Here is a 136,150-nt window from a genome sequence, read left to right on the forward strand (position 1 = left end):
GCATTTCTTTTGAAAGGCTTTACAACAATATCAATATCTGCCTCAGTGGGAAGTTTCAGAAGTTTCTTTATCAACTCCACTTGAGAAACTCACACTTCCTTATCTAGATAAGGAGATCGATTTTGGATTTTGTGACTAACAAGGAATTCCTGGGACTAACAAGGAAGTATATTGCTTTTTAATAAGAACTTCCTTTCAATACTTCAATGTTGTCTTACACGTCACTCAATGTATAAATATCCTTTGCTTATCTTCTGCGAAATCCTTATCAAAATAAAATTTACAGCGAAAGTCTTAAATCCCGATAATTCAGTGGGGAACTTTCTTACAGAAAATCCACCACGTTTTCTCACTTTGGGGAGGATGTTTATACAAAAGAAAGTTCAATATTTATGGGAATTTCAATTTATTTTTCTCTATTTATATAGTAACATTTAATTTTCATAGTTCTTTTCTTTATCTGTCATTTTTTTGCTAAATATTTCTTTTCGGACATTCTTTTTAACTTTCCTATTATTCTAGTTATTTTGTCTCTTTTTGCTATTTATGCTATGTATATTCTTCTTGTAATATTACATACTATCAATGGGTTTTATCCTTCAATCTGTCTTTATAATGAACTTAACCCTCATTCGGTCCTTTTCAACATGAGCTTTCCTGTATGCTGAATGAGAGCTTTTTTTTCCTAGGGGCTTGATGATAATTAGTAAGGGGTTCTAAAATCTTTATAATGGGATTTGATTTATACGTTTCAATGTGTAACATATTTAGTATATCTAACAATTGGCTTTCTTTCTCATATTTTTTTGTCATCTCGCTGCACTCACACACTAAAAAATATTTCTATATCTCACTCTGTAGAAAAATTAAAGTGTCAGAAATATATTTACTCAATTTATAGTATCCTTCAACTCCCTTGGTAAAATTGACATTGAAAATTATGACACAATATCTTAACAAGTAAAGCTTTAATTTTTCTTATCCTTTCTCTATCTCATTGTATATTTAGTTTAAATTCATTTACTATTTTCTATAATTTATATACTTTTTTTGTTACTATTTCATAAAGACATTCATAAATAACATTTTAGTAATTTATATATTCATAAAATTGTGAATATTATTTATATAGATAATTGTCATTTTTTTTAAATATTGTTCAAAGGGAAAAACAATGACGGGATATAAAAAAAGAATAATGAATTATGGTGTTATTCCAATGAAAAATGAACTGTTCTCAAATGCTTCTGCATTATCGACCTTTCTTTGTCTTGGTTCTTGTATTGACTGTTGTCCTCGCAATTTTTGTCGTGTTCTAAATAGTCGTGACAGAAACCAACACAAACAAAAGTCGATTATGTAGAAGCACTTGAGAACAGTAAAGTGCTAAAAAAAAACCTGTTAATATTTCATTGGAATAGCACCATTACATTTGGGTGGAATCTACACTTGTGGATGTTATACACACTTATGAACAACGCAAAAATCTTAAGTAATTAAACAGATGTAGTAATTAAACAGATTTCGAAAAATCAAAAAAAATGTCAATTACATAATAAACTAATAATTTTATAACTTTTCGAAATCTGTTTTACGTAAGAACTTAAGATTTTTGTACGCTGTCCATAAGTGTATAGCATCCATAAGCGTAGACTCCACCCTAAAAGTCTCAATTGGTATAAAAATTAATTGAATACATTTTCCAGTCGTAAATCATTTATTTGTCTATTTTGATTTTGCTGTTGATTGAATAAATAGGTGATGGAAAATTTTAATTGATTCGGGAAATACATTTTGTTCAAACATAACTTTTTTTTACACCCTTTTTTCACGAGTTGGTAAAATTGGACCACAGCAATATTACACATTTTGTTGTAACGAGGACATTTTCACTGATTTTATTTAACATTCGCAGAAAATCCATACAGAATACACTAACGATTTGTATATTTTTTCTTCTTTGTTTATACTTTTAAAGGATATTCTAGAGACAATTTTAATGTTTGAAATAGGATTTTATGTTATTTTTCGGGTTTATATTTCAAGCTCATACACTTTTCGGGGAAACCTCATTCGCACACTATAAACATTTTGCTGTTAATTTAAAAATTGGCTACCAACTTTAGCGATCTTCTGCTGCTAACAAAATATTTGAATTAATTTTGTTTTCTTCAAAAATTAAATCACAAATTTTATTATTAGCAGATAAAGCACGCCAAGTTAAATATCTCTAAAAAAAAATACCATATAAAAAGAAATTATACAAATATATTGGGCGAAGAAAATTCATCTAAAATTACTTACTACAGATATAAAAACAATTTTAATCATAAGACTTCTGTGTGGAAAATGTACAATAGTTATTATTCTTCTGATATTACCGAACATTCCCATTAGTAGTATTCTATGTTATGAAGTAAAATTATAAATTTGACTAAAATAAATAAGAATAAATGAAAATTTTCATAAATTTTTATTACCTTTTACCGAATTATTCGATTAAAAGCTTTAGAAACTAAAATTGAGAACAGTTGTCAGCGCCACTCGCGAGAAGTACTGCCCTTACACTGAGAGAAATCCGAAAAAGTTAAAATAACATTCCGGAAATGTTAATTTTACCCTGCAGTATTGATCCGAAATCGGTGTAAATAATACCCTTTTTAGGTGTATTAGGGGTTAAAGTTATCCTTTTTTCATGTTAATTTTACCCATTTTACCCTTAAAAAGGTGTAAAATTAACATTAAAAAATGTTGATATATTTTTACACCTAAAAAGTGTTAATGTTATGAGGAAAAAATGTTAATCGCACCCTCTTTTTTTTCTCAGTGTATGCAGAGGGAAAGATTAATAATTGAATTTTCCGATTATTGCAAGTGAATATGCGACATTTCGTAAAAGGACTCTTATTTCTCTATGAAATATGTTGATATCATAGAAACTGAAATTGAGAACAGTTGTCAGCGCCACTCCCGGGACAAATACTTACGCATAGGAAAAGTTTAATAAATGAATTTTCTCATTGATTTAAGTAAATATTCGACATTTCGTAAGAAGACTCTTATTTCTCATTCAATTAAAATGATATCATGGGAACTGAAATTGAGAACAGTTGTCAGCGCCAATCGCGGGATAAATACTGCCCTTACGCAGAGGGAAAGATTAATTAATGAATTTTTCGACTGATGCAAGTGAATATTCAACATTTCGTAAAAGGACTCTTATTTCTTATTGAAATAAATTGATATCATAGAAACTGAAATTAAGAACAGTTGTCAGCGCCACTCGCGGGATAAATACTGCCCTAACACGCAAAGGGAAAGGTTAATTAATGAATTTTCCGATTGATGCAAGTGAATATTCTACATTTCATAAAGGTACTCTTATTTCTCTTTGAAATAAATTAATATAATTGAACACAGAGGGAAAGTTTAATTAATGAATTTTCTAATTGATGCAAGTGAATATTCGACATTTCGTAAAAGGACTTTTATTTCTATTTGAAATAAATTGATATCATGGAAACTGAAATTGAAAACAGTTGCCAGCGCCACTCGCGGATCAGAGAATGCAAAGAAAAAGGTTATTTCATCAATTTTCTGATCGATGCAAGTGAATTCTCGATATTTCTTAAAAACAAGGCTTTCAGTTCTTTTGAAATAAATTGATATCGAAAGATAAAATCAAAGCTATTTATGTAAACAATATATTTCAATTAAAAAACTGAGGAACACAAATTGAGACCAGTTGTCAGCGCCATTTGAAGGAAAAAACAGTGTCTTCACGCGGAGAAAATAGGTAAGGAATTTACTGTCTGGTGCTGGTGAATTCTGGGCAATTCATTTGTTTCTGTAGAATTGAATTCATTCTGTTCTCACGTTGAATTACTTAAAAGGAATGCGGAAGAGGTATTTCTATCAAACGGTAATATTTCTGAGCTGTAAATAATGGACTGACTGATTTGTCTAATACATGATCAATAAACATACGAACGAACAGACTTCTAGAATGAATACAGACATGAATAATTCACCTTTCTTGAGATAAATTGATATTGCGGAACTATATCTCTAAGCAATAAATGTCAGCGTGATATTTAAATTTGAAAGCTTGAAAATTAAAAGAAAAAAATAGGAACAGTTCCCAACTCAATTGATAAGACAACTAGGCTGTGCGGATGTTTACAGAACGTCCGGTCTATAGCCGTAAATCAAAGAAGAAGATAAGACAACTATTATTCCAGTGCCAGAAGAAAGCCTGATAGATGGCGCTGTCAACTGTTCACAAAATGTAATTTTTAACATTTCTTATTTATCAACAAATTTAAGATGTGGGAACAGCATTATTAAACCATGTAAAATCAATTGAGAAAACAATTATATTTTTGTAATCCTCAATTAATTTTTAAGCCCACTTTTGAATCCGAATATCTCTTGGTGACATTTAGTTCTTTTGATCAAGTTTCTTGATAAAAATGATTGGAATGAAAAGAAATCTAAGAACAGTAAAAGAGGTAATAAGGAGAATTTTTCTTGTTCTGATACTTTGACCCTTTTTACCGTAAATCGAAGTTCTGAGGAAACCGTATTCCACACAAAGGGACTTTTTTTCACTCTATGCATTAATTTCCACGGCAAAGATCTTCAAGGAACCCACTATTTCTTAAGTTCTTAACAGTTTCACTGTTATTTTTATGGGAATTCACTCACCTGAGAACAGACTGGCATGTGAGTGTCAGAAGAAAACTCCACAGATGGCGCTATCAAACTGTTCTCAAAATTTATTTTTAAGCATCAATGCGGAAAGGTTTAACCAAATTTGTCAAGAAATTTCTCAAAACAGTTTTTAGGTAAAATTTGCGTCAAATTTACGAAAAAGTTGCTTTCGATAGGAAATTGTTTCTCAAGAATACTAATATTGGGAATATTCGTTATGTACATTACTTCATCCTATTTGTAAATACTCTCTGTTCCACCTATTCTTCCCACAAAGTAAATATTTGTGTCTTTGGAATTGGAATGATCAAGAAACTCCCTGATTGTGGGAAAAACATATCGCAAAATTCTTTTTCTGAAGAATTATTCTCTTGTAATTAAATATTAAGTCCTGTAAAATATTTTAGTCGAGTCTCCTTTTCTGATTGGTTAAAGACTGCCATGCTTTCAGGGTCTGACTAATCAGAGCAATCTATAAGTCTTACGGCGTTATCATACTTGCACATTAAAATTTTAATGTGATTCACATTAATTGTCGCTTGTGAGCGTCCAAATATGTTATTTGTGTCTTTGAGTCACTTAATATTTGGGGTTTTTCTATTTATTGATAAAGAAGTGGACTTGGCCTGCAAAAATAAGTTTAAATTTACCTAAAGCATAAATATTTTTCACATTAAAAAGTTAAAGAGAAAATCGCATTAATTTTTCGCATTAATGCTATAAATCAATTTATATCAAATTTTGCGGGCAAGGTCTACCTTTTTATCAACAAATAGATCAAATTTTCAATGTAAAATGATTCAAACACACAAATTACACATTTGGACTCTCACCAGTGACAGTTAATGTGAATCATATTAAAATTTTAATGTGCAAGTGTGATAACACAGTTAAATATTTGGTGGAATTGAATATTTAATTTTCAAGTAAATAATTCTCAACTCCTTTTTTTTTAGAGGAAAATGAAAATGCTTAAAAGTTGTGAATGTGCTTCTACTTGCCATAAGTTCACACGTTGTATTCTCAATATTATCATCTAAATTGATTTATTTATTTTAATGTTTATTGAACAACAGCAATAACAGTTAATACGCCTGCGTTTTCTTTTGTGATTTTCTATGCTCATAAGATCAATTTGGATTAGTCTTTCTAGTTTATGTTTTTTTTTCTTTGTGATTTTGCAATTCATCCATTTGCGTATCTCTCAATTTTATGTCTTCTAAAATTACAAATCGAATTGCTATCCTCTCAAAGGGAATCTCTATCATAAATTGGGAGGATGTTTCTTACCTTTCGGGAATTGCTTATTTAAATCATTTGAGCGTCTCGATTGGAATGTTCAATTGCGGCTAGGAGATCATGTTTCTGCCTCACGTAGAGTCGTCCTTTTTTCCATGGATTCTGCAATTGTAAGGGCTTGAAGTCATCTCTGAGACATCTTTCTCTGGCTCCAATAACAGCCACTAGGCAGAAATTTTCTAGTTTATCTGCTGTATAGATGGGTCCTTCGCGTCCTTTCAGCACAACTGCCATATTGAGTTGCTTAACAACGAGATCAATTACTTCTCTGGCCGTTGTCTTTGGTGTCACATGGAGCTTTAGGCTCGTTCCACTTGCCAGGCCGGTATCGTAGGCTGCATACACTTGAATGATACCGGGTTGTCCTACAGTCTCAGAGGATGCTTCCGTGGCTTTTGTACTCGATTCCGGGTCTCTCGAAGTGGCTTTCTCGTGAGTGTTCTTATTCGCTGAAGAAGACTGAATGTGTCCTGCTGGCGCAGATTCAAAAATCTGTCGGCGGTTTTCACTCCGAGTCGCGGTGCCAGCGGACGGACCCGGAGCCAGGAAAAAGGGCTGTTCGATGGTAAGGGATTCCTCGGCAATATGCAGGGGTTCCCGGACAATTCTAGAATCACTCTGGATGGCTGATAGGGTGGTTTTGAGGAACATAGGGGCAGTAGAAGTACTAGGATCTGGTTCAAAGATCTGCTTTCGACTCCTAACAACTCCAATTGGGGCATCTTCCTCGACATTCTTAACATTTGTCATACTAACGGATGGTTGCATTTTCTGAGGTCGTGGACTGACTTTGTGGGGCGTAGATGTTAAAACCGGATAGCTAGCACTCTCACTATCACTCGATAGGCTATGAACGGAATCTGTGGTTCCTGTATAAGTAGGTCTGATGTTCAACAGAGGACTCGATGCAGCAGAGAAACTCGTATTGATGGTAGTTGTTCGTTTTCTATGTGGCTGCTTCTTGGACACATTCAAGGTATCTTCGGATCGGGATGGTGGCAAACGGGTGCCAATATGACTCCCTTCGCAGTTCACAGAGTAGTAACTGTGACCAGAGTGGGAATAATTGGAATCAGCGCTGTTCTTCCGGGATGAAGCATCAAATTCAGACGTTGCACTCAAATACCGTGAGCTCATCGTTGAACCCCCACCAGCCACACTGAGATGCTGTTCGGATTTCGAGTGTTCTGCCACAAGTAATCCATTCCCACTCGAAATTGCCGGGCCTGGCCAGGATCCCCTTCCCGGAGAACTCTTCATGAGCTTAGAATCTCTTGGTGGTGGCTGCAGAAGCTGCCTCTTGGTCTCCTCCACTTGAGAATCTCTCACCTCCTGACACTCCAGGATATCCCTCATTCCCAGGGCTGGCATACATGTCCTATCCCGAGCAAAGCTTATAACATCCATAAGCCACCGAACCCCTTTCCAAATAGCATTCAAACTCATAGATAATTCCTGTAGTTTGCACAATCTCTCCTTGGCAGCCTGAACTTCCACCGTGGAAAATGCTTCCCTGTGCGAATGATTAGCCAGAACAGTGTCCAATTCAAGAATACACGAGAGTCGAGAATATTTCTGTATTATTCCATTCTGATACGTTCTCAGGTGAATCATCTCAAAGGCCTGAAGAGGAAGACTTAGCAAATCTCCACGCTGCAGGAGAATTTCTCTCTGGCCAGGAACTGCACATGAAAATTCCGGAGGTGGACAAATAACCAGAAAACTCACATCTGCATTCAATTCAATCACTTCAACATCGTACAAACGATGCTTAAGGGCATCATCTGTTGGAGTATCCATATACTTGAATAATCTATGAGCAGCTATTGTAAGATCCTCAAGGAAGAGCTGCTGCACCTCCGTCGGCTGTTCATTCTGTGGTCCAAACATTATGGTTGACTTTCTCCCCTTCAAAAATTCCCATTCTTCCCTGTGGAAATAATCAATTTCCAATTAAATTCCATTTTCACCCTCCACCATTCACTCAATTATTAAATTTTCATTTATAGTAGAGGGTTTTTAGCACTCTGTTTCCATTATTTTCAATTTCAGCGAAACAAAGTAAAAAAAAAATCTTTTCCATCCGGACTTTAAAAATTTATTTACATAATTTATCGATTTTGAGATACATAGTAAAATATATAGGAACCCCCCCTCAAACTAGAGAAAAACATTGCAATGATAATGTGGCTCATTGAAATTATTAATTATTTATAATTATTAATTGTGTAAACCTCAAGAATTTAGGTAGAACTCCGCATCGGTTAAAATTCTGATTTAAATTTTTTACTCGATCTTATCCTGAAAAACTTTGTTTAAATGTAATTGATTTGGTATGGTTTTTAGTCTAGAGAAGTTTAATTCAGAACAATGCAGTGAGAAGTTAAAACAAGGGAAATATTTTGTTATAAAGTGGTGTACCTTGTAAAAGTAGTACAACTTGCCAGGAAGCAGCTTGGGAGAAACTGTCAGTATTCCAATGGTGAGCCAAGTAGGGTAAGTGTGCCAAATTTCGGCCAGCTTTATATTTTGGCCCTTTCGACCACTTTGAGTGTAATTTCGGCCAAGCAATTAAATAAATTATAATAGAATAGAATAGAATATTTATTTACTTACAAAATAGGGTTCATCCCTCTTACAATTGTGATAAAGAGTAAAAAAATTAAAATTAAAATAACAAAAGAAAACAGAGTTAAAGAGAAAAAACAAGAGGTGAAAAAAAGATATTTATTCATTTTAGGATGTATTAACACAAAAATCGTTAAATTTTAGATATAATTTGAATTTAAATTGTGTTATAGAAACTAAGTGTGAAAAGAGTCTTATAAAAAATGTGACAGATCGTTTGTGTTTCTAGCAGTCTTGTAATTTGTGGTGAAGTGCAGAGGGTTTTCCGTTGATGTTTTTCATGAATCATTCTTTAATTTTCGGGTAAAATTTCCCAGCTGGATCCTATATTTCGTGTAAAAAGGTAGATATTTTGTGAGCATCTCTCCGGTGAGATAATGTTGCCTATTCCGGCCACATCTTTTGCTTTCCTAAATTTCTTATTCATTTTATTTTTTTTATTTCTGAGTTCTACAATGCCCATAGAAAAAAACATCGCCACTACGAAAAAGATGATGTGGAAAAGGCTTTGGAAGAGTTCAGGAAGGGCAAACTGCTAGGGGAATCTGGGCGTAAATTTGGGATGTCAAGGTAGACTCTTCAGGTCTTCAGGACAAATTACACGGAAGATCTCAGGTCTTGTGGGTCATATAAACATAATAAAATAAATATTTTTAAACTCGTTCCGTATGACGTTTTGAAATTTTCTATCCGTTGCTTCACAAAAGGTGGTCACAAACAAAGTGGCCGGTATTACACTCAAAGTGGCCGGTATTACACTCAAAGTGGCCGGTATTACACTCAAAGTGGCCGGGATACTACCCAAAGCAATGTCTATATTTTTATTAGTTTTTCAATATTTTAAGAAGTGATCTAAAGAAATCAAAGATGATACACTAGTTTTCAAGATTCCATACAATTCTGCCGAAAAGGAAGTAACAAGAAATTTCAATATGTATTAAAAATATTGCTTTTCAAACTTAGGACTTCGGTGCTTATTTGCAACTATACCGAAATTTGAGACACTTTGCCTATATCCGACTTATTAGCATCATAACCCTGTTGTACCCTCTGATTGCGTTTCTAGTAAATTTTTAATGGTAATTTATCATAAATGATGTCTACAGTAGTGTAACTCATTTAATTGAATTAGTAATTAAGAGAACTTTAAATAATAAGGAAAGCTGCAAAATTACGAATTACCATAATGGCGTCAAACATGCTATAAAAAAGCCTCAATAATTGAACCCGAGCTAGAACGTTTGATCTGCCTGATCTGCCTAAACATTTTGCTCACTTTTTAAGCCTTGAAAGAGAGAAAAATGATCTTCGACAAAGTTATTGTTTATTAATTTTCTTAGAGAAAAACTCTTTGAAAAGACTAAAAACGGATTTAGGGTGGAGGCACTACTCGTGGCCTTTGTCTCTACTTATGGCCTTCTCGCTAAAAACGCTACAATGTCACAAGATGATGACCCAAAAATTAAAAAAAAATTTAATGTCTTCTGATAACACATCACATTTTTTTTTAATTTTTGACATTATTTTTTGAAAAAAATTGTGATGAGGCCATAAAGTAACGACAAGACACAACTATGTCACCACCCTATATCCAGGGAATCTAATTCTAAATTAATCTTTAGAAATTTGGAAAAACTACTTGGTCAAAATCATATCCCTTTTTAAGAAAATATTTTGAAAAAGGTGCTAAAAATTTCAATATTCTTTTTTTTATTTATTTACTAATCCTTTGTTTTAATCCATTTAATCTTTGAACATTTTTGGAGATTCATAAAGGCTATCTATGCTAAAATTTTGGACCATCCGTTTCTTTTATCACGGAAAACACAGAATTTTGAAATATTAGAGTTGTCACATTTTACTCCAGCCTATTCCTGGAAAGATAACCATTTAAGATACTCCAAGGTCGAAATTAAATAACTCCAGAAGGTTTATTTCTCAACTGGCTTGGGCAAGATTGAATTTAAGAGACGATTACTTAATTTGGATCATTATAAAAAAAAAAGAATCCTTTACAATTCTTTAATGGGATTCCATATTTATTATAATAAACACAGTAAAGGAGGGTGGGGTAGTTTCAAGCATGAATTGCTTTCCAAAATGCACAGTTTTGGAACAATAAAAAAATATCTACGAATTGTGTTTTATGTTTTCAGATAGGCCAGATTTTGTCCAGCAAATCAGTCTTAAAAATAAAAGTTTATCTACTTTAAATTACCCCACTATGTTCTACTAATTTTTATTTATATTTTATCGATATCACGATTTCATTATTTGGTTTTTTACTGCATAGATAAATCGAAATTCCATTTATATGGATAGGTTTTATTTTAAAATGTTCGAAATTGGATCAGGTTCTGAATTAGATTACTCTACCCTATTCGAAAACTTTTCAAGTTCGACAAAGTATCAATAGGGTAAGTGTGCCAAATTTCGGTATAATTGCATCCAAGCGCCAAAATCTCAAGTTTGAAATGTATTTCTTCTTTTAATACAAATTGATTTTTTATTACTCTTTTTAAGGAGTGTTGCTTGGAACATTATAGACAAGTATATTGTCTTTATTTTCTCTAAAATTATTCTTAATACATTTTAAAATGAATAAAAATTTAGACAAAACTTTGGTGGCTTATTTCGGCCACCTTTTCAACATTTATTGTTATTTTCTGCCTTGTATAATCTCTAGAGTAAGCAAAAACTAAAAATTCATGGAAATTCGAGAATAAAAAAAAAGTGGCCGGAATTGCAAGCTGGCCGAAATTTTGTACACTTACCCTAAATCATTTATTTTGTTTGAACTTTGGTTTTTTATTGGTCAGTATATTTTTTAACGACTTTGAATTCAAATGGATCTTCTGAATGTAATGTACAAGTTCTACCCATATCATTTCCCTCTTGGGACAGAATTTTTAATCAATTGTTCGGGTTATTTCATGCAAATTGGCAATATAATTCAAAATGTTCGTCAATATTGTTGAATGAGCTTGTTAATCTGAGGATGGGATATTGTGAATTTATGCGCTTTAACTTTAAATATTTTGTGTTGTATTTTGCAGAAGTTAATTCACATCATTTGCATGTATTGCATAAAATGTAATTTTGAGCTCTAATAAGCTTGAGATGCTTCCATTTAGTCAGAAAACATTACTGCACACTCGTATATAAATCGCTTAAAGCTACGAATAAAGTTCTATTACGTTTGTGGTGTTTACATAAAAGCTCAGAGGGAATTTCAGAGATGGTAAAACCCTTCACTTGAGAAAAAGAGGTTTTATTTGATAGAAGAAAGAAAAGATGAAAGTACTTACGCTGATATGTGTGGATTATCCCGAATTTTACAGTGAGGCAGAACATTTGGGGTCTTTGACGGGACAACCACTTGAATCTGGTCCACAGAACTCTGCATTTTCAAATATCCCAAGTATAGTCCTTTGGATAGTCTGACGGCAGACGCCTGATGAAAGTTTATTTGCTCTTGAATTGAATTCATGAGGATTTCATTGATGTTATTGTCCTCATGGAGAGTCGAAAGCTTCTTGTGCACCTTATTTAAAGGGATCCAGCGTGAATTGAGCACCGAAATTGTTTTTGGACTCTTCAAAAAATAAAAACAACAAAAAAGGACCATGTGAAAATATATTAGGTCCACTAAAGTTGATTTGGGAGAATGTCATGACATTGCTGGATGTATTACCTTAATGAAATTTACACAGCTTAGCACGACGGTCCCATGGGAATCTCTCAGTGGTTTGTGAAAGAGTTGCCCTAAATCTGTGATACACAGAGCTGATTGCATCTGACACGCTGCTGTGAGGAGTTTTGTGCGAAAATGCACAGCCGAGGTAGCATTTCGCTCCATATCTGCTCTGAGGGATTTAACGTCATCCCATGTACAGGACACCTACGGAAGACAATGGTCCTTTTGGTCAACGTACCAACAAAATTGATAAATATTTCGTTTCCCCATAGAGCACAAATTCCTTTCGAAAGCGAAGGAATATTTAAAAGGAATTTATGATTTATTTTAATTCTGAAATTACGGACTGAATCTAGATAAAACTTTGTGGTACTTTGACTAACACATAATTCAGTAAATCCTGAGGGTAAATTCAACACAATATTCATAATATTGCATTGAATTTACTCTTGGAATTTAATATTGAATCCTGTTTGGACATAGAATCCGAGTTTTGAAGTCCTTTTTTTCCTTATTGATTCTTTTTAAGACAAATCTTGACATTTTCATTGTAATCTTATAATGAGCGATCTCGTAATTGACTAAAATATCATTTTATAAATTTTACTACTATTCTAACCTCTTAATTAGGCTTCGTATAAAAAGAAATGGCAAAGCGTCCCACAGCTTTGCGGAATGCTCGAACTCACGAAATAGAGCTCTCCGTGAATTATTTTTTCGCATGATTTCTTGGTGCTTACCGATCTACTAGAAATCAAATTGATTCATAAATCACAAAAGCATTTCAAAATCAAAAATTGGTAAAGAAATGATCATTTTAGAAAATTCTGACATGAGTTACAAGCATACGGACAAACAAGAAATGAAAACACGAGAAAGATAATTCATTCTCGGATATTTAACCGATTCACGATGAACGAAATCCAAAAACATATCCAAAAACTAAAGAAATCGTAGGAGCCGTTTTCGAGAAAAACCAAGGTTTTGGAGGGTTTGGAGGGGGTGGGGAGAAAATAAAAATCATAACAATGTTCCTTGAGTCGACTTATAGGAGGGGGTCCTCCGAAGGTCCAAAGTTCATATCTCTTACCGTTTCTCCTCTAGACGGGTAACATTATGGGTTTATGGACGGAAAAAAGAATATTTAAAAAAGATTGGTCATTCACGGATACTTAACCTATTCATTTCTGATTGCGACCGATGCTGGATCGGTCAGTAAACCCCTTTCGGGATTAAAAATACAATACTCATACATAATATTTTTCATTAGAGTTAAAACTATCATTCATTGGTATTGTCAGAAAAACTATTTAAATTTTTTGGGCTATTTTTGTCCTTATCATCCATAGAGATAAAAAATACTTCGAATCAACTGTTGGAAGTCACTTTCATCACTTTAAAAATTTTGTTGAGGATTTACAGTCGGCACTCTAAATAAACAATTTACATTACAATACCACTACTAACTAAATAAAGGATTAGGGTTGGAAATTTCAAGACCTTTCCAAAAAATCCAAGTTTAACCAAATCGGTTGAAAAATAGGCCCTCCAAAGTTGTTTGACTTTTGATTATCAAAGTCTAAGATGGAGATCTTTTTAGGTCATAGCTATGTTAGGGCGAAATTTTCGCCTGGACTTTGGCCAAAACATATCCGAAAATCATTGCATAAGGTTGGGCCAGTTTTGAAAAAAAAAAACGAAAAAACATGGTTTTTAGGGGTTGAAGGGGAAACAAGAGGAAGAGGGGAAAAACGTCTAGACTTTATAGATACTGTTTTTTATTGGGAGTCATCGAAAACCGGAAGTCGATATCTCTTACCGTTTGACCTCTAGCTCGGGAACAAAATTAAGGTCAAAAAAATCGGTTGAAAAATAGGCCCTCCAATTGACTTTTGATCTTCAATAATTCAAAATGGCGAATTTTCCGGTCATAGGTATGTTTGGACTAAATGTTCGCCTGAACTACCTCTCAAACATATCCGAAAATAATTGAAAAAGCTTGGGCCAATTTTGAGAAAAACCAAAAAAAACATGTTTTTGGAGGCAATAGAGGGAGGAGGGTAAAGAAAAACGTCTAGAGATATTGTTTTTTTTATTGGGGGACATCGAAGACTGGAAGTCGATATCTCTCACCGTTTAAGCTCCAGAACGGTGTCAAGTTGAAAAAAGACGATTATATAACTGCTCTCTCTTTGAGTTCGAGCAGTAATATAAATAAGACACATTAGCACAGTTGTGTAATAAAAGTATATAGAGCATACAACCTATACAATATTTGTTTAATAATTGTTTATTTGTTGATGTGATAAATCTTTCAAAAGGGAAGGTAGCTGTCTTATAGAAGGGTTCCGTTAGTCAAAAAGACTAAAAAAAAAACAATATTTTCTCCAAATGGAGAATTGTGTTTGTAATTTCGGACATGTATGTTATTTCTCAGAATTCCATTTTTTTTCTAAACATTGTACACTTCTAAGACATCAAGGGGAAACAAATACTCCTGAAAAATGAATAATGAAAAAAATTCGTGTTAAAAATATTAAGGCTTAGGGGAAAGCGCGCTACTTTCGGACGATTTATGCTTCGAATAATTCATTTCTTTCAATTTGTTATAAATGAATTTGGCTCATTATAATATTGTATTTTAATAACTAATAAAATGCCTCAAATCTAAAAGAAACATAGAGAAAAAAATTAAATAGTCCGAAGCTTAAGTCGTCCGAAAGTAACGCGCTTTATGCAATATGTCCGAAATTTAACGCAGTTCTCCTACCTTTTTTTTTAAGAATAGAAATTCGAAATAAATTTATTAAAATAAATTGTTGTGTGAAAAAAAAATTGTGAAAATATTAGTTCAAGCCAGGAAAAGGATGATTTCCCTATCCACTGAGTAAAGATTCTCCGTTTGGGTTCAGTGAAACATTTCCTGAGTTTCTCGGGTTTCCCCAAACTTTTCTTCAGGACATTGATAAGGTTTTCTCGGTAGATTATTCGTTGTTTTGACCCAAAACTTGGTAGTTTAGTAAGCGAAAATGTGCTCTACGATAAAATATTTATTTTTTTTATCAATATTTAAATTGAACTTGTTAGAGATAATTAGATGGAATATATTAATAATTTAAAAAAGCATATTCTCAAAGAGACGACACTCATTCGGTCGACGATGAATCAAATTGTTAATAAATCTTTTATTAATCCTACTTCCCTGAATATGAATAAATTTATCTATATATCAATTAGCTCGTAATTGAGGAAGACTAAAAAGCGTCCTGAAAATAAATTGTCTCCACTCTGTTACACCCAAACTGAGTAAAATCATTTCATGTCCCTAATTCTCTTTAGCAATTTCATGAAAATTCAGTTTAATTACCTTACATTTCTGGACTTCCTGCATCTAATTGTTCCCTTACTTGAGGGTACGATTTTACAAGGAAAAGGTATATAGTTTTATAATAGAATAATGTGGTTGTCTCACCTTCATCAGCCAGTGGTAATCCGTGTGCAGACAACCCGGGTATGTCTCATCAATTTCGATTACAGGGATGAAATCTTCGTTTGTCACAAGTACTTTGTCCTCGTGGTACAGAATGCAAGCCAAGTAGATGCCTCTGCAAACGAGTGTTAGATACGATTACACATTGATTGGTGGACTAAGGAAATTGGAACACATGTTATATTTCCATTTCATTTGAGGAGTTATTTTAATTTAACTTGTAACACGGATGAGGAAAGGAAACATTGCATTTCTTTCTAGATAAAAATGCAAAATTTAATGAAATTAAAACTATATTTACATGCGAATTATTTGATTTCAATTAAATGATCTAAGCCATGTAAAGGACATTTACATCTTGTCGTTCACATGTAATTGATTCCTTAATCCCATAAAATATTTTAATCCTATCGCTTTATCTCATTGGCTAAAGCTCTGAATGTTTTACAAGCTTAAACATTCAATTAAATGTGGATTAATACTTGTCTCAGTATTGGAAATCTTTAAATTCTGACCATGAAACATTTAACCTAAAATATTTCAGTTGTGTTTGGTTTAAAAATTGAACATTTAACTCTATAGTAAAATCACACCGATGTTGATAGAATTTTCCAATTTCGTCTCTCACAAATAGAGATACGGTTTTGATAGCTTTAACAATGATTGGAATTGAATGGTTAGTTTAGGTGAAAGAGCTTCAGGGAAAGCTTTGCAACGTGAAAGCGAGATTGGACTTTTTTTTCAATTCACAGAAAATTACTGCTAAATGAGACTTTTTCTCATACACTGTGTTCGTGGAAATGTTAGGATATAGCGTGTTTCAATGAATAACATATAATATAGCCTTTTCTTTTCCCACTCAATTGTTAAAACCCATTCAATCCGGAAAGAATTGAGGGATAAAGTATCTGTTTATACGAAGACTAAAAGGAGAATTTTGCTTTGACTTTCAATGAAAATGTTGCAGATTTCTTCTGAAGTATAAATTTAAAGTGATTTGATAAAAAATAAATGGATAAAATCCTTAGGATCTGAAGCATAGATAAAATCAATTTATTCTCATAGATAAGTGAATTAACCCTTTAACGAAGGGGTTATCGGTGACCTAACAAAACAGTTCCTACCTTGAATTAAAGCTTAACTTAAATAATTTGCAAAATACACTATTTAAACTCATAAGACCGTAGAATACTCTCTATGAACTCCGAATTAAGCTACTTTTAAACGAGTTTATTTCGAAATTCACCTCACTTTGCTATTCACCGGTGAGACTCTGGAAACCTCCCTTATTGGTTTGTTCCTGAGCTAATTTTCTCCGATTTCTAATATACTTCCCCCAAGTGTGCCCTGACTAAAATAGAAAGTCAGGCGGACTTTATTTTCGATTGTATTTCGAAATGTTTCGAACTTCGCGTTAAAAAAACCATTCCAAAATAATAAATTGCTTAAGAAAAGCAGATTTTAGAATATTTCAGCATAAGTAACACGTATACTGACAAATAAAAAAGTAAATCCGAGAAAGGTATATCATTTACGGGTACATTACCGATATACCAATTCAAATTTGAGCAAATCGGTTGAAGAATAGGCCCTCCAATGTGGTTGAGCTTCGAAAATTCAACCTAAGAACAAAATATTCACCTTGACTACGTTTCAAAAGATATTCGAAAAAAATCCGGAAGCCGTTCTCGAAATTAACAAAAATACATGGCTTTTAGAAGGCAGGAGGGAGTGAGGGGAAAAAGAAGAAATGACTGTCCTAGATTATATTGATTTATTTAGGAGGGAGGGGGGGTCGTCGAAGATCGGAAGTCGATATCTTTTACCGATTGGCTTCTAGCCAATCGGTCTCAAGCTGTAAAACGTAGAAAAATCCATGGAATTTATCTTTTATTTTTCCGCGTGAGTTTCCGTGGAAATAAACGCTAATATTCCGCTTGGAATACCACGGAGTTATTAGTATTTTTCGCGTGAATTTCCTTGACAAAAATCCGAAGTATTTTAATCAATTTTAGTAATTGTTTTTAACAAAAATATTTTCAAAAAATTCATTGGAAAGTCGTGGAATTCCGTGGTATTAAACCATGGAAGCTTCTAAGGTCGTTGTATGGAAAATTCCGTAGAGAATTTCGTGGAAATCAAGAGATTTTTTCCGAATTTTTAGAGGGCTGACTGCCGATTATACCGCTAATGCCGCTAATAATCCATAGGAGAAGACGTGGAAATATTCTTCGGAAAAGTCCATGAAATCTCGCAGACATTTCTTATTAGTCGGTCCTAAACAGAGTTCTGCAAACGTCCATGGACCACTAGGAGGAAATTTAGCGTCACATTCCTCCTCGGAAACTCACGCGGAGTTTGAGCGGTGAAAGCCAATGGAATTGCCGCGGCCATTGGCTATAGGACGTGAGAATATTCTTAAATCAATATAAAATCGTGCAACTGAATAATTATAGGGAGTTCCGCTTTCAAGAAATTCTCGGGACCGAAAAAATCTCGCGAATTCACTCCAGTGACACAGTAAAATTGCATATATGCAGGAGATATTTTTGGGATAAGTTATGAAAACACCATGATGTATGCAAAATATTTTCAGCGTCAATTTTCAGCCTATTTTCAGCGCCAATGATTCACAAGAAATGTATTTCAAATTCACCGCGTGACAAATATTTGCATACATTTAGGAACATTTTAAAAATTATTTTATAAATGAGCTCCCAATATTAGGCAATTCATATCAAATTCTTTCAATCTGTTTTTACTTAATCCGGGAATTTTTCTTTTAACAAAAATGCAAAGTAAAAAACACCTTTCAAAATGCAAAAAGTAAGCAGGGGAAAGTACTCTGCCTTCGAATAACGTGATTTTTTTATTTATCCTAATACACTTGCACATAATTATCACGTAATTATCAATAATTGATAAAAAGCTCGTTAATATTTAATAGAAACATGTAAGTCTCTTAGGAAAAATAAAAGAAAATTCAGATTATTCGAAGGCACAAACGTTCCAAGGGAGGGTACTTTCCTCTACAGGCTGTTCCGCTTTCAAAGAATTTCTCAGGACCCAAATAAAGCCCGCTAATACACTCCAGTGACACAGAAAAATTGCATACCTACAGGAGAGGTCTTTGGAATAAGTTACAGAGATGCCGTGATGTATGCAAAACATTTTTGGCGCCAATTTTTCAGCCTAATGACCTCCCAATAGTAGGCAATTAATATCAAATCAATTAATATCTCAAGCCGGGACTCCCTGTAAGTGTATCTTTTACACTAAACTAAATTTTTCAGTGTTTAAATTTTAATTTTTTGCTTAATTCCAACACAAATTTGTTGAGTATCCTACCCTACCGCGGTTTGTCGTTTGATAGAAAAACGACCAAAAACGATCGGTAGGTTTAGTTTTAACGTGAAAATATTCGAACATAACCTGGAATATTTTCTGACGAGGAATATTTTCCCAGCAACGAAAGTTCCCTGTTTGAACACCGTTCAGCAAACGCGTTCGGAACAGGGTTCGGTCCAATGTAAATCCTTACGGGCTGGGAAAAAGCGAACGCGGTTGAAACAATAGTTCTCTTTGATGGCCACCACTTTCTGAACATTTGGGAGGCCGCCACCGTCGCGACAAGTCGAACAGGGAACTTTTTCGTTGCTGGGTTATGAGCCGAAAGATAGGCACAACTACATCGGGCTAAAGCTCGTTAAGGGCACTTAAAGCCCGTTTCAATTTAGGTATTTCGAAATACCCTTTACTATTCTATGCAGGGGCATGACATTTCCTATGTTTCCCATATGTTTCTATCGAGCCGAGAAAACTTTTGAGTTTATTAGCTGTTTTCTGTCATTGTAGAATGAATTATCAAAAAAATACTAATATAAAATAAAAGCCAATTTAATAACGAAGAGGCAACCGAAAACCCAAAACTGGCAACATACGTAGTTTTGAAGATATCTCGTGAAATGTGTACAAAAACAGGAAAAAAATTACACTAAAACCGGGCGCATTTTTCAGAGCTAATGTCACCCCTCTGATTCTATGCATCAGTGAGCCTTAAAAATTCTAGCCCCTGGTGCGTTCCTGAAAAAATTGCCCCAGGGGCCTATCGAGCCTAACAAAAAGTGAAGCTATTTTTTTTTAGTTTTCCTTGTAAAAGTTTTGCAGAAGTTACACCGAGACTTAAGGTGTCTACACATTGGGAGCAATTTTCGTCAAAAATTGCATTTTTGACAGAAATTTGACGTTTCCCCCTACAACGCTGCAGGGAATTTCCTTCAAAAAAACAATTTTTGACAAAAATTGCTCCCAATGTGTAGAGGCCATTAAACAAATTTTCTCGTAGTTCTTGTATTATTTTTGCGAACATTATGAAATATGTATTTTTAGATAGCTTTTAGTGCACTATTTCGAAATATATGAGACTGATAAGTCAGTTCTCTTTAGGAAAAAACTTGCCAATAATCTTCAGTGTCCCTATGCAAAAACGCATGGAAAAATGATATGTCGATAGGCCGATGATTGCCCTGTTGTTTGTTTTTGACGTAGATGTTTTTGACAAAAACAGATGATTTTGACAAAAACAGATTTTCGAAAATATTTCGATTATAAAATTTCTGTCAGGATATTTTATGCGCCGAAAGATAGGCAAAAAGGCAAAGGTGATTTCGAATTAAAATACCCTCATTCCCCTCGTTTGAACGAGCCTTTATTTATTTAGCGTAGTTTTTTGTGAAAAAACTGCGTGTTATTCAGATAAAATAATATTTCTACTATCCACAATATTTATTAATCATACCATTGCAAATAAATTGCAAAAATGTCTGGCCAAAAGTTTTCCCACATTTGTTGTACAATTTGTCACGTATTATCTAACATAAGACACGTTACTAAATTTCCTTTTTCTCCTGTCGCAAATAATGAATTTCCTGCGCCCCTGTCCAATTCGATATCCTAAATGCCAGAATACAAATCTCAATTTGGGATTATTGCGGGATGCGTAGTCACCGATATATTAATTAATTGTTGTCGATTTGAGGTAATTTTAATGTGGGTGATGTTGTAATAATTTAACCCTGTGATAACTTATCGTCCTTTTTCCTCAATATCCTGGCTCAAATGTTTCTTTTAGGGAGCTCTTTCAATCTCATATCACTCACTTTCCCGGAAAGGTTCAATAAATTTGATTTACGTGTGGCACGCACATTTTTTGGGAGAAGAAGACGTTTCATTGTATTTTATGAAAGAATTTCCGCTTTTGTGGGAGGAGGATGGGGTTTGGTGTGTTTTTTTTTTTTTAGACATAGAGCTACTGCATGAGAAAAAAAAGTTAAATTGATTGCTGAGAGGGTTGTTCGAGTGAGAGATTTGTCAGTTCTTACCGTCTCAAATTCTTCTGGAATTTACTGGCAGCTGAGAAAAGTTGTTTAATGGTGGTTTTCTTCTTGGGATTCCGACGCTGAAGTGCTGGTGTCTCGAGGGGTATATTGCTGGCATCTTCGGGACGTGCCAAACGTACGGCAGCAAAGAGATCATCAAGAACTCTCTGGCGTCCCACAAAACGATTTTCACGCTGTTCCACATCATACCAACTCGATGGAACGACACTCGAGGGACAAGATGTACGGTACTGACCATAGCCCTTGACATTCCCCAGGCATGCTCTGAAGAAGTATCTACGACCCTGCGTTAGATCACCAATGCGACATGTAGCACCCATTGTGCCCTGAAAACCATTCCACTCCGTGATATCGCATTCACCCACAATGTTGCTAAAATCCGCCCTGGATGACCATTGAACTGAAAATTTAGATGAGATTAGTTGTAATTTTTCGACAGGTACAAAAATCAATTTACCACCCCCCCCCAATGCCCTTTTGGGGCGTATCTCTTACGAATTTGGGGAATGAGAAACTTTCTGGACATGTTTTCCTCAATTTCGTCAATTATACTTTTATTTCCAGTCACAACAGAAATTACCTCTAATGTGATACAATTAGGATTCTGATACCCTTCTATATTTAGTTTGATATGAAAACACATAGTAAATGGGGATATTTTGCTTAGGGTAGCATTAAATTTCCTGAGTAAATATCACTTAAAAATAATTTTAGGCCACGCCTTCTTAATGAGTAAAACTGAAGTTGACATTTTTGAAATTTTAAATAATTATAGCATACTCTGAAAATTCTGAAGTTTTCAGGCCGTAAGAAATTAGGCCACGCCCCTAAGATTTCTAATTATTTAATGGTGAGAAGATCCAAAATTGAGGTCAGAAATAATAATAATGTCTGTTTTTAGAGCAAATATCATTGCTTAAAATTGCTGTAGTAATTTAACATGGATTACTGAAAATCCAATGAGACAATTTTCATCGCCGCATTACGGTGCTATCACACTAGCATTTTTACAATTTAAATTTAAATTCAATTGAGCCAATTGAGCATTATAAGATTTCTAGAATTTACTTGAAAATTCTCACAGCCAGGACACATTTTAGTATTTTTTTAACCTTATTTCTTGGCCACAAATAATTTTAATTACGAGTAAATAAATTTAATAAGGACAATGTTACGGCGCGAAACGCCCCTGGTGGAAAAAATGAGAATTAATGCCATCAGCCAATACCACTTCCTCTTGCATCATGTGAACGTCGCGAAGACACGCCTTTAGTTAGTTTAGTGAATAAAATCTGTTTTTGTTAAAAGAATCAGAAGAGTTTTTATTCCAAGAATCATCACACAACATTCCCAAGGATTTAAGGCAGCGAAGGCGAATAAAGATTGTTTTATCGGGCAAAGGAAATTGGTTCTTTTTCGCCAGATATAATAATCATTTATTCATTCACCTCACAGGTTTGTCTCGCGACCAGACAATTTGATTCAAAAGGATACTTGTTTAATTACAATAAAATTGAAATTAATGAGCAATTTTAGCATTTTAATTTGCTGAATTCAAATTAAATTGAGCAACCACATTTATGCTATTTTAGCGTGATTAAACAAGTTTTGGTGGGCCAAGTATTAGTTTATATCAATAAATAAGCGAAAATCTATCAATTCAAATGATTTTTAATGCAAAATAACGCATAGGAAGAATTCATCTGAAAATTAAATTGAATTTACAAATTGAAAAAATCCTAGTGTGATAGCACGGTAAGATTGAGATTTATTTCAATTTTCTCGATTTAAACGACAAATCCATTATGATCCCTCTTATCGAATTGGATTTCACTCAAACTGTCCCACTTGTCCCAAAATATTTTTAGAAAGGGAAGAGTAATAGCATTTAACGTTCAATCTAACCTCATTTAATGGTTTTTGGTAGTAAGGCGACAGGGAAAAATATTTTTGTAAGTTTTTTCAGCTTTCCACAAAGAAATATGAGCGAAAAAACTTAAAAGAGAAGAATACGGATGAATCTTAAGTTCTTTTTTTTTAATATTATAAGAGAACGAGATAATTTAGATAATACAGGACTATTAAGTTGCTCAGAAACAGTAAGAAAGCATTTTTCGCTATTCATTGGCAATGATTTAGCTAAGATATTACACTGGATTCCAAAAACTTAAATAAAAATAAATTTAGATGTTTAGATTAGATTCAGATTTTGGGACAATTTAATCTCAATCTGATGCGGTAATGTAAATACAGTAAGCTCTCCGAAATATTGAGACTGAAATGTTGGATAAAAATCTACTTGAGTTAGGGGGATGTTTTGATTTCTCATGCGTTTGACAGCTGTCATCCGAATATCGGAGAGATATTAGTCCTTAATTGGATAAATCAGCTTTTAATGGCTGATGATTCTCTGATACATATCTTTATTTTTTTATTATCACTTACATGTTGAACTCCATTCAGATTTCTTTATTTTTAAAGCCACTTAGAAAGGCTTTTTAAACTTTTAAATACGAAAGATTTCAAGGACAAAATAGTGTAAATAAATCGTTCCTCTCACTAGATAATGAAAGCTCATGCAGAAATTTAAATTAAAAACTTATAGCGCTGGGACACCTTTTAGATCAAGAAAATTTCATGATGTCGAAGTTTGAATCTCTATCTTTCTCACATGCTTTGTATATATCTGCCTCATACTTTCGCACTCTTCTTCTTCTTCTTTTGAACATCACAACAAATTAGATTTATCTCAATCGAATTCCAAGTGCGAAAGAATGAGATAGACATATGTAAATCTTTTAAGAAAGAAGGGGACACGAATTTTTAGTTCATGAAATTTTACCGATCTAACATGTGTGCCGGGGCCATTATGATACCGGCACGTCTTTTAGATCAAGAAAATTTCTGAAATCGAAATTCACATCCTTTTTCTTCTCAATTTGTTTGCATAGGTCTATTCTACTCTTTCACACTCTTCTTTTTCTCTTGAACATCACACCAAATTGAATTTAGTTCAGTCCAATTTTGAGATCAAAAGAGTGGGATAGACTTATTCAAATCTTTTGAGAAAGAAACAGATGTGAATTTTTACTTTATGAGATTTTCCTATCAAAATTGAGGATTTAAGATTCTAATTCTAAAAAAAAATATGCTAACGACGCTTTATCTTTTTAGCCTATGCCCATTTTGCTTCAAAAAATTCTTTTATTTAAATGTTTTAAAAGTGTTTTCGATAGGCTTTAAAATCGAAAGAAATTTACAGAAGTTTGACTTTTATATTTTGTGATTTTTTATTGTCGAGTTTAAATTTAGATAGAAGGATAAAAAAAAACTAACAGTTTTATATTATAGAAAGAATACAGTCAGCCCTTAAAGATCATTTTAAAAATTAAGGGCTTAAAGGTTTTTCTCAGATTTAAGATTATCCTTCAAACACCTTCAACTCAAAATCGCAATATATAATGTTGTCACTGAGTATTTTACTTAAATCTTTAAGCTTTCTTTATCCCAAAATTGAGGGGATTGCAACAAATATAGGGGGAAACTGGGGATTTTTATTTTTAAACTACACAGAAAAAATATTTCGTAAATGTTTGTGAATTCCTATTGGGGACTTACGAAATGCTCGTAAATAGTATAACCTACAAACGAGTTCGTAAAAGTTTTTACTTTTTTCACAAACATTGTTTGTAACATGATCACTTGACGAACATTTTTTGCACTTTACAAACAGTTCGTAAATGTTCGTAAACACACAAAAAATATTCGTAAAATTTTGTCATTTCTTTGTAAACTTGTCTTTGCCTGGCGAACATTTTACGAACATTTACGAACAAATGACAACATTTTACGAACATTTTTGTGTGTAGCGTACATTTACGAACAAATGTTTGTAAAAGAACAAAAAATGCTCGTCAACTGATCATGTCACGAACAATATTTGTGAAAAAAGTACAAACTTTTACGAATTTGTTTGTGAGTTATACGAATTACGAGCATTTCGTAAGTCCCTAATAGGGATTCACAAACATTTACGAACAATTTTATAAAATATTTTTTTCTGTGTAGGGATGTTTTGACTTCCATGTGTGTTTGGCAGCTGTCACGCGAAAATCGGAGAGATGTCAGCCATTAAATATCTCCGATAAATATCTTTAATTTTGAAGTGTCAATTACATGTTAAATTTCTTAAAGATTTCTTTAATTTTAAAGCTACTTGGAAAGACTGTAACAATTTATAGAGTAAACTGGGGTACCACCAAACATGGGGTAGCACCGAACACTGATTTTTATTTTTAAACTAATTGTACTATGACGGTCATTTCTTCAGTGGACAAGCATCCCTATAGTATCTGTTAAGTCTTACAGGTCTCGTCCTCTGAAGTCTAATATTATCTAATTAATAATCGCAGTATTCGGTGCTATCCTGTGTTTGATGGTGTCTCAGTTTCCCTTACATTTCGGAATACCTTACACAGTGTATACAGCATATTGTACAGGGGTAAATACCGTATCCTTGATAATTTTCTCTTTACACTTAAACTTCATGTGAGCAACACTAATGTGCCATGAAGTAAACCGCCTATGCGATGTATTGCGATCTATACGATGTCCTGTCAATGTTTTAATAATACTAGAAATTACTTCACTATAAACCTTCTTCAAATTACAAAATAATATTAAGATTGTCTTAAAATATTGACAAATAATATGGATTTTTGGAAATCCGGAATTTATTGACTTACGTATTAGTAAAGCAATAAGGCCACATTGTCCTTCAAATTGAGGTATTTTTTTGCTATAAGTTATGTTCATCTCTTGCAAATAGGCTGAAATGGGGTAATTTGGAATCATGCCGAATTCGGAATTTTGAGATTTCCTTACAGTTTTAGATAGCAAAAGGAAAAAAGCAACAAAAAAGTGCTTTTGAATGTTAGGCCTTTTGAATATCCTTAAAGCCTTGTATTCCTTCGTGGTTTTCTTTTTCTTTTTGACCATTTGAAACAGTAAAAAAGTCTCAAAATTCGAAGACATGATTCCGAATTACCCCATCTTACCCTAAATTTGCTTCTTTCTGCTCTTCATTTATTTACAATTTCATTACAAAACTAACTATGTGAAGATTTCAAATAACATTTCTCATTATTATTTGAACAAATTGAAAGTGTTGAAAGTCTTAAAATATTAAGAAGTGGACACTATAAAACGAGTGCAGCAATTAAAAATAATTGCTGACTGTAGTTGCAGAGGTTCTTCCCGTGTTTATTTTTTTTTTCACCATAAACTGCCAGTTGCTACAAAACTTATAATGAAATTGGAACAAATTTAGTCATCTTAAAATTCGAAACTCAAAGCTCTTTTAAATCTAATTTTGGTTGAATTGGTTGAGAAATGTGTTTTCTTGAGCTTTTGACTTTGGAGGATTCAAAGAAAAGTTCTCAAATTCTTTGCACATATTTTAAAGTCATTTTCGAGATGATTAAAAAACATCCTTCATTGGTTAAGAAATGCTCCAAATATTGATTAGACAGACGTAATGAGGTAAAAGCCGAAATTAAAATTAAGAAAGGGGTATATTAAATGTTCGCACGAGTGAGAAAAAGGTGCCTTGTGTTGTTAATTTATGCAAATTTATGTAAATCACGCTCTTCGTGATAAATACACATAAGAATTTTTCGAGGGAAAGTTTTCATCAGTTGTGAAAAAATAGATTAAAAACAACATTTGAACTGTTGGTGGAAAAAAACCATCCCAGTTTGAATGAACCCGCAAGTTCTTGGTATCACCTGAAGAGGCGCTGTCATGACATTCTCGAAAAGTTATCTACATTAGCTAATATCTCCGGTTCTACTTGAACAACTTTGATGAATTTAGGCTTGTCTGAAAGGTCTTACTTAATACTAAGACTTTACTTTTGTATCTCTTGTATATCCCAAGTTTGTCCGACTAATGATAAAAGTTCTTATGACTATTTTTATGTAACTTAAGATAGGATTAACATGATTCCTTTTGAATATTGTAGGTAGAGGGTATATTTAGGCTTTCATTTCTTCTTTTCCGTCTTTTTATTTAATATTCTTTCCCCATTTTAGAGCACGTTCCAACTAGAGCCTCATCAATTTTTGTCTCTAAATCCCTCTTATTGGATCAGTTTTGGGTAGTGTAATGAAGTGTGTCTCTACCAAAAATATATACTAGAAACCCTGATAAATAATTCAAATACCTTGTAATAAGTGGCGTGTAAAACAAACACAAAAACCACATCCCCTCAACAATTTATTCCTCTATCAAAGGGTGTATTATTGAGATTGTGTGTGCGTGAGTGGTTAACTGGTCAATTCAATATATATATATATATTTTTGGTGTACCTGTCATCATGCCCAAAAATTAAAATTTATTCCAGGTTGATTGAATATGTAATAGATATTCAGTGTACACAAATATCTTTCTGCTCAAATGGTCAAATTTCCATTTAAATTTATATACGATATAAGATTGAAAGTTACCTTTGAACTTTGTGCCTAGTGGTCCTTCCACAGGCTCGTAAATACGAATGAATACTGACGAGGGTCCAATGACATCCACGAGAACTGAATTTGGCGGATCCGGTGGTTTTGCTTGATCCCATCCCAAAAGCATTCGTCGTAGACCTTTGACCCGACGCTCCCACAGACCAATTTGTTTGTCCGTCTCCGTGCCAGTACATCCGGTCACAGATGGTCCTGTATATGCATTCCCTACAGAGAATTACCAAAGCAGAAATCACAAATAGATTCTTTATTTAATTCTGGAAATTACAGAAAATAATTCTGACTGCGAATATTATTCAATACGCAATACAGACGTCCTTTGATGTATTTATTTCTCAACATCATTCTATATAATCACTTGCAGATGAAATTTAATCAATATCCGTCACTTTATAACTTTGCCATAATTAGACGAAAACTTTATACATATCAAGCAGATTGTTGACTGGTTCAATCCACTCAATAATCACTTTAATTCGCCCGTATTAACCCTTTAACGACTAGACACTTTTTACGGACTGAAATTTAACAATAAAAATTAAACTGAGAAACATAATCAATGATAAGTCTTACATCTAGCCTTGGAAAGTCCAACAGAGGCTAATCCGGCGTATTTTGTGCTTCTATGAACAATAGGGACAAAAATAGCCCAAAAATTTAAGTAATTTTTCTGACAATACCAATGAATAATATTTTTCGCTTTAATGAAAAATATTACGTATGAGTATTGCAGTTTTTATTGCCAAAAGGGTTTTGCTTAAAAAAATTGGAAGTATAAAAAATAAATAAAATCAATTATATGAATTTTAGAATTTAAAAATTCCCCATTTTTAAGCATAAATATTTACTACATAGCAAATAGCTAGAGACTTGCAAAAAATATTGTAGATTCCTTAAACCTTCTACTTTACAATTATGTACAGACATAAGAAAAAAATAACTTTAGGTAGTCAGGAAAAATTATTTTCTTTATGGGACACCGGTGTTCCAATCGTCCTTAAAGGGTTAACCGGTTAAAATTGAAAATTGAAAATTAAATTGTCTAGTTTGAACTTGAAAGGAATTATACGGTGGACATGGCAACATGAAAATTCTTTTATGTCATATCTAACATACCAATTATACTGGAGAATGAAGCTCTTGTACTGTATGGTGTCTGGGGAATTTCTTCAGTACTTCCGAGCTCCTGTATTCGATTCTCAGCATCTTTCAGCAGAGAGTTGAGGTGATTTCCCAAGGTGTTGTTGCCTTTAACTACAATGAAAGAAAAAAAAAAGCATGTGAGGGTGGGATATTCAATTATTGCCTTCTTGAACATGATAAATTGCTCTATAATTGAGGTCTTGTTGAACATAAATAGAGAAAAATGCGATGAATGGGGTGACAAACTATAAAAGACTCTGTGCAATACTCGAATTCGATGCAATTTGTGCAAAAATTCCTCTAAAGATCTACACAATGAAGCTGCTGATTTCATCAAAAATTATTTCAAAAATTTTTTAAAGAAAAATTTCTATTTCGACGCTTCCATTCCATACTATGCTATCTCAGAATGACAACTTTCAAATTATTTCAAAATTAGAATTATCAATATTAGAATATTCAAAATTAGAATTATTTCAAAATTTTTTTTATTTTTTTTTTAATTTTTTTTTTAATTCTTTTAATTTTTTAATTTTAAAAATTATTTTCAGGTGAGGTATTTGAAATTGACGATTTCCTATGCTGCCCATGTAATTTTTTTTTCGAAAAACTTGAATATCTCGTTACCCGGACGTCGAATGACCACCAAATTTTCATCAGTTGTAAATCTCGGTCTCAGGAACAACATATCTCTCGGAGTAATAAAAGGCTAAGTCGACTTAGCATAGTATGAAATGGAGCCGTCGATTTTTGAAGGAATTTTTGAAGAAAAATGCCACCACATTGAGTATAATTTCCATCAAAAATTTCTGACAGATTGCTATCATTCTCCCAAGTCACTTTCTCTTCTTGTACTTGTTTTTCATGAAAATTTGTTGTTTTTCTGCTGAAAAAATCGAGAAAAGTGTTTAGGGGAATGTAGGCATGGTTCGCACAGAGTGAACCTACAAACGATGTAACTTTTTCTTTAATTAAAGCAATGAAATCTGATTTAATTGCTTTAATTTAATTAAAGCAATTAAATCAGTTTTAGAATTTATTTTTCTCCATTTTGGGATTGAGTTTGGAATTAATTTCATCTGATTTAATGGGTCAATCATATCCATTTTAAAATTATTATTTGTTATTCCCAAACTCAATCCCAAAAGTGATTAATTCAATCCCACAGTATTAGAAATCCTTAAATGGTCCTCGAATGGGCTTCAAGAACTTCTATTCTAATATTGTGGGATTGAATTAACCAATTTTGGGATTGAGTTTGGGATTAAAAAAATTATAATTTAAAATGAATTGTCCCATTGAATCAGATGAAGTTAATTCTAAACGCAATCCCAGAATGGAATAAAATGAATCCCAAAACTGATTTTGTCAATCCCATAATGTTATATTTAATCCCAAAATGAAAGAAAACATGAATTCTAGATTATTCGAACAAAATTTGGTATTATTAAATTATATTTCTAAACGTTTAACATTTGTAAATAAGGGAATATGTAAAGAAAAACAATCCCACAACCAGGCAGAATTAATCTCACGTTTCCTAAAATCAATCTCTTTTTGTAATGAACTAATTAAGGATAATAAAAACCAATTACAACAGTAAAATTTTAATCTTTTAAAAATTCAGAGGAATTACGGTTCGATGCAATGTAGCAGAAGATAGACGGAAACAGTGAACCTCTCTTGATTTTCGCAATTTTTTTCTCCACGATGTTTCAATGTAAGAAAATTCAGAAAAATATTTTTGATAGAAATGTTTCTGAAAAATTGTTCAATTGAATTGTTGACCTGATGAAGAGGTCATCCATCCTCGAAACGCCAGTCTATCTCCTGCTACATTGAAAAATTTGTCAGAATAATTTTATTTCATTGTGGGATTCATTTTATGCTATTTTGGGATTGAATTAAGGAGCAACTTAATCTAATTTAATGGGTTATATTAAAAGTAACCTATTAGACCAGATGAAGCTAATCTCAAACTCAATCCCAAAATGAATCCCACAACATGTCAAAATATATTATAAATTGAGATAAAATATATCAGATGATTTCTAAGCATTTTGAGTAAATAAATCCCACAACGAGGTAAAAGTAGTTACGCAATTTCTAAGCTCATTTTTAAATATTTTGAAATAAAACAAAGTAAATAAAAAATATTTTATTCAATTTTTATCTATTTGTGGTTTTGGATTTATTTTAGAAATCGTGTGAATAATTTTGCTTTATTGTAGGATTATTTTTTTAAATCTTGAAGTGGGGTTTGTTTTAATAACGTTGTGGAATTGATTAAATCACTTTTGGGATTGATTTTCACACATTTTGGGATTAAATTTTAAATTTGATTTACTGAATTTAATGGGTTTATAATTCTTGAATTGGTTTATTGAAGACTTTATTTTATTTTCGTCTACGGCGATTAATACTATCACGTTGTGGGATTAATTAAATCACTTTTGGGATTCATTTTCATGCATTTTGGGACTGAATTTGGGATTTAATTTATCAAATTTATTGGGTTTATAATTCTTGAATTGGTTTATTGAAGACTTTATTTCATTTTATTCCACTGCGATTAAAACTATCACGTTGTGAGATTGATTAATTCACTTTTGGGATTCATTTTCATGCATTTTGGGATTCATTTTGATGAATTTTGGGATTGTATTTAAGATTGTATTTAACGAATTTAATGGATTTATGATTTCTGAATTGGTTTATTGAAGACTTTCTTTTATTTTCTTCTATTGTGATTAAAACTATCACGTTGTGGGATTGATTAAATCAATTTTGGGATTCATTTTCACGCATTTTGGGATTGAATTTGAAATTTGATTTATAGAATTTAATAGGTAAGTAATTCTTAAATTGGTTTTTTGAAGACTTTATGACATTATCCCTCACCGTTTAACCTTTTGGAACTAGAGATAAATAGACAGGCGAACTTGAAAACTTCCAAAATAAGAAATAGATGGGAAAATTAAATTTTGTCAGAGTGAAGATGAAGACATGTGCCGCAAAGTTAAGGGATTATATACATTGCTCTTTCTTTCGAGTTAAGAGCTATAAAAAGGGATTATGAGACTCACATTGCGATCTATCTGTGGCACCATGTTGAAGAAGCATTTTTGTCATTGAGCGATTATTGCTCAACACAGCCACATCTAGTGGTGCCAATCCATCACTGTTAACACTATTAACATCAACATCTGTGGATTCTAGGATTGTTCTCGCTTTCTCCAAGTGTCCATGCTCCACAGCCGAGAAGAGCGCTGTGAAATAAATAGAAAGAGCAAAATGAGGATATAATCGACCAAGATCATGTGAATATCTCTTCCCAAGGGGATTACAATGTTTCTTTGGCATATCATACCACAAGATAAATCCGACAAGAGTGTGCGCAAAAATTGTAAGGAAAATTATATTATGTGATATGTTTTCCAGATTAGCTATGGTGAAAAACAAACTTTAACAAATCTTCTTAAGTTTCTTCTACACTGAGAGAAATTCTTGCGGGGAAATATGAATAAATCGGGGTTTGTTTTTAATGCTAAATGTTAACACTGGATGAAATTTCGGACTTGGATATTTCCTGAATTGTATTTTTATGAGAATAGAAGTGATTGTTAAGCTAATTTAGTTCTTACACTGAGAAAAAAAGAGAGTGCGATTAACTTTTTTTCCTCAGAACTTTAACACTTTTTAGGTGTAAAAATATATCAAAATTTTTTAATGTTAATTTTACATATTTTTGAGTGTAAAATTAACATGATAAAGGGTAACTTTAACCCATAATACACCGAAAAAGCATAATATTTACACCTATTTCGGATAAATAATGCAGGGTAAAATTAACGTTTCCGGAATGTTATTTTAACTTTTTCGGATTTCTCTCAGTGTAAGATTCTTTTTTTTTTTGTCATAATGACGTAATGTCATAGGGTCGAAGGAACACCTCTTCGACAGGGAAGACCTATTGACACTTTTGTCAAAATCTTGAAATTTATTTAAAGTATTGCAAATAATATGACGTTTTTTCCTTAATCTAAGTTTTGTGATAAGGATAGATGTTCAAATTTCGTATTCCAAATGGTAGAGAGTAGGGTGTCAATAGATCCTGACACGAGTTATTAAAGTGTCAATAGGCGTTCCTTTCTTCTTTTCACCCTAATTATTAACATAAAACTCAATAGATTGGTGACTATGTAACTGTATACCTCAAAGTGTAATTTTTACACCAACTTTTAACCATTTTATGTGTTAAAATTAGCCTCATTCGCAAAAAAGAGTACATTTTACACTCAATCAGATTTATTTTGCCTGAAGTTTAGATGATGTCAACTCCGCTTATTTTCAGTGTTAATCCAAACCTACTTTTTACACTCATTTCAAGCCTTGTTTTCCAAGATATATTCACCGTGTGCACAATGCAATATTTTTCAAATGAAATTTTTAAGTATGACGTTTGGAAGGAGGAGTATTTGGAAATCTGTCCCTGTTGGGATATCCTTACCGTGTAAATGAATATTTATCTGGGTCAACTTGTTCAGCTGTGCTTGTGCCAATTTCAATTGCTTCTTCGTCATTTTGGTATGATGCTGTGTAAATTGATTCTGCTGCTGGTGCTGCAGAAGGATCTGATGATGGGTCTGCTCATTGATACTGTGAGATCGTACGAAAGTACCATTCTGAGATGATGCCACCTGACGTGGCTGTCGGGAATTTGTGGGCGGATGAGGTATGAGAAATTCCATCTCTCCTGTCTTCCTTTCACATGTGAAATTGCTCGACGACGGCACAAGATGCTGTGGACTTTTGGCGGGTTCTGAACGAGTTGAGGGGATTGGAGATGTTGGACATTGTTCGACTCTCAAACTCCGTTCCGGAAGGGTGAGCTCTGCACATTTTTCGGGATTTTCAGGAAATTTAACAGGAAGTCAACATAAAATAAAAATATAAAACACAAAAAAACAAAAAATTGAAAGGTATTGAAAATGTGAAAATAGGAATGATTTGGAGATTCTCATGAGTTTCTCTGCTTTAGTCACCTAAATTTCCTGTCTTTGACTGTCTATTGTACTTTACTACCATAGATGAAACTTTTGTAGTTCTCGTGGTAGATTTATTGGCTAGAGATGAAACGCTTCGTGCACTTAAATTTGTTACAAGCGATAGTGGATCCATAATTTCGAGTGAATTATCATCACCTGCAATAGCATCCAATTTCCCCATATGACATGAGCAAATATTATCTCTCCTCGTGAAACTCTCACAAAATCAAAAGAAAATGTGTGAAAAGCTCTCAAAATAATTCTTAGCATTTTAATTAAATGAAACCGTCTTTTCCATCCGGCTTTTCATCTCAAAAAGCTATGTATATGTTTCTATCTAAGAAATTAAAATGTTGGACTGAAGGGAAGGAGATGAACATTTAATCAACATATATGTACCCTCGCAGCATAAAACTTTTGAAATTTGAATTTAACTTTTCTGGCGGTTTTTGCTCTAGTTGATGAAAACTTTTTTCCCCGCATAATGACAGATTACAAGACTATATATGGAACTTGTGCGGAGGTGGAGTACTCTCAAAAAAACAAACTTAATAAAGCAGAAAATGAGTTTTGTTTATTGATCGCTGTATGTCATAAATATTCTAATAAAAATATCTTTCCTTATTTCTCAACTTATGGAGAAAAAAATTGTTGCAGAGAGATAAGAATTTTCACCATCTTATTCTGCTTCACCTGTTACTGATTTATGACCTTTTATTGTTTGAATTTTGAGAAAAGTGGGATACACATTAATCTAATAACATTACCGAGAGAGTTTGAAGTTTTGAATCTTGTATATCAATCATATTTTTTGCACTTTAAGTCTACCTAAATTTGCATTATTTTGAAAGAAGTGATTCGTAATGTTTTTTTTTTGGTAAAACTTTTCCGTATTTTATATAGAGCATCCTATAGGGGAAAGTACTCTCCCTTCGAACGTGCATGCGTTCGAATAATGTGAATTTTCTTTAAGTTTTCGTAAGAGAATTTTGCATTACTATTAAATATTATATTAGTTAGCTTATTATCTATTATTGATAATTATGTGATAATCATGTGTAAGTCTCTTAGAACACGTAAAAGAAATTCACATTATTCGAAGCCATGAACGTTCGAAGGGAGAGCACTTTCCTCTTTAAAAGTAATACTACACAGTAAAAAAATTTTGGCTACTTTACAATGATTTTCATTGTAAATTTTACATTAAACATGTGATCGTGTGTACTAATACACATTTGTGTAATTTGTACACATTTTGTCTGAAAACTGTGTAATTTTACACGAAATATGTAAGAAAATATACAAAACTGTGTAATCATTCCCAGTTGATTACACGATTTACAATTACATAAAATTTAAATTACACATTTTCAGATTACACGTTTTGTTGAAATACATAATTTGTGTCACTTTACAAGAATAATCGTGGTAAAAAAGCAAACCAACGATTATCCTTGTAGATTTTTTTTACTGTGTAGAGTCTGTATCTTAGCTAAGGGATAACTATCCACGTAATTAAAATAAAAATAATCATTCAAAAACACTTCCATCAATTTTCTACTAAGCTATCTTTCGGATTATCCCAAAAATCTGTCTGAACTGAACTCTATCGTCGTATTACGGAAACTGGGGAGTAATATGCCGGTTATGAAGACACTATTTTGTTATGAGACTCAAAAATTACTCCACAGGTGAGCATTTTTCAGTGCAATTCAGTTCGTTGCCATTTCAAAGTATTTTCTGAGAATAATAGTTTGCAAAAAGTTGGCAAAAATTGAGTATCACTCCATACAATTAGTCAAGAAATGGTCTGGTCACCCATTTTCCAAACAACTGTTGGTCAATTTTGTGGAAAAAATATTACTTTCCAGCGGCTTTCAGTGTTAGTGTCGCTCAGAATAGTTAAATGCCGGATAAAATATCAATTCACACTGCAATTAATTTGCAAAAATGGTGATAGTATTCGCATCTATCGAAAAAAGCGGAAAAGTGCCTCCCAATTAGGATAATTTATTTATTTTTATTTATTATATATATACACATACCATTTTTAAAATGTACAGTCGGTTGTTACATTTATACAGTTATAATATTAGCAATAAAATAAGTAGAATCTCTCAAAGCTGAATCCCCCATCATTGCAAACGATAGAGAGGTATCTTTGGTTTTTGACTGCACATGGTAAGTGTGGAAGGAAGTTTAGAGACTCAGATGAAGTTCAAGAAGAACACGTTTTGTCTGAGTCTTTAGTAATAATAGAAGAAAAAATAAAAAAAAAAGAAAATGCGAAAATGCAGAAAAGGGAAAAATTATAGTAACTCGATAAAGTAGCAGAATTGGAGATTGTGTTCATCATTTGAAGCTTGGGGAATCAGTGGCGCAATAGGCAAGACCGTTGACTCTTGGGCGGATCGATTCCCTGGCTCGATTCACTGTTGTGAGTTCGAGTCCCGCCCGGTGCAAAGATCTGAATGTTTAGAAAAAGACATTTTCACTGTGATATAACGTAATAAAAATGCACCGCCTCGCCCAACAACTCCGGGAGCATGGAAGAAGCATTCACCATACTACGGGAAGGCGCTCCTGGGCGGTCTACAATGGACTTCGCAGATTCTTCCAACACGGGATATAACGCATTGTAAAAATGATTACCTTGTAATAAATATCTCGATACGATTAATAATAATTTGAAGCTTATAACCAGCAAATAGGATCAATGATTCATAGTACAGAATTTTTGATCGACGTAGGTGGGAAGAGGTTCGGAGTGTACTAAATAAGTGTACTAAATTCCGACCAGCTTGCAATTTTGGCCACTAATTTTGTTCCTTAAATTTCCATGGATTTTTAGTTTTTGCATATTCTAGAGATTATACAATGCAAAAAGAAGTAACAAAAAATGTCGCTGCGACAAACGATATTTTGTGAAAAAGATTTTGGAGGAATTTCGGAAGGGCTAGGAACTATGAGAATGAAGGTGGTCGAAATAGACTACCAAATCAATGTCTACATTTTAAAATGTATTAAAAATGATTTTATAGAAAACAAAGACGATAAACTGTCTACAAGGTTCCAAGCAACACTCCCTAAAAGAAGTAATAAAAAAATTAATTTGTATTAAAAATATTGCATTTCAAACTTGAGACTTTGTGCTTGCATGCAACTATGCCGAAATTTGACACTCTTAGCCTAAATAAGGTGAAAATTGAGCACTGTTCTACATGAAAATTACACTAAACAATTTTTTGGAAAGTTAAATTTTATGGTTCAGAGGGTTTGCTTAAGTCCCTGGAGTGTTGTGTGATAAATATTTTGTGTCTAAAAGACCTAAACAGTGAAATATTTAAATGATTTGTGCCCGAGGTTGCATCCCAATAAAAAAAAAACAACTTTTCTACATGATTCATTCTGTAACAGTCCAACGACTAAAATTCTTGCAAATGTGAACATTAAATTAGACAAAATTTGCTAGAGTAAGTGTGCCAAATTTCGGCATAGTTGCATGCAAGCGCCAAAGTCTCAAGTTTGATATGTAATATATTTTAATACAAATTGAATTTTTTGTTATTACCTTTTAAGGAGTGTTGCTTGGAACCTTGTAGACAGTTTAGCGTCATTATTTTCTCTAAAATCATTCTTAATATATTATATTTAAAATGAACAAAAATTTAGACGAAGCTTTGGTAGCATATTTCGGTCACCTTACTTCTCATTCTTCCAATATCTTTTTCACATCTTTTCGTTTAACGAAGCTACATTTTTTGTTATGTTTTTGCATTGTATAATCCCTAGAGTATGCAAAAACCAAAAATTCATGAAAATTCGAGGAATAAAAAAGGTGGCCGGAATTGCAAGCTGCCCGGAATTTGGTACACTTACCCTACGAAATTAGAATAATAGAAAATATTAAGAATTTATTGTGAAAAGGTGTGCACGGCAGTAGTGGCATTAAAACTGTTAAGTACAATTTGAGTCTTCATTGAGAGTTCAAATACGTTGATTTTGTATCAATATGGCAGACAAAAGCACCAAATGCACTTTATAATGTTTAAGTGTAGATGACGCTGCTATAGTGTTCACTTGTAAGAAATATTTGTTAAAATTTGTAAAAGAATGGCAATAATTTGCAAAAACAAATTGCAAAAGGAGGGTAGTAATTTAAAAGAAAGGCTACCTAATTTGAAAATATTTACAAAGAATTCCCAATTTTTTGATTAAATAAAAGTTGACGACTAAAATCAATCAATATTTGCAGCCAAATATAAATTTTGTAAATTATTTTTCTCCGAATAGTGAGTAATTCACATGATTTTATTTTTAATAATATAGTAAGAATTACGAGAAGTCTAACGTGATTTAAAAGAAGACAGTCGTGACATGTTGATGCAAAATAAAATATTTTAATAAAAGATGAAATGTTCCAGCTTGGAAGTTCACTCAGACCTAATTAGTAAAAGACTCAAAAGATTTGTGTGTAAAATGTCGTCCTCTGGAAAAATAGTTGAAATGTTTGATAGCTTATTTAGCAATAGTCCAAATGCAAAAATATTTGCAAATCTCAGTCTGAAATTAGAGGAAAATCTGGGAAATTTGCAATTTTCTTAGAAGTTATAAAAATAGGAAATATCTAACCATTTGAAAAAAGAGTCTACCGGGGTAGTCGAATTAGTAATTGTGTACATTAAAAAAAAATCATTTTGGATACATCGATTTTGTGTCAATGCGACAAGGAAGCCTGTCAAATGCACTACGTGGTGTTTTATTCCTGTCACGTATTTTTCTTATAAGAAACACAGTATTTTTATTTTTATTAGTAATAAATGCGTTATGTTCTAACTCAATTTTTAGTAAATATTCTAAGATTTTAATTAGGAATTAATTAATTAGGAATTTAATTAATTAATTAGGTAAGAATAATTATTTACCAATTAGGATCTTTCGAAATAATTTTTAATGAAAAGTTCTTGAATATTTAATTTTTCTTGTTCATGAGATAGATCAGAATCGTCCTGTGAACTGGGTTGACAAATGTCGAATAAGTTGCTCACTGACCAAGCTTAACGAAAAACTCTGCTTATTACTTATTATTACTTTTTGTGGTGGATTCAAAGGATTTTGCTGCTCAATTTACAAAGATTCTTAAATGGCAAACTTTTACAACTGACAAATGAAAGGAAACAAATATATTTTTTTAAATTTTTATTATGAAATATCCTTTGAATTCCTAAGACTTTTTTCCTAGGAACTAATTTTGCTACAACTCTAAGTAGTTTTTTCAACTAATTCAATTCCATCTAAGAAGTACTACAAAAGAGGTGGAAGAATGATATACTGTACAACATAAGATGAAAAAGGAGTTTGTCTCAACAAACTTTATCATACAAATGTTGGACTAGCATGTAATAATATTTCTCATCCTGAAGATGAGTTTGATAAGAAAGTTTTTTTCTGTGGTCTGAATATGAGAAAATAGAAGAAAAAAAACATTCTTGTGTCTATGTCTGGGAGTTTTCATGTAGGAGTACTTTTTAAATTTAATACAACTTTCTTAACTGAAGGAAAATTGTGTAGGGTTAGACTCCATTTGTGAAAGAGTCGATAAATTCATTATGGATACATTTTCGTGACCATCAGTACAAGATGTTCAACATCATGGAGATAAAGGAGTGTGTGCTATTTTGTGTGCCCCCAAGAGAAATTAAGACAAAAAGAATGACCAAGAAAGTTGCAATCTGATGGGAAAATCGTGGAAATGATAATGATTGTTTGAGTGAAGAGTGCTCATCGACGTCAGAATAGAGTGATGTTTCACTTAAATACAATTTGACTTCAATTGTGAGAAACTTTCAAGCTTTAGCAAGAGCAAGTCTGAGTACATTTCTTAAATTGTTTATGGATGCAAAGTTTCTGTTTATCTCACATTTTCATGAATGAAATGAAATTATATCATTATTGGTGAATAATTAAACTTTTCAAACAAAACTTTCTTTCGGATTACCTTTTCAAGAAATGTCATTAAATATTTATTAATTTTTATTTAAAAAACTTCCATAAAAAGTATTACTATTTTTGAATTTTCAATATTTAATAGAGGTATAACACTGCATCCCTAGAACAAGATATATTTAATATTATAAATTAAATTAAGCAATAATAAAAATGAATAATTTTTTAACCTTGTAATTCAGCTCCTCACTTAATTTATTTTGAAACGATATAGGGAAAAGTTTTGCAGGTTCATATTGAAAAAGGTGTCCAAGATTTAAGAGTTTTTTACTGAATTCCCCACAAACAGAATCAATTATACGACTGTATCAAAAAAATCTCTTACTTATTAGCATTGAACAGACTGGGCCATTGCTCTTTTAATCGATTTTCAAAGAAGCAATGGAGAAGTGATATGACACCTTCTTTTTTTTCGATTAGATAACTCCCTGAGAACAGCGCCATCCGGTGTAAGTAAAATGTCCAAGGCGGGAAATATTTTCAGTTGTTCAAATCAATGTAATTCACATTATTCACATGTATTTTATACTAAACTTTAATTTCACTAAGCCTAGACTCATTTTAAATGTATTTCAAAAGTTTTCACAAGAGTTTCATGAGTAAAATTTCCTTTGTTTTGATTTTTCCTGGCATCAGCTGATTTCGATGGTGGTCGATGAAATTTCGAACAGTGAATTCAAATAGAGAATGTTAACGGACTATGTAATATGGAAGTGTCAAGGAAAAGCAATTGACCGGGCAATTGCTTTTTGCTTTTTGTTCAAGGTATTTAAATTTGGCTAATTTTACTAAAACATCATTTTCTTTTTACAGAATATTGTCTCAGAGAACGGAAAAAGATCAAATTGATGCAAAAATTGGTTTGATGCCTCAATTTTTTGAATATTTTTTCCACGTGTAAAAAAGCAATGAAGGAGTAAAAAAGCAATGACCATGTAAAAAAGCCCAGTCTGTTCGATGTGATTAGGTTCATAATTCCGTCTCACAAAATTCCTGGAAATCTTTGGATTTTTCCTCTACAACAAAATGAAAATTTAGGTGCGTTTTTTGCGAAGCTGTCCTGTTTTGTTCAGCTTCGTGCAACATTTTGTCCACCTATGTAGGCTTAATTTTCCATGAAAACATTACACCGGACACAAAAATTTGCACATCACTGTTAAGATGAAACTTTCATCTACTTGTTTTCACCGTTTGTAGGAAGTATTAGTCGTTGTGAAATATATTTATGCTATTTTTCTAAGACATGTTTTTGTGATACTCGAATAATCATATTTGCACTGCTCTCTGACAGTCAGTTAAGTGTTTGATTACGTGTGATTTTCTCATAATCACACCTATTGTAATCATCGTATTTTCTCTTACATCTCCAATTGGTCTTACAGAACATCTTTCGAATATCACTGATTCTGAAAATGACCAGTGACCAATTTAAAGTAAAATGTGGAAAATTCCACTGTATGGACAATGAAAGAATCACACCTATTGTAAACAGTTTTAGGCTTAATTTGAGAGAAGTCAAACAAAAACATCTGATGAAATTTTACTTCGAGATTTTCGTGAAAATTATTTAATGTCTCAATTTACTTGTGAATTTATTCAGTGGAAACTCTGATGGGTCAAATATTTCAGACCGATATGCACAGAGCAACAAAAAACAGTGAAGAATTATCAAATTCGATGGTCAATAATTTTGACAGATGTTGTTACGAAGCTGAAGAACTCAATTTTCCAGAGCTGCAAAGGTGGCAATTTTTGTAAATTCTCCTCTACCCACAAAAACGACATACTTCGAGCAAAAGATTTTCCCGGTAAATATTAATCCTGATAAATCCTCTATAACTTGGAATGTTGTTATTTTTTTCGAAAAGACACTTGAAGTGTGAAAAATGCATTTAAAATATTCCACATAGGAATAACGATTTTAGACCTATTTTTTATTTTACCCTGAAAAAAAAAAGGTTTATGCTTCTAAGTTTGTCAGGAAATGTGAGATAATGGACTTCATTTAGTAACTAGGAAAAAAATAAACTTTTACGAAGCAGCGAAGTTACGAAACTGCAAAACCTTCCCCTATAGATCCATACGAAAAATGTCAATTTAAAGATTTAAAAGAGGCGTGCCCAAGAAGCATTTTTTTCTTAATAGTCTTGTAGAATTCCCTAAGTAAAGCATTATAGAACCAGAAATCTTGTTATTTGCTTATAACGCTCTTGGTTCCATCATTGAGAATATTATAAGTAAAGTGGCGTATTTTTAAGGATCTTAAGAGCTTCTATAGGAATTTCAACTGAAAATTCTCACTTTAAGTCTTTTAAAAGTGCACTAAAAGACTTGTCTATTAATTGGTTCTATAAGGCAGCTATTTTGTTTCTTGGGTGGCCTATTTTATCAAAAGCCAGTCTGTTCAATGTCTTTTTATAAGAAAATGGTAGCTTTAATTTGTTCTAGGAATGATGCATTATAACTGAATTAAATATTAAGGAATCGAAGAGTTTCCAAGAGATAGATTTATATGGGTAACCTAAAATATTTTACGGTTGGAGGTTATCGAATATTTTGATTTTTATGGATTTCTATAACCAAGTTTAAATATCTACTTATTTAAAGTATTTTATTTTGAACAGTAGGGAAAAGCTTTAAAGCTTTCGATGAGAGAAGCTTCGTACCAATTTTTTTTTCTGTTCCTTGATGCATTTGATCCATTGGACCCACGACATTAAGGGAAAGTGCGGACCTTCGGACGATTTATGCTTCGAACTATTCATTTTTTCAATGCGTTATAAACGATTTTGACCCAGCTAGGCCAATGCCTCAAATTTTCAGGAAAAAGTTATGGGTAAAATCAATAAGAAACCATTTACTCAAAAGAGACTTGTGTAAATTTAATTAAGGAACATAGAAAAAAATCGAATGATATATAGGGGAAAGTACTCTCCCTTCGAACGTTCATGCCGTCGAATAATGTGAATTTCTCTTACTTTTCCTAAGAGATTTCCACATGATTGTCACATAATTATCTTTATCAATATATGATAATAAGCTAACTAATATCGTCGGTTCCGAAGAAGACTATTGTAAGTCCAAAATGTAAACTTTACAGGAAAGAGGTTTGACAGCCAAAATTTATTTTCATTAATTTCAGTGCAATTAGTATACTTTCAGCTTTCGAAACTATTTTATCATACTTACGCATTGAATATCTTCTAGTTAACACTACTTTTAAATTAATTATAGCAAAATTGTGGGCAAAAAATTCAATAATTGGACACGCTCATTTTAAGTTTTTTTCTTGTAACTTTTGCAGGAATATCATAATCAACATAAAATTTTGTTGGGATACAGATCTAAGGTTATGCATCCAATAATACCATCTTTTTATACTATTGTAAGTAGACTTACAATAGTCTTCTTCGGAACCGACGATATTTAATAGAAATGTTTAAGGCTCTTAGGAAAACTTAAAGAAAATTCACATTATTCGAAGGCATGAACGTACGAAGGGAGAGTACTTTCCCCTAACTTGCGTCATCCGAAGCTCCAAAATCTTCCCTTAATCCTTGGTATGAAGAATAGTAAATTTTATTATAATTTCATTCTCTCATAGTAACCTTAAAAGTGACTATAATTTTTTTATTAAAAAAAATTTAATGCTTAAAGTGGAGAGTCTTACTCGTAACGCTGTTGGCCCATATTGATGCTCGACGTATCGTAGCTACTCTTGGTGTAGATTGCCTTTCCTCCGTTTCAGACATATTTCCCTTTAGGGAGATAGATCTCTTCAGTATTCGAAAAGCTGCATTTTTCTGACTTCTCTGAGCTTTGTCGCGCGATTCGTGCATAAAGTAGTTCATAGGAATGTTCTCATTAGTTGGACTCATTTGTGTCCTGATACTTTGGGCCCACTTTTTGCCATAGTGCTCAATTAAAATTTCCCCATCAAAAGGAAATTTCTTCTTGTTGGATAATGATGATGATCGCAAACGAGTACCGAGAAGGCGGAGTGAGGCACGCATTGAATTGGACCTAGATAGTCCTCCAGGATTTTCACTAATGCCCTCCATCTTGATGCGAAGAAAGCCCTAATGTATCTTTTTTTTTTTTTAAATAATGTACAGCAATTCTTTACGCCTTCAGTGTTCAGTAGAAATTGTTTATAATATGATAGCTTTGCTTTTTTCTTGCCACACAAGTATTCACACTGAGATTGTAACTTGAGCTTGTGACTTTTTCATGGAACATTTTCTCTTGTCACCTTATATCTTCTCTCACACTTTTATTTACTCACTATATAATTTAAGTTTATTTATTTTTTGCTTGCTTTAGTGCACATTCAATGGGGGGAGATAATAAAAATTCTCAGCAACAAAATCAATTTCTTTGGCTTTGAAGGACATTGTCAGTTGTAGACGTATAATTGAATTTAAGTGCGTACGATGCCTTTAGAGAATTTTCACTTGAGTAGTCAGGAAAAATTCCACTTTTCACCTTTTGTCAATTTATGCAACATAGAGAATGACGAAGTACAAGATATAATTTATAAATGGAGAATAGTACTTTATGAAAGGGAACTTAATTTCCGTGTTCTCCCAATGACACAGAACGAATGACTTTTTCAAACAAATTTTCACGTTATCGTAGTTGCGAATGGGTGAAAAAATATCCTCCAGCTGTTCACAATACAAAACACTATTCATTCACTTTATCAGAATCAATAAAAAAAATAATACTTTGTTGAATTTATTCATGAATAAATTTTCAATTCTAGCTTTTATTGGGAAATTGGAGTCATATTCCAAATGAAAACTAATTATAAAGTTTCACCTAAATACACTTCCCTCTGTACATCTCATATGTAATGTAATTTAGCACAAATTATGTACAATACAACATTACACAGAACACAATTATAATCTCTTTGGAAACATCCAAAATTTGAGGTGGTAACTGTTGGATTTTGGAAAAAGCCAAAGCTGAGAGGGGGCTTTTCGCAAAATCAGTCTCGATATAGAGCGATAATTATACACCATTAATATGTAAATGATAGCAATCATCAATGGCTTATCTTGGGTGTTTGCGAGAAGAGCACATTATGGCAAAACACACGAGCTCGATTAAATTTTCCGCGATATTATCATGACTCTTTTCTCTCCAATCCTTTTCCAGGTGATTTTCCGCTCTTTACACGCACGCACTTCACTGTGGACTACGGAAGACTGGGACCCAGGTGAAGGGGTAAGGCATGATTTTCGAATTATTAAAAAATACCCTGTTGCACGTTATTAGGAAAAATATACCGAGTTGGTGAGATTAAGCGAAAAAATGTGAGATGGATATATATTTTTTGGGCGCTCCAACGAAGATTCATAATGGTGAATCTTCTTTTGCCTCTCACTATTTCTCCCACCTTTTTCCTCTCGCCACGGTGTGATAGTTAATAATTTTAATTAGAGCTTAAGATGCAATAGACAATAGTAATAGAAAGTTACTATTTTTATCTCTTTTGAATTCAATATTGTTTTTTGGATTATTAGCCTTTAATTTGTGATTTTTTACCCAGATGTAAGGTCATCGTACTAAATGGCACTATCATGATAGTGTCACTCAACTGTTTTGACAGTTTAGAGTCCCTTTCCACTAACATGACAGCAGGATTATCTTCTGTCACACAATTATTAAGCTGTTGACAACTTCTTGACACACAGCTAATGAATAGTTGCCAGAAATTTAATATTAACAATATAACGACTATCTCTAACTCATGTTATTATAGAGAATTCATTGTTCCTTTACTCAAATAGCAATTGAAAATCCCTTGAAATTACTATGCTAGAGTAGAAGGAAAACCTCTTCGACAGGGAACCCCTAAAATATGACACTTTTGTCAAAATGTTAAAATTTGATTAATGCAGCCATGAGTGTGCAAGAACCGTTTGAGACCGAATAAACGTCAAAATAAGTTTGTTCACGTAGCGTTTTGACCATTGACGTACAAGTTTCATTTGACGTTTGTTCAGTTTCAAACGGTTCTTGTCGTTCTTGTACACCTCCGAATGCAACTAATAAAATTTTAGTAATAAATATAACGTTTTTCATTAATCTGCGTTTTTCGATAAGGACAAGTGTTCGAATTTCGCATTCCAAATGTTACAGAGTAGGGTGTCAATAAGTCCTGACACGAGTTTTTAAAGTGTCAATAGGAGTTCCTTTCGACTGAAGAATAGGCCTTAACTGTTAGACGAAACGAACGAAATCTTTTAAATCACACAAATTTGTTCCCGACTTCTCGGAACAAATTTATATATAACAGAAACAATCTTCAATGAAAACTAATCAATTTTTATGAAAAACACCGAAAGAAAACCTTTTGCACTTCACCACAAATCGTAAGACTGCTAGAAACACAATCGATCTGTCACATTTCTTGTAAGACTCTTTCCACACTGAGTTTTACAACGCAATTTAAATTCAAATTATACCTGAAATTTAACGGTCTTTGTGTGATTACATCCTAAAATGAATAAATATTTAAAAGCAAAATAAATTCATTGACTATTCGAAGATTACATACATAATTTTAATTAATTTATTTCCAAGGCCGAAATTACACTCAAAGTGGCCGAAATTTGGCACGCTTCCCCTATATGTCGTAATATAGGGAAATAGAAATAGGGAAAAAGAAATGTCTTCTCCAGGTACATATTTGTTCTAAGAATAATTGTTCCACAGAAAATTTGTTTCAATATTTTGGTCAGTGTAAAAAATTTTTTACTAAGTAAGTATATATTTATTTGTAGTAAATTAGAATATATTTATTTTTTGTATTAAAAAATACAACTAAAAAAATAGAAGAAAAAACAAAATTAAAAAATAGTTTGGATAATAGTTGATCTAGAGTCTGTCGCTAATTGGTCCGACACATCTTTTAGATTACTCTTTTTCCTCTTTTAAAAATCACAACAAATTTAATTTACCTTAATTCATATTGGGTTCGAAAAAGTGGAATGAACAAGCGTAAAACATTTTAGAAAGAAATGGCTAAGAATGTGTTGCTCCTGGTATATACGACCTGCGAAAGAGCTTTTCCATCGTTATGCTCTTGAGGTTGGTCACCAACGCTAAGACGGCGGTGGACGCTAACTATTTCCTTAATTGCTTAAACTGTCTCTGTGCTTTCAAGGGATTTAATCTCAATAGCACGCATTGTCATTGTACATATATTAAAAAAAAAAATGAATAAAAGGTGTGCCGGAGGCATAACTCTTTAGCTCGTTGTTGGAAAACTGTCACTAGCATGATAGTTTAGCTACTTGAAAATGATTAGCTCTTGACATTGCTATAATATAGGATTATCTTCTGTCAAGAAACTACAGTAGTCTTCTAAATTCGAACACTCGGGGTGTTTTTGACATTTCTTACCTCCCAAATTCGAACGATTTTTTCAAAACTAACGAAATTTATGTGAGATTAAATTTTACTTCTAATCAAATTCCCGTACTTTCTGACAAGTCTTAGTAGTGACATACTTCTTTTTCATTTTATAGATCAAAATGTAATGTAAACATTCAGAAAGAAGCACTTAAATATGATTTTCATTCATCCACAATACGATTTTTTTAACATAACCCCACAATTGACATTTTGAATCCAAACGTCGGTCGTTCGAATTTGAGAGATTCAGATTTTAGAGACTCTACTGCAGAGGTGTGCAAAAACCATTGAAACCGAATTAACGTCAAAATAAGTATGTTATAGTAGTGTTTTGGACCATTGACGTATATGTTTTATTTGACGTTTATTCGATTTCAACGGTTCTTGCACGCCTCTGCTCTACTGTAATAAGCTATTGGTGTCTTTTAAGTACTAGCATGATAGTACGACAAACTTCTGCAACTTAAACATAAGAGAAGTGAATTTCTTAGCAATAGCAAGATAGGTTCAGGTCTACCTTCTGTCAGTTTGCTTAAAAACTGGCATGAAAATAACTTACTGGCATGATAATAAGGCTTAATTCTGGCACTCATTAGATTTATTTAAACACCTCTAATGCTCACCACGAAAACATATTAAAAGCGAATAAGACCTCACTTTTTGAGGATAAAACTCACAGATATTTTAATGATAATGTACTTATTAAGCGTCACAAAGTATAATTAATGACGTTATCTAACACGCCTACAAGTGTGGCCAAAAGGATTACCACCTTATGTACCTGCACCGGATGTGACGTATATATTCTGAAAACTGTAATCTCTCGGAATAAATACCTTTATTTATTCACTATACAATTCCTTCTCTATCAACCCTTTCTCAAGAGCAATTTTCAGAGATTTTCCAAACCTTTTATTACTTGACTTTTCCTGTGGTAGTCATTTTATATGCATGACAAATTACTGAAAATCTACTATATTATTGCTGGGAAATTTCGTAGACTTGCCAATTTGATGGGAAGATCTACCTCTGGAGCGAAAAAATAAATCGATTTATTTACATATGAAAAATTCTTATTATTCTTTAGGAATGTTATGTGAAGAATTCACCGCGAAATTCCACAAAAATCCATTAGTCAACTGGAAATTTAACGGAAGAGAAAAGCATACTTTTTTTTCATTCATAAATTATAAGCTGCGTGAGAATAACTATAGAAAGCAAAAAAAGCAAATATTAATTAGAAAATTTCAATAGAGTGGAGAATAATTTTAAAAGGCGTACTTTTCCCTCATAAAATCTCAATTCAGTGGGTATTTACGGGGCATTTTGATTCAAGATGAGTATGAAAGGCGAGGGTGAAAACTTCCAGAGAAAGCTTATTTTCGGCTACATTAAAACATCATGTGTTCACCCATAGTGAAATCTCATTTTCTATGAGAAATTTACATAAAATTATTTTTGAGTGGTATCATTATTGCTAGGTTTTTCTGGAGAACATTTGCAAAATGTAATTAGACGTAAAGTCCTCAAATTACGAGTGTTAAAACAAAAGATTTCATATTATGAAGATGCTGGAGCTTTTCTGGAGTGTCTTTCGTGGAAGAGAAGACAGATTGAATTGTGAATAGAGTAATTAATTAAATGTAGGAAAATTTCATTATTTGGATTAAATGAGGGGTAAAAATCACGACAATTTCATTTAAGGCATTTCATTTACTTCAGTAATCGAGGATAGCTAAATGAAAAATATTTAACATATGTGTAAATTTTGGAAGATAAAAGATATTCTTCTTCAGATTTCTGAGAAATTATTCAATAAATTAGGTAGAAGTATAAGTATTGAACTTCATTAGCTCCTCCTAAAAAAATGAGTCAAGAGTAGGGGAGACTGAGGCAGTTGTAAACATTGATTTTTACGTCTACACTACTTGGACTTATGTTCGATCATTTATATTAAAAATTCGCAGTCTTTGCAACTATCCCATATCTACTACTGCCCATGTTTTCCCTATTGTCCAATTGAAACCAAAAATTATATTTTCAATCATTTAATTAGGGGATTAGGTGAAACTTTTATGGGGAAGATTTGATCGTGAGTGTGATACAAAGAGTTACGCCCTACAGAAAAAAGACCACGCCCCTAATTGAAACTTCAACAAAAAAACGCCTTCAATAGAGGAGACTGGGGCAAAAAGTCACAAATCGAAAATTTCAAAATTCAATATCTTCCAAGACAAAAAATGTAGCTGCTTGAAATTTTTTCCATAGCCTCCATTGAGCTTCTTGAATGTCGTTTCTTACAATTCGAACAAGGAATTTAGAAAATTAAAAATATCGAAATTTTTAGCCCTATTTTTGAAATATTTTCCTTGCAGAAAATATTAATTATTTCCTGGTTAATATTTTCTAATTAATTTGGATTTTTTGAATACGAAGCCGATATCTATTTTAGAATTTTACAAAGATTCTTTTCTCCAGGTCCAGAAATCCTTTTATTAAAAATGACCACTTGGGGTAAAAAGTAACAAAAGCAACAAAAGGTATGGAGCAAAAAGTAACAAAAACCAAATCAAATTTCTGATGTTTTACGGGGAAAAGAAACGTCTTTGCCAAGTCTCGACGCGTGTTGTTTGCATTGGTCAAACGATTTACAGTCTCTTGTGTATTTTCTATAAAATAGCTTGAAAAGTGTTTTTCTCGTTCAGATAGAGAAAACGGCGTTTTACAAGGGTGTAGAGGAATAAATTTCCTATGAAAATATGTCATCTAGGTATTTTTTTTAATTAAATTTACGGAAGCCCGTCATAAAGCGAACCAAAATGTGCTAATATCCCATGCCGGTACTATTTGCCCCAGCATTTTTGAGAACGCTCATCACAAAATTACTTTTCAGAAAACGGCAGAAAACAAAATGGAGGAAAATTACTTTCCCAAAGTTGTTGAGCGGTAAATTATCTATAAAATTGGGCTAAGTAGAAATTTATGGGGCACTCACGTAGTTTGTAAAAAAATAAAATATCCGTTTTGTGACTTTTTGCCCCAATATCCCCTATGATTTTCATATAATGTTTGTCTAAACTTGAACAAAAACTTGTATAAAATTCGTTCAGTCTCTTAAAGCAATTAGATAATTGGGTGGTATCAACATATTCAAGTGGTTTGTTAGGTGAGTGCCACTTCAAAATTTTAACTTTTTGTATAATATGAGAATTTTGTAAACTTTTCGTTCAATATCAATTGTATTTATGCACAGGGAATAGTCAATCAGAGCAAGTGATACTCAAATCACTCAGTTTTCTCTGGAGTGAAGGTAGGAAAAATTCCTGCCTCCACCCAGGATCGAACCAAGGGCCTCTCGTTGTGTAGCCGTTGCTATACTATTTGGACTATTTGAGAGAAGCCACAAGTTCTACGTTTAACTTTCCATACGTCCTTAGCCAATTGCATCGTGCACTTCAATAAATCACTCTAGAGATTGCGAAATTTGGGAAAGGTGTAGTGCGTACAATAAAGTCCGTAGAGCACTCGTCTAAATAACGAGAGGTCCTAAATTCGATTCTGGGTGGATACAGGATGCACGAATATTTCCTATCTCCATTCAGGAGACGACTGAGTGTTTTTCTTTAAGCTTCTATATACCCAATTTTTTTCTTTCTCTAATGACTCTAACTAAAAAGAGAAAAGCAAATACTATTTTATATAAAATTTCTATAGAGGGCGTGGCTTATTTCTTTAACGGATTCAGGAACGTTTAATAACTTTAATAAGAAAGTAATTTTATGGAAGTATGGGATCCCTCGGTGCAATTGGTAAGAGCGTTCGGCTCCTGGGCGGTGAGACCTTTGACTTAACTGTCACTGTTGGGAGTTCGCGTTACGCCCAATTATGTAAAAAAGAATTAAGCGTTTGGAGGGACATATTCCACGGTACATTGTACACTTATTAAAAAATTATAAAATGAATAATCAGGGGCCTCTCGACATTTCATTTTTCCATATGTTTTTGCATAGAGGCACTGAAGACTATTGGCAAGTTTTTTCCTAAAGAGAATTGACTTATCAGTCTGATATATTTCGAAATCTTGCATTAAAAGCTATCTAAAAATACATATTTCATAACGGTCGCCGAGAAAATACAGGAACTACGATCAAATTTGTTTAAGTCGCGGTGCAATATCTGCAAAATTTTTTACAAGCAAAAGTGAAAAATATCTTCACTTTTCATTAGGCTTGATGTGCCCCTGGAATAATTTACAAAATGGGAAAAAAGTCCAGTATATCAAAATAAATAAATGGTTGCATATTCTTACAGAATTATTTATCAAAATTTTCTTCGTCTTCTAGTGGGCGTGGCCTAAAGTTATTTTCAATATGTGACAACTAAAAATGAGTATTCTAAAATATTCCTACACTACTGAGAAAAAAAGAGGATGCGATTAACTTTTTTTCCTCATAACTTTAACACTTTTTAGGTGTAAAAATGTATTAACATTTTTTAATGTTAATTTTAGACCTTTTTATGGGTAAAATTAACATGAAAAGGGGTAACTTTAACCCCCAAGTAATATTTACACCGATTTCGGATCAATACTGCAGGGTAAAATTAACATTTCCGGAATGTTATTTTAACTTTTTCGGATTTCTCTCAGTGTAAGAACTATCTCGTTCTCGGATGACTTTTAACTTAGTTTAAATCTGTTACAAAACGATTATACATCACTGAGAGAAATCCGAAAAAGTTAAAATAACATTCCAGAAATTTTAATTTTACCCTGTTGTATTGATCTGAAATAGGTGTAAATATTATGCTTTTTGGTGTATTACGGGTTATAGTTACCCTTTTTCATGTTAATTTTACCCTTCAAAAGGTGTAAAATTAACATTAAAAAATTTTGATATGTTTTTACACCTAAAAAGTGTTAAATTTTTGAGAAAAAAGTTAATCGCATTCTCTTTTTTTTTCTCAGTGATATTTTGATACGAGTTCGAGCACTCCTCTAATGTCCTTTAGGACTTTTATAATAAATTCTATAGTTGTTCATTTTATATAGATTTAAATGATTCTCTGGGATATTAAGCTGTGACACTGACAATGAGAATGCTCAATGTTTTTCTTTTCTTTAACAAGGCACATGTGGAATTTCTCTCATTTATTACTTCTCGTATTTGCACTAAACGAAAATTATGCATTTGTATGACAGAATATACACCAACAAAATCTGTGAATGTTATGTGATTCACGACTTTGCCCTTCCTGTCGCCATTAATGAGAATGTCAACAACATAAAAGTCATAATGGGACATTTTCCAATTCTAAACTCATTGAAACTGATTTTGTTGCAAATTATAACCCAACAATGTTCAAGACAACATCTGGAATGAAATAGGAATGTTTAAATGAATAAAATTGCACTAGAATATTACGAAGGCCTGTTTGAAAATCACAACTGAAATCGTTTATTTTTTTTCCTTTTTGGGGCACAAAAGCAAATAACACTCTTTTTTATGAGCATGACTGAGAATGAAGGATATTGGGGTGAAAAGTTCAATTTTCCAGAACTCTTCTACACAATTTTTCTTTTCTGGCCACCAATATTTTATCCCAAAACACTTAAAACACCCAATTTTGCACAATCAAACAGCACGAGTTATTTCAAACTACTGATGGGTAACTGACGCATGGGTTCTATGAAGGTTTATATGTTTCACAAACTATGTTGCGAGGGTCTGAGGGATTTATGGTAAGAAAGAAGCATGAAAGATGGGGTGAAAATGTGTGAGTGATTTTGTCTCCTTGTCGAGCACTCAGCACGGGAATGGGAATTTTTGAATCCGTTTCTCTGATTTTAAATGTATGGAAGAGGCCTTTGGCCAGCAGATGTGTTAGTTGAATATTGGGATACATATGGGTACTCACAGTGACGAACAGCCGGCTTTCTCTATCAAATATGCTCTTAGGGTTACAACATATTGATCGTCAAATCCTTACCGTTATCCAGGAGATTTATTTGCTGGAATTTATTAAATTTCCATATAGGGGAAGATTTTTAGGTTTCGCACACACTATGGTTTCAAACATTTTGTTTTTCCTATGTTCTTTTAATAAATCTAACCTATTGTAATTATCAGGGGCATGACGTTTCCTATTTTTCCCATATGTTTCTAGCGTGCCGGAAAAACTTTTGAGTTTACTAGCTGTTTCCTGTCATTGTAGAATGAATTAGTAAATAATACAAATACAAAATAAAAGCCAATTTAATATAGAATAGGCAACTGAAAACACTAAATTGGCAACCTACATAGTTTCGGAGTAGAGATGTGCGCCGAGATAATTTCGGCGGCGGCGGCTAACATTTAAAAATTGTCGGCGGCTGGCTGCGCGCCGGCGCGCCAGCTGAAGCAATCGGCTGCGGCTCAGCTAAGCGCGCCAGACTTTTTTCCTTAATATTTTTCGATTACAATCCACATAAATTTTATCGATTTTCCTCAAATTTTTTTCTTGCTAGAATTACTAATCATGGAAATCTATTTAAAAAATAAATAGTAACAACAAATCAGATAGAAAACAATCTGTCAACTTTAGGCACAACATTTTTATGATTTTACAAAAAGACAGATTCAATAAAAATATTAACAAACATTTTTGAAATCCGTAGACGTAAAAATAAAAATAATTTTATCTGGAATTATAAATTCAAATTCAATATCCAATAGAAAAATTGTTTTTCTACAAACAAAAATATTTCTCGATGAAAATTTGATAACAGTTGGAATATTTGGTAAGAAGTTGAATTCAATGCACTTGATTAAAACATTATTTTAAAAAAATGTTTAAAATCTTAACCCTTTACGAACCACTTTACCCCTTTACCCCCTTTTTTTGCGAACCGAAAAGCATCAATAAAAATGAAACTGGTGAACGTAATCAATGATAAATCTTACATCCATGGGCGTACCCAGCTAGGGGCAGGGGGGCAGCTGCCCCCCCTAGAAGCGTCGAAGATGACAAAAACAAATGAGAAGTAAAAATAGGTGTGATTATGAAGGAATCACACCTAATATATTTGGTCAGCAAAAAATTAAATATGATAAATAAAAAATACAAATCTTTCCAAAAATGGATTTAATTTTTCTATCCATAAAGATCGAAACTTTCATGAAAATTCTACTGCTTTTAAAGTTGTAATTTACTCACTTCTCAAACTTGATGTTTTACTGCTCGTTTGTACAGTATCAATACAAAAATGAGCTCATAAAAACTCAAAAACAATTAAAACCCCCACGGGGGGGGAGGCAAAGCAAGGCTGTTGCCCCCACTGTACTACATTCAAAAATTTTAAAAAGTGTAAAAATAGGCAAATATTTCGCAACTATTTTTGCTTTCTTTTTATAACTTAATTTCAGTAATAGATTTATTCAGTAATATATTTTTCGAAAAGAAAGAAATTGTCACGTAATTAAAGATTTTTTAATGATTTATAACGAAAATCCAAAAAGCCACGCAGAAAGTAAAAACAAAAGGTTATGGCGCTGGCACACCTTTGCAATAGAATGAAATTCAATCGATTGAAATTTTACCTCTTACTCTTTCAAACTGAAATCAGACACAGCTGTCTCTTTCTGTCAAATGAAATTTCAAATTGAAACTTCAAATTCAATCTTCTACTTTGTAATTACGTACAAACATGAGAAAAAAATGACTTTAGGTAGTCAAGAAAAATTATTTTCTTTATGGGACACCGGCATTCCAATCATTTTTAAAGGGTTAACCCCTTAGGGACCATTGGAACAAAAGTGTCCCATAGAGGAAAAGATTTTTCCTGAATATCTAAAGTGGCTAAAGGTCGCTGTAGCAAGTCAATCAGAGCATGTTTCCTCTATAGTTCAGTTGGTAGAGCACTCGTCTAGTTAACGAGAGGTCTCCAGTTCGATTCTGGGTGGAGCCAGGAATTTTTCCTATCTCTACTAAAACTGGATGATTTGAGTGTCATTTGCTCTGATTGACGATTTCTCTGTATCTAAAATTTTTTTTTTAATGTTTATACGTAATCGTGAAGTAAAAAGTTGTAGGAATCCATAATAAGATGTACAGCTATTTGCTATCTAGTAAATATTGAAGCACAAAAGTGAATAACTTTCAAACCACCGCATTGATGAATGATTTTTATTATTTTTTTTATAATATATATCCAAATTTATTTAAGCAACAGCCTCTTGACAATAGAAAGTATAATAACTAACTATCCTAACTATACATTTTTTTCATAAGAATGAAAATTATCTATTATGGGTAGGGGAAAGTCGTCTGCCTTTAAATTCAGCAGCCTTCAACAAATGTTGCGATTTTTTCGTTGTTCTCAAAAGCATAAATTATATTCTATTAACTATTAGGTAGCTATCCATCATCCTCACAAATCATCAAAAAATGGTGAGCCTAGCTCCTATTTCCTAGATGCTAGATAAAAAAAAAATGAAAATGAGCTCTAAACTGTAATTTTGATGTTCCACAAATCATGTGATTTTTCATAGTAAAAATCATTTTACAAATAAATCTTCCATTGTGACACATAGAAGGTTAATCAGGCTTAATATTTCTGTTAATACATTTTGGTTCAGATGACACAATTTTTGTGGGTGGCAAAAATTTGCAAATATCACCCTGCAGCAGCCTTTAAATGTTAATGTCGTGTGCCTTTAAATCCTATCTTTCCATACATCAAAACATGTGAAATCGAACTCCTACTTTTCTCTGAGGAACGTCATACAAATACTTATAACCTGCTATCTTGCTCCGGCCGGGATGTTTCAAGTTGACAATTTTCAACTTCAATGGCTTTTTCTTCCAAATTTTCATGTGCAAAACAGTGCTTCACAAAAATGTGAAGAAAAGTTATTGTGTAATGTCTTTTGACTGCAGTGATGATTTTAGTGAGTGCGTTAGGCTTCAATCTAATCATTTATAGCCCATTTAGTTTTATTGATTCAATATTCTCAGTGAAAAAAAAACATTTAAAGGCAGCTGCCTCGCATTTGAAGGCAGACTATGCCAGCTGCCTTCATACAAATCGACATCACTTTTTTAATTTCCTCAGAAGGAAAAACTGAGGACTCGCGAGTGCTAAATGAGGTAATCATATACGCCGAATGAACAAGAGAATTTTTTGGTGTAGTAGAAAATAAAATCCATTTTGTGGATTCTTCAGAAAAAAATCTTAAATTTGGAACTCCATTTTTCGTTTGAAGGCAGACGACTTTCCCCTACTGTAAGAAAAATTACTGAATTGAGTTGAAATATAAACAAAATTCGCCGCGGCGCGCTGAAAAAGAACTGGCGGCGGCGGCTGGCGGCGCGCATTAAAAATTTTTGGCGGCGGCGGCTAAGCAAAAATTTCGGCGGCTCGCGCCGAGCGGCTAAAATCGGCTTGGCGCACATCTCTATTTCGGAGATATCTCGTGAAATATGTACAAAAACGGAAAAGAAATTACACTAAAACTGGTCGCATTTTTTAGAGCTAATGTCACCCGCCCCCCTGGTAATTATATTTTAATATCTAGTGTACACACTGAGAAAAAAAAGATAAATTTAACACTTTTTAGGTGTAAAAATATATCAACATTTTTAATGTTAATTTTAGACCTTTTTAAGGGTAAAATTAACATGAAAAAGGGTAAATTTAACACCTAATACACCTAAAAAGCATAATATTTACACCGATTTTGGATTAATACTGCAGGGTAAAATTAACATTTCCGGAATGTTATTTTAACTTTTTCGGATTTCTCTCAGTGCAGTTACACAGCAAAAATATGAAATGTTCGTAGCTAAATTGTGTGCGAAGCCTTAAGTCCTTCCCCTATATTAGACTTTCTCTAATTCGGTTCTTTTAACAAAAATCGCTGTATTTTAAACAGTTTCATGACCGGATCTAAATATCCGAATATTATTGTGGTGCAATCGAGAAGCTCAGAGCAAAAACGGTCTATCGTATATGCATTTCCTTATTAAACTCTCTTACTCTTGCTCTGAGCGACACAATTTATTTCAGTATTCGTAATTCACTGAGGAAAAAAGAGGGTGCGATTAACTTTTTTTCCTGATAACTTTAACACTTTTTAGATGTAAAAATGTATCACCATTTTTTAATGTTAAATTTACACCTTTTTAGGGGTAAAATTAACATGAAAAAGTGTAACTTTAACCCCTAATACACCAAAAAGGGTAATATTTACATCGATTTTGGATCAATACTGCAGTGTAAAACATTTCCGGAATGTTAATTTAACTTTTTCGGATTTCTCTTAGTGTTTTTAAAGGAGACATCATAATCACTGAGAAAAAAACGTGGGTGCGATTAACTTTTTTTCCTCATAACTTCACTTTTTAGCTGGAAAAATATATCAACATTTTTTAATATTAATTTTACACTTTTTTAAGGGTAAAAATAATATGAAAAAGGGTAACTTTAACCCTTAATACACCTAAAAAATATAATATTTACACCGATTTCGGATCAATACTGCAGGGCAAAATTAACATTTCCGGAATGTTATTTTAACTTTTTCGGATTTCTCTCAGTGATTCAACATGACAGTGGAGACCAGTAGAATTATCCACTTATGGAATTAGATAGTCTGATATTATAATTTGCCTTAGAAGAAATATTGTGGAAGTTACTATATATTCGAAATAAACACTTCCTTCCTATTCATAAACATATTTATCAGCCTGATACAAACATTTTTTATCAAGTTACATGCAATGTAAAATTTTATATCCTAGCTAAATTGCCCCGGTCTCCCGTACGGAGCCAGAGATACAACTTCCTAAAAAGCAAATATAAATTTACCACATGAATTTCTAATTTTGACGATTAATATGTTTATACCTCAATTGGAGACGCTACATATTAATACCCTTCCAGTCCTCCGCAATATTGAACAGAATTTATTTTTACTGAACACTGGAAGAAATTCTCACACTCCGCACGTTTTCAATAATAACAAGGTGTATTGTAAACATCACGTAATTCTTCAAAGGGTTCTTCGCATTATGGATTTTAAAAGACTTTGATAAAATTTAAATGTTTCCTACGCCTTTTTTTGAGATGGTAGAAAGACAAAATTATCAGTTCACTGTCGCTCTTTGAGTTCTCACACATAATCTTTTATTGATTTTTCCGTTGGAATGAGTAGTCAAAAGTGATAAATTTAATTTGAAAGGATATAAATGTTGGTACCTTTGATATACAGCGTCTTTCGTGCCTTTTCACCACAAATTTTTGAAATATGCTTCACTCTGCTTTTTGCATTTACAGTACACCTAATTCTGAGACTGATATGAAAATTCCCAGTCAGTGCGTGATAGACATTAATTGACTAAGAGACTTTTAGCATGTCACAATCATCGTGCAATTTAGGAGATATACATTTTGTTGCTCTAACTCGAAAGAGATTTTTTATGGTAAATTACATTATGCTAGGAGTACGAGCTTTACAGGAATTTTCTTATAAATCAATTTAATTTCTTATATCGCTCATCAAGTATCAAAGAGGCGTATGTTGATTTTTATAGAGTAGTGCAATTGGTAAGAGCGTTCGCCTCTTGGGCGGTATGACCCCTGACTCGACATTTCTCATACCGGAAATTCCATGACCTTTCCAATGACCTCAAACATGATACCATTCGGATGAGAAAAACGCTCTCCAGAACCTTTTTAACATTTGACCTTAAAAAACCCTGATTAGGAATGATTCAACGCTATTTTCGTATAAAGGCGAAATTTCGATTGTCCCCAAAACTTCAGTTGCCTCCGAATGATTGAAGAGTGTAATGCAACTGTTGAGATCTTTTGTGAAAATCCTAGAAATTTCCCGCCAATGCAAAATAGCCTCTACCCAACGAAACCACAGACTTCTGACAACACTCGATCACTGAGGAGGACACGTAGCATATTGAAAGCTCTGAACAAGAGGTAGTTTTGGATCTTGGGTTGAAAACTCCACAAATAGTGTTTCCGCATCCGAAAGGACTTTCCCTTTCGAAAACACTACTGAAACACGATAAATTTCTACGGGAAAAATTGTACGACTCGTTTTCCTGCAATCCATAAAAACATGATTTTGGTGGAGAAGGTAAAAGCGAAGAGAAAAAGAGGGGTATCCTTGGGTCGACTTATGGGGGGGTCCTCCGAAAGTCCAAAGTCGCTACCTCTAATCGTTTGATCTCAAGAGCTGGCTACAGACAGACAAACAGCGTAGCAACATTTCTCAGAAATCGTCTGAAATCCGAAGATTTGTTGAAAAAAGTGGTCTCCGCGAAGTAAATGGTGAAAATTGTGAGAATTTTACGAACTTTAGTTCAATGATAATTGTATTTATGTACAGAGAAATCGTCAATCAGAGCAAATGACACTCAAATCATCCAGTTTTTTCTCAATGGAGATAGGAAAAATTCATGCATCCACCCAGAATCGAACTGGAGACCTCTCGTTAACTAGACGAGTGCTCAACTAACTGAGCTATAGGGCCACATGCTCAAGTGGCAAGTCAATCAGAGCATGTGGCCTCTATAGCTCAGTTGGTAGAGCACTCGTCTAGTTAAAGAGAGGTCTCCAGTTCGATTCTGGGTAGAGACAGGAATTTTTCCTATCTCCACTGAGAAAAAACTGGATAAATGGTGAAAATTTTAGGGGATGAAAAAATCGAGGGATATATATAACTCCCTATCCGTGGAGTCCGAGCAGTAAAAATTCATATTTTTTTAAACCCTAAAAAAATCTCTGATTTCACGACTTTCTTCGGTTTTTTTTTTCTTTTTTCGAGAATACTGCAACGTGGCGCTCCAGTAAACTATTCATTAGTCCGCTATTTTGTAATATTTTTTTCGAAAAAACATTTTTAAGCACTTTACAGATATGTAAAAACATATACCGAAATTTAAAGAAGATTAATCGTTTCTTTATCTTCCAAAAAAAAACGCGAAAAACTGTTCATTTTTAGCCTCTTAATTAGAAGAATCCCCTTGAGGCACTTTACGAGTAACTCTGTTCCTGAAGACTTATACTCATCAGGGAGCAAATTTACTAATAGGCTTTTAAAAATGCACAACACATACCCTTCACATCCCTCAGAGAGCTAGCCTGGGCACAAGGCATATTGTGTACCCAATCGGTCTTTGAGGATTCACAATACCGAAAGGTACTTTAGCCGCGGAAGCGATTAGTCTTGCACAATGTGATTGAGACTATTTAATGGAATAAACATTAAATAGTTTTTTCATCCTTTAGTATATCAAAATGATCAAAATCAATCAAATTTGTCATACATTCTAGTGATAGTAAAGGTGCGATAATATGTATTAACTCTAGAAGAATCAAATAAAAAGGATTTTAGAAAGAAAATAATTCTAGTTCAATAAGTGAAAGTCATACGGTTTAAGATGTATATGGACTACGCATCTGTAATAATTAATAAGTCATATTGTAGTAGGAGTGTTGACCCTAGAGGAGTTAGAGGGAGATAGACCGTTCTGACGAAAACTCTTCTTATAAGCCAACGGTACCAATCACTGTTCAGCTGGAGTGATAACTCTGAGGGGTTCTATAACGGCGGCTAACCGCAAGTTACAACATCGGTATAATTCCGCTAGATGGGGTTGTGAATTGTTGAATTGGCAATGGGGCTCAATTCGGGAAGGCTAACGATGGAGCACCCTTCATCATGTTCTGGTGTGGGACCTGTAGCAGATATTGCTACAATTTCATTATAATTCTATAATTAATTTCTATGTTATTTTTTTTTTTTTTTTACTATAGTTCTCTCTCTGGAATACAATCCAAGAAGGAGTTTTTCACAGTTTTGCTCTGGAGTTTGACTACCAATGCTAAGACGACGAAACACGTTGCCTTCCGGTAACTTAGAAGTCAAACGGTCTGAGATATCGACTGGAAATCTTTAACGAACCTCCATTTTCTTCTCTCGTGTTAAGTTTGATAATACAATATTATTTATTTCGATGAACAGTTCAACTACACGGTAAAAACATTCGGCTACAGACCGAAATATTGGAATAAAATTACTTTGGAACAAATATTTTTGAAACAAAATTGTATCTGAAGAAGACATTTTAATCCCAAATACATATAAATTTGTCCCAAATAGATAGAAATTTGGGTGTCCGTAAACGAGCTAATTTTGGAACAAATATCTGCCGAAATTTTTTACTGCACTGAGAAAAAAGGGGCTGCGATTAACTTTTTTTGGTCACTACTTTAACACTTTTTGAGTGTAAAAATATATCAACATTTTTTAATGTTAATTTCACACCTTTTTAAGGGTAAAATTAACATGAAAAAGGTTAATTTTAACCTCAAATTCACCAAAAAAACATAATATTTACATCTATTTCGGATCAATACTGCAGGGTATAATTAACATTTCCGGAATGTCATTTTAACTTTTCCGGATTTCTCTCAGTGTGCGTATATAGGGGAAACTGGGGCACCACCAAACACGGGATAACACCAAACACTGCAATTTTTTAATCAGATATTCCACTTCAGAGGACAAAACTTATAGAAATTTAGAGGCGTTATAGCGATGCTTATCCACTGAAGAAATCAGGGGGGGTGACATTAGCTCTGAAAAATGCGACCAGTTTAGTGTAATTTTTCTCCTGTTTTCGTACACATTTCACGAGATATCTCCGAAACTACGCAGGTTGCCAATTTGGGATTTTCGGTTGCCCATTCTATATTAAATTGGCTTTTATTTTGTATTTGTATTTTTTATTAATTAATTCCACAAATATAGAAAACACCGAATAAACTCCAAAGTTTTTTCGACACACTAAAAACATATGGCAAACATAGGAAACGTCATGCCCCTGGAAGAAATGGTCGACGAGATAGTCCAAGTACTTTAGAAATTAAAATAAGTGTTTGGTGCTACCCCGTGTTTGGTGGTGCCCCAGTTTCCCCTAATTTTTTTTGCTCCGTTTTAAATGCTGAAAATGCCAAACACTCAGTCATTAAATGCTAATGATCTGCACTGATAATCTATGAAAGTTTTCCATTCCAACATCCAATGGCATTTCAATGAAACTCGGACCAATTAAAAAGCTTTAAAATTTTTGTCAAATCAACTGATGAAAAGGAGATTGAGAGATAATATTCACTGGTTTTAATCCCGCAGAGTATAATATTATGTTTTAATTGGTTATAAGCCAATGACGAGTAAAAATTTGCAGAGATATTAGGTGAGATTCTTAACAATCTCACCTACTATAATCCTAACAAAATTTCATGTCGTCCGATCGACCTCAAATTTGGCCAAAATGTGTTTCAGCACTTCCTGATCACGAATATATATGTGGCTAATTTACGTTCCCGGCCGGCCGGCCGGCCGCTCTTAGGAGCTTAATAGCTCCTAAACTAAAAAAGATATCGACTTGCGGTTTTCGGCAAAGGTTATATATCGGGTGAAAATTGCAACTTGGTGCATTGACCCCCCACCCCCCACCCCTCCTTCCGCCATTTTGAAGACCCCCCTTTTTTTGTTTTCTCAATAGCTCCGCCCCTATGGCATCGAGCGGGCTCAAATTTTAGTATGTTATAGCTGGGCCTTAGAGCTTTCCATCAATACCAAACTTAAGGGCCCCCGACCCCCCTGACCCGAGCTATAAGGGTCCAAAAAAAATTTCTTAAAATGGCCATAACTCCGGTTCTAATTGTCAGAATTTAAAAAGTGAGGGCTTTTTGGAAAGCTCTCGTGAAATGCCACTTCCTCTTCTAACATCGCAAGTTCATAAAACCACCGCTAGGAGCGCTATTATTAAAAAGAAAATTTTTAAATCTTATAAGTTAAATAACTCAAAAATTCCATTGTGCATCGGGCTGAAATTTTAGTATGTTGTAGCCGTTGATTATATCTATCAAACAAAAAAAACCTTAAGTCGATCCATAACCCCTGACCCGAGCTATAAGGGGTCAAAGTTCGAACATTGACCGGCCTCTATCTCCGGTTCTAATTAACATAGCGACATAAATTTTACCTTTTTGGTTTCGCCTCGATGAGCACTTTCAGATGGAAGTTCAAAAATTCACCACAGGTGGCGCTGTGATAGCGTCAAAATTCATCGAAATTCAAAGTCACTTTTCTCAAAAACGGCATTGTGCAAGTTAATGAAATTTTAGTATGTTGTAGTCCAGTCTAGGACGTTTCCAAAATGGTGCGTATGCGCGCTGTGGTTAAAACAGAACCGGAGATATGAGGGGTCAAAGTTCACAAAATTCAAAAAATCATATCTCCGGTTCTATGTGACCGATTTTGATGAATGAGGGCTTAAACGAAAGATCTCACCAAATGCTACAACTTTCTAGAATATTTGAACTTCGTGGGACCAACACCAGGGGCGCCACAGTCGAAAAACCAATTTCAATATCACATAACCTCAATTATCTCGACTGTCGCTAAACCGATTTTGATGATTACTTCAACATAATTGTAGAGGACATTTGTCTCTACATTTCATCCATACATAATTTTCCGCTCAGATTACGCTATCACTCCGATTTTGCCGTTTAAGTGTGAAAAAAATGATTTTTCCCATAATAACGCTTTGAAATCACTCAGATGCCAATTTGACTGCCTCTACTCCACAAAGACACTTAAAATATGGTTTTAAATGGAAAGTCCCACAAAATACAACAATTCTTTGATATAGTTGAAGTTCAACAAATGACTACTTGGGGCACTCTGGATGAAAAAACAAGTTAAGAAACAAAAAACCTCGATTATCTTGGCTTCAGTGTAATCGATGAGATCATGTTATATAGGAAAATTATAGAGTACATTCTGGTCTACATTTCACCCATATATCACTTTTGTGCCAGTTTATCCAAATCTTTGATATTTTGGTTCAAATACAAAATTTGTATAATTCCACGAATTTGATTCAAGATAACTGAATGGCGTCTCACAATTTCAGCTCTAAATCGAATTTGCATGCACTCCGAGTTAGCTCACGTTAAGAATCTCACCTACATAAGCCGGTTAGGATTATCTGTCCCTTTAATTCACAGTGGTTTTAAGTACACCGAGCACACCGCGAACAATCCCTCACTATTGTCCTTTTGTCAATGGCTTTATTATGATTCCATGGGCAAATAAATGTAATTTTTCTTATCACTTTCGATAGTTACTGTGAGTTCGAGAAAAATGTATGAAATAAAAATTAGATGGGTTTTTATGCCACTACTCAATTTAATCTTTATGCCAACACATATAGGGGAAAGTCACCATGCTTTATACTGTAAAATGATTTCCAAGGTTTGTGATTATTTTCTGATTAACACACAAACCGAAGCGATTCTTGCACTATGACAAAAAAATGTCTCACTTATTAGGTTCATAATCCCACCTCAAATAGTTCCTGAAAAACCTTAGATTTTCCTCAAGAAGAAAATGAAAATTCAGTGGCGATTTTTATACAAGTTGAGTCTGGGGCCTTCCTGTATAATAATTGATTCGACAATTCGGAGGCCCATTTTCACTGTAAAAATTTCACCGGATACAAAAAATTGCACTTCAATTTTTAGACGAAACTCTAATCTATCTGCTTAAATCGTTTGTACGACTGATTATTAGTTTTAAAATCACTTTTATGTAATTTTTTCTAAACCATGTTTTTATGAGATTAGGGCACTAGGGAAATCATTTTTTCACTTTGAGTCCAAGAAAATGTCACTTTGCAACCTTAAAATTCAGGCAACGGGGTTGAAGGTTATGTCAATTGTCAATAAAATTGGAGGATTACAATAGGTGTAATTATGAAAGAATCACATCTAATGATAGAGTTGCCACATTTAAATTATCATTCATGGACCATTTTTAAAATATAGGATGGACACAGGTAGAATTTATGAATTTGTCACCACCCACAAAAACAGTGTCCCTAAGTAAAAATATTTTTACATAAATATTAATACTGATGAACCCTCTATGTGCCTATGACAGTATTTTTCCTGAACAGCGACATTAATTAAGAAATACTTATGAAATATCATGTATCTAAATTACAGTTTTGGACCAATTTTTGATTTTTGCTTCCTGAAACTAGGAAAAAAGAGCTAGGTTCCTATTTTTTTCAGGAAGTGTGAGACTTAGGACCAGCTATTAAAATATATTGCTAAGAGTCACAACTATTGATTAACACAAGAAAAAAATAGTTATTATCAAGCTTGGATCGTATCAAGCATGGTCACTTTCCCCTACATTGAGAACCACAGAAATAGTGCGGAAAAAAAGATATTACACCCCAACCCCATTCTATTCTAAATATTGCACATTTTCATTACGTCAATTTTCTATATGTGTGTATGTTAATATTGGTGGGAAAAAGGTGGAAAATCCATTATATATATCCACGTACCCATGCGGTGCGATTAAAATCTTATTTCAGTGGGGTGAAGATGGGTGTTTCCTTGTAAAATAAAGTAAAACAAACTGTCGGGAAAAAGAAGAGCATAATATGTAACGTCAAGCGAGCGTACAAGTGGATTAAGGGTAAATATTACATCTGCGTGAGGAGAAAAGCTAAAGCAATGCTTGGTGGAAAGAGTTTTTGATATATTGTTGCGGGAAATTTTGAAGTTTGTCACTGTATATTTCAGCTTTTAACCCATTAAAACCGCCTCATAAATTGTGTGAATACTATATATTTCTTGTTCAAAATTATTACAAAGGGGTTGATGTTGCCCAGTTGATTAATTTGCAAAGAAAATAAATCTAGGATTTTCAGCTATGAAGTTATTTGACTCCAGGAAAAAAAGCTATTACACGCTATATATCAATGTGTCCCTTGTAATTTTGCCAAAATTCCCTTTTGCTAATTTGTTTTCGCAAAAATAATGATAAATGAAACTGCATTAGGAACATTTCTTGGATAAAATTTAACAGCATACAAAAATAAATAAAAAATGGTCAAAATAAATTAATTTTGCGCGTGGGAAAATGGGTTAATGAGATTATATGAGGATTCTTCAGAATCCGGAGAATGCTTTCAAAAAGGCATCTAAAGTTTCATTATACAGCAATTCAGCCTCCATCCAAATTGTATTTGCAGAATATTCGGGAGTACTCAATAATAATAATTTTCAATTATTCCAAGACTGCAAAAAGGCGTATCAAAAGTGCCTTAGAATTCTGGAGTGCTCAGACACGTGACATTGATTATATACCCTAAAAAGGGATGGCAAAGCGTACCATGCCTTACGGAATGTTCGAAAGAGATTTGGATGCTATACCTCAAAAGTACCCCGTCAAATCATTGCTCTACCTGCCGATTTTACTCTGAGGTTTTTTGAATTTTAACGGTATATTCTAGTACATTCAGAGAAAATCTGCAGATTCTCGGCAGAATTTCTCCCTAGAAAATTTGCATAACCTCCATTACTTCACAAAAATATTGTTGATTTATGAAGAAACTGTAGAAGTTATAAAGAAAATTGTATGCTCTGCTTAACAAGCATTACCGAGTACACATTTTAGATAAGTAAAAAAACTGCGAGCAAAAATACTAATTTCTTAAAAATCACCAATCGAATGATACAAAAACACGAAATTTTGGTCGACACTCTGTTTAAAGTTTTCACTTCACTTTTCTCTACTTGTAACACGGCGTCGCAGAATTCTTTTATTTTATATAAACACCGTGATATCACTAAGAATAACTCTATAGAATTTTGCAAACTTCAGTGAAAAATTTTTCCATCTCTTCTGACACATCTTGTCTGGAAAGTCTGGAATGTAGAAAAAATCTACAGAATATCTACAGAAATTCATCAGAGATTCGTCATCAATCTGCCGAAATATTCTGACGAATTTTGTCCCAAGCCCAAATAAAATTCGTAAGAATATCTACAGAATTTATCTGCAGATATTCTGTAGAGGTGTAGATTTTCTCTACAGAAATCTTAAAGATATCTGCAGATATTATTTGACGGGACTTTGGCATCATTTATCGTTTACCGATTCAGAACCGATTTAAACCGATTCATTAATCATGGCTGAGAAGTAACACAATTTATATTCTCAATTCTCAATTTATATTCTTTGCTTACCTGTTCATAATCGGTTGGAACCGATTTAGAATTGCCAGGATTTTCAAGACCTTTCTAAAAGACCCAAACATAGCTCTATTCGGTTTAGAAATATGCTCTCTAGAGCCTTTTTAACCTGTGACGATCCGACATTCAGCCCTATAGCCAACGTCCGCGGCAATTCCACTCAATTTCCAACAGTTTTATCCGCTATGTCCCCGGATTTTACCGCTAAAAAGCCGCGTGGATCTCCCTGGATTTACTGGAGTTAATTCGCGGGCTTTTTTCGGTTCTGAAAAATTCTTTGAAAGCGGAACTCCCTGTAATTATTCAGTTTCACTATTTCATGTTGATTTAAGAACATTCTTACGTCCCTATAGTCAATGGCCGCGGCAAATCCATTGGCTTTTATCGCTGAAACTCCGCGTGAGTTTCCGAGGAGGAATTTGACGCTAAATTTCCTCCTAGTGTTCCATAGACGTTTGCGGAACTCTGTATAGGACAGACTAATAAGAAATGTCCGCGAGTTTCTATGGAATTTTCCGACGAATATTTCCACGACTTTTCCTATGGATTATTAATGGTAAAATTGTTATTCTGCCCTTAAAAAATTCGGAAAAATCCTGTTTATTTCCACGAAATTCTCCGCGGAATTTTCCATATAAATGCCTTAAATGTAAATTACAGAATTCCACGATTTTCCCAGGGATTTTTTTTTTACATATTCTTCAAAAGAATCCCTAAAATTAATTAAAAATGGCGTCAATTTTCATAGAAAATTTCTATAAAAAAAAACATCCACAAATAAATGGAGCATCAGTGCCAATTGTTCAATCAGTTTTTCTACTTTTGAGTTGAAAATATTGCTACTATAAATTTGAGTATGTCTAGCTCGCAAGAATTATAGCGTTAGGGCGAAAAACAAGTGCAGAATTTTGGCGTTTACTTTCATGGAGACTTGACCGGAAAGATATCAGAAGATAAACTCCGAATATTCAATGGAAAAAATTGCTGTTTGGCAAGGAATTACACAAGAACAGATAAAACGATCTTAATGAAATCCGGAATAGGGTCACTTTATAACTTAAACTTTTTGTTTACGCATACAGCCCTCTCCCCTCACCCCCAATTCTGGTAGCTCCCATACAAAATGAGAGCATTTTACCCTATGACTCCCTTCTGAGAAGTGGAATTTCCAACAATCCTCACGAGGAATTTTTCGATCGAGCTTGACTGAATGAAAAAATTGAATAACTAATAACGTTATCAATAATTTTTTATATCTTTAGTTACATTTATAGACAGCTTTTTTTATTTCATTTTTCGCCTCGTTAAGGTCTGTTGGTACGTGAAAGAATTAAATAAATAAATGAATAATCGATAAATTATTATTGGCATTAGTGGTAAATTTTTTGATATTGTAATCAAGATTTTAGAGATACTTCTCAATTTATTATCTACAGAAATTGTACTAACATGCAATTCAGTGCATTAATAACAATTTATGCGAAGGCATTCATTCCATATTAGGACTATCGATGGGTGGGTGGAGGAAGGGGTGGTATGTATCGTTAAAGAGACTTCCCTAAGCTTTGTTCAATAAAAAAAATTTGTAAAATTTGGAAAGTGCTCAAATTCGAAAAATTTGTGTGCTGTAACTGCCTTTCATAAGTCCGATTTTTCTGACTGTCCGATTTTCATATTGTCCGAATTTTAAGACATTACCGTAGAATCCTTTTCTAAATTAACTTTGAGAAACATTGAGAACTAACCTGGAAAATATGATCTACACTCAAAAGCAATTGCGATTTATCACATGAATAGTAGATCGGTCAGTATTTATTTGAAAATGGGTTTAACAAATTAATCACGTATATTAATTATTTTGAGATTTATTATATTATTCCCACACAATTCTCTTTAAATTTTTAATAATTCTAAAGTGCTATGTATTGCTTTAAATATCAATTACATTGTCCCTCTAAACGATTTTAATTGCTCTATGAATTTTTAATAGGATTTGTACCACTCTGCTTCTGTAGTGAAATTTTGCAAGGATTAAACTACGAAACGCACGAGAATTCCTGTGGGATGACTTTTAAAAAATCTGCACATCATTCAACGTCCATACAACCTTTGCAAATCCTTCGATAAATACCCCATAACATATTGTTCAATCAATCATGCATATTGAATCATTTTGCTTTCATTGAAAACCAGAGAGATGCTTCCAATTTTTTTCCATTGAATGCCCTTCGTATTTTGTACTAACCATAATTTACACATTGTGCGAATATTTTAATAATTTCTTTCCGTAGGAGTTAATTAAAATATGAGTAAATTAGCATAAATTTAACTATAGTTAACTTCACTTCAATAGATATTTAGTTGGCGCGAAAATACCCTTCTACGAGACTTTTATTCAATTTGATTCAGGGACGTGAAAAACTTTGTCTGGCAAACTTTCGAAATTTTCTCTTCTCAACTTTTTGTAAATCGACTTAAGTTCGAAAAACTTTGAGTTGTGCAGACAAATAAATTATGTGATTGGTACTTTTGGTGGCTTACAAAATCCACAATAATTCACTGTGATTGAGAACTTTTCAACTGACGTGGGCATTTGAAAGCCATAAGAGCTAATTAGCAACGTAATTTCACTTTAAATTCTTTCTTGTGAAACCGCAAAACAAACAATTTCATCCCTTGGTTGTTTTTCAAAGTTATTTTTCTTGTTTCTTCAATAATACTCCTTACGATGATGTGTATTAAGGGAAGGTATTACCTTTATCCCTTGTAGCAAGAATGTAAACAGGTAATTTGAGAATTAATGAAACAAATAAGAAATAATTGATTTTATCACAATACATTTTCATGTTTAAGACGTTGATATTAGAAAAAATTGGGCGATTGTTCTCAAAGCTATAATTTTTGTGCAATTAGAGTTAAGTACCCCCTTTGGCCAGTTAAATGACCTTTTAAAATAAAGTAAAAGAAGTAATGAAATAATTTGTTTAACGCTCTGAAAACTGAAAACATTCACATTTAACATAACATAACATAACGTTTAAGATTCTGAAAACTATATTCAGAATGTTTTTATTTGTTTTAAGTAATCCGAGAATTTTATTGAAGAATACGAAGTGAATAAAATGGTAGCATGATTTTTTAAAAGACGGACACAGCTAAAAGACGGCTACAGATGGACGACTTTGAAAAGGCGGACATCTCCTTCAAATTTGATAAAATAATAATTTCTAATATTAGATTATAAATACATTTGAAATTGAACTTTTTCCTAAATGTCCGGCTTTCTAAATTTTACTCTAGACTTCTTGCTCGATGCAGCACGTGCGTTTCTTATTTGTACTTTTTTTTGAGTTTCTTATTAGTACGCTACCAATATGGATTGTATCTGATCAACAGATTTTTTAATGTTTTTAAATAAATTTTAATTGTTTGAGAAATGAGTCCTATAGAATAAAATTGAGAAAGTCGGACACTTAAGAAATCAGCACAACTTCATGTATAAATATTTGCGTACTAAAGCCACTTTTCATATCTCGACGTTCAGTCGGAAAACCTAAATAATAGATGAGCTTTTCAATCGATTTATCCCGGAGATTAATATCAATGCTAAGACGGCGATGAACACATTAATTAATTATAGTCAGTTAATTATACCGCAAATTAATTATGATGGAAAAAGTGCCTTTAGGCATATCTAGCTTAATAGCTTAGAAACTATTGCAGATTTTTGTCCGAATAAAATTATAAGATTATAGAGGAACTTTAGCAAATTTCGACAAGCTTGCAATTTCGGCCACTACTCTAATTCCTCAATTTCCATGAATTTTTAATTTTTGCAAAATTTAATTTTTACAAAAAATTTCGCTTCGACGAACGAGCTGATGTGAAAAAGAATTTTGGCAGAATTCCTTAAAGGCAAGGAACTATGAATATTAAAAATTCAGGTGACCGAAATATTACCCAATGTCTGTGTTTTTATTAATTTTAAAATGTATTAAGAATGATTTTAGAGAAGACAAAGACTATGTATAAGGTTCCGAGTAACAGTCATTAATAAGAAGTAACAAAAACGTAATTTTGTATTAAAAATATTACATTTTAAACTTAAGATCTTGGCGCTTGCAGACAACTATGACGAAATTTGGTACAGTTGCCCTATAAGATGAAATTTGGAAAAACGGACACTTAAGAAACAGGTCAACTTCGTATGTATTTATTTGCATGCCGTAGTCACCCAAACAGCAATTTTGAGTAAGATTACCATTAGATGTATGTATTCTGGATTCCCAGAACGGGTCCTATGACGGTTGACTGAGCGTTGAATGATAGAAAGTGGGAAATATTATGACGGTTATTACGAAAGTCATTTGGCGTCATAATAACTTTGAGATTACTTGTCCGCGACTAAAGTATGACGCGTCAAAATGGGAACCTACAGTGTCCCTATAAAAAATATTCCCCTCGCTAATCTCTGATATCTCATACAGAACCTCTGTATCACAGAACCAACACTTGGCCCACTTAAGGCCTCTTCACATTGTGATCAATTTTCTCGAAAAATCGCTTTTTTGAAGGAAATTGCCTACACTGTTGTAGGTAGAAACGTCAAAATTCTGTCAAAAATGCAATTTTTGATGAACATTGCTCCTAATCCTCTTGTTCAGTAATAACCTTCGCAATTTGAGAGCTCTCTCCGCTTGAGGTTTTTCCTTTACCGTTTCGAAGGTATATCAGAGAGAACATACCTAAAAATCCGTTGGAAGTTCGAATGTTTAAACCGACGAGTTACAGAAAAGTGAGCAAGTTCATGAAAACGGCATTTATTTTAATAAAATTGCACTTTTGCAGCAAACGTTTGCACACTGTTGTTAACGATTGAAGTGTCAAGTATATGGAAATTCGAAATGACAGAACAATCAGCGCTAAAGCGGCGAGTATGTGAACTTGCACTTTTAGGCTTCCGGTAGATTTTCGAATAGGTTTGGCTTGTCTTTGGAGTACAGTAGAGTCTCGCTATAGTCCATATTTGGTTTCAAATTTGACACTTGGGTCGCACTATAGTCCATGTATTTTTTTTAAATTATCAACGACTTTTAGTATTGAAATTGCTCGACGGCTTCCACTTTCTTCGCGATTGTGGTACTTGTGTTCGCTCTCTTCATTATAGATCACAATTATCACAACTACTCAATAAAGTTTACCAAAAATATTAAAATAATTATGACAACATTGCATGTTGCGTACTAAAAAACATAACCTCAGTGATTTGAAATCAACGGTCGATAAATTATGGCCTATAGCGGGACTCTACTGTAGCTCTGTCTCTTCGAAAGGTTATTACTTAACGGATCCAATGTGTAAAGGCCCTTAGTTATTGAGGTCCTAGGTTCTACTAACAAACGTAGATAATTTAAACATACAAATCAGTCTAAATTTCTGCCCAAAATTGGAACACAAATACTCCCGAAATTGATTTGAGAAAATTCGCGGTCAATGATTCGACTTGTCTAGTCTAACGGTCTCGATTTTTCCGATCACTGCTTTTCGCAGATGATTCTTGCGTGGTATTTGAGGGAATGACACAGTATGTGAGCTAAATAAATAAAAATAAATGAAGCCACCCCCATCAAATGTGCCGGAGTCAATGACAAAAAGGCAAAATAGCTCCAGGGGGTGGCTTTCTCTCTTGTTTTTCCACCCTGTGCGTGTATGAGTGGGATATTACGGGTTTGTTATTGCTAAACAAATACTGAATCCTCAATAATTTAATCAAGGGACCTCAACAATTCTTGCTACACCCACAATTCATCGCCTTCTCTTGGATGGATAGAAAGTGGAAAGGGTGGGTTTATCCACTCGGTATGCTTCGGTTTGAGTCACACAACTTAATTATTTGTTTACGCACAAAAACATAATACAAAACAAGTAGTGATGAGTAAGTTGTGTTTTTGATTGAGGAGCCATTCTCAATTAAAAGTTGCTATAATGATTGCAGGTTTATTTTTATCCTCAATACCCAGTCAAGGAGTTCACAACTATTTGCATAGTTTGCTAAAGTTCTTTGCTGGAATCCTTTTACTACTAACTACTACAAGGACTTCCTCACCCGCACCACAAAGCCACAACTTAACTCTAGATTTTGGTCGGACAAAAGGGGGTTTGAAGTTTTGATCACATGCTTCAAAGTTGAAATCAAAATCAACCTATCGTTAAGATATGGGGGATAACTTGGCCAAGGAAACAAGTACTAAGTTATGCACATTTCAATTCAAATTACACATGGAAAAGCTCTCACTTAGGACTTTTTCGGTTCATTTGACTGAGGAATGCCTCCTTTTATGGAGATTGTCTCGAGTTAAGGATGTTTTTGTTCAATGGCTATACGTGACTCGTGCTGATTCTATTGCGGAAAATCTTAGAGGTCATGAGGCAGGGAAAACCTTTCGCTTCAGGAATTCTAAATTAACTTCCTGAGACTTTTCCTATAGTGTTCTTCACACGAAAAAAATAAACATAGAAAAAAGGGACACTTTTCTCCCTTTTTTCTATCAATGCGCTGCGCTGAAAATGTTTAAGAGGTAAAAATGTTTATTTTGCGAATTGTATTGAAGTAAAATTTTATCACTCACATATCCGACTAAGTGTATTATATTTCTTGAGCGTTCGCTGAGCAATAATTTTTTTCTTGCTTACGTGACAGACTCTGGTGATAGTGGCAAAAAAAGATTAAAAAAAGCATACAGTACTCTACGAGATTATTTTTTCTTCCAGAATAGCATTTACTGCACAGATAGAAAATGCTATAATGGAAATCGTTAATTTATTTTATCTTCAGAATTTTAATATAGTAAGTTAACACGAAAAGTGTGAAATAAATGTAACGAATATAAGCGTAAAATTATTTTAAAAAAATCAGGAAAATAATTACATTTATTTTTCTTTTAAACTTTAAATCAAAGCTTGTCTGTTTGGCGATTTAAATATAATTCTTAAGTTCAATCAATCTCAATTATTTCAATTTCAAATTTTGTAATTAATCTTAATTAGGTCAGACGTTGACTAATTTTGTAACACCGTACCGATGAAAATTTGCAAATTTATTGATATACTTCAGTCGAGATACTTTACACCAGTCATTCAGTGTTATATTCTCACTTTTGAGACTTGAGACTAAATTTATTTTACTTGACTTATTAACTTTATTTCACTCTTAACTCTACGGAGATGGACACCAGACTGAATCCCCCGGCGGAAGAATTACAATAAAATACTTGACTACCCCGTTACTATTTCAATCATTATTTTCGACAATCATTATCCACTGTAGTTTGAACTCAACGTATTTGTCATAATATACAACAATATGTAAAATATGCAATACAAACATTAGGTCGCCAAAATGCGAGACTTTTAAAAAAAAAACCATACATTTTAAATTTTTCTAAAAAATTGAAAAAAACTGAAACTTTATAAATATTATAATTAAATACTTAATATTTCAAATACTATAATAATACTATAATTTTAATTTAGATTTAATTATAGGATAATAAACATGAATTGAAAAACTAAATCGATGGCTCAGAATATAAAACGATTAACTCCCGAATGGCCAATTTTGCAGGAGAGCGATTTCAAGTTGAGATTTTATATGTTGAGTATAGGATTTTCTAAGATTTGAAACCTCTATAACTTTGGAAATAATTAAGATTCCAGTATAATATTCATGGGGAAGATAGAGGGTGTCAAGGAGTATCCGAAAAGCGAAAAAACGAATTTTCCAAAAATACGACTTATTCGACTTATATTCTGATAAGTCGAAATTTAAAATAATAATAAATTGGAATATGGAGAGCTGGGGCTACATTGAAAACGATAATTTTCGCATATTTTTAAAGGAACCTGAACCTAGTCATCATTTAATTTAGATTCGCAAATGTTTTGTTTGTCTAAATTACATCACATTAAATCCTAGCTTCCTTTAGAAATTTGCAAAATAAACTACCGTTTACAATATAGTCCCACTTCCCTCTACGTAAAAAGTGGTTTTAATTTATTTATTGAAAAGTTTCTACTTATGCCACTATTACACTATTAGTTATAATTTTCCAAATATAAATGTGGTCGCGTAACAGAACTGTGGTTTCTGTATTTAAAATTTATTGATAGTACTAGAAGTATAGAAATTTAATTGAAGGCTCATTCAAATGATGAAAAACTGCATAATAAAAAATACGTAAACCGAAATAAAGTAATCAGATTAGCTGAGGCTTATGCATTTTTTCATTAAATTTTTCATTTTTCGTTTGTAGTTCTCAATTTAATACCCAACTGTTCCCAATTGTATTTGAATGAAGTGCGCGCGAATGAATCAGTTGTCAAATCATCTGTGCGGCGCATAAAGCAATTAGTTTATTTTTTCTTTCGTGAAAATTTGGATTCAAATATAATTGAGAACAGTTGGAAATTACAATGAGAACTCCCAACTAAAAATTGAAATTGAATATTGAAAAAAAAGCCATTACTTATTCGAAGTAAACACATCCCTTTCTATTCATTGAAATATTTTTCAGCTTGATACAAACATTTTTAGTACAAATTATACGCAATGAAAAATTTCACTTGCTGTCTAAATCTGTCCCGGTCTGCTCTAACATTCTGGAAGTGCGACGGATGCTCCACACATTTATAGAAGACTTAAAAATTGTGCATAGATTTTTACCCTACTCCCTCCTTGGTAGTATATCTAATGCATAAAGCATTCAAATATAAAAAAAAATGTGAACTTAAAATCTTTGCATCCACTCTAACAAATCTTATAATTGGTTCAATTATTTTTTCTTTCAGTGTAGGCAAACAAAATATTTTTATACAACTTTTTATTTTGACAGTCATGTACCACAGGACAAGACAAGAATCGTTTTATCAGACTTTTGAACAATTTAAGTGGTTTGAGCTAAAGCCCTAAAATCCACTTTTTGACTTTCAAATTGATTCTTGTCGTATGTCGGGATAAAAGCTTTCAGTACCATTTTCAATTTAGCTGTGGTAAACAAGCTCCTTTCTGTGTCTCCTATTTTTTGCCATATTTTTCCGACATTAATGAAAAATCAATGATACTCTCTTATACAATGGTATTTTTCCATTTGCACTCCAAGCGAAGGAATAATAAATTCATTTATTGCCATAAAATAGGGTGATTAGAATATTTACTATGTTTGACCATAAGAGTTTTGGGAGAGAGCTTTTCCCGCAAATGGTCAATTTCGGTTAGTTTTGAAATATGTTGTAAATCGGTTGATTCAATTGGCTTTACTGATTCCTATTGGAATTTAATCAACTGAAAGCTCTTTGTTCTTGCGTTTGTCAACCGCAATTCCATTCACTTTGCACAAAATGCGATTAGGTGAAATTTTCTAATAATCTCACCTATCTGTAAGCATTTTCTCGCTTCACTTTCGGAAAACTTTGTCAGCTTTGTCATTATATCAGAGCAAATATTGGTATTTTGACGGGGTGGACGATGAAGTAGAAAAAGATAGGTGGAGGTGATGGATGGAGGTCTTGGAAAAGTCACACGATAACAATAAGTGTATTTCACAATACTTAGGTTGTTGTTTATTTTTCTTTTAAAAAGTTAGTTTTACTCGTTTTGCTCCATTGAAAATGAAAATAATGGTATTACTGTGAATGAAATGAAACAAAAACATCATTAACATTTTGTGTACTTTCAATTATAACTCAACAATTCAATTATTCTAAATAATTGTAACTTGAGTTCAAAGACCGATTTCTATGGAGATATTTTGAGTAATCTTCCACATTGAAGAAAATTATTTTCAAAAGAGTTTTCACATTGCCTTTTGATCGAATGAGATTGATATGATAAAGTTCTCGGACATGGGTTATGTGAGTCAAAGTTCAAGACGCATTGTACCGAATATAACTACTCCTGACAAAAATAAAAGGCTTTGTCAAACGTTACAACTTTCTAGAATAATCCAAGTTCGTTTGATCATCCCTAGATGGCACTTTAATTACAAGTATCAATTTTCAAAATATTTATTAATCTTAAAAAAGACACAATATTAAATTTACTAAGGAAGTGCTTGTAATTTGGGACAGGTGCATAACAGCATTAATGTCCTCAAGCAGTTTATCGTTCTTTCTTTTTCTAAAATAATCCTAATACGTTTAAAAATGAACAGAAATGTAAATATAAAGGAAAATGGTCAAAACTATATGAGCGCTTGTACCAAAATCGCCACAAACGAGAGTAAGTGCATTTTGTAGGTACTATAAAGATTAAAAAAAATGTCAGGACTAAGGACCGTAAACGCTGGGAGTTTTTTGGGAAAAAATTCCTACCTCCACCTAGGCTTGAACTAGGGGCCTTGCGCTGCCTAGGTTTAGGCGAATACTTTATCAACTGAGCTATAGGGGCACTGGCTCTGATTGTCTTTGCCACTGATCTCAACCAATTGCCATGTGCACTTCAATTTATTTTCGACTCTGTACGAGCCTTGAGAAACGGTATCTTGCATACAAGTGAACCAGCAACCCATGTTTTCCATGGAGAATTTATTTATTTATGCACAATACGCAATTGCGCAAGAATGGGTAAAGCGATATTGATGAAATTCGGTATAGGATCAGTTTTTGGCTTAAACTTTTTATTCATGCATACCACTTATTCCCATCATCCACTCTTCTGGTAGCTCCCATACAAAATAAGAGTATTTTACCTTAAAACTCCATTCTGAGAGGATACCCTTAATGCCCTAATGCCAGAATATTCCTAGTGACCTAGAGTATTTGAACCCGGGACACTCGAATCATAAAGCAAATGTTCTCCCACTTGACCAAAGGAATTTTCAGGATCTGTAAGCTCAGAAATAGGGTCAGGCCGGAGATTTTAACCAACCACCCGTTCCTCTCTTTCAAACAGATCGTCCCTCTGGTCGGCACGCTCGCACATCCTTAATCGTCCGAATCTAGTCACTAATTAACTCTCTCTCTCCGTCTCTAAATTAGTGCTCTCTCTATTAGCTATCGCTGCTAAAGTCCAGAGGTTAGTGTCAAGCACTAATCGCGTATGAGTGCAAAAGGGAGGAAAATGGTGGTGCCATGATGTTGTCCCATCATAACATACAGGGGTACGCCATAATGTAGGCGTAAAGGGAAGCGAATTATGGACATGATCGAAACTTCTCCGGAACACAACCGATCTCCCCATTGATCGGTACCCCTCTGACCGGTCTCACAGAGGCATCCCATCTACGGAAACCGGTTTTTACAGCAGCACCTATTCTCCTAATGCGCCTATTCTCATTTCTGGATGAAGGTAAACCAGCGCCCATTAGATTTGACCATTCTCTCTTCTAAGAAAAATTTTTTATGCTCTAGAATTTCACCCAAATAGTTTAAACTTTAAAAACATTGGACCCTGAACAAAAATTGTTACTTATACCAACGTCTATTCATTAAACGGTCTTCAGACTAGAGGTTTAGTCCAGTTCCCGAAGGTCTCAAAATATTAAATAGCGAGCAATTTTATTGCTTTTTGGGAACTTAATAGATCATTTATCTGTAATAAATTTTAAGTTAAATTTTTCCAAAAAAAAACGTGATTGATAAGAAATTAGGGCAGTTAATCCATATGACTAAACCTTAGATGTGAAGCTCGCATTAGCATAGGTATCGTTCGTGGCGATTCCAGAACCGGATTTGACCATTTTCCTTTGACTGTAATTTTCGACACCTGACTTGTAATTTTGGACAGCCCATCCATCGTAGTAGGATTATGATTGTTGTGCATTTCAAAAACCTCTTCCTCTTCCTGTTTATAAGAAGGAACCATAGGATGTCTTAACTATCCTGCATTTGAAGAAAATTCCATAACTTTAAGCAATTTATTTGTACCGTCCAACTTTACCCTCAAATTGTCCAAAATTACAAACTCTCCCAAATTATGAGCACATCCCCCAATCGCGCCAATCTAATTGATTGAGTTCTATTTAGATACAAAGCCTATTAACTAAATTTTATACTTCTAGCAAATAACTGTGTGATACCATAAATGTTTTAGTGAGTTTTTGTTTATAGTGCATTTAACTCCAAAAAAGAACGCTTTTATTTTTCTAAGCGCTCCCAGTTTGTGTTTGCTCATGATTTTTTCTTATTGATTTTTCCATCATGAATAAGACAATGAATCTAAAGAGATAGACAACTTTCTCTTGGGCCAAACGAAAGCGAAAATTTATGTTGGAGTCAAGAAAAGGGTGAGAAAATGTGCGGGAAAAATGTTTCAATGAAGCCGTATTTAATGGAGCATAAATCAGCAGAAATGATATGCGACCTTTCTTGTGTGAGAAATTTCTTCATAGAAGCGGTTATTTTGTTGTTGGAAACTTTTGCTTACGATAAGCAAATTTTTTGAATGACAAAGACGGAATTTTTTGAGACTGTTTTGTGTTGAAGGAGAAAAAAAATATAAACGTTGCTCAAGTATGTGATAAAAGGGTTTTAAAAAATACAACAAAGGCTGCAAACGACATGTCTTTGGACACACAGGAAATATCTTCCTTTCTTATGTTTCTCTCTTCCGTTTTAACTTGTTTTCTTTTTTTTATTTTATTATTATATTTTTTTGATATCAAATATAACACCCTTCTTAAATTACGGTGTGTCGCAATGTCACATAGACTATAACCTATTTGATATACATCTTTTTAGTAATATTCACGATTTTATTCACCTTATCTCGCCTCATGAAAAATATCTCAAAAAGCAGATTCTACGATATTATCCTTCATTTAAAATTAAAGCTTCTTAAGACGATTAAATTCCCCCAATTATGTATCCATACCGCATTTTCTGGTAGGTTTTAATTTGCATAAATTATGATATTAACATCACAAAATCATTCTATTACTTTAATTTCTGGCTTAAATTAAATTCAAATTCAGTTTAATTTAAAGATGAACAATAGATACAATTACTGCTCTATTTGCTGATTATTATTGATCCTATAAATATATCCTGTGGAATTTCCCTCTGGTATTGTTTGTGGGTTTTGTACGTGATATCGCGGAAATTATGCATTTTTGTTATAATCTGCAACAACGATGATTTAACAAAGTTTGCAGACAATTTTTGTATAAAAACTTTAATGTGAGAATTTTTACGAACGTTTTTGTTCAATATTATTTGTATTTATGTACAGATTATCCGGTTAAATAGAATTTGAAAAAATCATACACAACTTTAGCCAATCAAAAACGATATATATATATTAAATAATTAATGAGACTAAATATTTGATCAATACGTGTGATTATACTTCAGAAGAATTTCGGTTCGACAGAATGTAGCAGGAAATAGACGGAGACACTGAACCTTTCTTGATTTTCACAATTTTATTCTCTACGACGTTTCGAGGATGGATGTCCTCTTCATCAGGTATCGAATATGGCAGGGAAAATCACGTACAGGTGGGAGTTGTTACACTGCACTTGAACTTTGATCACAAATTGATCTGTGATGTTCACCATTCGACTGACCGACACAGAATTCTGTGTCGGTCAGTCGAATGGTGAACATCACAGATCAATTTGTGATCAAAGTTCAAGTGCAGTGTAACAACTCCCACCTGTACGTGATTTTCCCTGCCATATTCGATACCTGATGAAGAGGACATCCATCCTCGAAACGTCGTAGAGAATAAAATTGTGAAAATCAAGAAAGGTTCAGTGTCTCCGTCTATTTCCTGCTACGTGTGATTATAATTAATTAAATTAATTCAATAGTAATTCAATTCAGTACATTATCTCGGTAATTATTTATTTCCGAATAATTTATAAAATCTTAAATAAATTAATAAATCAATAAATAAATAAAATTTATAAATCTTAAATAATTTATAAAATCTTATTTCAGTCAGCTCCATAAGATTCTTTTATATTGAAAATAAGCAATTTGGAAATTTCCTACACATTATCTGATAATTCTAAATTTCTTTATGTTCTAAAGCAAGGCATGCATGGAACGGCCACACCCTCTCTAAAAATTATTTAAACGGAACTGAGTCTTATCATAAAATTTGTCTTCACAGTTCCTTTGTAGATTTAAATTCTATCATATGATCCATTTCAAAATAAGAAATGAAACCTATTTCAAAGGTTCCGCAATTCAAAAGTGCCCCACTTTTCCCTACAACGAAAACCATCTGAAATTCTCCTTCAGTTAAATTCCCATATTTTTAAAAGTATAATCTTTGTAATTTTGATCGTTGATGCACTATTGTCAAAGTAAAAAGTTCAAATTTTAGCTGAATGTTAGATTTTACTACTATTATCAATGGTTAAATATTGCAAGGATTAGGGGAAACTGGGGTACCACCAAACACGGGGTACCACCAAACAGTAATTTTTATTTCTAAACTGCTTGGACTATCTCGACCATTCCTTCAGTGGACAAGTATCCCTATAGTGCCCACAAATTCCTATCGGTCTTATCCTCTGATATCCAATATCCGATTAAAAAATCGCAGTGTTTGGTGGTACCCCGTGTTTGGTGGTACCTCGTGTTTGGTGGTGCCCCAGTTTCCCCTATTGGTATATTTTTGGGACATCAACTATAAAATCCCAACTCGTTTTTAATGGTAATAGTATTTAATTAAAATTCTTTTTCAAGTGTAAATTGAACTTTTTTCTATGATAATCGTTGTAAATACTACTACGATATTGTGTTACTGCAATTACATCCTATAATCGTTGTAACTTTCTTTCTTTTAATTATAACGATTATCCTCTGAAATGAGAATCGCACGATAATCGTAGACAAAAATCAATTTTAAACTGAAAATTTAATTTCACTACGATTATCAATGGTTTATCTAGAAAGTCCCAGCTCGTTTCAATAGTTTCGCGTATTGATTGACACGCTTATTCGCGTGTCAATTGAACTATTTTCTGCGATGATCGTTGTAAACAATACTACGATATCGTGTTACTTCCTTTCACTACGATAATCGTAGTATTTTTTTACATTACAAGGTTTTAAATACTAATAAGGCAAGAGCACCAGTGATTGGCAGTGTTCCTCTTATCGTCAGGTTATTACTATATTGTTACACCAAATGACTTTCTAAATGACTCTCACAAGAATGCAGTGTATTAGCTCAGATTGAATTTATAAAATCAATTTTCCGTGAGACACCTGATTAAATTCGTTACGATCCGAGGTACAGAGTACCTAGTTGCAATTACATCTACTTTTTATTAATTTATACACCTGGGGAGGAATGATAACATTTCGATACTATCGAATCGATAGTATCGATAAATCTATTATCTGTTAGAATTAGTATTGTTGGGTCATTTATCGAAATACTCTTAAAATATTGCGACGTTTAAAAAATATCTAATTCACTTACAAAAAGCACAGCTACCTTTTAAACTTTTTAGAATTGACAGTTGATACTATCGAAAAGAAGTTATCATGTCACCCCTGATTAAGTCCCTTACGATCCGCGGAATACACTGCATTTTTGCATTTAAATCTTTATATTATTTAATTTTCGTTAATGGAAGAAGTGTAAATACACAGAAATTATTTAAATGGATCACTAATATATCAATTGGCATATGAAAAACTATCAAAATAGTATTTTGTGGCTTATATTTTCAACTAAATTCCGAGCATGTCTCTTAATATTCCGATTCGAGGTGCTCTTCCTTTATTTCTTATTACGAAGATGCTTATAATTTTGCTTTTTATTTATTTTCGTGTCCGTAATTTTGTCAAAATCGTTTTTGCTAGTTTTTATGATATTTGTGACTATGACTTTAAGTCTACTGCACTAATTTGATTTTACGCAAAGAAAAAGTTAAAGGTCTATCAAAAATCTTTAATACTCCGGTACTAGTAGAGTCAGTAGAGTTTTGTAAAACCAACCTCAGAGGCACTGTAATCTTAATTAAATAAATTGCAATCTTTTACAAATTTCTACCAGAGAGTACTCGTAAACCAAAACAGACTTTTCATATTCCTTAACGGATTTTGTAGATATTTATTAGCTAAATTTTGTCTGTGATAACGTGAAGGAGAATTCTCTAATAGTACGATAATATGATAATGTCATATGACAAATTTTCGTGGTAAAATTTGGGACCAGAACCACATCAAAGCCGGTGAGAATCGTATGGCCATTGCAAAGAGCTCTATGAAGCTTTGAAGTCGGATTTACAATTAGTTCTTCCGAATTTACCACATAAAAATTGTGTTTGTCGTTATGACATTGTCATACTGTTACGGTATACCTCTATTGTGGGACCATAACCATATTAAAGCCAGTGAACATCGAATGGCCATTGCAAAGAGCTCTATAAAACTTTGGATAACTTGTATGAGTCGGATTTACAATTAGTTCTTCCAAATTTACCACATAAAAAATGAGTTTGTCATTATGACATTGTCATACTGTTACAGAATACCCCTACTGTGGGACTAGAACTACATTAAAGCCAGTGAACATCAAATGGCCATTGAAAAGAGCTCTATGAAGCTTTGGGTAACTTGTATGAGTCGGATTTACAATTAGTTCTTCCGAATTTACCACATAAAAATTGTGTATGTCGTTATGACATTGTCATACAGTAACAGAATACCCCTACTGTTGGACCAGAATCATATCAAAGCCAGTGAACATCGAATGGCCAATGCAAAGAGCTTTATGAAGCTTTCGGTAAATTGTATGAGTCGGATTTACAATTAATTCTTCCGAATTTACCACATAAAATTTGATTTTGTCATCATGACATTGTCATACTGTTACAGAATACTCCTACTGTGGGACTAGAACTACATTTAAGCCAGTGAACATCGAATTCCCATTGCAAAGAGCTTTATGAAGCTTTCGGTAACTTGTCTGAGTCGAAGAATACCCCTTCTGGGGGATATTTCTATATTATTATGACATTGTCATATGACAAATTTTCGTGGATAATCCCGAAGCAAGATAACTGTATAGAATAATGAAAATCAAATGGGTATTATAACGACCTATATGAAGTTCTTATTGATTAACCTTAAACTTTTTTTTTCAAGTAATTTTTCCAAATTTACCAAATAAAAAATTTTACTTTTCTCATAAGACTTTGTCATACAGTTAGAGAATTGTCCCACTGATATCAATCAAATAGATGAAAGCTTCATAATTTTAGACATTCCCTTTCACAAACATTATCAAATAGTAAATTTTAAATTAGTTTGAAGTTTGAACTCTATACATTACTAATTAGCCTAGAAGCTGATCTCAAATGAACTAATTTATCCTGTGAAATTGCTTACAAGTCTACTATCGTGGTGCTATAAGAAATTCAAAGCGCCTTTCACTTCATCAGGTAAATGGTGATAAGAGGATCTGTTTGTTTATGTTGAAGGAGTAAACTGAGAAAATCCAATGAATTATTACAAACATTTGAAGTGTCTTAAGAGTGAAGGTAGAAGAACCACAATTTCTCCCATCAACAAATCACTGACTGTGACAAAGTGCGTGAGAAGATTGTTGTGAACATCACTAAATCCAGAGGAACAATATCGTTAGGAATACAAATGTACTGTAAATTAGGTAATTGGGATGCATTCTATCAACGTCAAGGAATCATACAAATATTTCCACACTATATTATTACCATTATTCAATTATTTAGAATTAGAATTCTACTGTTCCGTCATTGTTAAGCTCGTTGTCTCAATAATAATTTCAATTAAGAAACATTGTACAGGACAAACTTGAGTATCTCATGCATAAATAATTCAAGTTATATGAACGAAAACTTTGAAGAATATAGTTGAAGTTGAGATTGTTTTATGCAAATATATGCACAGTCACATCGTCACAAAATCTTGGTAATCCTGCGAGTTGATGAACTTGGAAAATTTTCCTATCAATTTGATTTTCATAGGTATGAATATTTGGCTTCCTTAATACCAAAAATAAATTAAAGCATTGTGACTTGTAAAGTTAATCTGCTTCTTTTTACACATCTTCATCTCTGAGAATCTTGTTGTTAATGACATGTTGTACTCTAGCATAAATTGTTCTTACAATTAAACATGACTTAGAGCTGCTACTGTTATGTTCTGATTCTAAATGATTTTTTCTTGAGAACTCTATGATTGTGTCTCACAGTTCTGAATTACATTATTTCCACACCTCTGAGCCATTTCCGTAAATTTTAACATTCTGTACTGTCTTCTTTGAAAGAAAAGAGCGAGAGATAATTCAATTGTGGTTCATTTAAATCAATTAAAACTTGTTAGTGTCCCAATGCTGGTGATCATCTCTCTTTGTTTACTGTATCTTTCCCATGGTCTTTCCTCATCTCTTTCTCCTTTTGCGTCAACCAATGTCATATAAATGAATTTTCAACAAAAAAAGTTTTATTAAAGCTTTATCTTAATCATGAAGGATAGAGGGATATGAGTTTTCACTCATAAATCATCATGAAAAATTAGATGATAGATCATTTTGGAAACTAAATTAATTCGCAAGCATAGTCATATTTTAGTATTATATATTTTGGATTAACCGACCATGATTTATTTGTCTTACATTTGACAAGAATGCAGTTTTAACAAAAAAACAAAATATTTTGGGTTTCCCTGAGAAAAGTCTTCTTTCTGTATTGAATTTTTGCAAAGAAACTCATAGAATGACAAGTAGAAAAAATATGGAAGGCATTGTCTATTTTTTTTTTATTTTACTAAATCAAATTTATCACACATTTGTGGATTTTACCATATCTTTATTACCATTAAAATAAAACAATTAAACATTATTAATCGACTTGTCAGAATATAAGTCGAATATGTCGAGTATCTTCCATGTGAATATATTATACCGGAGAGCTACTTAATCCTAAAGTTATAAGGGTCTTAAATTTAAAAAATCCTCTACTCAGTAAGTAAAATCTGAACTTGAAATCGCTCTCCTGTAAAGTTGGCTAAGTTCGTAAAACAAAAATTGCATTTGGTAGCTTCGACAAAAAAATCAATTTTAATAATTTTATTAAAAATATAAAACTCAAAAACCAATAATCTGAAAATTTATAAAAAATATAAATCCAAGAATAAAACAAGAATGAATTTTTTTATTTATTATTTAAAGATTTTAACATAGTTTTTTATTTCTATTTATTTGAAGTAAATCAAAACGAAAATGTTTAAAATTCCATATGTTCTAATATAAAAGAGATCTACTTTTCAAATTTTTACCATAGATAGGCTTTGTAAACCTATAATAAAAATTTGAAGTTTGAAGGGAGTATACAGCAAATAATTATGAAAATAAAAAATAATGATATTTGGATAAATTCGTTGCAGAAGATATCAATTTCGACTGACTTATTTTCCAAAATTTATGCATTATTCAGAGATTTCAGAATAACATACAGTAGGTGTCAAAAGTTTGTTGCCACATGTATTTTGGGAAACCAGGTGCAAAAAATAATAGAAAAAATTACTTTTTCCACTGTAATCCGTAGATCTTATTTATGTATTTCGAAAAAAAAATTTCATTTTATTTCATATAAAAAAAATAATTGTTTTCCAAAAGTTGTTCATTTTTCATGCGTCAAAAGTTTGTTGCCTCATTTGAAAAGTTACTAAAAATGGTCAAAAACATGCAACTAACTTAAAATACACCGGCTATGTTTTTAGTTTATGTCATTGGAGAGGCCAATGGTGGGTTTGGACATTTCTAAAGTTGTCTATGGTAAATAGATGTGTATAAAAGTGATGAAAATGACAAGAAATTATCTGTTTTTTTTTGATATTTCATAATTCAGCTCAAAATAACAAGTTAGAATGAGTTAAAAGATGGGAAATCGTCCAGAGATACTGCCGAAATGAATCTGCGTCGTTAATTGCCAAATTTTAGTAAAATTACGAAAGGTTATATATAAAATGGTCAAATATTATACTGATGAGATATGATCACACATGAGAAAACAAACTTTTGACACCTACTGTAGATCCCCTGGTCATAAATCCGTTGTCCATTTTAACACTTTCCAAAGAAATTTTCTTTCAGAAATCATGTTATAAAAATTGCCACTTAGGAAGATATGATAATCTGCGTCGACTAACGAGAACCTGTCCGGTTTCCTGGTCTAACCTCTCAATTCTGAGATAAATCTTTAGGCGTTAAATGCGTTAAATCATTAAATCATTTTAAGGTTGTTTTATATTCTCCGATAATGCTCTTTAATTTTAAGTCTTAAATTTCTCAATGGCAATAAGCTAAAATTTACAAATTTTAAATATATAATAGTTTAACTGATCGTGACGTCTTTTTTTGAATGCATAAAGCATGTTTAGCCTTATACCCTAGACACACTTATGACTTAAGCCGAGAGATGACTTAGTGGAAAATGATGGAAAAGAAGTTTAACCATTATTTGAAATATATTTAAGCTAAGCCGTCTCTCGGCTAATCCTCAGGTCTGTAAAGGCCCTTAGGTTCAGACTGGTAAATCTACAACTTTGATACTAAATATCTAACCTAAATCTTTAAGCTTTCTTTTTGTTAGAATTGAGAAGTAAGTCAGCAATTCTCGTAGGGATTCTCGACAATAGGGAAATCCGGATGTCGTCGAGTAGAAACAATCAACTATCTCCAGAGCTTTCGGTTCGGTCTCCAAGCCTTCATCAGTGATCAAGTCTTGCAATTTTTCTCTGAGACTTGTTCAGGGTTTTAGTCAGGAAACTAACAGGGCATCAGAAGGAACTGAGGCACTATTTTTACACTGTCCTTTCACGATTTTTTTAATATTTGATACAATTTTACATCTTTTTCATCTATGCCAGCAAAACCTTCAACAAGTTGCAGAGAAAAATTGCAAAACTTAAACACTGATGAAGGCTTGGAGACCGACCCGAAAGCTCTGGAGATAGTTGATGCGTTTCCCTCAGTGATTGTTACTTCCCGACGAGTTCCGGATTTCCCTATTGTTGATTGCAACCACACGTCGGTTTATTCCCACAATTTTCTTATCTGCCTCTGTTAATCGGTGAAAAGATTTTTCCCTACCTCCTAAAAATTAAATTTTCATACTGTTTTTTAATGATCTCATTTTATTTTTTACTGGAGATTCTCAATAAAAAAATACTGCTCTTTTTATTTTTTTTACTGACAATCCTTTAATTATTTACTGAGTATTTCGAATTATTTTCTGCCTGAATTTCGTTTTTTACTGCTATTTTTTTGTCTTTTAGGCAATAAAATTTGAATATTTAGAAAAATGTGTAGGGTAAGTGTGCAAAATTTCGGCATAGTTGCATGCAAGCGCCAAAGTCTCAAATTTGAAATGTAATATCTTTAATAGAAATTGATTTTTTCACTCCTTCTACTTAAGAAGTGTTGCTTAGAACCTTGTAGACAGTTTATCGTCTTTATTTACTCTAAAATCACTTTTAATACATTTTAAAATGAACAAAAATGTAGACAGAGCTTTGGTGCCCTATTTCGGCCACCTTCATTCGCATATTTCCTTGCCCTTCAGGAATTCTTCCAATGCCTTTTTCACGTTATGTTGTTTGTCGAAGCTACATTTTTTGTTATTCTTTTGCATTGTATAATCTCTAGAGTACGTAAAATCTAAAAGTTCATGGAAATTCGAGGAACAAAAAAGGTGGCCGGAATTGCAAGCTGGCCGGAATTTGGCACACTTACCCTAACCCTTAAGGAAATACTTCATTTCAAGAGTGGAAAAAACGTACAGTAAACCTATTACTACTCATACTCATGACACTTTTAGAATCGTATTGCACTCAGGTTCCGTAAAGAGACGCTTTTAAACCGGTTTCATCTCTAAAAGAAAACGGTTTTAAAACCGTCTCCAGAATAGGGCGGTTAAGCGGATTTTCGGAACCGGTTAATCGTTGTTAGAATCACTAATTTTAACAGCTTTCAGAGTTTTTCTTAAGGAAATCATCTTATAAAAAATCACTACTTGGGGTAAAATGTATTACAACGCTTGGGATAAAATAATCTACGTTGACTAACAAGAACCTGTTCAATATCCTGGCCTGTCCTCTGAATTCTGAAAATTTAAATCTTTACAAAAAAGTGTTTATTTTAGAATTTGAGATAGTTGTAGGCGAAAGGACAACCTTTTTTCCCCTTTTCCAAAACTTGCGTGATAATTTCGCTTTACTAATTTTTTTATTACAAGGGGGAAGTGGGGCACCTTTGAAATTGGGATTTTTCTCCCATGTTTAAATGTAACTGAACCATATCATAATGTAATTTAGATTCTCAATCTATTTATGCAGCTAAATTATATCACGATAAGGCTCAATTTTATTTAAAAATAGGTGAAAAATCCCAATTTCAAAGGTGCCCTACTACCCCCTACTCTTTTTTAGTTCTTTTAATCTGTACAGTGCCTTTTAAAAATCATTATAGCCTTCCAGGGACCTCATACAAAATAAAAAAAAAAACAAAAAACAATAATCTATTTATAAAACTAATAAAAATATGGTAAAATCAATGTTTAGATGATAATTTTGAATAGTAAAATGCCCAACGCACAATAACTTTTGTTTAGTAAACATGTTTTTGACATTTCAATGAGAGTGAGTGAGATCTAGATCTAGTCATCTCGCTCATTCTTATAGAAATTTTTAAAAACATGTTTACAAACAAAAGTTATTGTGCGCTGGTCATAAGACTGAAAATAGCAACACCATTTATATTTTTTCTATGAATGAATATGAGAATCTCAGTTAATAAGGTACGGGATTAGACAATTGTGATAAGAGTTACCTGAGATATTTTCTGCAAAAGCTCCTGCTTTATATAATTAAGAATTCCCTTTATGCAATTATTAAGTGGACACTGAGGAAATTATGTTCTCTGGAACAATAATAGTCGTATTTTTTTTTAGTTTTTCTGACTTAATGTACACTCACTTCACTTGAATGACAATCTTAAATTATGTCTCCATGAAATAACTTCAGCACATGATTAATTTACCACGATAAAGTGCTCGATATGAGGTTGCGACGTCAATCCGCCCTCTGTTGACCTTCTGACACCCCCAACATTAAGTCTTGGGTAGCTTCTTCAGGATCAAATGAGATAATTTCACCCAGACACACCATCAATTTCCTTGAATTCTAACACCAGACAGATGATATTCTGCTCTTCGTCTTTAATTACATTTGGCCCAAAAGTAAATTCATTTGCAAAAATATTCTTTTCTTCGCAAAGAATTTCTTCAACTGTAGCATAAATTCTTCGATTTTGTACTGGATAATTTTTGTTGTGTTTAACACGCACACATTTGTAACTTTTAATACACTTTCAGACACTTCACAAGAGATAGAGTATATTTGTGTAATCCTTATACTCATCAAAATAACTTCACGATCAATTAATCCATTTACCTTGATCACTCATAACAGATTTAATGTGAGAAATACACTTGAGAAAGAATTAGAATTTAAAGGAATTCTCCAAGAGATCCATTTGTGAGACAGAAAGGCGTCAATGAGACGCGTAGAAAACGGTCAGTTTTCTTTTATTTTTTTTTATTAAAGAGATCGAAGAAAAAGAAACTCGCACAAATGAAATTTTGATCAAAACACACACCTCAATTTCACCTGAAAACCAAAGTTTAAGGTATCGGAACTGAGAATGATTTAATTGGGTTAATTTCTCCTAAGAAACTTAATTATTTGAGATATGAGGCACTTCATAAAGTATGATGGTTTAGAGATGAATTGAGTGTAGCAGATGAAATGGCCATTTTACAAGCGCGATCGCGAGCTCAAAGTCTTCACGGAGCACCACACAAAAGGAAAGAAAGCCAAGCAAGACAGAGAACAACTGAACAGCTCGTAACAAACCAGTCGGTGAAGGCTTGAAAAATATGTTTTGTTGAATACATTGAAGAGATAGTCCATGGGCGTAGCTAAAAGCAATCTTATTTCATTATTTTTTGAATTTAAAAATAATTTTTAGCCATGGAAACTGTATCAATAAATTCGTATTTTCAATCCTAATTCCAGATTCCAAAAAAAAAATCCATAATTTCCGCCCCCAATGGTCATTTTAAACACAAACTTTTGCAGAGTGAAATAAAATTTAAGAACGATCTCTTTCTCACTCACGTGAGGTAATCTTCAGTTGTAAGTTGTAACCGTTTTCAAAGGTAGTTCTTCCACGACATACATTTCTTATAGCATTATGTTGTCTTGCTCACTGATCTTTTCCATTCTCTGGTCAAAGAAACACATACATGCACAGTAAGAAAACATCAGTCATCGATCGTGTCCACTAAAACAGAATGATATCTTGTACTTTGATCACGGATGTTACTTCAATTGATGATCAATTGCTTCTACCAATAACTTTTTCCCTATTCACCTTTTCCTTAATCGAAAAGAAAATCTCTTTTTGAAATGCATTTCTCGACTAAAAATGCTCTGAAAATTGAAAATGATAAAGACTATAAATAGGGTAGATTTAACGATTCTTTTTTAATAAAAAATATTTATATATATAAAAGCGTTACCACTCGAGTATCAAAGTATTACCCATCTCATAAAGGGTTATGTTTCAGTTGATAACTTTGCATGCTCAAAAAAAGTAGTCGTTTTAGATAATATCTACTTATTGGGGAGGTTCCTTGATGATTGGAAGTCGATATCTCACACCGTTTATCTTTTATCTAAATAATAAATTTTCAAACAAATAAAAAATGGTTTTATTTTCACCTTGAAAATTTCAAAATGACGAATTTTTGGGACATATTTATTTATGGACATAGGGAAAACTGGGGCATCACCGAACACAGGGTAGCACCGAACACTGTCAGTCTAAGACAGTCTAGAAAATATATCCAGAAAGAGAGGCAGATTATCCTCGCGAACGTTTCACATATGGATCTCAAAGATGTCCTATCTCTCCTTCTGGATATCTTCTAAACTGACTTTTATTCACTTTGTTTGTACTACTATGGGACACGAAAATTTCTACCTACGATCCATAGCAGAGGAATCCGTGGTTCGACCCGTAATATACGTAAATCGTTTAGGATCTTTCATTCTTGCATGAGAATTATCATTGGAACATTATATACACAACATGTTAAGGTTAAAAAACGTATGACTAATTAAATTTATTTTTTTTTTTCGAGTAAATTGATCACGCTAATTTAACAATAAATTTTTGTAAAGTCTAACTGCCTACTTCTGGAATTGCCTACGTCGATTTTGTGGTAATATGGCACAGAAGCATGTCAAATGCGCTGTACGGTGTTTCATTAAGAGATCGTCATTTTGAGCTCCTTTACACTTAAAGTTTTACACTTAAGTAACTAGATATATATTTCATCATCAACGGCTTAAGAGCCCAGTAAATATCGACGGCTCCATTCCATACTATTCTAAGTCGACTTAGAATTATATTATTCAGAGAGATATATTGTTCCTGGGACCGAGATCTACAACTGGTGAAAATTTGGTGGTCATTCGGCGTTCGGGTAACGAGATATTCATATTCGAAAAAGAACTACACGGGCAGCATAAGAAATCGCCAACTTTAAATGGCTCTCCTGAAAAGTTGTCATTCTGAGATAGAATAGTAAAGAATGGAACCGTCCATATAGCTTTGCGTAATAACTGTAATGCTGCGGCCACCGCTGTCTTAGCGTTCATATAACCGACTGTTTTCGGAGTAAAACCTTTAAAAACTCCTCTTTAGGTGAAAAAAAACTTTCAAATGAGTTCAAGAATTTTACAATATAGACGTTTCATTTGCACAGATTAAAAAAAAATAAACAAAAATGTTAAAATGTGTCTTTTACGTGTCTTAAGCATTGCGTAAGAATGAATGACTAGCTTTAACTTAGTTACGAGCCATTCGAGAATTGTATCATAAGGTAAAGTACCCTGTAGTCGGCCGGTTTCTCAACTCGGCCAGTGGGACTATTTATTCAATTTACTTAGATTTGTTCTAATATGGTCTTACCGATTTAACATTATAAGGTGTATTATATTATATATAACGTAAATCAGTGAAAATTTCATAGGAGTTGACTATAAAACGTTAAAAAATTGGTTTAATAATTCAACTGGCCGAGTTGTGGAACCGGCCGACTAGAGGGTACTTTACCTTACATTAAATTCTAAATATTTTAAATAAAGAACGATCAAAAAAAAAAGAGAATAAAATATTAAATTTCATCAGTTAATTTTAAAGTTTATAACCTTTAATAATGACTTATTATTTAAATATGTCCGCTGCCGTCTTTATGTTAATAACCATCCTCAAGAGCAAAACATTGGTTACATGTATGATTGTTCTTTTTTTTTAATTACAAATGTGTATGATTTTGAACCTAGTAAAAAAGCACAACACGTTAAAGAGGTTTCAAAAGGTGTCGCATATCAAACTGCTATCTGAGTTCTCTTAAGAGATGTTTCATTCAACGAAACTATGACCAATATTTTAAGGTTCAAATTAAGGCCTCTACATATTGAGAGCATTTTTCGTCAAAAATAACATTTTTGACAGAATTTTGATATTCCTACCTAAAACAGTGCGGACGATTTTCTTCAAAAGAGCATTTTTTTGACGAAAACTGCTTACAATGTGTGTACACCCTTTGGAGCAGTTTTCTTTAAGTAATTATTTGCCCATTGGGCCGCTTTTACTTTGTTTTGCACAAATAAAATTATACAGCGATATATCTTGTTGACTTATTTTTACAAAATAATTATCATTTTAAATAATAAAAAGTATAATAAAATTAGTATAATTACTCAAATTGATACACCAGATGCACCAGAGTTTCCATTGTAAAATTTAACGTACTGAAACTGATAACGATACATAAATTATAATAATTATAATAATTCCGCCAAAATATAATAAAAAGACCAGAAAGTCGTCAATATTAACTATTTTGTATCTTTTAATATTTTATAATAAATTCACTTTTCGCGTTATTCATATGAAAAATGAAAACAAGAATTTCAAATATCTGCTATTTCGTATACAAAATACATTAATCATAGTTGTGGTTTTCGTTTGTGAAACAATGCGGTAGTTTCCGCAATAGAAAGGCAAAAGTTTGTGATACAAAACAAAGAAGATTTAATTGGAGGAAGCCACAATATTTAAATATGCAATGTGTATTTTTTTTTTTGTTAAAGAAATATTCCAAGATTATTCGTGGCTCTAACACTCTTGCTTTTACTCCATAATTGTTTATGTGTAAAATACACGTAATTTACTATTTTATGGAACAGTGAACTCAGGTGAAAACCAACACAGCATAAGAAGAAGTGCAGGTAAATTCGTACCTGTATCGTTTTGGTGTTTGTGATTCCAAGTAAAAGACATACAAAACAAACTGTTTCAACGACGTAGAGACGTCAACAGGGTGTTGATATAGTGAGTGCTAGTTTGATTGCTTTTTGGATCAATTTTGTCTCAAGATTTCACCCAACGGCGTTTTCCTTGAAATTATATGGGAAATGTGGAGCTTATCACGTTATCTCTTTATCCTCTCGTTATTCTTATCCCCAAATATATTACAGAAATCCGCATTATTATATTATTAAAAGTGATATTGTTCTTTTCATTAAAAGATCAGAAAATCCAGATGAAAAAATTAATTATGTTGAGTTCATATTTTTTTAGGTTTGTTAAATTTTAACGTTATTTGGTTTTTGTCGCAGAAAGTGAGTTCATGATGAGTTGTGTGAAGAAACAAATCTCACATGGGAAATCTCAATAAATAAACCCACCTTTGATGAAAATTTACTTAGGAAAAGTTTGCACGACTCAAGGAAGGGAAAGGGATGGTTACCAAATTATTTTAGCTCATTGAAAATTTAATAACATTTTCAGGTTAATACACTGAGAGGAAAGGACAACTTAAGTTACCTCTTTTTGCTTTAGTAATTTTCTTACGTATATTTTGAAAGAATAATATTTACGAGATAAAACTGCAAACTTAGCGGCTGACTTCGGTAAAACTTCCTTATAACTTGATATAGGGGAATGTTGGCATGGTTCGCACAGAGTGAACCTTCAAACAACGCAAATTTTCTCTTTGTTTGCAAAGAGATAGTTTGTCATTTATTAGCCATAAGATAGATCATTATTGAGCTCATGAAATGAGATGAGAAATGGAGGTCAGCTCTTTGCAAATAAAGAGAAAATACGCATCGTTTGAAGGTTCACTCTGAGCGAACCATGCCCACATTCCCCTATAGAAATCAATTAAGTATAATCTTCAAAGTTCTCTAGAATTGTGTAATTACTAATTGAATATAAGACTAAGTTAGTGTCCACCGCTATCTTAGCGTTCGTAATCTACCTTCTAGAGCAAAACGATGAAAACTTCTTTTTTGTAGGCTATAATTTCGCCTTAATCAGCTTAGTTATGCACAGTGCATTATAAATTTAGGTGTGATTCTTTCATAATCACACCCGGAGGAAACCAAAATTCCGAAAGCAAAAATGCAGAACGCCGAAATCCCGAAAGCCAGAAACCCGAAAACCAAAATCCTAATGTTCAAAATCCTGTAAGGGTCGAAATTATATGGAGGAAAATGTTTAGAATAATTTCTAAGGACATAGAAAATTTCCCTTTGCCTCCAGCAAAAGCGGGTGCAATCGTAGGACTAACTATGACACTTTTAAGAATTCGGAATTTTGGCCTATTCGGGATTTTGGCTTTTGAAATTTTGACCGGGACCCAATCACACCTATTATAATGGACAATTTCATCGATTTGCTCTGATCAATCTTAAATTTGTAAGGTAGATGTTTGGAGCATCTCTCATGACAAAAATTAAAGGTGTTTGCTTTGCAAATTTTTACGTTCCGATATATACGGAAATAATATCGGTCAATCAGAATAAGAAACGAATAACTTGCACTAGGCAAATTTTACAGGAGAGCGATTTGAAGCTGAGATTTCACATGCAGAGTATACGATTTTTGAGATTTAAAGTCTTTATAACTTTGAAAATAATTATCTTTCAAGTATAATTCATTCCCTTGACAAAGAGTGACTTTTGAGGAATGGTAACGACAAGACAGGAAGACCTAGATTATGATAAGCCAGTAGACTTCATCCATCATATAAACAGGCATATAATATTAAAGCACGCAACATAAGAAATCAACTAATTGACGACAATGTTACAATAATTTTGTTTTCCTGGAAAATTGAGTTATTTTCCAGCATCCTGATTATAGCCAATAAGGCCAGGAATAAGTCGTGAGCTATGCAACATTTTCCTGAATATCATTCTGTTCTTAAAAAAATTAAGTTAAATTCTTTTCTTTAAAAAGCAGATTTTCCCCAATTTTCCCTTTAAAAGTCATTTCTTATCTTTTCCAAAAGCTCCACAAACAAGTGTCAATATAATTTCATTGAACACTTTTGTTATAAACCCACCCAGAGATAAATTTCTATTTTTTTAATTTAAAATAAGTAATAAACAGTTTAATTCGGAGATAAATTTTTAAGAATTGAATTTTTAATTTTAAACTAATTATTTACCCCTAATATTCTGAAATAAATATTAAATCGAAACTGTCAATGCACGAAATACTTTTTGGATTGATTTAATTTCATTATTTATTTATTAAGATGAATATTTTTTATTCTTGCAAAAAGAAACTGTCAATTTCTTGTACAGTTAAGATTTTCCCTAATATTTATTCAGTTGGGGCAAAGGTTTTCAGTAACAGTTTGAGGAATATAAATTGAGAACAGTTATCAGCGCCGCATGTGAGAGAAAACAGAGCCCTCATGCGGAGAAAAAAGTTGCAAGTGTTAATAAACTCCTTGGATTTTGTTTGTTTTTATTTGTCTTTGGAAATATTTTCCGTAAAAGTGAAGCCATTTTCCTAGACGTGGAAATAATATTTAAAAAAAAATAGATAAAGAAAATTTCTGATAACTTTTTGTTAATTAATATGATTAATATCCTTAGAAAAAATAATATAAGGTAAAGTACCCTCTAGTCGGCCGGTTCCTCAACTCGGCCAGTTGAATTATTTAACCAATTTTTACACGTATTATAGTCAATTTCTATGAAATTTTCACTGATTTATGTTATATATAATATAATACACCTTATAATGTTAAATCGGTAAGACCATATTAGAACAAATCTAAGTAAATTGAATAAATAGTCGCACTGGCCGAGTTGAGAAACCGGCCGACTACATGGTACACCTTATTCAACTGTCAGCGAAATATTCGAACTTAATTCAAAAATTAAAGTTTTGTAAGCTTTTTAAATTGAAAAATAATAAATGTTAAAATTTTGTCTTCTTGTGCGTATAGGCCATAAAGAATGACGATAATATGAGATTTAAATAACTTTTACCTCTCACAGTGTAAGGTAAAATAAAATAGTCTTTGAATATTTAGTTTAGTTATTGCGAAGATTCAATTTCCGGTGCAAAATTGACTTGCCAATGACTATGAAAACTTTCATCGGCGCGTCTTCTTAGCTTTAAAAGCTCTTGAATGTCTTGCATTTTGAGTGTTTGAATTTACCAACACTTTGCACACACTCTTGTTGAAAGGAGTGAAATTACAAAATAAACTTTTTAGAATGAAATTTAAAACTCACCAGTAATTCCGCGATATGCCTTGCTACTTCTTCTTCCGGTGGATGGACTAAGAAGACTCTCACGGCGACTCGGCGTCTCGGAATAATTGACCTGGAGGAGTTGAGGTGATACTTGGCGCTGGGCTACGGTTACATTGGGCATTGTGGCGGTTGAGGGTGTGAGTGATGATCTCGCAGATTCACTCCAAACCGCCTCCACCATGGAATCTATGCTGGCAGAGCGCGGAAGACGGTTGTTTGGGTCTCTCCTGTGACATTCAGACAAATAAATCTCAATGATAAATGTGATTGGGCTGCTACTGATAAGGAGGGAATGGTATAATTTTAACAATCAATCAAACATCCAAAAATCTATCAAAAGATAACGTGCGTCAGCCGAGAATCGAACTCGGATCAACTGCTTGGAAGGCAACTATGCTAACCATTACACCACTGACGCCGATGGAAGATCGTTTGATGAGTATTGCGACGTCTTCTTTAAACATTATGCAATGTTAAAGCACTTCAGCGATATTTTTTTTGCGATGAAAAATGTAAAAGCGAGTGCTTACATTCCGCTGACTACACAAACGCTCTTAATTTGCTTTCAATTTCTGCACTGCATGTTTAAATATACACAAACTTCATCAAAAGTTTTTAACTGCATTTCCATCCAGTTATGAAAATATTTTCGACATGTTGGTGAAAAAGCATGAACCCAGTGGTTCACGAATTCATTCTAAGTTAATAAAAAACTGATTTTTGTAAGCAATATTTGTCATCACTTTCCTTGAAACAAAAATTTTCATATGGATTTTTTGGGGAAATTAGCCGAATGACAGCAATAAAGCAGTACCTGATGAAAATTTAATGAGCAAATTTTGCTCATTAATTTGCTCATTAATTATCAATCGAATTTATGCTATTTTAATTTATTTAAACCAATTTTCAAGATTCGAGTCCATTTTTTATCACTAAATGAATCGATTTTTAAAAGCTTTTGACGAAAATTGCACATTAGGACACATGTCAGCAACAACTAATGTGAATTACATTAAAATTTTAATGTGAAATTCTCTAGTGTGATACCACGGTAAGATTTGGTGTTATCAATTTACTTTTTTCTGCAAAATTTCTGAAAATTTTAAACTCGAATATATTTCTCTCACTCATGTTTTTTAATTGGGATCTCAATTATTTTATTATGGTGCTCCTACATCTTTTCAATTCCGTGAAGTTCAATCAATTGAAACTATATTTATTTCCTTTTCAAACAAAAAATTATCTCTTTCTTGAAATTCAAAATTTAATTTTAATTCCAAAGAAAGGGACAATTATTTCTGATTTTTGCTTGAAAAAGTAAGAGGTAAAATTTAAATTGATTGAATTTCCCTATAAATTGAAATGTTGAGGCTGGAAGCACCATTAGTAATTATATGGAATGGTATTATAAGAGAAACCCAAAAGGTCAATTCTATATACACTACCCATTCCAGTATATTGCAATTCGGTGAAATTCCGAATTAACTCGTCTATTTTTGGGATTTTTGGTATAGGGTAAGGGCTCATAATTTCGGACAGGGTGCTTATAATCATCAATGTACTGAGTTTGAAGTGCGATATTTTCAATACTAATCGACTTTTTAGTTATTCTCTTTTCAGAAGGGTTGTTTAGAAACTTGGCAAAGGTTTATTATCTTTGTTTTTACTAAAATTAGTCTTAATACGTTTAAAAATGAATTGATAGGTAGAGGTGAATTTGACTCTTATTTTGGACACCTTGGCTGTATATTTGGACAGCTAATCCGCCTCAATAGGATGCCCATTGTTCTCCATTTCAAGAACCTATCTTACCAAGTCCTCTTCCTGTTCATGTAAGGGAAACGTAGAATGTCACAAGAAGCCCGAAAACTTTCTTTCGAAATTCCAGGAAAATTATTTGGGCTACTCCACTGCCATAAAATAAGCACAGTGATTAATTCATTAAATTCAATGAGCTTATTTCTTTTAATGAAAAACTTCCGATTTTGGACAAAAGGGCATACGCTTGCAAGGCGACAATACGAAATCATTCGTCGAACAATAGACACTGCCAAAATTTCAGAAGTTGCATTGGAAAATTCTCCAGAACCTAGAAAATCTTTCAGGAACCTTCAGACTATCATTTGCTTCAATTTTGAAGACTCCTTGAAAGCTGTCCAAAACCAGAAAGACACTCCAAGACTGTTTCAATAAATTATAAACAACAATACATTTTTTTTAGAGACTCTCTCTTCCAAAAGTAGCTCCACTAGTGTCTTAGAAAATCCATAGAAGGAAATTATGATGGTCGTAAAATATAGATAATATTAAAATATCGTTGTCCTAATTAAATTTTTCATAATTATTAAATAAATTATTGATTCCTAAGTATGAGAAGTGCATGGGAGTGCAAAAAGTGCTAGAAATATTGTAGAATTTTTGGGAGTCTTCCGAAATGCTGGAAGTGCGAAGGGGTCTTTCATACAATTTGTAGAAGTGTCTGGAAGTTGTGTACACATTTTCAATGTAATATCTCCCCCTTTGGGTCAAAATTATGAGCTCTTACCCTATTCTATAATTTTGTGGACAAAATCTTATTTTCTCAGAACTGTTCTAATTAAAGAGTTAATTATGTTGTCAGCATACTTTACCAATTTTGTAAATATTATGTTTAAGTGAAATTTGTTTATCAGTATATGAATTTCATCTTCTAGAATCGGCACTCAAGTGAACCGTGAGCGGTACAGTTGGCACCCCTTGGCTTTGGTACAGAATTAATTTCATTGTCTTCTAATCATTCTCAAGGACAATTATATTTGTTATGACTTAATTTTAATTTTAACAAAAAATAATTTCACAAAAAAGCAATTAATTTAATAATTGTTTTAAGTTTTACGGCAAGTGTTGTACAGGTTTACCGTGGTCGAACGTGCTGATTTCAAATATTTATTTCCAGTTATTCTAGACACAAATCAATTACCATAGTTCAGCCGGGTAAAGACCTAAATTAAAAGCTCTCGAATCGAAAGTGACCTTTAAGAAAAATTGTTTTTTGGCAAACTTTAATGAAAACCGAGAACTATACGTTGAATTAAAATTATATATTTCGAGAACAGAGCTGAAGATGATGGTTTTATTATATAAATATATACATAAAAGCTTTCTCGTGCTTTTTGTGACTAAATGAGAAAGGTATACATGTGAAATTCGAGTGTTATTGTATATAAAAGTTGTGAGTATTATTTGTTGGGTGATGGTATTTACTCCAGAGAAGTGGAAAATTGCTGGAAAATATACCACGTGTGTATATGGATGTCTTAGCTTGAGGAATGTGATATCTTATTGTAAAATTGCATTTACACACAACTCCATCTCGCCAAATTCTATTAAATTTCTTCACAATTTCATTTTCTATTTTTTATATAGAGAATTTTCTTCATACCACATTCACTGATCTCACTGACAATCAATATCCATGAAGAGGAGGGGTGTTTTGTATGTCAAGAGCTTTCTATTCAGCATTTTATTTGGCAAATATTTAATGGCATTTTCGATTCATTGAAAGCTCCCACCAAACTTTGAGTGAGAGTCGGAGCTTTTGCACATTACATATAGCTCTCAGCCTCATCAACAAATATTCAATGTAGAGCGGTTAGACTAAAAGCTTTCGTGTTCAACAGTCGGTGATAATTATGTTGTATTTTTTTTCTTCTTTATTCATTTCCAAACTCACCCAGTTTTATTCATTCTTATTGAGTTCTAGGGACTCTTGGGTAATTGTCAGAGTGACAGACAGTATCATATATATAACACCATCAATAATAAATGTTGTGTAAATGCGACATCGAGACGGAAGGAAGTTGATGTTATCTAAAGGGAGTGAGAATGTAGAAATTGTGTGACACTCTCTTGATTTTCTGACCCTCATACTCCCCCCCAATCCCCTGTTCAACCCCAAAAAAGTTCCCATATCAAATCAAGCTTAGGAATCCTAAAATAAATTATTTACCATATTGATCAAAATGTCACTCATTTTCAATGAATAACTGATATATTTTTTATCTTGGATATCATGTGAAAAAGAGGTGCTTGTATATTTTAACCAAAGTACTTTAACCCTCTGCCATACCTAAATAAACTTGAGAATCTATACATTATCTACATTTAAAGCAGCTTTCAATAGCTTTTGCGCTATACATCAACTGATTTTACTCATCTTTGGCGCAATTGGTAAAGTTATTCAATTCACCCAAAAGTACTTAAAATATTCAAAGTATCTTCAAAACAGAAGATTATCCATGAAAATTGCATTTGAAGAACTATTGAGATGCATAAACCAGAAAGTCACGGAGGAAATAGGATAAAGTGAGAAGAAAAATCGCAATATGATTCTTGCATACTTTTTCAGAAAATTCGATTTTTGTGTAACTCACATTTCCCCGACGAAATGCGCATGTTCTAAGCTTTTGCTTTGCATCAAATTAACTTTCTATTGCACCGAAAAAAGCACAAAAAGAACTTGTGCCAAACACTTGAGATAAGATGTGGAGTAATATTTAACCCAATTTCTCCATATATTCTCCTTGCATCTAAAGTTCAACTGCATATTTTATACTTTATTGTTGACATCAAAGCTAGTGAATAATTTACCAAGTTTCCAAATAAATTTTGTTGTTTATAATCAAAGAAGATTACACAGTACAGGGTTGGAATGATAAGATAAGATAAGATATTTATTTTCTATATACCTATTTTGTCGTTGCGACTGCCACCGACTTACCAAAACCGGCCTCACCAGGTAAACGGCAGAAACCCTAACTAACTATTAATAATAACTTTTCGATACTAGAGAATCGATAGTATCGATAAATTTATATCTGTTAGATTAAGTGAATGTCGACTTATTACGCATTATTGGGCCATTAACTGTTATCTTAAAAGAATGTGGCTGTTGATAAATATATATATTAGTCAGAGGAAGTACAGCTATCGTATAAATTTTTCAGAATCGAAAGTCGATAGTATCGAAAATGAGTCATCATGTCAAGCCAGGGGTGACATGATAACTTATTTTCGATACTGTCGACTGTCGATTCTGAAAAATTTAAACGATAGTTGCTCTTTCTATAACTAATATAGATATTTATGAACAGTGACATTCTTTTAAGAATGTTACAATGAATGGACCAACAATGCGTAAAAAGTCGACATTAACTTAATCTAACTGATATAGATTTATCGATACTATCGATTCGATAGTGTCAAAAAGTTATCATTCCACCCCAGGATTTATTATTACGCCCTAAAATAGTACTGAAACTAGAAAAGCTAGGGAATGCTTTCAGGTATCGCATATACTCTGGCTTCGAACACATCTTATTTTCCCATATTCTTTTAATGCATCTGACCTATCTATGGCAATATATTTTATTGTAAAATCGTAAATCACACATTTTCCGAAAAAATAGATCAGTACGGGAATTCTGTAACGATATGACAATGTCATTTGACAAATTTTCGTGTTAACTTCGTGAGCAGGAGAACATTAAAGCTCAGTGAGAATGATATGGCCATTACACGGAGTTCTATGAAGCCCTTCCCAATCCGCAAAAAATTACTCTGACTCAAAAATGACTGCTTAATAAATGGTAAAAAAAATTACTCAAAATTGGAAACTTAAAAATTAGTCATATTCGCGTCGAATTTTGGTCACAGTATTACTTAAGATTGAATTAGTAATATAATAGTTATTTTACGGTTCTAAAATTTACTCTACCATGCAGTAACAAAAGCGACTCCAAATGACAGTATTTTTCCGTACAAAAAATGACGCGCCAAAACAATGCATTTGGCGTCCTTCTCTAGCGCATAGGTACGAAATCGACGCACACACTTGGAATGAAAACGTTGCACTTCATAACTTTGTATTGCATTACCACTGTAGACAATATTTTCTCAACAATTCTTCACATTTTCCATCGTTTTCTAATACGTTCTATGTAAATTTCTCTAATTTTTCCCTAATTCACTACAGACATTTACGAAGATTTTTGCCGTTCGCCTATTTCTGAATGAGCCATCCAACATGTCGAAAATTTTCCCATTGGATGGCAACAACACAAAAAAAACCTTTTAAAATTTTCACTAAATAGGTCTTTTCGACACAAAATTTTAATCACAGAACACTCCAGAGACTGGAGCAAACTCCTGAACCACAAAATTTCATTTTACAAAAAAAAAATGTTTGTGTGTTTATCATGCAAAAAATTGCCTAATTTTCACTTAATTCCTGTCGGCACTGTACTTTTTCAAATCACAACACACATCTCTACTTAAGGAGCTTTTCCTCCCATTGTACACTATTATATTGTTGAGAAAACACGCGAAAATATCAATTACTTTGCGAATTCACAGCTCTGAATAGTTCTATTTGCCATTTGACATTTGAAATTTTCCCTCAAATATATCCAGTGAGGAGAAGAATTTTTATTAGTACACTGGAAGTCGGCGTCATATTTTAGTCGTAGGCGGGTAATCTCAGAGTTATTATGACGCCAAATGACTTCCGTAATTACCGTCATATTATTCCCCACTTTCCGTCATTCGACTCTCTGACGACCGTCATAGGACCCGTTTGTGGAATCCAGAATACATACATCCAACGATAATCTTACTCCAAATTGCTATTTGGGTTAGTAACTGATATAAATCGGATTTTTGATTAGGTCTTTCGAATTTACCACATAAAAAAATCTAAAATTTTGCCATATGATATTGTCATATTGTTACAAAATTCCCCTACAGATTTAATTAGGGAATATGAGAAAAATATCAATTGTGCGAAGCTTGAATGCCTTCCCTCATTGGAAAAATATTAAACAGAGAGATAAGCATTTCTGGTCAATAAATTAATGGATTGTTCAGTAAATTATTTTAATTATTAAAAATAATTATTTCCAAGCTGAATCTTAAAACACTTTTTTCTTAGTATTTTTCTATTCTTCTCACTTTTGTTGATTTGCTTTTTCCTTTTGATTTTTGATTTTAAGTTTCCTAAGCATAATCGTAAGAGGGATGGCCCTATTTTTGTGATTAATAAAAATATTACTATTATTATTAAATTGTTTGAGAATAAATTTGGTCTATAAAATATTTTCTTGGTCAAAATTTGAAAGCAATCATGAATCTTTATAAATCAAATAGAAAATGCCAAACTTGTTCTTATTCTAAGACTTTTGTGAAAGACTATTGTGAAGAGATTTAGGGAAAGATGATTCCCTTCCATTTCGAAAGATTTAGCCATGAAATATTGATTTTATTCTTTTTCCCCCGAATGAAAAACTATTCTAAAAAGGGTTGGCAAAGCGTCTCATGCTTTGCGAAATGCTCTAATTCGTGACTTATTTCTTACACGTCGAAAAGTACTTAATTTCTTATTAAATTATAATTTCTTATAATTTACCGTTTACCGGTACACAACCGGGGGAAAATGAGGAGCATGTTAACGGTTCTATGGTCGACTTATGGTGGTGGTCTTCCAAAAGTTCCAAGTCTCTATCTCTAACCGTTTGGGGTGTAGGCGTAGTAACTGCCGGACAAACAGACGGACAAAGAGCGTGACGTCATTTCTCAGAATCGTCTGAAACGCGGAGATATTTTATTTATTATTTATTAATAATTTTCCATTATTCAGCAAAATGTTATTACAATTTTTTTCATGATTTATTTAAAATTTGTTTAATCAAACTTAAGAGGAGTTTTTTTATTGATCATCCCAATAGCTCTTCAATAAAAATTTAAAAATTGACTTTTCTGGTTTCATTACAGATAAATATGCAAAACTTTACTATAAGAAACTCATAGAATTAACTTATTTCAAATAAATACTATTTTATTTTTAAAATGGAATTTATTTAGAATTCAAATCTTTTACTACGCTTTTTTATGTAGTATTTTTCCTGGTTAGTCCACCCATAAAAGTCAGGCTCTGTTTAAGACTTTCAAGTACCTAAGCAGTAAAATAAAGTCAGCGTAACGTTATTTTTTATCATATTTATGGTTACTGGGGAAAGTGCCCATGCTTTACACGGTCCCAAGCTTCATAATGATTAATTTTTTTCTATGTTTTTCAATTAATATGAATGCGCAATATAATTTAAAAACGGGACACTGTGCGCTAGTTTTTAAAATATACGTGCGACGAATCACATTTATTGAAAAACATTGAAAAAATTTAGCCTTTATGAAGTTTTGAAGCCGTGCAAAGCATGAGCACTGGACACTTTCCCCTAATAATTGTTTTGTACGTCATACTTTCGAAGTGAGTTATAACTCTTACGTTACAGTGAGGTAATTTTTAATATTACAAAAAAATATTATTAGTTCTTTCAAAGAAGCTCCGTTACAAAAATATTACTAATAGTTGAAATAATATTTCAGAGGTTATATCATCTAAATTCTCTAATATACTTATTCACAAAATTTAAACTAAAATTTGCCATTTTTATACGTTTATAGAATAGTAAAGACATGTCTGAAAATGATCTTTGTGCTTAGAAAGTAAAATGGTAATGGCAATTACAAAAACTTACGTTTTACTAACATAATCCTACTTAGAAAAAAATACATATTCAAAAGAAAATTCGAAAGACTTGTATTATCTTTATAATAGTTCTTATGACGTAATTATTTGAACCAAAAACGTAATATTGAGATAATAAAGAGACAATGCGCTGAGGGAAACCCCAAGTTTTGTTGCATGGGATTAAAGTTGACATTTTTCAAATTATCAAAATTAACTGTAGTAGTCTAATCTGGGGAGGATATCAAAGGACTCTTTCACGAAAATTAAGCCATGTCAACATTATTATTTATCGTATTGACGATTTATTTAATCGATCCATTGAAATTATTCGTGTATTGGTGGTTATTAGTACACTGAGAGAAATCCGAAAAAGTTAAAATAACATTCCGGAAATGTTAATTTTACCCTACAGTATTGATCCAAAATTGGTGTAAATATTACCCTTTTTAGGTGTATTGGGGATTAAAGTTACCCTTTTTCATGTTAATTTTACTCTTAAAAGGGTGTAAAATTAACATTAAAAAATGTTGATATATTTTTACACTTAAAAAGTGTTAAAGTTATGAGGAAAAAAGGTTAATCGCACCCTATTTTTTTTTCTCAGTGTAGGAAAATGGACCCAATCAATGGAAATGTAGAAATTCTCTAATACAGGTTTCAGACCTAAGGCTTAGCCGTATGGCTTATCTACTCTAATTTCTTTTAAAAAAGGTTTTTTTTAAAATGTAATTCAGAATTGAATTATTAAAGATCAATGACCTATTGGGTTTTCAAAAACCTATAAAATAGCTCGCTATTTAAGATTTTGACACCTTCGGGAATTTGGTTAAACCTCTTGTCTGAAGATCGCTTAATGTAAGTTTAATGTGAGAATTGAGCCCAATACCTCAAAAATCATTTTCAATTAAGATTAAGAGTGAAAAGTAGAGTTAGGTTTCTAGAGGTATAGGAGAAAAGTGAGGTAGATTGCTGGTTATGCACGTTATTGTTGTAAAGGTTGTGAGGAACTTACCTCTCCCAGGAAAGCCGGCGTGGAGCATCATCCTTGAGGACGGGACTAGAGGTGGTCTTTGATGTTTGATTGAGGAGTCGTGATAGTTTATAGAAGGCAGTTCCTCCTTGAGAACTCGTTGTAGACTGACTGGAAGTCCCAGTAGTGCCGAGAGTACCGCTCGAAGTGCCCAAATTCGAGGGAATAGCTGCAATGCCTGATGGGCCTGAAGTACTTCCACCGGACATTCGATAAGCTCTCGCGGCAACGACATGAGGCGCTGGAATCCTGCAAAGGGATTTTTGTACAAATACAAACCCCTTCTACATGAAACTATCTTTCCAATAAATGCCCATAAAAAAGTTTATGAGCGTGAAACGTAAGGGAAACTTACCGAAGCACAACAGTACCATCTGAATGGCGTTCCAGGTCGTCAAAGGCATAAATGTAGGGCTCGGCACTATTGACAGCGCTGCTGCTCGTTGTTGATGTCGTTGGGAAGGTATATGGTGAGCCGGCACTCCTGCGTCTATAGTCGAGACTGCTGTCATCACTGGTCAGGGATATTCTTGGCGATGTGCGTGGCTGAAGGGATAATCGTGCGGCGAAGCTTGTGTTTGAGAAACCTTCTGCAAAATATTTAGAAATAAATCCCCCATTGTAGGAACTTCAGTAAATTCTCTCCACAAGATTTATCTTGCAAATCCCCAAAAATCAACGAGGTTTATCGATTGTCCTTGCACAGTAAAAAAAACAGTCTATTACATATTATTCTTCACTCTTTTGGAATTCAAAATAAACCTCAATAATTTTACATTGTATATTTTTTACAGTGTACTTTTTCTTGGACGATAGCGCTTTCTTGATACCCAATTTTTCGATGATTGAGTGAATGGAGCAAACTCGATGATCAATGAATTTTTAATACGTATTTCCGGAAGGGTTTTCACACTCTTTTTCTCCCAAGCCAGACATTGAGTGTTTTAAAATTAAGCGAATCAACATCAATCTAAATTAGATTTATCAAGTGCTTACAGAGTTTATAGGTCGAAGAGTGCTCGATCCTAATTAATTTCAGCTTATACAGCAAGAAAAGTGTTTTCTTTACTGGTTGAGGTGAAAAAGGCTTAATACAAAATCTTTTCTAAAATTATCAAGCTTATAATAAAAATAGATTTTCTGTCTTGACTTGTTTCAAGGAGAACTCCAAAGGAGAATGTTTAGCAAACAAAGTTTATATTCAGAATGTCACAACATGTCCAAAAAGGGCACAAAGGGGTTTTGATTAAATTTGTGGACAAGTGAATATGATGAAAGTTGCAGAAATGCACTTGAGATTTTCTTCTCAAACTACCCTCCTTGATAAGATCCTTCGACATATTCCCAGCAGGAGATTTTCATTTTATATGCAAATTCACAAGAAGTTGGTTAGATTTATTTAAATATCGAATTATGCAAAACATTGAATTTTAATTAACTCATTTTTAACGTATTCACGAGAAATTTGATGTGGTTGGGGGGATAATTCCTAAATTCAATCAAATGCCATACCAGTTTAAAACCATTTTCCGAAAGTACCATTCTTATTCCAACAATGGGATTTAAATTTAAATAATTGCCCCGCAATTCAACAGCTTTTAAGCTCTTATTCAATTCAACGATGATTAAATAATGATTTTTACAATTGTTTATGGGCTTATATACATTTTTAATTAAAAATCAATAAATTACAATGAAAAATTATTGCATGCGACACGTGATGTCAATTAAATTTCATCTCAACTATTGTAGTTGACACGAAGCTCCATGTTCTTCAGCTGGACTCATACTTTGATAAAGTATTTATTGTGACACTTTAATGTCTATTTATTTATTTATTTTACACTGAATATCGCAAAATAGGTCCATTTGTATTCAAGGTTGTAATGGAGAAGATTTTGCAATAAATTATGAATTAGTTTAGGACGGCCAGACAGGGAAACCTGAATCGATGACAGTTTCCCATATTAACAATAAATTAATTGATATATATAGGCAATATTTTAAAGGAAAATATATACAATATTTGATAAAATTTTATTATATTTTGAATATACATTGCAAAACGAGATTGCAGAAAATTTGGCTGATATTGTACCAAAGTCAGTGGTATTATATCAAAGACGTAGTATTGTTAGGTAATTGGTAATACAATACGTACAATACAATTGTTCCTAGTATTGATAGTTTTATATTACATGTTTAAAATTCTTTTATAATTAACACCAACAAAGTTTCCATTTAACCCTTTAAGGACGATTGGAACACCAGTGTCTCATAAAGAAAATAACTTTTCCTGACTACCTAAAGTTATTTTTTTCTTATGTTTATACGTAATTGCAAAGTAGAAGGTTGAAGGAATCTAGGATATTTTTTGCAATCTCCACCTATTTGCTAAATAGTAAATTTTTAAGCTAAAAAATTACGAATTTTTAAATTCTCATATTGAAAATTAATTTAAATTATTTTTTTTTATACTTCCCGTTTTTTTAAGCAACACCGTTCTGGAAAAGGAAACTATAATACTCAAACATAATATTTTTCGTTACAGTGAAAATTATCAGTCATTGATATCATCAAAAAAATTATTTAAATTTTTGGGCTATTTTTATCCCTATCGTTAGTCACTGAGAGAAATCAGAAAAAGTTAAAATAACATTCCGGAAATGTTAATTTTACCCTGCAGTATTGATCCAAAATCGGTGTAAATATTATGCTTTTTAGGTGTATTGGGGGTTAAAGTTGCCCTTTTCATGTTAATTTTACCCTTAAAAACATGTAAAATTAACATTAAAAAATGTTGATATATTTTTATACCTAAAAAGTGTTAAAGTTGTGAGGAAAAAAAGTTAATCGCATCCCCGCTTTTTTCTCAGTATAGAGACAAAAAATACACCAAATCAGACTCGGTTGGCTTTTCGAAAATTAGATGTAAGACATTTTGCAAGTTTTGTTTATCGGTTTCATTTTTATTGCTAATTTTCGGTCAATAAAAACTGTCTCGTTGTTAAAGGGTTAATACTGAAGAAGGAGCTCATAAATGATTTACTAAAAACAAAGAATTTTTATTTTAGTTACAAATAAAATAAATTATGAATTAAAAATATTTTTTATTCACTATGAAACATGAGAAAAATTAAATTATTACATTAATGTGTGACTTTTTTTTATTTAGGTGAATTTAAAATATTAGTTTGATACTAAATAAAATGTTTAAGTAAATATTTACAAGGTGCCAGACTGAAGGTGCTATTCTAATGAAAAAATCAACATAGTTTTTTTTAGCACCTTACTGTTCTTAAATGCTTCTGCATTATCGACTTTTTCTTGTACTGGTTCTTTTAACGACCGTTTGGTGGTTTTAGAACACGGCCAGGACTGGGAAAAGCATCCCCTGCCATGTGGCTTGTGGAGTTGAAGCCAAAGCTCACTTTTGTTTTACATACGAACTGGTACGCACTGAGAAAAAACGGGGGTGCGATAAACTTTTTTTTTTCATAACTTTAACGCTTTTTAGGTGTAAAAATATATCGACATTTTTTAATGTTAATTTTACAAATTTTTAAGGGTAAAATTAACATGAAAAAGGGTAACTTTAACCCCTAATACACCTATAAAGCATAATATTTACACAGATTTCGGATCAATACTTCAGGGTAAAATAAACATTTCCGGAATGTTATTTTAACTATTTCGGATTTCTTTCAATGTGGAAATTTCTCTGTATTTGTTTTGGAAGTTACTGATCCCTTTGGAGGGATAAATATACTAGATTTCTGTGTAAATAACTTTTGTCTATCGGTTTTGTGAGCTGCGTAAAGGAGCTGGCATCAAAAGATAAATAATAATGCTGGCACAACATTCCATGAAGTAACAAGGCCTTCCCGCAAGGGGATTTCTAGACATGCATTATTATTTTTTTCTTGTGCGGGGAGAGGTTGTCAGTCCTATGCACTTGGAATTAAGCAGAATCAAATAGCTCCATACAAAAAAGAGAACTTGCCATGGAGACGGGGAAAAGCAGTCGAGACAGGAACCAACACAGAGAAAAGTCGATAATGCAGTAGCACTTGAGAACAGTAACCATGGCTCCTATATGATTCAAATGTTTAAAAGTTCAATGTTTTTGTAGATGTTTTTGGATCGCTTATATGGGCTTCAGACCTAAGGCTTAGTCATATGGTTTAACTGTTCTAATTTTTTATCAATCAAGATTTTTGGAAAAATTTAACTTAGGATTCGACTATCAAGGACAAATGGTCTATTCGATTCTGAAAAATCAATAAAATTGATTGCTATTTGGGTTTTTGAGACCTTCAGAAACTGGGTTAAACTTCTAGTCTGAAGACCGCTTTAGATGAGTACGAACTCATTAAAATTTCCTAAAAGCGTTCATCAGAGTTTAACTATACACGATATTCATTCAAGTATTCGTAGAGCGCTTTTCAAAATTACAAAATTGATATTCTTTTCAGATTGGTCAATTTATTATTTCAGGGATTTTTTTTATTCTTACAAAGGATCTACACAGAGGATATATAAATCGAAAAGTCCTCAGGTTCTCCTTTATTGTTCTCAAGTGCTTCTGAATTATCGACCTGTCTATTGGTACCTGTCTCCACTGTTCGCCCTTGTTCTTGCTGTGTTCTTAGACCACTAAACAATCGTGACAGGAAATAACACAGAGAAAAGTCGATAATGCAGAAGCTTTGAGAACAGAAGTGCTATAAAAATTTCTTTTTTCATTGGAATAGCACTATATTCCAATAGAATGAATGAATGAATTATAGCATCATAGGAATCCCACTTACGAAAAATGATATAGCCTAAACGCTTTTGCTTTGAAGCAATTTCCGCTTTTTCAGATGGTTAGTTTAGTTGAAAATTCCAACAAATATTAACATGGTGAAAATTTCAATTAAGCTTTTTTAAACGTATCAGTAGTTTTTCCTCCTCTACTGTATACGTAAAATTCCAAGTTTCGGCATTTAATTGGATTATTTTAATTGGATTTTTGTATAAAATTGGTGATAGTGATTGAATTTTTCTTGTCTCGATATTTATAATCCAAATCGTTCATTCTTTGCATCAGATGACATAAAATTTTTGCACTGTAAATATAGATATGGACCAAAACTGAAGAGCTTTTTAAGCAAAACTGATAGCTGTGCAGAATTTTAATTGATTTCCACCTTTATTGTTTCTCAGGATAGTGTTAAGCAGTCGTACCATTGATGGAATTAACTCACCCGTATTGAGTCGATTCGGATCGATTTGTGTGTGCAGAATTGATATTCCGGGCACAATGATGGCAGGCAGTGTTCGGGAGCGCAGAAGTGGTGCAGGACGGCCTCTCGAGGACTTTCCACCGCATGTCTGTGCAGCAAGAGCAGCAGCAGCTTGAGCGGCTCTAGAAGTATAATAACAAAATGGTAAGTGAAAGTACTTCATTGAGCAGCCCCTCACAGAGCAAGAACTCAAGCATTTGCCCATTATTAATGTTACTTGGCAATGTGACTGTGTTGTAAGAGATGGTCATTAACTCGGAGATGGAAGTTTCCATCAATTGCCCAGAAAGCTACATTTGAACTTAAGTATCCCCACAAGCTCTTTCTCTCAACATCAAATGAGTCATAGCAGCAATGTGGGGCAGGTCATTTATGAATGATTTCGGGAAATTTTACGTCTTGAGAAACCCTATACAAGAATTATGCTATATATTCTCAGATTGCCAATGAATGCCCAAGTCGAGCAAAACAAATATACCAAATATAGAGCTAAATACCCAAGTAGCAAATTATGATGAAAGTCTGGGTTATTTTTTCACGTCATACTCACGATTCTTTAAAAGATTTTTTGCTCCGAATAGCTCTGAAGAAGGCTAGCAAGGTAAACGTCCTTAATCATATTTACGATATTTTTACCTCTTTTTACAAAAAAAAATAAATAAAGATTTGCAGAAGAATTTAGCCCTAGAATTATTGTATAATAAATTAACATGTGGTTGCTCTAAATAAATTGAATTCAGCAAATTTCCATCTTAAAATTACTCATTATCCATTTGAAGACGAAGAAATGATTTTTTTTGCAAAATTTCAGCTATTTGCTACATGATATATATTTAAGCTGAAAATTGAGCAATTTTCAAATTGATAAATGATTTTAATATTTTTTCATACTGCTAATTTTTTAAGCAAAAACCTCTTGGCACTAAAAACTACTATAACCACACATATTATTCATAATAATTAAAATTATAATTCATTGGTATTTTCAGAAGAGCTTCTTATAGGTTAAGGGCTATATAGGCTCTAATTGTCCATAGAGATAAAATTAAACAAAATCCGATTTTTTGGCCTTTTCAAGGTTAGATGTAAGACATAATTGATTTTGTTTATCAGTTTCATTTTTATTGAATCCGTTATTTTCGGTTAGTGAAAAGTGTCTCGTCCTCGGACGGCTCAAGCTTCAGACAACTCAGTTTTTATTCTATGTGCCTTATGGATTTCACCCATAGCTTTTCCTGGTAATTTAAGGCATTGGACCAGCCATTAAAATATAATATTATAATGGATTAAATTCATTTAAAACACATTGAAAAGAATTGTTCGAAGCTTGAGTTGTCCGAAGGCAGCGCGCTTTCCCCTAGTCTTTTGAACTAAATTATTTTTGTTAAAATTATTAACTCATACTTAATAAAGTATTTATGGTCAAAAGACAGTTGAAATATTGTGGATGAGTAATAGTGATTAGTCTGTTGAAAGTGAGATATCAAGTTGAGAGCAATTCGCTAAATTGAAAAAAACATGCGGAGGAATTTTTTTGTCGCATCAGGAACTATTCCTTTGCCTAAACCTCTTTTTTTCTTTCTCATGGCCTCCACACTCTACACACTATGAGAAATTTCTTTAAAAAATGCCTTTTTAAAGAAAATTTCCCCTATCCTTGTAGGCAGAAATGTCAGAATTTTTTAAAGAGGCAATTTTTGGCGAAAATTGTTTCTAGTGTGTAGACACCAAGGGAATACTTTTGCATAACAGATAAGTGATTTGTAAAATAGTTCCGAGCTGTCATAAATTTCAGGTCAGTTCTATATACAAGTTATATTATCGAATTCAATTTAAAATTAAAATGTGAAAAATCCTAGTGTGATAGCACAGTATAACTGTGTCATTAGTACGTATCCTACAATTGGTAAAAAATACAGAAAAAATGTTCAGAAAATTTTGTAATTTTTAGTTATTATTATTATCGTATCGGGACATTCGTTACAATGCAATCGTATTATGTTATATTACTGTTGATCCCGTGCAGGAAGAACCTGCTAAGTTCGTTTGTAGACCGCCCAGGAGCGCCTTTCCCGCAATTTGGATGCTTCTTCCGTGCTCCCGGAGTTTTTGGGCAAAGGCGGTGCATTTTATAACGTTTTTTTTATTCCATGTGAAAATGTCTTTTATTAAACATTCAGTTGCTTGCACCGGGTGGGACTCGAACGCATAACTTTGAGAGTCAACTCAGAGATCTCATCCTCCCAAGACCCAACAGTCTTGCCTATTGCGCCACTGAGATCCCCATTTTTTTGTAACAAAAATGTACAACTAAAATTTGTAAAAGAACAAAAAATGCTCATCAAGTGATCATGTTACGAACAATGTTTATGAAAAAGTGATAACTCTTAGGAACTCTTTTGTGGGTTAGGGGAAACTGGGGCACCACCAAACACGGGGTGCCACAAAACACTAATTTTTATTTCTAAACTACTTGGACTATCTCGACCATTCCCTTCAATGGACAAGCATCCCTATAGTGCCAATAAATTCCTGTAGATCTTATCCTCTGATGTCGAATATCCGATTAAAAAATCGCAGTGTTTGGTGGTACCCCGTGTTTGGTGGTGCCCCAGTTTCCCCTATATAGGATTGACGAGCATTTCGTTACTCCCCAGTTGGACTCCAGAAACATTTACCAACAATTTTTTTTCTGCGTAATGGTTACACGGTTGTGTACATTTTGTGAAATTGTATAAAGCGTATAAAAGTACGTAATGAAACGATACACAAAAATTGCGTATTTATGTAAATTTTCAACAACAATCATGGACAAACAACCAATAATATTTCACAGTGTGAATTTCTCGAGTTCTTTGGGTTTCTTGGGCTACCAAGCATTGTGTCCTATACACACTTACGACTTAAACCGAAGGACGGTTTTACGTAATTATAATCAAAATAGAGATCATTATTCATCGGCTTAGTGGGAAATTGATAAGAATGTAGTTAAATCAATTTTTTGACTATAATTACGTTAAGCCGTCTCTCGGTTTAAGTCTTAAGTGTGTCTAGGGATATTCCCTAGCTAAAGGTTTTTTAGATCGAACTGTTTGAAACCAACTGATAAATTTCTTCCAAACTTAGTTTATACTTTGAGTTCCGAAAATTTTTTTAGATGGAAATATAGAATATTTATTTCTCTTTACAAGGCACAGAGTCCTGTGTACAAGACACACCTCAATTGTGACATATACCGTGTAACGGTCACGAGCACAGAAAAATTCAAATACGAATCTGTATGGGAATGTGAGAAAGTGGCTTCAACTTTGAAGGCCACTTGCCAGTGGGTAGATCTAGGGCATTACCCATCCAAACTGGTTTGAGTTCTCTGAAAAGATTACCTTTTGTTTCCCTTATGTATTTCTTGAAAAGTGGTCAGACTTTGCTACTTGGGTACAATTTGTAAATAAGATCTTTTGCTTTTAATAATAAAAGCTTCACCCCATGCTACCTAAATTAAAAGTTTTCAATTGCTTTGTCGCTAAAGGATACAGAGAGCAATTTCTTTCATAATGAATGTATCCCTTTCACGGAACCTTAACAATAAATCGACAATGTACAATAGTTCATTTGTGAACATAAAAAGTTCAACTGGGTAAATTGCTTCACAAATTCCCATTCAATTATCACAGATCGTCCATGGGCTTTACATAATAGTTTTCCCATGATCGATTTTCTTCCTTCCTGGCCAAACTTTTCCCAATGTTCACCGAAAGTTTCTTGTGAAGCAACTTTTTTTTCCTCATACATCTGCTACAATTTTTTTTATTGTTATTTTTGTCTCTACGGCAAAGAAACAAAAGAAAAGCTCATGGCATTTTCTTATTTAGAGAGTGAGAAAAGTGCTGTGTAAAATACAGAGTAAATTGAGAACATTTTTGCAGCCTGATCTTCTTTTATTCATAATCCAATATTCTGAATTGTATGGATTTTATTCTCAATGGCGCACACCTTGTGCGGAAACTTTCTAAATTGAAGACGACAGCGTTAGACGAAAAAAAAATTCCTGCGAGAATACCAACGTCCCGAGCTTAACAGGATTCACTGTAGGATCACATGGTGGATTGTACCTACTTTTATGAAAAACTTTTAGGACCTTTTGCCAATGATATTGCTACGCACTTTTTTTTGTTGCCACAATTAAGCCAATTTTCGCCGGGAAGCTTTTCACTTCATCTTCAATCCTCTTTGGAAATTATTTGAAAATTTCAGAGCTTTCCCCCAAAAACGTGCCTTGTATTTCAGTTTGTGTTGAATACAAAAGAACAGGCATGTAAATAAAAGAATGGAAATTTCCTCAATGAGATTTCGCGCAAAAGAATAACAGAAAATGTTAAGGAAAAACGTTCGAGCAATACTGTAAATATTTTATCTAAATTGATTCCCATTGACTGGCAAAGACGATGTGCAACTGCCGATTTTATTTCGAATTTATCGTCTTACAACTTCATTAGTGAAGCTTATTTAGCAACGGGAGGAAGAATGGATTATGTTGAGCTTTGGGTATTAAAAACGACGTTGGAATAGTTAAGTAGAGTTAAATTAAATTTATGGCAGTATTATTGAGAGAGTGCACAGAGAGAATAATTGTATTTATTCTTGGTAATCAAAAATTGATATGCCAGGGAAGCAATCAATTTTTGATTTGTTACAAGTGAAATTTTTAATTTAAATTCAATTGAAGATGTATATATATTTTTTATCACAAAAATGACTTACATCATGAACATATCTCTGAATAATTGAGACAATACTAACATTTTTCATCATAACACTAAACAAATTGTATTATTCATTATTTACAGAGGATGAATAATATGAATTTTCATTGTTTGCAAGAAAATTAATTTTCCTTCCTCAACTTCCTGCATAATAAGTTAGAATAACAAAAGTGAAAATTACATAAAAATAGAGCTTTTGTTTAATTATTTCTCTGCAAGCTTTTCTATGATTTTGTGCTTTTACACGCCCCAGCAAAAAAAAAAACATAATAGTTTTGTATGCGGGAAACCAGCACATGCATAGTTGATATTTATCCTCATGAATCACATTAAAATTCCTAATTGAATTGCAAGAGGAGAATGTGGTGAAAGTTGGAAAACAGAACGTGAAGTTATGGGGTGACTCAGCGAGAAAAAAGGATCAGTAAATTTGTGCTACATAGAATAAAGTTGAGCTTATTAAGAATCCCACCTAATATTCTTGGAACTACGTGAATCTATTTATAGTTGTATATAATTATTTGTATCAGGTTGTTCGTTAGAAGTTTTCTTAAATTAGCCAATTCTTGGATATTCCAGGAGCATCAATTGCTATGGGGGATGCTTCTTCCGTGCTTTCTTTACTAAAGCTCGTTGCAGCATTATGAGTAATGACATAAATTTCGTTTAAAGTTTATTTAATGAAGTATAATAATTTCTAATTTTAGTGAAAATATAAAGTTTTTTGAAATATTAAATGAAAATTGCTAAACACAAATAGCTCAAGGATTCATTATAAAATAGAAAAGGCAAATATGTGCGCAAAATATAGAAATAGTAAGGTGTTTATTCCTTCTGGCTACTGACTTACCCAATTCTGACACATATCTCTATGCTCTTAAGTTATGGGAATCAGAACTGATTCTCTATTTCCGTACATTATTTAATCTAAATACCTAACGGTCAATGGCACTTTTCAATTCCCACCCCATCCTAACAATTTCCTCCTGCTTACCATCACGTTTTTATACATTTCTTTAATTCGAAAAGAAAAAAAAGCTCCAGATTTTTCATAAGAATAAATGGTAGGATAAATTCCACGAAGTTACTTTAAAGATCTGAAAACTTTCTTTTGAACAAAATGTGTATGAAGAGCATTTAAGCTCAATTATCACTAACAATGACACAACTTTTGAAGACTTTTCACAAATACACAAAGCTCGGGATTGTTGAGAAAAAAGTGATGTTATAAACTCTTTTTACACCTTCCGAGATGAAATTTCAGGAGTGCCTCACCAAAAAAACTCTTCTGAAATTCCTAAGAGTTCGCAAGCTTCTTTTGTTTGCATTTAATGCAAAATGCACTGAAGAATATTTGACTCTTTAACACAAAACTTCAAATGCATAGCCTTAGTCATATTCATCATAATGAATTATGTACATAAAAGCTTAATAAAGCCATGAAATCTATTCTAAGAATTTTCTTTCCTCCAGAAATAGCTACTAATGTCAATTTCACGAACTTAATTAGATAAAGCTGAACTGGTTTAGGAGGAGGGAAATGTCTCGGATTAAAGTAAAATGGTGTGTTGTACGAAATAATTGATATTGTTCTTGGCAATTTTTTTTTTTTTTTTTGAAAAAGATGGAATCAGTTTTACCAGCACGTGGAATATTAATTAAATAATTGCTATTTTTTATCCAAAAACCTGAAAGCGGTGTCATTAACCTTTTCTACCCAATGCGAACAGAATCCGAACAGTGTGAAACTCGTGATCGATAAGTTTCGATGAGAGTAAAGCTGTGTCACCTTTTATTATATTCTTCTCAATAATTTCGAAAGTGGAAAAATTGTTCTGGATGGGCAATTCTTACGAACAGTAATAACCTCCCTGATCTAAAAGAGCTTTATCCAAATAATAATAATCCATTATTATTTTTTCTCATACAGGGATGGGGTTGTCAGTCCCATGACCGTGGAATCAAGTACAGTGAATTCGAACACCTTTAACCCCTTTAACGCCAGAAAAATTTCTGGTGACCTAAAAAGGATTCGAACCTAGGGCACTTGCATCATAGAGCGAGTGCTCTACCACCTGACCCATTGAGTTCTTTCAACCAAATAAGGTTTAAACATATTGTACAGATTCGAAGTTAAATCTTAGAATATTTATCTAAAAACCCGTTGGAAGTTCGAAAATTCAAACTGACGGCATTTCCCAGCGAGCACCAAATGCTAACCGATTGCAATTCAGCTGAAAACATATGTATTTTCAGCTGAATTCTGCTAAACTTGAAACAAAATTGGCGATTCAGTGCCATTTCCATATATTTGGTTAGCTCTTATTGTTCGACAACTGCTGAACAGTCAGCAAATTTTTGCTAGTCGATTCAGCAAAAATATGCTGAAAACGCTATTTTTTTCAGCTAAGTGTGCTCGCTGGGTTATTTTAATGAAATCGAAATTCTAACGTTCTGGCATCCTGAAATTCTACAAAACTGCACGAAAAGTTGAATTTTGATGGTTGAACGTTGTTCATGATTGAAATATCAAAAATACCGAAAATTCAAAATGCAAGCACAGCCAGCGCTAAAGCGGCGAATGTGTGAACGTGCACTTTAGACTTCTAATCAATTTTCGAGTAGATATGCTATAGATTTGGAATGGCTATCTCTCTTCGAAAGGTTATTACTGAATAGTGCCAATTTGAATATTTAGAATAGAACGTCTAGAGGTCCCGTGAGAGAAAAGACACATTAGAAGATCGATTTCGAAAGCCATAAAAAAGACATTATTTATTTCTCATTTCGTCCGCGTGGTGGCTGAAGTACTTCTTATTCGAATTTCGAAATGTCATTGTGTCAACATGTGTCAGTCTTCATTTTGTTTTGGGAAAAACGTGCCAGTAAGACTCATTATATTCCTGTCTTATTATAATTTTTCTTGGAAATACTGAATCTTATCATTCACAAGTAATCTTGAAAAATTCGAAGATCTATTTGAAAAGCCAAAAAGGAAACATTCTTACTTCTTGATATTTTCGCAAGGTGGCTGAAGTATATCATGTTCGAATTTAGAAGTGCTCAAGTGTCAAAATGTGTTGGTCTTCACTTTGTTGTGAGGAAAAACACAAAGGAACTACGTTTATTGTTTCTGTCCGATTATTTAATCACTCCGTAATCCTTGAGTAACTTTTTTTGCGAGCTTTATAGTGCCATATTTGATAAATTTTCCCCACCTTGTTCGAAAATTAAGCATGAAAATTCGAAATTGAATTTGAATTCTTCGAACGTCAACGACTTTTTGTGCAAATAGAGTTCCATTTGTCTTTTATCCAAGACACTATTGAAGAATCAAACTCTACTTGTGTTTACACTCAAGAACTACTTTAAAAGTTTCTGAAATTTCTAAATTTTCAGTGTTAAAGTTTTGTTTGAAAATTCTAAATCGAAATTGAATTTTTTGTGCAAGTGGATTTTTCTTTATCTTCTATCCAAGATACTATTGGAACATTAAACTCCAGCTGTGAATAGACGGAATATATGTGATCACAGCCATCACATCCGGACTTTGATATTTACATAAAATATCGTTAATTTTATAATAATTTTCACTCTATTTCGAATTTTCAACTGAATTTTGACACAGGATTTGGAAAATTTGTAATATACTACACTAAAAAGCTTTTAATCAAGTTGTTGAGAAAATAAAAAGGAATTGTAATGCGACAGAAATATTATAAATAAATATGTCTTTGGCATTGTTTTCTTTGAAATTCAAACAGCAAATACTTCAGCCACCACGTGAACAAAACTAGAATTTTCTTTGCTTTTCGAAACAGATTTTTGAATGTCATTTTTCACAGGAAATCTCCGGCTGTGAGCGCTCAGAATAGGTAGTAATAGTGCTAGCTCTATGATGCATACACAAATGTACGTACACCTGGTTCAATCACCAAAAAGTTTTCGAGATTTAAAGTGTTATAATCGTATCAAGTAAGCAATACTGAACACCGAGCATAGGACGAAGAGTCCCCCTTGTATTAAATATTTATTGTCTAGAAATATTGTTGGAAGCCTTGTGAGAAAGCATGGTTCCTTTATGGAATGTTGTGCCTCCATTATTATTATTATCATAGGTGTAATGACTCCAATAAGGCTAAATTTGTTCAATTCGGTACATTACAACTTTTTATTTGAACTTCATCTTTTAAAGTGCCTTTACGAACAAATCTTCAGAGTAGGGGAAAGTATACTCCCTTCGAACGTTCATGCCTCCGAATAATGTGAATTTTCTTTTAGTTTTTCTAAGAGACTTACACATTTCTATTAAATATTAATTATACTATTATCAATTGTTGATAATTATGTTATAATCATGACTCAATCTCTTAGAAAAAGTAAAAGAAATTCACATTATTTGAAGGCATGAACGTTTGAAGGAAGAGCACTTTCCCCTACATTAATTTTCCAATATCCCTTTGCTAAATATTTAACCTGCATTCAAACAATAAAATCAAAGGTAAATTACAAAGTAAAAAGGCAAACAATAATTCATATAGCATGTAGTATTACCTCTCTTTCAAAAGCTATTAAAAAAAAGTAGCGCTTCTAATTTTAGAGCTTTTCCCCGTCATTCAATTTTTTATCGTATTTTTAACTAGTTCTGCACAACAATCAATATTACTTTATGGAGAAATCAATAAGTGGGAAATTTTATTGCAATTCTCATTAATACTCCAGAATATTTCAAAGCTTTCAATGTAACTTTAGTTGGTAAATCACCAGGCGCCTCCATATCCCCTGACTCGATTCCATGCAGACACATAAAAAGTTACCTCGCGCGGTTCTTCCAACACTGTAATTGCAGCAAATTGCTGCCAATTTATATCCCAAGAGGATAAAATTAGTGTGACTTTTCGCAAGGGAAGATCTACGACATGGTGAGCGACACAGGAATAAATTGATGCATCCAAGGGAGAAAGTTTTCACTTGTGGTGTAACTGATAGAACTTTTAAAGAACAATTCCTGTATGGAAACTGAAATTGAATTAATTTCCTGGCAAAATTAGATCATTGTTGTGAATGGAAAAGGAAGAGAGAGAGAGAAATTGCTTCAAATATTATTAAATAAACTTGTTAATCACCCACTCATTTCACGTTAATTTTACGTCATATTATTTCTATACCACCCTCTTAGTTATTGACAGAAAGCTTTCCACGCGCAGTATGTTGGCTTGATAATAATATGGGGAGGAAAGTGGAAATTGTATAAATTCATCTGATTCATCATTCAATGTTACACTATTATGTAATACAATGGCAGGCAATTGCGGAGGCATATATACTCAATTGGCGAAGTACATATAGTTCACTTGCAGAACAGCGAGGAAGGAAACAACAATAAATCAATTAATAGTTTGATTGGAAAGCATTTTCACAGTTTTATAAAATTGTTTTTTTTCTGTATCCTTTGGTTTTGTAAAAAAGGATTTTATGAATTTTACAAGCGGAATAACAATACGTACTTCCAGAAATAAACTGTGGTTGAATTCTAAACAGAAAAAAATGTGTTGCAACTTTTTGTAAAAGTTTGTAAAGTCCAAAATGCGCGTGAGTCTTACAACTTGTATAATTCACTATCAAATTAGTAAAAGTTTGTATAATTTTTTTACAAACATTTTTTGGTAACATGATCTCCTGACAAACGTTTTTGTTGCTTTATTTGTAAATGTTTGTAAAAGTTTGTGAATAAATAGAACAATTTTTCACAATATTTCGCCATTTCTTTGCAAAATTTTGCCAGTCAATCAAAAATTTAAAAACAATTGGCAAAATATGACGAAAAATTTTGCTATTTGTAGCAGGGAGGGGGGTGACATTAGCTCTGAAAAATGTGACCGGTTTTAGTGCATTTTTTCCCTGTTTTCGTACACATTTCATGAGATATCTCCAAAACTACGTAGATTGCCAATATAGGGTTTTCGGTTGCCTCTTCGTTATTAAATTGGCTTTCATCTTGTATTAGTATTTTTTGCTAATTCATTCTACAATGACAGAAAACAGCTAGTAAACTCAAAAGTTTTTTCGGCTCGCTAGAAACATATGGGAAACATAGGAAATGTCATGCCCCTGATTTGTAGGGTAATAGGTACCGTAAATGTGGGTGGTTTTGACCCCTCCTATTCGTGAGATTTTCTTTACTACTAGAACTTAAGGATGATCTTTACCAAATCGATTTACTATGTCTGATCGGTAAAAACTAAGAACCGTTCTCAAACATTAAAATCAAACAAAATCTTACGAACATTGAGGGGATCAAAGTCACGCGCAGGGGACAATCACCCGAACTTTTACTTCCTTATTTCGAATTTCAGATTCATTACAGAAATATAAGAAAAATATTAAGTGTTCCAAGCCAGAGAGAGACAGAAGCCTGAAAGCCTCCCTTAATGAGAGATACCGTCAAATTAAAATTTAAAAAAATTATATTATTTGAAATTAAAAATTGGCATCATTTTTTTAATTCTACAATGAACTTTATAAAATGCTCTTTCGACTATTTTGCTATATGTTAAAAAAAGAGAATGACTGAACATTGAAATCAAATGATATTGAAAAAATAGGTAATTTAGAATTGCACTTGCATGAAAGATGTGACATTTTTCGATTTTTGAATCCATTGATCCTATAAAAACTATTTAAAATTAAATTCTCAACTTCAACTTATATATTGAATTAATTCCTTATAATTCTTTAGAATTTCAGCGCTTTACGAAAAATATTTTAAAGAAAAACACATCGGAAGTTTTTACGGGAGTTTTTTTTTACATTTCAACATTTCTTATAAGACATTCAAATAATATTACCGTAGATCCGGGTGGCTATCCATTCCGAGGGTCACTTTGCAACCCTACTGTTCGTAAGCTTTTCTTTAATTATTTTTAGATAGAATAGACATATAGAATCTGTGCAGACCAGGCTATGCTTAAGTGCTAAAATTAAATAAAATATTAAGAAAAGTACGATAGCAAAGGTAGCAAAATTACCTGCATCTACGGTACTCTACATTTATTATCTTTTTATTTAATCTCTAAGAGCACTTATTATTTCATTCTATCAGACTGTGCATACTTGTGGGAGCTACAATATTAAACTTTTATTAAAAAAAGATACCCATCAAGTAGCAAAAACTACTCTTCATAATTCATAATGAAATTTTCTGTAAGTCTAACGCACACAGGAAAAACATATTACGTAAAATTGTTCGTAAATGCGCAGGAATTCCTAGTGGAGACTTATGAAATGAACAAAAATCGTATAACCTATTAAAAAGTTCGTAAAGGTTTGTATTATTCACAAAGAATGTTCCTAAAATGAGCACTTAACGTGCAATATTCATTCTTTTACAAGCATTTGTTTCTACATTTTTGTTCATCTGGCAAAACTTTACGAAAAAATGACAAAAGTTTACGAACATTTTTCTTAGAACAAAAAATGTTCGTCAAGTGACCATGTTACAAACATTGTTTATGAAAAAATACAAAATGTTACAAATTCTTTTGTGTATGCAGCGGACTCTCGACATTTAATTTTTCCTTACGTTTTTGCACAGAAGCACTGAAGACTAATGGCAGGTTTTATCCTAAAGAGAATTGACTTATCAGTCTGATATATTTTAAAATCGTGCACTAAAAACTATCTAAAAAATACATATTTCATAATGTTCACCGAAATAATACAATATGAGTAAATTTCTATAGGGTACACTGGTAAAAAAAGGATCAAATTAGATTATATTCCATCCTTTTCAAAAGGATGGATCATATTTGATCCTTTGAAAGGATCACTAGTGTCTCTTGAAATTTTGTATGTACATTTATCACGATAGATTATGTTTTATTGTAAACTTATTACTCATATCATATTTCTCTCATCTTAACGAACACCAAAAATGACTTTTTCATTGTTTTTATTCGTTTATTGTGGAGTTAAATAAGTGTCAAAATAGTGATACTTTCAAAGAATCCTCGATGATCCTTTCATTTTTACCAGTGTAAAGTGGTACAAGTTGGACAGTCAGTGGTACAAGTTGGACAATAGTGCAATTTGGACAGGGCTTTTTGTCTTGATAAATTTAGTACTGTATTTTATTTGTATATTTTTAATGCTTTAGTTTTATAATTTGGTTCCTTGTGCTTAAAAACAAATTTTGTACTGTATTTATCAAGAAAAAATCCATGTCCAACTTGTACCGGCGAATTGTCCAACTTGTAGCACTAATTCCAAATTATATCACTTTACTCTAAGTCGCGGTGCAATATCTGCAAAATTTTTACAAGAAAAAGCGAAAAATAGCTTCACTTTTTAATAGGCTTGATAGGCCCCTGGTGGATGATTCGATTTACGAGCACTTCGTAAGTCCTTAATGAGAATTCACAACCATTTAAGAGTAATTTTACCACTGACTGAGAGAAATCCGTTAAGTTAAAATAACATTCCGGAAATGTTAATTTTATCCTGCAATATTGATCCGAAATCGGTGTAAATATTACCCTTTTTAGGTGTATTATGGGTTAAAGTTACCCTTTTTCATGTTAATTTTACGCTTAAAAAGGAGTAAAATTAATATTAAAAAATGTTGATATATTTTTACACATAAAAAGTGTTAAAGTTATAAGGAAAAAAAGGTAATCGCACCCTCTTTTTTCTCAGTGACGAAATATTCTTTTCTCTGTATTGACTTATAACAGAATCATTTACTAAAACTACTAATCTTCTGTAGAATTGTTGGAATTGCTTACCCTTAATTAAGACGGAAACTACGCAATACAAATGTGGTGGAAAATTACGCCAAATTCTCATAAATTTGATATATTGAACATCTAACGATCTATAGAATTCACCTAAACACTGCGAGGACTTCCAAAAAAAAAAAACATTTCAAACTCAACGCTGAGTACCCTTATTGGATATGAAATATTTATATGAAAAATACCCAGGAATTTTGAAGCATCATTCTCAAAGCGGATTAGTGAATAAAAAATTAAACAAAACCACTTTGTGACGCTTGTTTGCCACATGGGACGGACGTTGTTTTTTCCTCTGACATTTCCACCGCAAAAGAAAACATATGAGATTCTTTTTCTTTTACAACGTTATACAGATTTTTCTTTTAACCTATTTTTCACGCTACTTTCAACGCTTTATTTCATCGTTTTTCCTTAACGTCATTCCTGTGGTGTAAGATGGCACAAATTATCCATTTCGCTGATTCTTTGATTTATCATGTGATGGTGTTTCAGAAAACCGCAGACAAGGTGCTTTTTCCTACGTTTTCCCACAAAATTGAGGGAAAAGCAGAGAATTTCCCAGAATGAACCCCGACCTTTGATGAAGTTCCCCCTATGAACGTCTTCTATAGAGTGCCTTTAATTAATAAATCTCCAATTGCACAGCATTTTATCACTTTGCACTTGTATGATCACAGGTAATAAGTCATCACGCCCATTTAATGTAAGACCTAACATCCCTAACATGCAATAATTCAGTTATTACCATGAAGTTACGGATAGGGTTAGGTGGTGAATTAGGGCAAAAGGCAAAGAAGATTGATTGATACGATTGACATTTATCAAGTACATGCATTTCTCATTAAACTTTGTTACACTTATACTACATATCTGAGATCCCTAAGGTCAAATCCACAAACGCCACAAACCCAATGTCCTGATGATACTTTACATTTTATAGGATTTTATAAATATAGCTGCAAATGCCAAGAAACTACAAGAATTGCATTTATAGACCTCAATAAAAAGTAGAATAAGTAATGGGGGAATATTTAAACCGTGATGGAGAAATGGTGTTTATAAAATATAATTCTTAAGAGTCACATTTCCATTTAGAATATTTTATGACATAAGGTCGACCTCGTGCCTTTCTAAGATAATCTTTTGCCATTCCCTGGGAGCACATAAGTTTGGCCCAGAACATAACTGTCCTCGTTACCCATGCTTAAGATTTTTGGCAGCTTTAAGGAGAAAACTGATAAATTTGCCAAGTCATTGCATAACTATAACCTATTTACATTTTGTAACTTCTTCTTCAGGCGCAATTTGTCCCCAAAGAAAACACGGCGAAAAATGAAGTATAAATTATTTTGCTATGTTATTTTATTATAGGTTTGTTGTAGCCAAAGGAGAGATTTTGCCAGTTAAAATCTCTACAATCAGTTCTTGCATTTCAAATACTTTTGATTTATCAAATGTCCTTATTTTTTTTTTATTAATTAAGTTAAATTAAGTAAAATTAAGTTAAACAATCCATGTCTAAAAGTGTTCCAGAATTAAATTTAATTGCAACACTGAGAGAAATACGAAAAAGTTAAAATAACATTCCGAAAATGTTAATTTTACCCTACAGTATTGATCCGAAATCGGTGTATATATTACCCTTTTTAGGTGTATTATGCATTAAAGTTACCCTTTTTATGTTGATTTTACCATCAAAATGTGTAAAATTAACATTAAAAAATGTTTATATATTTTTACACCCAAAAAATGTTAAAGTTATGACGAAAAAAAGTTAATCGTAGCCTCTTTTTTTTCTCAGTGAACATCATTTATGCTGAAACTAAAAATAAGTTTCCTATCGCAGTTGTTTCAAATAAGCTAGCTAACTTTTAGAGCTTAATCTGCTTCGCTAACTTACTAATAACAAATTTTGTTAAAAATTCAATGCTAAAAAAGCTAAGATTAAAAGATATAAATTCATACATTAAAAAATATGCTTCTATATTTTATTTAATATTAAAAAAAACGTAAAATTGTTTGTAAATGTTTGTGAACTCTTACTGCAGACTTACAAAATTCTTGCAAAATTTTGTATTTTTTCACAAACATGATCATTTAATGAGCATTTTTATTCTTTCACAAATTTTATTTGTAAATGTATGCTAATACACAAAAAAATTTGTCATTTGTTGGTAAGAATTTGCCATTCAAACAAAAATGTACAAACATTTATTTATAAAAGAACTAAAATGCTTGTCAAGCAATCAATGTTACGAAAAATGTTTGTGAAAAAGTACAAACTTTTACAAACTCTTTTGTAGGTCATACGATTTACGAGCATTTCGTAAGACTCCACTTGGAATTCACAAATATTTATGAACAATTTTATGAAATATTTTTTTCTCTGGGTGATTCAAGAATGAAATTATATAAAATCATAAAATAACGTTAGGAAATTTGAGATTTTTTCTTTCGTTTAAAGAATTTTTATTGTAATTTTAAAGGTTAGCACTGATGCGAACAACTCGAAGTAGAACAATTTAATCATTCAATCAGTATTTTAATGTTTAATTGCAATCTACAATATAACATTCTATAATAGTTCGTTACATTTTCAATAAATTCGAGATTTTATCGTACAATTGTATTCAAAAAAATATAAGATTTGTGAAACATCTATTAATTATATCGCTCCTTGGAAATTACAAGGGGCCAACTCACTTTTTGGCGATTTTGAGGTTTTAATACACTCAGACAGAGAATTTAATAAAATTTCAGATGATATGAGTCAATAAATTTCGTTATTAGAAAAGTTTTTCAAAATTTTACTCTTTATGATTGCTTGCGCGGTTTTGTTTGAAGTCCAGGGGCACAAAATAGATTTATCGTTCAAATTTTTGTGAAACAAGGGACTAACTCAAGCAAGTTGATCCCGTGTCATTCTAATTTCATGAAAATTTGCGCATCATTTAGAATGACAAAGAGCTAACTCATAAAAAAACATATTTTGAAAGGTAAAAAATGTATGTTTCGATGTTTATAATAATGCTCATACAAATAGAAAAGAATTAAATTATTTTTATTAACATACTTAATTGAGATAATTATTTATACAAAGTTGAATGTTTCATGCTGTCTCCTGAAAAATGGCTCAGATTGAGTTGGCCCCTTGTAATTTCCAAGGAGCGATATAGACCAAACGAAGTAAGAGCAGAAAATTATGAAAGAATGTATATTAAAAATGTTTTTCAATTTTTCGAATTAACCATTTAAAATTTTCTTTTTTATTCTTATCTATGATAATATAACATTTTCGATAGTTATACAAAAATAAAGTTTTCGTAATTCATCTCCATGTCGATATTGCTGCATCCGTTCTTAAATTTAGCATATTTTTTCATTAAATATTGACTGTTTTATTACCGTTGAATTATTCACATTTCAACTTATGTTTTTGAAAAGTTTTAGTTGCCCTAAAAAAATGGATAATTTAAACCTTTATGGTTTTTTTTTAAAGTTTTACCTTTCACTTCTTAATGCCCTATACACATATACGACTTAAGCCAATTATAATCAAAATAATGATGAGATTGCATTTCCATTAATTTCTAACTAATTCGTTTCTCGATTTAAGCCGAAAACTAGCTTAGTTAGTGGGAAACTGATGGAAATGTAGTCAAATCATTTCTTTTTTTTGACTACAATTTCTTTAAGAGGTTTCTTGGCTTAAGTCGTAAGTATATATACGGCATAATATTGCCGTTACTTTCAATTATGACTTCCAGAGATATCTCCATGCTAGTAGCGTTTTTCTGGCTAAGTCACTAATATCAGGGGCCTCTCGACATTTTATTTTTCCATACGTTTTAGCATAGAGGAAATGAAGAGTATTGGCAAGTTTTTTCCTAAAGAAAATTGACTTATCAGTGTGATATATTTCGAAATTGTGCATTAAAAGCTATCTAAAAATACATATTTCATAATGCCCGCCGAAATAATACCAAAACTACGAAGAAATTTGTTTAAGTCGCGGTGCAATAGCTGCAAAATTTTTACAAGGAAAAATGAAAAATATCTTCACTTTTTATTAGGCTTGATGGGCCCCTGAAAATATTCAGTAGAGAGGGGTTCTTAACTCCTTAAGGACGAGTGGGACATCGGTGTCCCAAAAACGATAACAATTGTTTTGACTATAGAAATCTATATTGTCCTTTCCAATAATTTATATTGTCCTCTCCTCATTTTGAGACACCGGTGTCCCATTCGTCTGTAAAACGTTAAAAACCAGATGTCGATGTCTAATACCGATTGGCTTGTAATTCAGATAATTAGGACCTTATTTTCGGAGACTCTTTTCTAAAAGACTTACTTTACTGACTTTACAAAAAATCCTTTGAATATATAAGCAGAAAATATTTTGTTCTTAGGTCTTGTATGAACATTCTGAGCAATTGTGACTACCGCAAAGTAAGATTTTTCTTAAAAAAAAGGTCTTCGAATATCAGATCCCAATGGTCGACTTTTTTTTAATTACCAAATGAAAATTTCAGAAAATATAGCACAAATTTTGTACATTTATATGCCTAAAGCCCAAAATAGACACAGGGATCGATTTATGTATCAGCCCGAAAAATGAGGATTGGTGTCGATACACTCAGGGATCAGCCCAAAATTTGGAGGATCAGGCTGATCTTCTAAATTCGTGAGGTCTAGTGAAATCAGCGCCAGTGCTGAAAATAAAAAGGGTGAATAAACACGGAGAATAATGGTACGTAATGTCGGAAAATCTTAAAATGCATTAAGATTGGAATAATGGGAAGGTCAGAGTGCATCTTTCTGTACGAAAAATCCATTACACTTAAGAAGTCTTTCAGGAATCAAAGTGTGGCGATTTAATATAAATTTACGCTGTAAACGCTAATCCTTGATCCAAAATCTTCAGTGTATGATAGTCTTGGCTATCAGGATCAGCCTGTGTCTATTTTCGGCATAAGGGTCTAAATAGGCTCAGGCTGATCCTCTTAGTCTGTAAAATTTGACAGCAAAAGATTCAGTAAAGAAAATTTATGAATATGACCAATAAATTGATGATCGTAAGCCCTGAGTATATGACAGTATAAGATCTTTTCTGTTAAATTATACAGATAAAATACACTCGACGATCAGCCTTAGTCTATTTGAGCCCTAAGACCTTGAATTAAATGTTTCTTAATGTCGAAAAAAAATTTGACAAAGTACATTGTATTGTTTCTTTTTTAGTCTTCAAGACCCATGTAACCCTTTACCCTTTTAAGGATGAGTGGGACACCGGTGTCCCTAAACCAAAAACAACTTTTTTGACTATTTTGTCCCCTCTAAGGAGTCAGAAATTTTTTTTTAATTTTAGGACACCGGTGTCCAATTCGTTCTTAAAGAGCTAAACTTCAATATTCCGAAATTTAGCCCAAATATAAAGCCTTATAAGAGGAATTCAAATAAAAATTCATGTAGTAAAAATTACTGATTTCAAAATAAATGAAAAGGAAATGAGTTGTTATGCTGAAATAAAGCTGATGTTGTATTAGATAGAAGAGGTTTTTCAATTTTTCATGGGGTAGGTTAGGAAAATCCATTTAATAATTAAATCTTCCGTAGCAATTTTAAAACATTGAAACCATTTCAAATTAATCTATATATGCATTGTTTAATTTTTGGGGGGAAAGTCTTGATTTAAGAGGCAGCCAGAGCTTTTGTGATTTCCTTTTAACCAGCAATTCAAAACCCCATAAGTAATTGAAAATGGCACTTACTGTTTTTCCTTTCGTTGTTGGCGCTTCTTCTTGAAGGCTTTCTTGACACGGAGCAGGAGGAAGGCAGCCCGATCGATGGTAAGAGCGGGCGTCCCTTTTTTCTGGGCCGATGACGCCTCCTCCATGCTTGAGAGACCGTCCTGGTCTCGAACACAAGCACCCAGTGAATTCACTTTTTAGCACCTTCACTATTGATTCATCACAAACTAGGAAATATTCTTACAGAATTTGTCACACGTTGCTTTATTTCTTTTCTCCTTTCTTTTTAAGTATCCCTCAGCGTTATACAAGTTACACTTTATCAGCGTTTATTCACCTGTCTGTGGCCTAAGTGAAAATGTGAGATGAATAATTCTAAGGAGTAAGAGAGAGGCTAGAAGTTGTTGAAAAGGCTTGGATGGAATTTTCTTTTTGCGTTTTTTTTTTCTTCTATCACACCCTCCACTTTCACCCATATTCTACCCCTCGAGGGTGCTAAATAATTCAATTGAGTATTCTCTTTTCTCGATTTTGGGAAATTGTTTGATTGCTTTCATCCGCAATGGCTTGGATTTTGGTGGGCAAATACGTTGCTTTATCCTCTGTGGCTTTTCTTTGTCTTTACCAAATGTAATTCTATATCATGCCAATTTTCCCGGGCAAAATGTGTATACGAACTAGAAACATCATTTTTATCCCCCTTCTTTCCCTCCCATTTTCATCATCATAAAGTTGTTTTCCACAATAAAATCGATTTGTTTTTCACATCACCCGCTGATTTTTCTGGTCATTTCGCAATTCTCTTTTTTCTTTTTTAACTTGCACCCAAAAGGATTGTCTGATTACTGAAATTCAACATTAATCCTCTCTGACTTGTGAAGTGTTTCACAGCTTGAGTTATTCTATTACTTTCGTCCTAATGAATGTGACTTTCAAGAGTCACTGAATTCTTTTTACTCCTTTTACTCTTTTTGTGTCTATCTTGTTTCTAACTGAGATTGAGCCGAGATTGTGGATAGGAACTAGGGGAAGATGGGGCACCTTCCTGAAGAGCCTCGTTGAATTTTCGTGGATTTTTTTTAAGCAGAATATACCAGAAAGATACACTGAAATATCCAAGATACTTGTCCTAAGATCCGACGGACGGAGCTTAATGAGGAAAACTCTCCTTTAAATTCAACATCCAACGACTTAATTTAATTTAGAACAGAACTTCGCGTTTGAAAAGACACATTTAAACTCCTCGACAAATTCAACAAAATTAATTTATTTTTTCTCAGGTAGACTACTGCATTTTTATGAAAATTTCATATAAAATTAGACGATTGAAAGCTTGATTATTTTTTCAATTCGATTTCATTGTTTTATATCGACCAATTTTATTTGCTTGATGATTCAATTTAATTTGTATTGCGCTGAAACACCTTTTCAATTTAGTAAAATTCAATCGATTGAAATTTTGTCTCTTACTCTTTCAAACTAAAATAAGATATGTTTATCTCTTTCTGTCAAATGAGAATTTAAATTTCAATTTCATTTTCAATTTCAATTTCAAATTTCATTTGAGAGAAAGAGGCAGCTATAGGGGAAAGTGCCCATGCTTTCAACGGTTCCAAGGTTTATAATGACTAAATTTTTCCTATGTTTTTCAATAAATATGACTCATTGCATCGATATTTTAAAAACTAGGAGAAAATGTCCTGTTTTTGAAATATATTGCGGAGTCACATTTATTCAGAAACATAGGAAAAATTTAGTCATTATGAAGCTTGGGACCGTGTAAAGCAGAGGTGTGCAAGAACCGTTGAAAACGAATATATGTCAAAATAAGTTTGTTCTGGTAGCGCTTTTACCATTGACGTACATGTTTCATTTGACGTTTATTCGGTTTCAACGGTTCTTGCACGCTCCTGTTGTAAAGCATGGGTACTTTCCCCTATCTGATTTAAGTTTGAAAGAGTAATAGCGCTGACACACCATTCCAATTTAGTGAATTTCAATCGATTAAAATTAGATATAATTGTCTTTTTCTGTCAAATGCAAATTGAAATTTCAATTTCATTTTCAATTTCGATTTTGATTTAGAATTGACAGAAAGAGACAACTACATCTAATTTCAATTTGAAAAAATGAGAGGTAAAATTTCAATCAATCGAAATTCACTAAATTGAAACGATGTGCCAGCGCTGCAAGAGGCGAAATTTCAATCTTTTGAATTTTACACAATTCTAAAGGTATGCCAGCGCATACTAACCGAAATCAATTTGGTTTTTGATTAAAAAAGTCCACGAAATGAAAATCTTCTATCCCCTTCTCTCTCAAATACATTTCACTTGTCTATTTCACTCTGTAGCACTGTTGTTCTTTTCTTAAGCATCACAACAAATTTAATTTAGATTTGAGACCGAAAGAGTTAGACAGACATGAGCAATACAAAAAAGAGATGGAATTTTGTTTCGTTAATTTACCCGATCTAAAAGATGCACTATTATGGTTCCGGCACAAGTTTTAGATCAGAAAAATTTCATAAAATCAAAATTCACATCCCTTTCTTACTTTAAAGTTTATGCCGCTGCCACAACTTTTAGATCGAGTGAATTTCGGTTTCTCACTAGAGATGATTTTAGAACGATCAATATTCGCTGATTTACAATTGCGTCAAGTTGGATGTGCGCGCCCTTTTCTTCTAGAAGTGTTACCTTATCGATAAGTTGAGGATTTCTACTCCTGTTTACACCTTTTCTTTCACTTCCATTGGGTAGTTTATAGCCCAATTAAGATTAAAATTAATTAAAACACCCAAGAACTCTCGCCCTTCGGTAATCCATAAATTTTCACTCATAATGTTTACATCCGCGTGAATGAATTTGAATCTGCATGTTTTAGTGACTTTGAACGGCCAAAATTCATCGAACTAATTTCTCACAACAAATTAAACTTGGATCTTAAGTGCGAAAGAGTGGGACAGAAATATCCAATACGTCTCAGAAAGAAAAGGATGGAAATTTCAATCGCATGAAATTCTCTTGACCTAAAAGATGTAGCATCTTTTGCACTCTTCTTCTTCGTTTGAACATCACACCAAATTAAACTTAATTTCGTTCAATTTTGATTACGAAAGAGTAGGATAGGTATATACTGATTCTTTGCGAAATTCTTTGTATGCTGGAGTCATTAATATCTGTGATGGTTTTGATTAATTTCACCAATAATGAACTGGCGCAAATGATTTTAAAGAAGTGTCTCCGGTGATTGCCAGTGAAAAGTTAGTCACCCTAAGATGAAAACACTTTTTTGGTTTTTCCAAAGCTTTCGATCCTGATGTGGATCTTCTTCAGTGGTCAACTAAATTGTGATTTCAGAGTCTTTCTCAGGGATCGTGTGGTTCATGGGGTTCCAGATCATCACCAGCAGGACGTCAATGTGGGGCGGCTTTTTCTCTTCGAGAACTTTTCTCACTATTTTTAACTTTCTTGGTGTTTTTTTCCGCGAAAAACTAACTTTTTAAGAGGCGGTTGGTCTTTGTCTTTGTCTCTAACTTTTTTTTGATTAATTTCTTTTTTTTTAATTTTAACTTTGCTTAAATTTGTATAATAATTTCAATAATTTTATTCCAACCATCACACCTTTCAGATCAGGAAAATTTCATTAAATCAAAATTCACATCCCTCTCTTTCTTAAAAGTTTTGCATACGTCTATATCCCATTTGACACTAAAATTCAGTTGAACTGAATTGAATAAAATGTAATAGATA

At 32.8% G+C, this 136,150-nt stretch overlaps 1 protein-coding gene and 1 non-coding gene across 2 annotated transcripts; both read right to left on the reverse strand.

Annotated features, from left to right (window-relative positions):
- Positions 1-387: 387 nt before the first annotated feature.
- LOC129798493 (uncharacterized) lies at positions 388-92,990 on the reverse strand. The gene is made up of 10 exons (XM_055841667.1): positions 90,342-92,990; positions 33,411-33,794; positions 31,987-32,169; positions 28,874-29,011; positions 27,734-27,964; positions 21,209-21,626; positions 15,810-15,942; positions 12,335-12,541; positions 11,949-12,235; positions 388-7,942 (listed from the first exon to the last, which is right to left on the reverse strand). Exons 2-10 carry the CDS (start codon positions 33,649-33,651, stop codon positions 6,022-6,024), a joined length of 3,759 nt encoding a protein of 1,252 aa, XP_055697642.1. The 5' UTR covers positions 33,652-33,794; positions 90,342-92,990; the 3' UTR covers positions 388-6,021.
- Positions 92,991-98,555: 5,565 nt separating this feature from the next.
- Positions 98,556-98,627, reverse strand: Trnag-ucc (transfer RNA glycine (anticodon UCC)). The gene has a single exon. It is a non-coding gene; the product is annotated as a tRNA-Gly (tRNA).
- Positions 98,628-136,150: the final 37,523 nt, after the last annotated feature.

Source organism: Phlebotomus papatasi, chromosome 1 (genome assembly GCF_024763615.1).
Source record: "Phlebotomus papatasi isolate M1 chromosome 1, Ppap_2.1, whole genome shotgun sequence".
Lineage (NCBI taxonomy): Eukaryota > Metazoa > Arthropoda > Insecta > Diptera > Psychodidae > Phlebotomus > Phlebotomus papatasi.

Coding starts and splice junctions, on each gene's coding strand:
- LOC129798493 (XM_055841667.1), bottom strand. CDS start 33,651: ATGGAATTTCTCATACCTCATCCGCCCACAAATTCCCGACAGCCACGT. Junction 27,965..28,873: donor TTCATTCTCCAGTATAATTG/GTATGTTAGATA, acceptor AATTCTCTGTAG/GGAATGCATATACAGGACCA. Junction 21,627..27,733: donor ACTAGGCACAAAGTTCAAAG/GTAACTTTCAAT, acceptor CTAAATTTTCAG/TTCAATGGTCATCCAGGGCG.